This window comes from Camelus ferus, chromosome 21 (assembly GCF_009834535.1).
Source record: "Camelus ferus isolate YT-003-E chromosome 21, BCGSAC_Cfer_1.0, whole genome shotgun sequence".
Taxonomy (NCBI): domain Eukaryota; kingdom Metazoa; phylum Chordata; class Mammalia; order Artiodactyla; family Camelidae; genus Camelus; species Camelus ferus.
This window is the reverse complement of record NC_045716.1, coordinates 11,166,208-11,310,386: the sequence shown is the minus strand read 5'-3', so window position 1 is coordinate 11,310,386 and position 144,179 is coordinate 11,166,208. Positions and strand designations below refer to the sequence as shown.

Genomic DNA, 144,179 nt, shown 5'->3' with positions numbered 1-144,179 from the left:
CTGAATATTGGAAAGTAGAATGTAGCTAAATATAGACTGTACCACAGACAGGAAGGGTTAAAAGACAAAAGCTGAACTCCAAGTACTGCCCATAGTTGACAAAGACACAAAGTTCCGTTTTTAAACAACTTTGTTCAAAGCTTCTAAGAAGTTATTCTGCTCTTTGGGATGCACAGCTGAGCCCTGTCACAAGGAGACAAGCCTTCGGGGTCGGCAGCCATCTTGCGCAGTGACAGACAGAGTGTCTGGCTCTGAGCCAAGGAAAGCCAAAGTGATCAATATTACATTCTGAAAGCACCAATGGACCCTTTGTCCCAGGACTAACACTTCTGGGAGATGTGCCAGAAGATTCACGTGTGCACATGTGTGCACACACAGCAGTAACATGATGATTCAGGAAATCCAGTCATATGGGAAGATCAAAAGCACGGCAGGATATTCCTGTGACTCTGGCGTTGGTCAGCAATACTTCAACGTCCACGTCCAAATATGAAGGCAGCTTAAAGGGCCCACAGATGGAAGATAAACAGAAACCTGAAAAAACGCATTGGGGCAGCTTATTTTTCTCCGGTTGTCCTTCCACCTACCATGAGCAGCCCTGGTGCAATGTCAATCACTCCCCTGCACCACTTTGAAGTATGACTCTGTCCCTGAATCCTACAGAGTGAATGCCAGCCTGGCCTGATCTCACCTCTTTAAGCCTCTGCCCTCCAGGGTGCTCACAAGTGTTTGGAACATATATTGGGGATGGAGGGGAATATGATCCCAGCCCCGGGTCCAGACAGCTACAAGAACATGTCATGTGTCTGGCACCAAACAAGATCACATAGCCAATTTAAAAGTAACTCAATGACCTCAGTTTTGGGGGGAAAGAAAAGAGAGTCCATGTGGCTGATGAGAGAACAATAAACACACACACACACACACACACACACACAGATCATTTGTCTGAAAATCAAGGCCACATTTAAAGTCAGAAGAATAGACATTTCATGGGTATCATTAACAGAAGGGCTTGATGAGACACTCTTGCTACCGTTGTCCCTACAAATAAATTTTAAGAGGACATTGAGCCAGAGAGGAAATTGATACTCAATTTAGAACTTTTTCATACATTTAATATCTGCCTCTCTCATCATGTTTGCAATTTTTACAGTCTTTGTTATGAATAGCTTCTCATCACATTTCTATGAGGGAGATCATCATAATTACAACCTTATGTTACAGGAGAGCAGAAAGAAGTGACTTGGCAAAGGTCATGTGGCAATGCAATGTCCTGGACAGGCGGGATCTGACATATCTGGAAACCATTGTGAGCTGTGCATTCCAGTGTTCCTGGTAGAAAGCAAGGCTCGGGTTGCCCCAGCCAAAGCCTTGAGCTTATTCAGAAACATGAATGCTTGATATGCACGTGATGTCACTGAGAAGAAGAAATCAAACCTTACTGGTAATAAATTGAGCAAAATCTCATTGGAAGCAATTTCCAAAAGTGCTGTTACTATTGAGAGCATTGGGAGTAAGGCAGGGAAAGGATGAACTGCCCTTTAACACCGTGTCATTTGATTTGGCATTTAAATTGCTACAAAATCTGCCCTTAGCTAACAACATATCCTTTGCAAGAGCTTTCTATTAATTCATCTACTTCCTTGTGTTCTGCACAGTCTTGCATAGTCCACATAGCAATGGGATGAAACAACACTTCTATCCTCGGATGATGCTTTGCAGTAAAAACTAGGTGTTTAAATAATTTTAGAAATGAAATATCATGAAGTTTGTAATTTCTGAACAAATGAATGAGTCTTTTTTTCAGATCTTACCCACACTGATAGCTATTCTTTTCCAACCAGAGTTAAAGAATTTTAAAAAACCCATCTCCCACCACAGCATAGAAGAGAGTAAGACTGAAAACTCAAATGAGAGAAACACAGAGTGTTATAATCAGTATTTTTCAGGAAGTACCCGTTGCAAGGGAAATAAAAATCCTTCCACGGTTGTTTAAAAAACACTGCACTTACTGTGTGCACTTTGAAATATATTTGAAGTGAAGAAAGCGAGAATTTTCTGTAATTAATATTGAAATCCTGATGTACAGAAGTAAACACTTAAATCATAAGGTAAAAGGAAAAAACTTCACTGGATACGGAAAGCCTACTAAAGGAGAATATGACCCAAAGAGCCAAACTGCATGAGGACAGACGCATCTCCCACCACCATCCCTGAACAAGTGGATTTCCCCAATTATGTCACAAAAAGAAACTAAATATTAATATTCTATATAGTTTGTGTTTCTAATACTTTTTAAAAATTATTGAATATTTCAAACAGTACATAGGAAATGTATATTATCACCAGCTACATTTTACAAACCTTAGCATCTTGTCATACTCACTTCAGATCTGATTTCCTACAAGAAAAGAGACAAAACAGGTATATTTGAAGGCTTCACCCTGACCCCTGAATTTAATTTCCTCTTCTCTCTCTGCATCAGTAGTGAGAAATTGGTGTATATTTGTGGTGGTTGCTGTTTTCATATTGTATTACACGTGGGTGTAGCAAAAACTATTATGTAGTAACACTTGCACATGTAAAACTTACCCAAATGGTAAAATGTTACTCACAGTTTTTTCTACTTATTTTCACTTTTCCACATTCTCTGCAACATTTATTCAAGTTGGTGTAAACACACACACACACACACACACACATCTAGTTTAATCATTATAATCCTTAAAACTGGTCTACTTGTGTGTGAGTGGGGAAGAATAATATTTAAGAACAGTTTATTGATTTTTATTTTTATTCTACATTTTATTTTGCAGTTTTATTTTTTCATTCCTTGATTATAGTGAGATTCATTTCCTTTTCTGTAATATTCCTGTTCATATAAAACCTTTGCTTATTTTCTCACTGGGTTCTTTGATTTTTTTAAATTAATTTGTAAGAGTTCTTAATATATCATAGATACTAATTCTTTGATAATTATAAGCCTTGCAAGTAACTTCTCTCTATTATGCCTCTTTTAAAAGTTATTAACATATTGCTGTATTTAATATCACGTCCATCTCTATTCTTTGTCAACCTCATTCACCATGTACAGTTAATGACCCAAAAGAAAACTTACACCAACTTCACTTTGCTTTTCTATCAACCCTATTCTTGTTCAATTCCAGATACAACCTGCTTCTGACCCTTGGCTCCATTTCCTTCATTGGCCCCAAATCTGATCTTTTGTATAATTTTGAACTTGGATGTTTTGATGTTCTATGATGAAAATGTTGCTAAGCACTCAACCTTTATCATCTCAGCTCTTTCCCTCCATATGCAGATGTCCTGGATTTATATAATTCTTGTACCATGTTCTCATGATTGTCGACCATTTGTTCTAGCATTAATTTTCTTAAATGCTAAATCTGTATCAATCTGATTTATTTTCTTCAGGCATATATCACTATCTTAAGTCATCTTGTCCATGTATCCCTTTGTTTCTTTATTATCTGTTTCATACTTTCCACCCTCTTGTCACTAAGGAAGCTTCATGAGATCAAGGATTTCATCCTTTCACCATAGTATTCCCAATATTTTTGAAATGAATGAATGAATCCAGGTGTTTGTTTTTTGTACAACCTCTGAACTTTGGAAAGCTAATTTTAGCACAAGTCTTCCTAAATGAAGTTCTGTACCATTCTCACAGCATAATATACAACTAGTCAATCTTAGTTAACCATTCCTGTTATTATTTCATTCTCACAGCAACTTTAATAACTATGGAAGTTTTTGAAACATGGCTGCAAATTCTTCCATAACTTTTCCCATAAAGAGGTGAGAGCTATGTCCCCTCTCCTTGATTTGGGTAAACTTGTGAAGCATGTGACTTCTGAAACTAGATGATAAAAGGGCAGCACTCGCCACCTTGCTTGTGGAGTTTTGAATCATCACGTAGGAAGTCCAACGACCCTGAGGCCTCCATGCTGTGAGGAAATCCAAGCTGTAGGGACACATGTAGGACTTCCAGTTGGCAGCCTCAACTGAGTCCAGCCTTCAAGTTGTCCCAAATGAGTGGCCAGACGTGTCAGAAGCCTCTAGATGGCTTTTATCCCCTAGCCATTTGAGTCACTCCCAGTCATCTGAGTTTTTCCAGCTGAAGCCACATATATCAAGGAGCAGAGACAGGCCATACACACTGTGCTCTGCCTGGATGTCAAAGGACACCTGGATAAAAGGGATGACAAATTAATTCTTGAAATCAAGAGTCTGGTATTTAGAGTGAATAGATCAGATAAACATCATCTTAAGATTTCCAACCAAGCTGATGATCATCTAGATTTACCACAAATTAAAACTCTACACCAATAGATCAACTATCCAAAGAATAAATATTGCTTTCTATACTTTTTGGCAATTATCATATGAAGGTATAGAAGAAAAATAAATGATAGAAGACCTAGGTATGCTTCTAAGTTTTCTGATTTAAACAAACCATCCTGGAAGAGCACCAAATCAATTTGACCGACATGACAATGCCCTCCAGCCCCAAAGCACTCTGCAGCTTGCACAGTGTAGGCCCAAGACCTCATTACAGCAACAGAAACTCACTGTTTATCAACACCAAATTTCTAAGCAAAGACTCAATATATAAATGGCTACAGAGTCAGTACAAATGAACCAAAATCCACTTTTTTTTTTTTTTTTGCCACCTATCTGGCCTTTTAAGTGTTCCCTGGGACTCCTCCTCCTACTGGCTACTCCAGGCACCATCCTAAGCCTTCTGTTCATCCCAATTTCATTCACATGAGTGTCTTAATCTATCCTCTAGGTGCTGACAACCTTCACACGTCTACTTCCAACTCAGATTTCTTCTTAAGCTAGATACATAGCCTGCTTCTGGGCTATTCTTCTAGGGACAGAATCTCATTTCTATGATCATGGTTTCTAAGATGGCTTGCTGCAGGCTTACTGGTCAGGGACCAGAGCTTGAGGTCCAGCCCACTTCCGCCCGTGCATGTGTGGACTTGCCCAGACCAGAGCAAAGGTGAATGGAGACCAAGGTATGTTTCAGGCTTTGATTGTGGGCTGGACATGGTTGGGGTTCCAGAAAGAGATTGAGTCTCCAGTAAATTTTAAATAATCCATCAAGGGGAAAAAAAAAACTGTATAAATTTCTTCCTAAATATGTCTCCTTTCATGATCTATAGGTGACTCAGCCCTTCCAAAAATCGAATTTGATTTTAGACTCTAAGCTGTATGAAAATTTAGTCTAATTTACCCAACATTGTATATCCAGGCACTTAATAAAATTCCTGATCCAGGGTAGACAGTCTATACTGACTGAATAGATGAATGAATGACTAGATGAATGACTGAAGTAATCTCAAAACTGTTTTTCTCCCAATATTCCCTGTTTTCAGAATGGAGTCATTCTCTTCTTTCATTTTCCCAGTCCAAGAACTTCAGAGTCATCCTAAATCTTCCTCTTCTTCTTGCTCTAGCATACCAAATTGGTCATCAATTCTATCGATACTTTCTGAATATCTGCCCTTCCTCTCCATCTCCATCACCATTGCCCTAGTTTATCGCCACCTACTTTATCTTCCATGTGGCTGTCAGGGGAATAATTCTAAACACAAGTGCTACTGGGTCACACTCCTACCCAGCTCTGCCCTTGAGCTGCATGACCGTGGGCAAGTAACTTAACGATGCAGTGCCTTACAGAGGACTGTTGTGGGGCTTAAATGAATTAATATACGTAAGCCATCTAGAACAGAGCCTGGGAAATGGTCACAGTCAATAAATGTTACTTAGTATTTTTGTGATTAGAACTCAATATTCTTCAGTGAAATAGCATTGCTTCACAGAAAAACAAAAATACGTCACAACACAAAACAACCTTTTTGCCAGGCATGCAAGACCTTTCCTATTTGACTCTGTCCACTGATCTGTCCTCACGTGCACTTTCCTCACTCTAAATTCGAGATCTAATATCAAATCGCTTTGCATTCTCTGTACATACCATGCTTCTTTACAACTTTGCACACACTGGTTTCATCCCTTTGCAAACTTCTCTTACCATTTAAGTCTCAGCTTGAATGCTATGTCCTCTGATGAACCTTGCTGGACATCTCTAGACAAAGTCAAGTGCTTCCCTGAAAGTGCCACTTAACCTTGTGCATATGCCACTTATGGTTGTTATCTTACTGTATTATTAACTTTTAAGTAGTATTTCTGTATCTGCAGTAAATTGTATACTTCTTTGGGGCAGAAATTCTTTCCTTTATCTTTTTTTTCCTTTTTCCTAGTACTAGGATCTGACATCTAGTATATATTCAATAACCATTCATTGAACAGACATATAAATCACCCAGAAGGACCTATATTATAGATAGGGGAATAATATTTCAAATAAAGGAAAATCATGCCATTATTATTCATGACTCTCTGCTGAGAAAACCTCCAATTCGCAACAGTTAGTGGTTTATGGATGTAAGCTCATCCTTTGAAGAATCTCATCGTTTGTGATCTATTTTTTCCTTCATATAGCCCTTCTCTAACACTTTTCTTTATGTAGATCCAAGTTTCTGTCCTATATCATTTTCCTTCTTTCTGAAGAATTTCCTTGAGTATTTCTTGTAAAAAAGGTGTCCTGACAACAAATCCTCTCAATTTGTATTTGTCTGAGAAAATCTTTATTTCTCTTTCACTTTTGAAGGATAATTTCACTGCAGAAAGAGTTCTGGATTGGAATTTGACACAACATTGTAAAATGACTAGAACTCAATAAAAAATGTTAAAAAAATAAAAATAAATAAAATGGAAAAAAAAAGAATTCTGGGTTGGTGGGGTTTTCCTTCAACATGTAGTATTTTACCTACTCTCTTCTTGCTTATGGGGCTTTTGAAGGTAAGTCTGGTATAATTCCTGTCCTTGCTCTTCTGTAGGTAAGGTGTTTAAACTCTGGTTTCTTTCGAGATTTTCTTCTTGTCTTTGATTTTCTGCAGTCTAATATTATATACTTATGAGTAGGTTTTTATTTTATCCTGCTTGGTGTTTTATGAGCTTTCTAAGTCTGTGTTTGGCGTCTATCATGAATTTTAGAAAATTCCCAGTCATTATGGCTTCAGATATTTCTTCTGTTCCTTTCTTTTTATTTTCCGTGTGATATTCTCATTATATATATGTTACACATTTTGTAGTTGTCCCAAAGTTCTTGGAAATTCTGTTCAACGTCATTCTGTTTTTCTCGTTCTTTTTCCTTTTTGTATTTCAGTTTTAAAGTTTCTGTTGGTGTTTTGCTTCTTTTCTCGGCTGTGTCCAGTTGATTGAAGAGCCCATCAAAGGGCATCTTTCATTCCTGCTATAGTGTATTTGATTTCCAGTATTTCTTTTTGATTCTTTCCTAGAATTCCTATCTCCCTGCCTGCATCACCCGTCTGTTCTTGCATGCCATTCACCTTTTTCACTAGGGCTTTCAGAATTTTAATTTTAATCATAGTTCTTTTAAATTTTCAGCTTAATAATTCCATCATTCATGCCATACATGACTCTGGTTCTGATGCTTGCTCTGTCTCTTTAAACTGTACATTTTGTATTTTGGTATGCTTTATAATATTTTATTGAAAGTTATACAGGAACTAAGGGAAGTAGGCTTTTTGTGTGAGGTTTTATGTTTATCTTACTAGGAGTTAGGCTATGTTTACTCTTTGCTGTTGCTGTAGATGTCAGAGGCTAAAATTTCCTCTGGTGTCCTTATATTTGTCCTCCTCAGGTTTCCTTAGAGATACCGTCTTTTAAAAAGTCTGAGGCATACAGTTCTTTCAGTTGTATCCTCAGTTATAATACTGGGTGCCTACTGATGTGATGATAAGGTGTGGGAAGAGATGAAGTGTTCGACATGCTTGTGATTAAGCCTAAGTCTTTTCGGGAGCTTTGTCCTTGGGCTTTGACCTTCATAAATTCTTCTCAATCAACATCCCCTTCGGTGAGTAACGAAGACTAGAGGGAGCTGAAGTTGGTGTATTTCCCTTTTCCCATGTTAGTTAGGCTCTGATAAAACCCCAACTAATTAGGTTCTAGTAAAAGATTTTCTCTTGAAGTCAGGCCTTGTTGAGAAGAATGGAATACTCTGGGCAAATTTCAAAATGGTCAACATTCCCCTCCCCCTAATGGAAAAAAGCAAGGAGATTTTCACTAAATTTTCACTGTGTAGGATCTTCACACCTGCTGGGGCTCCACAAAATTATGGGGGGTCCCCTGAAATTAGGACCCTTGCCTTGGAGTTTTTAACTGGCGATCTCAACCACACTGCACTTTCAGCAATTTGTCAATTACTGTTTCAAGTTTCTTACCTGGTCCTTGTTCTCGCAGAGGCTTTATGCTCCTAGGCTTCTGATCTGTTTTCATTTGATTCTCCAATCTGGGGGACCCTAGTACTGGATGTGGTCTTCCTGCTTGGTATTAGCTTCGGCATTAGTCTTGGTTGTCACTCAGTGTGTATGGCAACGTGACTGGTTTGAGAACACCTGTCCCTTAATTGTGTGCCTGGAATATTACTCTGTGATATTAACTAATCTTTTCTTCTTTTTATTTTCCACCCTCCCTTCTCCACATTCAAAGTTTCTAGTCCTGTTTTCATGATCTCAGGAGAGATGATTCTGAGCAGGGAAGGAAGAAAAACAGACCCAAAATAATCCTGCCTGTTGTTTTCTGAAAGCCTACGCTTTAAGATAATTGATTGGTTGTGGAGTTTGCTGAGGAGGTAGAAAGAAGGAAATTCAACAGTGGAGACAAAATGGAAAATGATTTCTGTCGGACCAAAAATCAATTTCCCATCTCCCACCCCAAGCTAAGGGGTGGAAAGAGAAGATAGAGATTTGTGAGCCCTTGGGAAAAAAGAGACCTTTGTCCTGTTTCCCAGTAGAACTATAGGGAATAAGCTGATAAGTCCAAGAAGAAATGGCTGAGTGGTGCCCAGGCAGATAGAAGCATAGATAATCTTACCAAGAAAGTGTTCTTTATCCCAAATATGTACAGAAGCAGTAGGAATCCACTGGTACTGAAAAGGTCATGTGGGCAGCAGACATTTCAGTGGCTATTAATGTGGCAAGAAGACGAAAGATGCTCCCTACCCGATATCTTCACCCTATGTAAAAATCTAAGAGCTATGATTTAACCCAGGATGGAGAAGTCCAGGAAGGACTAATGCTTATGCTTTCTGCCTCACGAGTTGAAGGCTTAAAATACTAATTAAATTAAATTATGATGAGGAAAAGGAAGTTGCAACATTTCTTTCTGACCTGAGTTTGTAAACACATTCACATTTTTATTAGATCCCTGTTATCTTCCTTAAAACAAAGGGTACATATCTATACTTAAACAATTTCAGAACATTGTTTCTTCAATTCTTTTTTTAAAAAAATATTATTGAAGTGTAGTTGATTTATAATGTTAGTTTCAGGTGTACAGCAAAGTGATTCAGCTATACATGTATGTATATACATTTTTTTTCTTTTTAGATTCTTTTCCATTATATGTTATCACAAGAAACTGAATAGAGTTCCCTGTGCTATACAGTAGGTCCTTATTGTTTATCTATTTTATATATATATAGTAATGTGTGTCTGTTAATCCCCAACCCCTAGTTTATCCTTCCCCACCCTTTCCCCTTTAGTAACCGTGGTTTGTTTTCTATGTCCAAAAAAAAAAAAAAAATCTCTCCAATTGTCCTTTAATAGGATTCATTATCATCAGAAAATTAATAAATATGGAACACAGTAGACTTTAGCAAGCTAGACTTTATTGCTGCAAAAACCACTTTGGATTAAACCCAACCTAAATTAATTTGGTATAAAACTACAGGAACTTAAAAGGAACAAGATGAAACAACAAAATTGCAACAAATAAGAAATTCAGAAGGGTCAAACATGCCGATATTGAACAATATTATGAGATCCTAATTATTAGCAGTGTCATAACTTGGCCTGTTTTGCATCATTACTACTGCAGTGCCTCTTCCCGTCCAGTGCTTCTCCGCTTTCAGATGCTCTTGACCCAAACATTACAGCTGCTATGGGCATCACATAAAAAGTTGCTGCAATCATTGACGTTTCAGCCTAGGAATTATTCCAAGTGTTTTAAGTCACTCTGGACTCTTTGAACTCCCTCACAAATTGGTTCTCTTAAATCTCCAGTCTCCCTTGCCTTTGGATCTTGGATTGCTCATCTGTTGGTAACCTAACCTCAGACCATCCTGGTTGTTATGTGTTGAATTGTGTGTGTCTCTCCACGTTGCCTCCCCACAACCCCACCAAGATATGTTGGGAATCCCATCCCCTAGTACCTTAGACTATGACTTTATTTGGAGATAAAGTCTTAATAGAGGTAATCAAGCCAAAAATACTCATGTTCACTATAACTGGTGTCTCCATAAAAAAAAAGGAAATCTGGACACAGAGACAGAATTGTGCAGGGGGAAGATGATGTGAAGAGACGCAGGGAGAAGATGGCCATCTATAAGCCAAGGAGAAAGGCCTGGAACAGATCCTTCCTCACAGCCTTCAGAAGGAATCAACTCTGATGACATGTTGATTTCAGACTTTTAGCCTCCAGAACTGTGAGATGACAAATATCCGTTGCTTAAACCACCCAATTTGTGATACTTTGTTACAGCAACCCTAATACACGGATCCTTATCTGACATCACCTTGGGACGCTGTTTCAGCATCTGTTCCTCGATTCCAGGCAGAGAAACAAAATGCAGGATGTCTCGCCCCAAGAAACAAGCAGCAAAACAGTATTCCTTATGTTGCCACTTACCAGGAGACGTAAGCTGCAAAGCTACACTTTGGGTTTCAAAAGCACTTTTGCTTGGGCCAATGTGCGAGTGATAATTACGATTAATCTCTTTCAAAACACATGGTTCACTATTATATTTACTAGCCTACGTTGTTAAAGACGTTCACCACATTACCCGTACCCCTACATAGAATCCTGCATGAGGAACTTCTTCTGAAATTCAGTGTTTCACAATTTGGCAAAATCTATGAAAATTAGAGATGTAATGATAATCTACGACCAAGCAATTCCACATGGCCCTTAAGGTGGATGCAAGCTTGGAGTCCTTGAAGATCAGCAAAGGCCAGTCTTCTTCTTTAGGTGCTTCAAGATGCGAGTCTTTCTGAGACAGTCTGCTCTTCACCTTAGTGAACAATCAAGAGCAGAATACAGTGGAGTGAGAAATATCCCTAAAACATCAAACACTTTCTGTTTGTCCCTCTTGGATCCTTGGAATTTGGAGTGTTTAGAATGAGGGTTTCGGTTCTACATAGATCTCACTCATGCCACGTAGCTGTGCCCCTTCACTTTGTAGATCTCAGCTATGAGAGTACAAATAATAATGCTGATATGAATCTGGCTTACAGGGCCAAGGTACCAATCAGATGTGTCTTTCAAAGTAGCTCTGTAGAGTAGGCAAGACAGCACTCAAACTGTACACATAGCAGCAATCATGGGCTGCTTATAAATTATTAATGTGAAAGCTCAGAAGCCTTACTGTACACCCAGAAGAGATGAACTCTTTGCACCTGCTCCTGTAATCCTTACATAAGTGAAGGAAGAGCTGTGATTTAGGCTGTTTTGTGGTTTCTTTGGCTTCTGTCTGCCCCAAAGAAAACAAACACACACACAGCTGTTATAGCACTTGCTTTCTGCTCTAGAGGAGGATAAGGATGGAATAGAAATCGTGAGCGCCTGCAGACATTGCCTAATAGCTAAAAAGTGACAAACGCAGCAGGGCTCTCCTGGTTCCCAGTACGGAGGCAGTAACTCATTATAAAAGCATCTCTGCACCTGCAGCGATGGCCGTTTTATGCCCATTTGTGCACCAGAGGCTGTCCATGCATAGCTGTGTCAGTTTGAAGCTGAGGGAATAATATCAGTACTGTGGGCCTGGAGGTGGAAAGCACAATGATGATCTCAAAACCAAAGGAGGAAACTGACCAGTCCCACTGAGATAAAGCCAGTTTCCAGAGGTTTAGTCCCATCAAGGCCAAGAGTGCCTCCAGTTGAGAGGTCGTGAGTAGAGACTGTCAGTGTAGTTTTTAAAAATATGTATTTTATTTTTTATATTTTATAAACCAAAGACTTGTGCCCAGTTTAAATCTCTTCAAAGGTCCGTGCAGCTGCAATACAGTATGGTGCTTGGATGAGGTTGGTGATGTCAGTGAATTTAATCTTTATTTCTACTATTATTTCTTGATGTCATTGGTGGTCTTGGTCAAGGACCATAGATGTTACTGTTTAAAATCCCATTGATTATAGGGAGATGGTGTCCTTCAAAGTTTCCTTTGGAAAACTCTTGCCTCTTCTTCCTATCATAAATTAAATAATCTTGTGGTGATTTTTAATAAGAATCACTTGGCATAAAATGAAGATATCAATCACACGTGCTATGAAGCACTTCAGAAATGCTCATTTTTCATCCATTCAAGCAGCTTCGATTGATTGCTGAGGTGATTTTGAAACTGACACCTGAAGGATGAGGAAAAGATAACCTTAAGCAAAGTAGATGGGATGACCATTGTAGACAGTAAATGGCACAGGTCCTGGTATGTGGAGAGGAGAGTGGAAGGTAAAGTCAATCCAGTTAATGGAAGGAAGTTTTGTGCTAAACCCTGGGAGACTAGAGATGAATAAGGATTAACCCCTACCTAGTGGGAGCTTACATTCCATTGGGGGGAAATAGACATGCGAACTAATAAAAGTAACAGAATATGATCAGTTTTATGATAAGAGGGTGAATTCTGATTCAGCAGGGCCCAAAGATAAGACTGGTCAACTCTACCAGGCTTTCGAAAGGAAGTAATGCTTGAGCTGAGTCATGAAATACTCCCCAGACTTTCAAGAGAATGACAAGTGCTCCAGACAGAGGAAATTGAAAATGTGAAGGTAAAGGTTGAAATAGCTTGATACATGCAGATTGCTGAAGCTCACTCCATTTGGAATAAGGGTTCATTCATATTTTCATTTATTACACAAATTCCTTGGAATAGTGAACAAGATATCTTCAGTCTGTGCCTACATGACTACTATTATGGTGATGGAGGCAGATTTTTTTTTCTTTTTTGCTGGGTAGATAATTAGTTTATTTATTTATTTTAATTTTTTTTTAACAGAGGTACTGGGAATTGAGCCCAAGACCTCGCACGTGCTAAGCACACACTCTACCACTGAGATATACCCTCCCCCCGTGAGGCAGATTTTCTAAGTAATATATAAATAAACATAGGAGATAATTACAAATTTTAAGTGTTTTATAAATAAAAGTGAGGGCTAAGATAGAGAAAGGAGAAAAGGGCATGAGGAGGGACAGAAATACTCTTTAAAGTCTAGGAAGTGCTCTTGTGAGAGGTGACTTTTAAAGTGACACATGAAGGAAGAGCAAAAACTAATCTTAAGCAAAGTAGGTGTGATGACCATTATAGACAAGTAAATGGCAGAGGTCCTGGTATGTGAAAAGAAAGGTGGGAGGTAAGGTTAATCTCGTTAATGGAAGGAAGCAGATGCCATCACTATAAAAAAAAAAAAAAGAAAGTAAAGTAATCTGAAAGAGATTAAATAAATATGTTCAAAATATTTTTTAAATATTTAAAAGAGGTGATAGAAATCATTAGGCAAGTACAGCTGAGAGTGAAAAAGAATCAATTAATGTCGATGGTCATTGAAATAAAATAACTCAACAGATGGGTTGAACAATAGACAAGATCCTGTGGAAAAGAGAACTACTAAACTGGAAAAGAGGTCTGAGGAAGTCATTCAAAACAACACAGGGAGATAAAAAGACAAAATATATAACAGAGAAGTTAGGAAACGTGAGGAATGCAAGCACTGATTCCAACACGGGCATACCTTTTTTTTACTGAGCTTCACTTTATTACACTTTACGGATGTTGTGTTTTTTCACAAGTTGAAGGTTTTATGGCAATCCTGCCTCCAAAAAGTCTATCAGCATAGTTGTTCCAAGAGCATTTGTGTTCCTGTGTCACATTTTGATAATTCTCATAATATTTCAAACTTTGTAATTATTATTATTTTGCTATGGTGATCTGTGGTGAGTGATCTTTGATGTTACTTGTGCAGGAAGATTACCACTTTTTGGCTCAGGTGATAGCATTTTTTAGCAATAAAATATTTTGAATTAAGGCATGTACATGTTTTTAGACATACTGCTATTGCACACTTAATAAACTACAGTATAGTGTGAACAAAACTTAACACTTGGAAACCAAAACATCCATGCAACTTGCTTTACTGTGCTATTCACTTTATTGCAGTGGTCAGGAACTGGACCTGCAGTATCTCTGAGGTATGCTGCTATACGTTTTTAAAAATTCAAGAATGAGGACACAGACAGAATAGGGGAAAGACAATGATGCTAGAGAGAAGCACGCAGAATTTCCCAGAACTGAAAAAGGACATGAAAAGGGGCACACCACATCCTTAGATGGTGCATGAAACAAGCCCACATTTATTCAAATAGTAGAGAAGTTAAGAAAATTTAAGGCAAAGAGAAGATCAAAATTCCAAAAGAAAACTCAGTGGAAGTTATTCTTCATCAGACTTCCTTAGGGCCTCCCTTCCGACTCTAAGGATTCTTTCTCCTTGGTTTTGGGTATGCCTATTCAGCCTGCCACACGTTTGCCAGAAGTCTATGTAATTTTCTAAATACTTCATAACTCTAGTTTTAATTACACCTAGGGTTATATATTTTTACAAATTAAAAATTTTTATTTTCTATTAGTTGTTTACTTTCATACTTTTTAAAAAAGGTAACTTCTAACCTTATTGGCTTATGATCAGAAAAGACCTGTTTCATTTCTGCTTTTCTGTGGCTTTCTTTTTGTCATAAACTATAGTGATAAGTGGCACTTGACTGTGATAGCCACAATCAGTTCAGCTATCCTTTGTTCAATCGCAGAAGCCAATCTTTGACTAAGACTTACCATCTTCTATTAAGGCATATGTGATGCTACACACTGACTAACAAGTAAGTTCACTCCTGCCTGAGATACAGAGGCAACTAAACTCAAAAGATATAACATCAGGCAACATTATGCTGCCTTCAAATTGTCTGCAAATTTCAGTAGCTGTGTCTCGTGCATACTCAAAGTTTTATCACCAGCATCAAAGAGAATTGAGAATTATAACCTGACTCTATTCATGCAACAATGTTTTACCAGCCAATTTGATTAGTCAGACTTCTTTCAGCATGGTGTAGTTGAGCTGCTGCTCATGTGGGTAAAGGGCGAACAGTGTCAGCTGGGCATAGGGTGAGATGTACAGGGCACGAATGACTGAAGGGGTCACTAAGCCCTCTTGGGAGCATCAGCCTGCATCTTTCTTCGCTCAGCCTGCGTGTGAGTGCTTGTGTGCGTGTGGCCTTCCAAATTTATTCCAAAGTATCCGATGCTAGTAATACTATTTGATTTCTGTTGACTTTAAGGATGACAAAGCAACAGGGTACCCACACAAGTCATTTTCTAAACACCAGTTTATCTCCCTCTTAGTGAGCGTGTTGTGGGAGACCTGGTTGTTGTTGTTGTTGTTGTTAATCCTCAGGGTTAGTAAGCAGGCAGCACATAGTGAGTGAGTGAATGAGTGAATGAGTAAATGAATGAGTATCTAATGCAGAAAGGCCTGCGGGATTGTTTCGAAAGTACGCATTTTGCTAGTTAGGATTTGAGGTAAACAGGCATGAAAAGTGCCATGAAGACAGATATCTTGTGGAGAAGTGAAGTTCTGAGTGAAGAGGTGGATAGTTAGGGCCTTCAATGCAGAAAATCAAGCCTTACAAGAGTTACTGTGCTGAATTCTATTTGACCTTCCATCTCAAATGCCGTTAAAAGCAACACAAGCAAAGAAGAATGTTGGAATCTTCACTTCATGTGCTGTCTGACGCACTATTTATACTTTTTATTTGATCTTCAATAAAGCTCCCTTTGTTCTCATACATGAGTAATGGGTTCAAGGTTTTTATTAGTCCCCTTGCTGCAGCAGGGTGCAGTAGCTGAAATTCTTCTTCAACCTGAATGAGTACAGAATCATTTTTCAATTGAGGGAGGCTGGTGTCTCCAGAAAGAACATATTTTACCAGCACAACCCAAGGGCAGAGTCATGACAACAAGTCTTCCTTATGGTTTAAGAACAGGAATCCGGCTCCTAACAACTGAGGAACATGCTATAATGATATGCATCACAATGGGACATGGAAAAGGAATCTTTCATTGCAAACAGAAAAATGGCACGTTTCAAAAATAGGGCGGGTATGAAGGTAAAGAGAGAAAATAATCTACATACAGATATCCTCTGATTTATAAGATATCTAAGCATACACTTTATAATTCCTTCTTTTCTGTTGTTCTACCAAGAGAAATAGTAAGTCTGAATGCCATGATGCAACTTCCTTCCATGCTCCATGACTAGAATAAGAAAGCAAAGACAGGGTCCCAAACATTCAATGGAAACCCTATTTGGGGAGATGGACTCTTTGATGAGACAAGCAAAGAGACGAACATTCTCTTCCCCCTCATGATATTTCCAGGTTTTCAATTGCTGCTAGAGTTAGAGTGACTCAGGTTGGTCAAGTGAGGGTAAACTGGAGGCTATAGGTAGGGAAACAGAGGGATTCTTGGAGATCAATTTATACTAAATCTTACATTTATAGCTTCAGACCATTGAACTGGATTTCTTTTGTTTATTTGTTTTTGTGTGTGTATATGTGTGTATATATATACATACTTTATATATATATATATATGCACACACACACACACACACTTTATTGACATATACTCAGTTTACAACATTGTATCAAAGCTGGGGTAATAACTCTGCCAGATTTCAGACAATACTACAGAGCTACAGTAATCAAAACAACATGGTATTGGTACAAAAACAGACATATGGATCAATGAAACAGAATAGAGAGCCTAGAAATAAATCCACAGACTTTTGGTCAATTATTCTTTGACAAAGGAGGCAAGAATATACAATGGAGTAAAGACAGTTTCTTGAACTGGCATTTCTTTAAATCACTGATGCACACCAACACCACAAGCCATATAGCAGGATAGTTAAGAGCACATGCCTGATTGTCAGAGAGAACCAGATTCTAATCATGGCTGGGTGACTCCTCTGGGAAAATTACTTAACTTTGGTTTCCTTACCTGTAAAAGAGGATAGTAAAACCTACCTCCTCGGGTTATTGTGAAGATTAAATGAGATAATAGGTATACAACACTTAGCACAGTGTTTGGCACATAGTAAATACTCATCAAACAGTAGCAGTTATCACTATTATTACAGCTCCAGGGTTATGAAAGTAAGATCAGTATGAACACCTGTATAGCTAGGAGAAAACTGTCATGTCCTTAGGTATTTCAGACATCTGTTTTCAGTGCTATATATTTAGTATATCATTTAACTGAACACACAAGAGCATAGTCAAGATTCTGCTAAATATCAGAAGGCAATTTTTGAAAATATCTGATGCTTCTTAAACCAAGTGATATTCAAAGCATTTTTTTCACACACTTCTACTTATTCTCTCAGAAATTCTCTGTGGAAAACAAATGGTAAATAAGTAGTGAGAAATGGGCCTCCAGTTTCCTGTTTGAATTATAGTTTCTGCAAGAAATGTAATGTGAGATGTCTTCCGTTTGTGAAGTGGCACATGGAGGAAACCAGTTTTGTAAAAAATAAATGGAACAAACAATTTGTGTCTGGCATTTTCCCATCAATATTATCTTTGTGAGACACATCCATATTGTGGCATGTAGCAGCAGATATTATTTAATTATATAAATACAACACAATTTATTTATCCATAATATTGTCATTGAATATTTAGGTTATTTGCACTTTCAGTCTGTTATAAATAGTATTGTTATAATTTTTAAACATTTTTTTCAGCACATGCTTCATATATCAAACCATCCTTGCATTCAAGGAATAAATTCCACTTGGTCCTCACATACAATCCTTCAGATATGCTGCTGAATTTGGTTTGCTAGCATTTTGTTCGGGATTTTTGCATTGATAGTCTTAAGATATATTGGTCTGTAGTTTTCTCTTCTTATAGTGTCTTTGTCTGGCTTTTGGTATGTTGTGTTTTCATTTTCATTCATCTCTAAGAATTTTCTAATTTCCCTTGTGATTTGGTCTTTGATCCATTGTTTGTTGGTGTGTTTAAATTCCACAAATTTGTGGACTTTCAAGTTTTACTTCTGCTGTTTAGGTCATCCTGTAGCAGTTAGAGAAGATAATTTGAATCATATTTGTCTTTTAAAATCTAGTGAGACTTAATTGGTAGCTAACATACGATTTAACCTGAAAAATGCCCCAGGTGCACTTGAGAAGACTGCATATGCTTTTGTAATTAAGCAGAGTGTTCTGTATGTCTGTTAGATCTTATTGGTTTATTGTGGTAAGTCCTTTATTTCCTTTCTTATCTTCTGTCTGGTGGTATTTTTTGTTTTTGTTTTTGTTTTTAATGGAGGTACTGAGGCTTGAACCCAGAACCTCGTGTATGCTAAGCATGCAGCTCTACCACTGAGCTATACCACTCCCCCTCCAGGTTGTTCTGTTGATTATTGAGAGTAGAGTACTGAAGTCTTCTACTATTATTGTAGAGCTGTCTGTTTCTCCCTTCAATTCTGTCAGTTTTTGCTTCATGTTTTCCTGGTCTGTCATTAGGTGTGTAGATGTTTATAATTGTTACATAGTCTTGATGTATTGAAATTTGATTAATATATAGTGTTCTTCTTTATCTCTTTTAGCCTGTTTTGGCTTAAAGCCTATTTCTCCTGATACTAGTATAGCCACCCTTGCTATCCTTTGGTTACTATTTGCGTGGGATATCTTTTTCTATCCTTTCACTTTCAATCTATTTGTGTCCTTGGATCTAAAGTGAGTTTCTTATAGATATGGCACATAGTTGGTTCATGTGGTTTTATTCTTTTCACAATCTCTATCTGTTAATTAGAGTTTTAATATATTTACATTTAAAGTAATTACTGACAAGGAGGGATTTATTTCTGTCACTTTGCTATTTGTTTATAGACTTTTTTGTTCCTCATTTCCTGCATTACTGTCTTCTTTTGTGTTTGTTGATTTATTGTAATGAAACATTTATATTTATCTCTCATTTCCTTTTGTGTATATTCTATAGCTATTTTATTTGTGATGACCATGGGGATTAAATTTAACATCCTAAAGTTATAACACCTTAATTTGAATTTATACCAGCTTAATTTTGATAACATACAAAAACTCTGCTTCTTCACAGATCTGTCACTATCTGTTCTAGTTATTGATGTCACAAAATTACATCTTTCTTGTTGTGTGCCCCAAAACGTAAGCCAATAATTCTTTTGAATGGATTAATCTCTTAAATTATGTAGAAGACAACATGTAGATGTATAAACCAAAGTTACAGAAACACCAGCTTTTAGACAATAATTTTAAAAATACATTAGTCTCTTAAATTATGTGGAATTGAGAGTAAAGTTACAAACCATTGTTATGATACTGGCTTTTATAATTGCCCGTGTATTTAACTTTATTGAGATCTTTGTTTCTTTATTTGGTTTCAATTTATTGTCTAATTGCCTTTCATTTCACCTTTCCTTTAAGCATTTCTTACAGGGACACTCCAGTGGTAATGAAGTCTCTGACTTTTTATTCATCTGGGAATGTCTTAATTTCTCTCTCACTCTCAAAGACAGTTTTGCTGGATATAGGTTTCCTGGTTGACAGTTCTTCTTTCTTTTGGGCACTTTGAATATATTGGCCATTTCCTTCTGGCCACCAAAATTTTTTATGAGAAAATCTTAATTGAGTATCTTACTGAGTATCTCTGATTATCTTATTGAGTATCTCTTCTATGTGATAAGCCTGCTCTCTCTTGCTGCTTTCAGGATTCTCTGGTCATCTCTGGCTTTCAAGAGTTTGATTATAATGTGTCTTTGTATGGGTCTGAATTCATCTTACTTGGAGTTTGTTGAACTTCTTGGATGTTTATATTCATGTCTTTCATCAAATTTGGACAGTTTTCTGCCACTATTTCTTCAATATTCTACCTGCTCCATTTTCTTTCTCTTCTCCTTCTGGGACTCACAATATATACATGGTCTGCTTGATAGTGTCCCACAGGTCACCTAGGCTCTGTTCAGTTTTCATCCATCTTTTTCTTTTTGTTCCTCACATTTCATACTTTCCATTGTCCTGTCTTTAAGTTTGCTGATTCTTTTTCTGCCAGCTCAAATCTGCCTTTGAATCCTAGTGAATTTTTCATCTCAGTTATTTCACTTTTCAGCTCCAGAATTTCTTTTCGGTTTCTTTTTATGTTTTCTATCTGTTTGTTGACATTTCCATTTTGTTTATACATCATTTTCTTGAGACCTTTAAGACAGTTGTTTTAATGTCTGTATCTATTAAATATTCCATTAGGTCTTTTGGGGAACATTTTCTGCTTATTTATTTTACTTTCAATAAGTCATACGTTCTTGTTTTTTTTTAATGCCTTGTGATTTTTTTTGTTGAAAACTTAATGTTTGAATCTAATAATATGATAACTCTGAAAATCAGATTCTCCCCTTTCCCCATGGTTTGCTGGTTTTCATTGTTATTTTATTTATTATTTTTGGTTTTTTGATTGTTGTAGACAACCTCTGTTCCAAGGATCAGCCGGAGGTTTAAACTTAAAATCTTCTCAGGTGTTTTCTGAGGCTTCACCTGTCCCTGGGCATGCATGGTCACTTTCTAATTTCCCCTGTATATGCAGTTGCTTTTGAATGTCCTAGGCTTTAATTGTGTCTCCCAAAAGTGGGGAAAAAAGAGGAAAATGTAGGGGGAGGAGGGGCACAAGCCATTTAAATCCCTTGGAAATCACTTCAGTTTGAGGGGAGGAGCTTGCAACAATAGGGGAAATGTAACAATTGTCACCCTCCTCTTTGAACCTCTGTGATCAGAAGCAGTAATCAGCAACTAGGGCATAGATTCCTGATATTTGGAGAGTAAAGTCCTTTTTACCTACCCTGACTTCCATAAGCTGTGAATAGCTGCTCCAGCCATATGTGCACAGCTGCCAGCCATGGGGCTTAGGGTGGGGGGTGGGTAGTTGCTACTGTGCTAAGAGCTAAAATTGACCGAAATTAACCTCAATTTACTGTCCAAGAATTCCCTTGAAAGTTGCAAGCCTTCAATGTTCTCCAGAGTTTTAAATTAATTACATTAGACAGATTCTGCTAGCAAAATTGTCTCAGTGAGGAGATAGCTTCCTGGTTCTTCCTACTCCTCCATCATCCCAGAATTCTCTATACTTCCCATTATTTTTTTCTTCCATGCTTTCATCTGGATATTTTCTTCTGATCTATTTTTCAGCTCACTAACTCCTTCTTGAGCTGTGTCAAATATCCAGTTAAACTCATGTACTCCATCCTTAAGTTCAGTTGCTGTATTTTTTAGTTCTGTAAATTCCATTGGATTTTTATAGCTTCAATGGTGGACCCATTTATTATATATTACTTTGGTTATATTGATTTTTGTTATTTTTAAGTCCATGTCTGCTGCCTCCAACATCTGGGCTACCTATTTCTTGTTGTGTATCATTTCTCTTGGTCTTGTTTCATGTGTCTGTTTTTGTTTGAATCAAATGCTGGACAATTTGTACGAAAATTATGGTGACTCTTGATGTCATAATCCTCCAGAGCAGATTCAACCTTTGAAGGCAACAGAGAAGCAAATCAGTTTAATTCAATCGGAGGTTGAATTCAGTCTTGGTAAGTTTCCATCTACATCTAAGTTGCTTCCATTCTTAGAGTGTAGCTTTCTATATTTCCTAACAGAGAGTTTGAAGTGTTTCTTGTGGATTCTCCTCCTTGATATGTCACGACCTTCAATTTTGGTTTTCCTGGCCCTGTCAGGTTTTCAAAATCACTGGTCTTTTTATCCACAGTATGCTACACTTTTCAGCCTTTTGCTCTGTTCAATTTAATTAGCAAACACTTTGAGGGAAAACTGATGTTAATGTCGGTCTTACTTGTCTCAGTCTCCCTTCTCAATGAAATCTCAGCAATCTCAAATTCTAATTTGTCTTCTTCCAAGGCCATCACAAATGTATGAAGCTCTGCTGGATTATCTACTTCTTAGCAGGTACTTTTACTTTGTACAGTCTCTTGCTCTATTCCAAAATGTGGCAGATAGCCCAAGAATAAAGGAAGAATGGAGAAAGTTTGGTTTACTTTAAAAAGCATCCTTGTCTGGAACATGATTTTCAAGTTCTGGTTGCCTTGGACACTCGTTGATAATTTGGGGGTGAGAAGAATGTAATTATTTCAGATTTTCTAGTTGCTCTTGGAGGGAGTATTGTTGGTCTGCTATAAGCTTCAACATTGAAAGTGGAAATTTTGAACTTTTATTGAGTATTTATTATTTGCCAGGCACTCTGTTAGATCCTTATTGTGTTATCTTACCTTTTTTATTCCAGCAGGATTTTGAGATGCAGAGACTCACAGATTAAGGCTCAGAGGGAGTAAGTAACTTGCTCAAAGTTTTTAATAGGCAGAATCAAGAAATATACTTCCAAAAAAAAAAAAAAAAAAGAAAGAAAGAAATATACTTCCAAGGCTTTTAAAGCCTCTACTCTTTCCATCATACTGAGCTCAATATGGAACATAAGAATATCTGGTAATGGCTACAGATTAATGGTAAACTCTGACTTTATGTCATTTGATCCAAAATAACATAAATTTGGGATATCTAAAATCTTACACAACAATTTTAATAAGGAAACTGAGACACTCAACAGTAATAAAAATTAGATCACTAAATCTCACCCTTCAAATTTTGAAGGAAATAATTCATACTTCTGGCTTAAAGGAGCAGAAGATGCTCAACAGAAAAATTTCAGAAAGAGGAAAGGATACGAAGATGAGTAACAGGAAGTTTTTTTTTTTTAAGTCACATTATGTTGGGGAGAAGTGGCTCTGGTATTTTAAATGCAGAGCTGGACACCAGGTTTATGAAAAGCAAAGGTATATTTGTATAAGGGGTGGATAGTGACTTAACAAAGTGTCGAAGTAATAAGTTCATGATCTGCAAAGTGTTGAAATAATACATTATTTTAGACTTAAAAAAATCAGGTTTCTAAATTCCATTATGTAAATTCTTCCTTCTTATCTGTAGTGATGAAAAGCAAGGAAAGAATGGCAGAAAAACATGACAACTGGAAATAATGACAATCATGGGTATTATATACAGTCTTGCCTTTTATATAAGTGTCTCACATACACGTTATCCCACAGCACCCTTTTGAGGCAGGCAAGAAAAACATGTCACTGAAGTTTGTTACCACTATTTACTGTGGAGCAAAGCTTGAAGTAAGGCAGATCTGAGTGTGTTTAATGTGGAAAAAATAATTTTAAAGGAGGGTCAGATATGTATACCGAACCAAACAAGTGGAACTGGACAACAGAAGATGCAACCAGCAAACGGGAGGACTGAGAGAAGAAAAGAGAGATCTGTTTAGAAAATCAGCGATTTATGGGAGGATTCAGGAGAGGAAAGCAGGTGGAGAATGGGTTGTGCATGGCTCCAGATTTACGAGAGCAGCAAGCCCGAGAAGGTCATCCAAAGTGGCACCCCCACTGGGCATGCTGTAAATAAGGGCTAAGTCAGCTGAAGAGCATTATGAGTTTTTAATTGGCCAAATTTACCCAGGCCCAAAGCATTTTGTGCCTATCCTGTACGATTCCACCCCACTTTTGTTTGGCTTAGAAACAGAGCTCTAGGGCCCAAAGGTTGGGAAGCTTGCAGAGGCAGCAAGCCAGCCTGGGACCTCAGCTCAGATGCCTTCTATAAGGCCAAGAATGCCGTGAGCAGGCCGGTTCTCTAATGATCAGAGTTTGATCAATAATCCTCCAGGCTTGAGCTCTTCCGGTGCAAGGTTGAAGGGTCAGCAGTGGTCTCCCTGGCAGCTCTGTGTACTGCTGCTTGCCCAGAACCACTCCCAGTTTTAAGCTTCTTATTCACATGCATTTGCCCATCCTTAAAGGATTTTTCTAAAATAAGAAGATAGCAAGGAATTTAGCCTCCTATTTTTCCATGAAGCCCAAAGGAACCTGTAACCTGGGCCATCTGAAGAAGGTGATTAACAGGGCAGGGGAAGGGAAATAATATTTGTCAAATAATTTTGGGTTTTTTTTTTTTTTCTTTCTTAAGCCTCCCAGCATCCATTCATAGTACTTCTGAATCTGCCTGGTGAGTAAGGTTTGAGTTCCTCAGGTCAGAGAAGGTACATTTATATTTCCTCTGAGGGCATTTGGCAAGTCATCCTGACTGCTAATTGTTCGTATGTTTATACAATGTGAATACACTACAATATCATAGCTACACACTCACGTGTAACGTTACCTATTCATTTGCTCCAGTGTTACTTAACCTTCAGTTCCAATTGGACAAGCACTCACTGATTACTTAGTGACAAGATTGACACTAGTTGATAAAATAAGCAAGCCTTAGTGATTACCTGGATAAGCTGGAGGTAGTGTCAAAGAAGGAGGAATTTGGGTAACTCCTAAGTTTCTTAGTGGGGAGAGGAGAAGCATGGGGAAATTAAGCTGAGTTCAGCTTTGCACATGTGAGTTTAAGGTTTCTTAATCAATGTGCATGTCCAGCTAGAAAATAGCTATTTTTTTTCAGGACTTACTATATGGTAAGTACTGTGTTAAATGACTTGCATGCATTCTCATTTCATTCTCATGAATATATGTGATAGGATTCAAGGGTTGCCTTATTGAAAAGATGAGTAAACTAAGGCTTAGAGAGGTATGTAACTTGCCCAGTTTGACCAAGTTGACAGTGAGTGATCGGCAGAGTTTAAGATTTAGATATTACACTCATTGACAAACAAGTGGTAGTTAACCCATGAAAATATATGAGACCTACTAGTAACAACCATTTATTGGAAAAGACAGTGAGGATGAAGGATAGGACTCTGGAGAATATCAATATTTAAGGAATGAACTGAGGAAAGGGAATATTCTATGAAGATCAAGAAAAAGTGGTCAGGGACATAGAGAATCAGGAGAAGAATTTTCAAAAAGAGAGCACTCAAAACTGTCAATTACAGGAGAGGCATTTGGCAAATAAAGTCTGAGAGTACTCATTACATGTGCTAATGTGTTGGTCACTGATGTCTTTAGCTAAAGCTGGCTCAGTGGCACATGCGAAGTCAGTGTCCGGTGGTTTGAGGGGCAGATAGCTCCAGTAAAACTGCACTAGGTCCCAACTGAATACACTGGGCCTCCCAGCCTCTGACAAAATGAACCTGTTACCAGCTTGCTACTTGGAAATGTGTTTTTAGTCCTATGTCCTTTGATGATTGCAAAATTCCAAAACAACTTAATAGGGCTATTGGATGGAGGTAAGGATGTATAGAGAGCATTTACTCGGGCATAAGAGGAATGTTCCTGAAATGCCACTTATGATTACAAGAACCAGAATTGGAAGAGCAAAGGAGCATTTTTTTCAACGCTTGCATAAAGTCTCTTTCTAGGAAACATTAAAATATGGGAACTCTGCAGAATTTATCTTTCATTCCACTCTTTTTCTTTGTCTTTTGTTAATGAATACATACTAAAATGTCAACCATGAGCAGGAGAGCATTTCCACCCCTACAGCATGTTATTTGCATGAGGATGGCGGTGTCTTGTTTGTGTGGCATGGAACCTGTGACCTGTCACATGCGATTACCATGTCAGCTTATGAATATGTCAGAGAGTACAAGTCCTGGCTTCCACCTCAGAGGGGAGACTGCTTCGGGTGGGGCTATTCTGCGAGCCAGATGAGGCAGCGTTCTGCCAGCCTCCTGTGCCAGGGAAACCCTGGACAATAATCAGTACCAAACCTAACTATGACTAGGACCACCCAAGGGCACATGGCTGGGACCCAAACCTCCTTCTTACCTTGGTCTGATCTCTTGGCAAGTTTCCTTGCTAGTCCCAGCTTTGCTCCCACTTACTTGGGGAAGAATCCAGAAACAGGAGTTATTTTAAAGAGAGTAGGGCAGAAGGAAGGGTTGGAAAGCCACTCTCAGATACTGGAAGGATCATGAGGAAGAGGGTTCTGGTTAATTACATCATCCAGGGTGTCACATTTTTAATAAACATTGATTGATGGATGGAAGTCAAAGCAAAAGCCAAGAAAAGATCTACACATGTTCAGAGATTTCAAGTTAGAAATGCTCTCCTTCCAACTCTTCCCAGAAGGAAGTCACATGGGGAAAGCAAAGCAGTGATTAGGGAACTAAACAGGCCACAGCGTTCTCTGGGGCCTTCTAAGTTCCCAGGCCAGGCCTGCCGCCTGCCTGGGGGATGAGCATGTGCTCCCAGCCACAGCTTCTCCTCTCCTGACATCTTTCTGCCAGATGGTCGTTCTCGAATTCTAGAGGTGCTTGGCTCTCCTGGTTCATGCAACCTGAGCCCAGAGAACTTTGATCCACCAATTTTCCCCTCCCTCCACCCCTCTGGCAAGCAGGGCCTGGCGCCTGGACGCAAGGAGAGGCCAGGCGCGGCGACCCTTGGTGCTCTGAGAAGGAGTTCCCTGGCCCACCCCTGCGTGCCGGGGCAGAGCATCAGCGCTGGCTCCCAGGGTTCTCGAGACAGCCTTCTCCCACCTGGCCAGCTGGCAGCAGGAACTGACGCCTTTCACCATTTACCGGGTGAATGCGCTCTCTGCTTGCTCATGAATCTCCCCGTAGGGTTATCCCGATGGTGTTTAATTACAATCCAGAATCTCAACAAATTACAAACGATTTGTGTAAACATAATAAGGGTGTGGATCCAATCCACGAATAATTGCTAATAGAAAAAAATCAAAATTAATTGCTAATAGTAAAACAAAAACAAAAACCCATAAAGACCTAAACAAGCAAAAAAAAAAAAAGAAAAGAAATCAATTCTGCAGGGTGTATGCCTCTAGGATTTGCTTTCTTGGGGACCCTCCCAGAGCATCCTCTCAGCCCACACTGCTGTCCCGGGTCTCTGAGGTGAATTCTGCACAGGGACTGAGAACTTTGGGGCTTGGTCCCTGCAGCTGAGGCCTGCGGGGTACCCTGGTAGAAGCCACCCTCTGGAGTGGTGGAGAGTCCTGAGAGTTTTTCGCACAAGATTCCAAAAATAGCGCTCCAGGTCTGCAAAGGGCCCTGCCGCCTGTCTCCAGACCCTGTCCCAGCCTGGCATCTCCCTTCCCTTGGACACCCTTGGAGTCTGCACCCGACTTTCAGCTTCTTCTGGGCTCGGAGGACACTCTGTCCGCCCTCTTCCCCACACGCAGTCCTCAGATACCACCCCAATTACTGGAGCGGGACTCGGGGCCTCAGGATTCCAGCGCAGCCGCGGGAGCCGCGCTGCAGAAGCACAACCGACCCCGCACAGGCGACTGGTATTTGAGCTCTCGGTCCGGAAGACATTTTGGGAAAATATTGTGCATAGAAATTTATATTATATGTGTATTTGGTCGACAAATGTTAAGCAAATGTGTCTGGTGTTTTTGTTGAAACCGTTAGCATCCTGGTTGGTACTGATGGGATTCGTTGATACTATTTAATGTATGACAAGCGGATGATGTTAAGGGAGCGCCTGATTTCTCTGGAAAACACCGTGCAACACAAGTGGAGACGTCTGACTTTGTTTCCAACTGCCCATAGTTTCCCTGTCGCTACCTCTCGGTCACCAACCAGGCCGACGCCACACCCGGGGACAAGGCAACTTTCTCTGCAGGGCTATCTCCCCTCAAATGACAAGAGATCAATGGGTCTACCGGGGAAGCAGCAAGTCCAAGGGGTTCCTTATCCAGACTTTAGTCACAAAGGGCAATTCGGTCGGTAGCAGAGACGAAAAGAAACATTAAATTACAACTGTGTAAATGAGGATGGAGGAGGGAAAAGCTAGGGCCTGCTCCAGTTCTGGGAAGATTCGAAAGGGCTGGCCCGGCTACGGGGACAAAACGAGCAGTGCCTCGCGGGGTGTGGAGCGGAGGCAGAAAAGGCCCTTTCACCTAAGCTCCTGCAGCGGGACGCCGGGTGAAAACCTCTGCGCGATTAAGTCGCGTCCATTCCAGCCAGTGGCACTGACGCGTGTGGCGCTCTGCTTGGGCGCGCAGAGGCAGCGGTGTTGGAAATCTCCGCGCCAAGCACCCCCTTCCAACTCTCCCACTGGCTGCGGGCCCACCCGGGGGCGCGTCGGTCTCCCACCAGTATCCCGCTAGCTCCTCCGCGCAGTTCGCCGCGGCCCAGACACGGACAGATGTTTACTGCTTTGAGCCCCGACCGCTGGGGAGACGGAGCGACCGGCTCCGCGCACCGCCCGGCGCTGGCGGGGCTCTGGGCTCCCGGTCGGGGGTGCGAGTGGGCCGGGGGAAGGGCGAGGGGATGGAAAGAGGAGGGGGGAGTGGGTGGACTAATGATGAAAAAGTCTCCTCCATCCCGGCTCCTTAATTAAATGCATGGAAAGAACCGAGGCGAGCACATCTGGTTTCAATCTGCAGCCCTTTGATGGCATCAAATGTTCTTTTCCTAGATCAGGGCTGGAAGTTCTGGGCTAACTATGGCCGTTTGGAGCCCAGAAACCATTTACACACACTCGGACCCTTCTTGCCCTCCAGTTGAGCCTCTGGGTTATAGGAAAAAAAAAAGTTTAGTAATCAAGGGAATGAGGGAGTATGTGTTTGTGTGTTTAAATAACATAAAACGCCACAAATAAGCACTTAATATTTTACTTACTCGTTATATAGTAACTCATTTCTAATGAGACTATTAAAGCTGTTACCAAATTCCAACAGGTCATGAAAAAATCGCTCAGCACCCCTCTGTCCTCTGTCAAGTTCGCGCTCCGCAGACGGACGACAGAGCATTATCCATAGACTTAGATGGGGGCTCCTCCACCCCTCTCGGTCCTTCCTCCCCTCCCCCTCCCCCCTCGACACCCTGGCTGGACCCTGAACCGCGCAGGAGCCACGGCGACCGCTGGCTCTGCGAGTGCCCCTGTTTCCTCCGCATCTGGGCAGCGCGACCCTCTGGTCTAAGCGTCGTAGCCTGGGGAAGCGACCTTGGCTGCACCAAAGAGGTTACGAAATTGGCCAGGGTGGGGGAAGGGGAGCAATTGTGACAAACTCTTAAGAGTACTTTCTTCCAGCTAAATAAGTATGTACATTTTCTACTGCCTTGGCCCCGGGATTCCTAGCGGCGGGGAGATTCGAACCGATTCGGCGCCTTCTAGATCTCCCCCAAGCTGCCTTTAGTCCACGGAAGAAGCGTGGGAGAGCCTTCCATTATAATCAGTCCTGTTATTTTATTACATTATTTAGTACGCTGTCTGTACAGGGCCAAATGTAGCCTTAATACGCTTGCTCTCTCCTCGTTTTTTCCGACCCTCCTTCATCCCCACCCACCCCAAAACTGTTGGAACAGCAGGAAACTTTAAAAGAAAAAAAAAAAGGCAGAGGGAGAAGAAAATTTGATTGAGATAGTTGTGGATTTTTTTCCAGCAAGTTTCCCCGCAGCTGTTATCAAAACATGCAAATGAGATTTTCCAACAGGATCTTAAACAAATCTGGAGGAGTTAATGCCGAAGCAAAATAATCAACTCGTTTGAAGTGACTGTGGGTTTCAGTTTGTCTTTTCTCCCTGTGATACTATTGCAGGGGAATGATAATTAGACCTTTACTTAAAAAAAAAAAAAAATCCGAAGGGGCTCTCTCGCTTTCTCTTCCCTCCCTTTTCTTCCCCTCCTCCCTCTCTCCCTCTCGCGCTCCCTCCCTCTCTCTTTCTCTCTTGCTCAGAAGTTGGCAAAGGGGGTTTTCTTAATCAGACTGTTTTTTGGTCCGAGGGAAAGGAGGAAGAAGGAGATTGTGATGGAGAAAGGGGGTCTGTAAAACGTCAGGCACCGCACAAAGGCTTTGCCACGTAATTACAGGCTCCTATTAAGTCGAGATCTGCCCTCCCAGGGGTCTCCAATTTTCTTGTATTCCCTACAAAGCCTCCTCTGCATGCCAGTTTGTGCCTTTTGAAGTGCCAGAGAGCTTCTTGATCCAACTGAGAAGGAAAAAGGAGCTCAGCAAGAAGAGGGGGAGAAAGCGAAGGGAACGGGGGAAACCCACCACCACCCTCCTTCGGACTCCTGAAGCCCTTTTTTTTCCTCCTTACGAAAAGTAAAGTGAGAATCCTGCTCTCCAATACATCTGCAAGACATCACCCTCTCCTCCTGAAACTTTAGTCACTCCTGAGAATCCACAGGAGTGCGGAGAGGGGGAACACGTTTTCTTGAAGATGTTTTAAAGCTGGAACAAGCCTTCTTCTGTTGGTGCTTGAACTCTTGCCTGGGAATAACTTTTTTAACCTTAAAAAAAAAAACCCACTTTGATTCTTCTCTCCCACCCCGTCTTCTCTCTTCTTCTGTTTGCCTAACTCCCCCGCCCTGCTGGCCTCCCCTTTCCTCTCTCCCCCTTATTATTATTTTTAGTGTATGCGTGTGGACGCTTTGGAGAGCTGGAAGGAATTTTTTTTTTCTCCTGACTTGAACATAGGGTGACTTTTAATTTTATTTTTTGGTGTGGATTATCTCTTTGGACGGCGCCGGACTTGGCCTCAGGAAAGCAACCGAGGCTGTCGAAGGCTGCTGGTGCAGAACGCTCTGCTCTACAGAAGGGGGTCCCCCGCCCTCTTTCCACTTTTTTGTTGTTGTTCTTCCCCTCCTTCCTTCCCTCTCTCTCTCTCTCTCTCTCTCTCTCTCTCCTCTCTCCTCCTCTCTCCTCTCTCTCTCTCCACTCCCCCCTCTCTCTTCCCCACTCGGCTCCTCTCCCCCCTCGCGCCCACAGCGTTTGGTGTTGATTCGAGCGGGAAGAGGGGGGTGGGTGGGATCGGAGGGGGAGACCATGACCTCCAGCTACGGGCACGTTCTGGAGCGGCAACCGGCGCTGGGCGGCCGCTTGGACAGCCCGGGCAACCTCGACACCCTGCAGGCGAAAAAGAACTTCTCCGTCAGTCACCTGCTAGACCTGGAGGAAGCCGGGGACATGGTGGCGGCGCAGGCGGACGAGAGCGTGGGCGAGGCGGGCCGGAGCCTGCTGGAGTCGCCGGGACTCACCAGCGGCAGCGACACCCCGCAACAGGACAGTGAGTGAAGGGGCGCATGCCCGCGGGGGGGTGTGTCCCCGACCGAGGGCGGGGGTCCAGGCTCGGCGGCTGGAACCCGCCTGGGGCCAGGGGGAGAAAGTCAGGAACAGGGAGAGGTCGGTGGCAGCGGCCGGAGGAAGGGCCGATCGCAGACGAGAGAAAAGGATGAGAAAAGGAGGACTCTGCGGAGGACGTAGCCAGGCGGACGCTGGAGGGAGGCTCCGAGGCCCTGCGGTTGGGGTCAGGGACCCTGCCCGCCGCGGACTCTCGCCCCAAAGCCGACTGTGCTGCCTCTCTGTCCCGGCCGAGCGGGGCTGCCAGATCTTCCCGCTTGCAGGGCGACAGGGCTGGGCTGGAAAAGGGTCCCAGAGCGGGGCAGACTCCGGGAGCCCGCCTGTTTGGGAAGGCGGTGGGCTAAAGATGCTGAGTCGGGTCGGAAAGGTTTCTCCCGGGTGGCGTAAGCGAGTTCGAGGGCTTACGGGACAGAGGTGGCGGAGGGCACCGCGCACAGAGAGCGAGACCCGAGCTGCTCCGGCGGCGCACCGCGCGCAGGCTCTGGAGGCCAGGCGTGCCGGAGGGGCGGCGCTGGTGCGCCGGGCTGGAGCGCCCGAGCCGCTCTCTGTCCCAGGGTGTTGCAGCCACCTGCAAACGGGTCTGAGACGCCCGGTAGAATCAAAGGCCTGAGTGACACGAGAAGACTCTCGCGAAGCAAAGGGAGTGTCCTTTAGGGGTGAAACCCAAGCTACCGCCCCGCATGATCCCGCACAGCAGAGATGCGCTGGGGAAGCGCGGGCTCCGAAGCCGAGCCCGGTGTCACACTGGAGGAGCTCTCCCTATTGGCCCCAAGATTTCCAGAAAAGTCCATACACAGTCTCCCTTCTGCACCCTTCCTGATTGGTATCGTGCCCTTATGGAAATCTCGCCTCGCGTTACTAGCGGTGTCTTAAAAAAAAGTGACTCCAAGTGTATCCATACATCCTGGAGTCTGTAACAGACCTGTCACCTGGCTCATCCCTGGTGACATAGGATTGGATATTTCCTCCTTGAGGTTGCAAGAGTCAGAATGTGGCTGGAAGTTTTAAAATGAAGCGGATCTCTTTCTCTGCCATTATTTGCTGACTGCTATTTTGTCTTGGAACTTGGAAGGTGTGGAACCAGGGGTCCCGCTGGCATTCTATGATTTCAAAAACAAAAACAAAAACAAAAACATTTCCAAGATTAGACTCTCAGAAAACAGCGAAGCAAACTGGACTCAGAAGCAGCTGGAAACAAGGCCTGTGCAAATTGGAGGGAGCGCCGAGGGCTGCGCTGAAACAGGCCGCAGGGAGGGCCTCTCTCTCCTGCAGGCCGCCTGCCCATTGCCCTGCTTCCTTGGTCCAGGCCTGGGCTCCCCTCAGTTTTTTTTTAGCCAAAAGTCAACTGGGGCCAATCCACTCTACTTCTGTAGAGGCAGAGGGCGACGGGGAGTCTGGCCTGGCCAGTCACTAGGGAAAGACTGGCCAACTCTGAGGAATGAAGACCCGATGTCCCCAAGTCGGGGTAATGGCTAGGTACAGAGGCAGAGGCGTCCTTGTTGAAGTTATTGGTCCGAGGGCAGGGGTGGGTAGCAGCGGTTTGCTGCTCGCACAGCACAGCCGGCAGCGTGAATTAATCTTTCGCGTAGACATTTTTAGTTACAGGAAAATGCACTGCGAAATAATATGATTATTTTAAAACATTTTACTAGGGAATATTTACACATACAAGAGCACGGAGACTAATATTACGTATCTCCATGTACCCATCAGCCAGCTTCACTAATTCTGCAAATTCTGCCGTTCTTCTTTCTCCATGACTAATTATTAATCATAACATTTATCACTGTTCAGAGAACTAGAGGCTGCACCCACGACAGAAAAACAGGGTCGTGAAGAAACTGCTGCATAGAGGACCAGGGTGGGGCAGGAGAGACCAGCCAGGGTTGCTTTGCCTCAAGAGCAAGCGGAGGAAATGTGAACAGCAGGCCCAGGGTCGGTGGCCGCAGCAAGCCCGGGGTCCAGGCGGCCGGGAGTTGGGCCCCGCGTACTACAGGGCTGGAGGGATGCTGACATTCCTGGCATTTGACTTTGGGCGGACGCTACGAGAAGGAAGCTCGGGTTCTTGGTGGCCTCCTAGTGGGTAGAGAGCGAGGCTAGGCCGGGGAGGCTGGCTGGGAAGCACCCGCAAGCTGAAACGGAGGCCAGGAGATGTGGCCTAGGTATGGTTCCTGCAAGACCCAGGCCTGGTGCAGGAGAGGCTGCAATGATCACGTGGCATCCACGGGGCACGAGGGGACACATAAGAGTGGCGGTTGGAGTTGGGACCTGTGTCCCAAGGGAAACGGTTGAGATCTGCGGGAACCTGCCTGTTAGATACATGAACACATCTTGAAGTTTCAAGTGGTAACCTAAGGCCTAGTGTGGAGTGAACCCCAGAGGGAAACTGAGGTTCAGAGAGAGAGGATGCTTGAGTAAGAATGATAGGCAATTTCGTAAGAAGGTCGCAGAATGCCGAGCGAGGTAATGGGGACTCTGTCATGGACGTCTGGGGCTGGGAAAGTAGCTGAGAAAACACACACCCAAACACACCCACAGCCAGGCCACAGGCCTTGCTTTGTAAAGACAGCCGGGGCCTATTCTAACAAGTAGTAGTTGCTTTTCAAAGCAATGTTTCCTCAACCTCCTTCCCCATCTCTGGGATGAGACTAAGGGCAGGGTAAGATGGGTAACAGCAAGTGTCCAAGAGGACACCTGTCCTGAGTCTTGGGCCCCCACCAGAAGTTGCCAAGAGGGCTGTCATGAGCTACGTGGAATTCAGGACCGGTGGGGTGGCACTAGGCCTCCCTGTCTGCAGTGGACAGAATGGCTCAGACTGTGAATTAGGGAAGAAAGGAGTCTCCAGGCAGAGGACTAGAGCTGGGCTTCGAGCTGCATGGGACAGAGGAGGGCATCGGGAGTCAGACGCCCCTTGCAGCCTCCTGGGAGTCTACTACTCCAGAGTGAGAAACCATAACCTCCTTTGGAGAGACGGGGGACATTTAACAGACACCCTTTCCTCTTAGAGCTATACAGAAACACATCCTTCCTAAGATTTCTGTTCAGCTGAAATAAGAAAAACAGACTCTATTTACACTGGCAATATTAATCATTAATATTGCAAATTTTTTTACAAACTGGGTCCAGTGTAGCCGAGAGGTGCTAATCACTGTCCAAAGTGAAGGCTTCTGGATGGTCCCCCCACTCCCCTGTTTTCCCCCTGATTTTCATCCACTCCACTTTCCTCTCTGTTGAAGGATTTCTTTCTCCTTTTACTGATACTCCCAGCCTAGTATACTTCTCAAACTTCTGGGTTCAAATACCTTAAGTGTTTAAAGAAACGTTCCTTAAACACGGTTAGGAATCCAATGGCTAATGGGGGAGTGTGGAGTGTGAAGTGGGGTGGTGGCAGAACAGGGGTAGTCAGGGAGGAAGGAGAAACAACTCATAAAAAATAGGCAGACCCACTCCTGGGAGGATGGTGCATCCCGCTGTCATTTCTTAATCTGAACTTCTGCAAACTCTTAAAAAAAAAAAAAAAGCCTGCCTTCCATGTTCCCAACCTCTAAATTAGTGAAACCAGATTGTCCTAATAAGACCTTTTGTTGGAAACACATGTAGTCATAAAAAGGTAGACGGAAAGTCAATTAGACACGCGCGCACACACGCACACATTCACAAGGCGGTGCTAAGTGTGGACCGGGCGCAGCTGGGCCCCGGGTCGCGGCGGGATGCAAATACAGAACAGCGTCGCGGGAAATCGATTTGTCACAAAGGGAGAGGTGTGAACGCGGCGCGAAGGACTCACCCGCCCCAGCCGCCTGCCACACTCCCCAGGGCCCATCTCCGCCGACTTCTCTAGGCCAGAGACACGCTCAGGAGAGCGGGGAACGTTCTCCAGGGCGCTCCCGCGTGGAACTCGCACGGGAATATCAATTCTGCTGGCGTCTCAGCATTTGCAGTCCTTACGGCACCAGAAATTTTCTTATGCGGCACCACCCCGTGGGGCCTTGGAGCCGGTGCTGCCTCTCTGAATTTGGGCCTCAGTTACCACGATTCAAAGGGGAGCTAATGAAATATACCGTTTTAAGCGTAGCCTGGAGGGTTTTTTGCTTTTTCTTTCTTCTTTTTAGAGGAGGCAGTGAAATCTAGGATCATGGGAGGCCACTGAGTCCTCAAGGTCGAATGTCAAGTCCAGAGAAGAGGCTGTGAATCCTGTTTATCTTAACATACAGAAGCAAGGGGTTGAATGGCTTCCTTCTCTTAATATTTTGGAGAAATTTACAGTCTGGTTACTCCCTCGCGATTAGGAGCGAAAGGCGCTTGGAGTTTTAAGCGCCCGGGAGGTAAGCCTCTAAAGTCCGAGGCCCTGACTGCCAATACTCGCTGGGCCTCCAGATCCCCCAACTCTAGAAGACAGTGAGTTACTGGCTTTACCGTTCATTTCGCCGGGATGCCCTTCCCAAGACTCCGGAGCGCCTTTCCCGCACCTTAGGCGTCGCGCAACCCGGCATTTCTGCTCGGCGACCTTAACCTTCTTCCCGGCAAGCTCAAGTCAGAGCCTAGGGGCGTCAGGCGGGCAGCAGGAGGTCACACGGGTCCCGGCAGTTCCTTGGTCTTCCCAGGAACGTCGCTTTAGATTTTACAACATGAGTAAGTAAATCATCTCCAAACCAACAAGATGTCACCTCCCTCCCGCCCCCTGCGAAAAAAACCCCAGCAATTTCGGAGCCAAAGATATCTTCCTAGTCCACTGGCTCAGATCCGGTCAGATCCGAATTTTGAACTTCGTTTCTGGCCAGCAGCCACCTCCGGGTGCTTATTCACTTTTAAATGGCATCTATAGATTTTCAACGGTGAGGAGCCCTACACCAATTTGATTTTTATTTTAGAAGATGTGTTTCTTTTGCAGTTCCTCTCCTATATCCTGTTTACCGGCTCCCTCCTTCGTCAGGGCAACCCATCAAAGCAGACCTCTTCTTACTCCTGGAGAACCTCTCTCCTTCTCAGGGGCCCCGGGGCCTCAGGAACAGGGAAGTTGCAGAATTGTGCGCGCCTGTACGTTCCCGGAGACTCCTGAGCACCTTTCGCTCCTGGCGGTTCGAGCTTTAAATGGCTCAGAGAATATGTATTTATTTTTTACCCTTTAGGAGGTAAATGGAGTCAGCAGAAGCCATAGGAAGTACAACTTTTAGGTATCAGGGGAGTGTATATATAGAGGAGATAAGGCTTGCGTTTTGCTTGCTTTTTTTTCTCTTGCAGTGGGTAGAAGAGTTTTGGGGGGAAGAATCCTCCCGAAGAAAATACATAGGTATTCAGCATCCACCATCCAAGCCATTTCTAAGTTCAACCAACAGGATCCTCGGAGTGCTGCTCCGAGCTAGAGATCCGATATTTACAGGAAACATTTGGATAAGGAGCCAACTCTCTGTTGCCACTGGGTGTCCAAACATTTACATAACTACCTGGGATTGCATGCTAATGTAATCCAATTGGACGCTCTTTGTCAAATTCTGCATTTTAATTCGATACGGGGCCAGTACCACTCCCGTTGTTTTGGTTTCCTTCAACGCCCTTTTCAACAATCCAAAGAAGGTGCATCTGTCAACAGCATTATTATCTATCCACAAGAATTTGGATTCTTGAAAATCAAATAGCTTGGTGAGCAGGCTAACAACACTCAATTAAAAACCAACTATCTCCAACGGTAACAATAATATCAACAAACTGCCACAACCTCCTTTTCCCTAAGTGCTGTTTGTTATTAAATCAAACAATGCGGAGATATATAGCCAAGATATCTGAAGAGGGACAATCGTCGGTGTTTCAGGCTCGAGGGGTTTGTTTTCCATGTATGTAATCTTTTGAGTAAGGAGTCTCCACCGTGGTCCTGAATATTAGTAGATTCTTGGCATCATCATTTGTCTAATTTAGTGAGGCAGTCTCAAGGAAGTAGTTCTACAGAGAATTATGGGCTATCAGTTTTAGGTTTAAGACCAAAAAAAATCACTACGTTTCACTTGTCCTGGAACCACTTTCCTTGATTGAAAAATATCTGGGAAGCCGATTACAGGGGCAATAGCCACTTGAGGGGATGGGAGGGGCACGAAGGCACAAATGGTGGTAGGTTAAGGAAATTTTGTGAAAGAAAATTAAAAAAACATGTCAGAACAAATCAATCACATACACAGGTGACTTCTCAGAAGAGTCTGAGGACAATCAGAATCAAGGATTCTGCTGTACCAGCAGTTCTCAAATACAGGAATTTATATCGGTCCGAGTTATGACCAGAATGCGGTCCTGGAGCACTGGATGTCCCAGCCCCTTTGCTGTACCACGTAATGAGGGAGCTCTAATTCCCAAGGACTTTGACTTTGAGCCTTATTTTTGCCATTATTGATTTTTCCAGACTCAGCTCAAAATGAGGACTGCATTTGAAAAGGGTGTATTAATTAGAACCTCCAAGATCCGAGTTATGAGAAAGGACAAGGACAGGTCCTCTGGTTCCTATTTTGTCTGCTTTCACGGAGTTAATTTGCAAGCAACTGGAAATGTTCTTAATGGCTGAGCGAGGAGAGACTATACCGAAACCCTCATACAGGAATGGCGATCGCACTGGCCTGAACTGCAGGCTGTCTATGAATCTTACCTCTTTTTGCGGGGGCGGGGGGACCTGGAGGAAGGAGTAAATAGTTCGAGGGAGAATTGATTCAGTAATTCAGTGAAGAATTTTAATTTGTAAAACAGACCCCACAGTATCTTAGATTTTAGTGTTCTCCATCTCTGCCGCCGGGACAAAGATGCAAACAGCCTCACACCACCTCTGCCCTGGTCCTCCCAGGTCCCAGGGCGCTGGGACGCAGCTCCCGGGCGGAGTCTGGAACGTACCCACGAGTCTTGCCCGACGCGCGTCTCCTTGCCTTCTCCCGCCGAAAGGGGGCGCATTCCCCTCCAAGGCAGGGGGCTTAATTAAGCCTGCCTTCAAAAACCCTTGGACTCAGGCAGGAGAGGGAGACATGCAGGATGACCCTTCTACACAAGCAGCAAAAATTGGCAAATGTCAATAGCGTGAAGTCACTCCAGGGACCACATAATGCCACACAGCTTTGTGTGAAATGAGAGTGGTCAGGATTCCAGGGTTAGTAGGAAGGGACAGGAGGAGAGTGGGACTAGATGACCCTGAGTCACTGGGTGCTAGGGCTGGATGCCTGGGTTCCATGGGGAAGGAGACAGTTTGTCCCTGTGGAGTTCGGTGTGAGACATTTACGTGTATGATCTCCAGGTATTTAAAGAAGGAAGGGCAGATTTAGAGATGGAGAGCTGGCGGTAGTAGTGAGATGCTGCAAAAGTGCTCCAGAAACCCACATTGGTACCTGGAACCATTAGATAGGGCAAAACATCGGCCACCTTAGAGTTAGGCCCTGGGGTTAGGGTAAGCTGCTTTCTCTCAAAGGAAAAACAGTAGTTGCCCCCACAGTCTTGTGTGTGCCTGAAACCTGGGACTTACAGAGACTTACAGGACAGATGAGGCTACATTCTTAATCCTCCCTCTGCCCTGTGCCTTGAAAACCTTGGGATTTTCTATTTCTCTCCTGGTCCATTTCACACCCTGACCTTAGAGGGTCAACAGGACAAGGCAATACTGGGAGCAACAAACTGACAGAACACATATTTTGTCGTCTTAGCATTGATGGTGGTTAATACATACCTTCCAAGATCATCTGAGCTTGGGTGTTCACTTAAAACAGGAGCATGAAGCCAGAACTGTAAGGGAAATTGCTTTCCCACAAACGTTTGTCTGAGAGTAAGAATATTCACTCCATTCACTTAATTTTTCATCATCAGTCATGTCGTTATATTTTAAAGGACCTCACAGCGCTGGAAGGTAGTAGAGTATAAATAAGCATAAAAACAGATGGGTGCACATCCAGTACTCTGCATATACGTGGGGAGGCCAAACCTTTTCAAAGACGATTGAGATATACAACTTAAAGGCCAAGAGGCCCACCTCCATCAAAATTTGAGCCAGGATATGCTAAGTTCAATCAGCTTGACTATGGGCAAAGTGAAAGGCCGAGCCAGCAGTTTGGATATATACAGAGAACCAGGTTTTTCTCAAGTTTCTGTTGTATTTATCCACACACATTCATGCTAGTCTACAGAGGGCTTGGTAGAATTGGCTCGGGCCGGATGGGTGGTGGGGATTCAGGGTCTCGGCCTGACCTCGTCTGCCATACTTTTCCTTCTTTGCATTCATTCCCTGTGCCCCTGTGTCCAAGACCTGGGAGCTGCAGGGAAAACTGGTGCCTGGAGGCCACAGAAGCCTCCTAAATGCTGTTCTAGAATCCTCAGAAGAGGGAGTGCTGTTGAGCAAAATGATACGTAATGTACTAGGTATTTTCATGTATTCGTCCTCTGTGATAATTCATTTTATAATAGCCCAGTTAGAGACTTCTTAGGGATTGAGTTTTGGGGAACTGGTTACTATTCTGTTTCTCTTTCAAGTAATCATAAACAGATGACGTTGAAAGTTTCAATGGAAATAGGCATTGAATCTAAATCTTTATACCTGGGCACTGACATTCATCACCATTAATCCAGACTGGGAGGGGACATTAGATAATTATATACATTGTCACTTTTCTTTCCATTTTCTACCAGTGCTACTTCCCTCAGTACTTGTCTGGGTGACAGCAGGCACGTACCACTGGCATAGCTGCCAAACCATTGTCTGTGCTCAGTAAGTGCTTCTTGAGTGATAGAATGAGCTCCCCGATTTTTGTGGATCCCCTTTCCAACCTAGTGCAAGTACTAGGCCCCCTCATCCTCCCCTTCTCACTTTCAACCCTTTGCCTTGGAGAGATCCTCTAGGCTCACCATTTTAGAGCCATCTCTATACTGATTCTCAGGCTGTAGCTTCAAGGCTCCCGCTTGGAGCTGCAGGTTCATTTATGTAGCTACCTACTCGACATTTCTATTCGAACATCACAAAAGTGCCTCAACCTCAAAGCCAGTCAAAATATTGCTTTAATGAGTTCCTTTTCCTCCATATGTCTCCTTTAGCTTTCTCTATTTTCCCATATCACAACATGTGAGTGCAAAACTCAGAAATTTCAGACGCATCCTTGACTCTTTCCTTTATGCCTCTGTTCAATTCATCTCCAAATCCCAACAAGTTGACCTTCTAAAATCACTTGAATTCATCTCCTTTATAAATCTCTATGGTATCTCACCTGCACTGCGAAGCCAGCCTCCTAACTAATTGGGTCTAATTGCATCCATGCTTGTCCTCCTCTCTGCGGAGGTGATAGCAGAGTGGATATAATACATCTTCAAGGAATATTTGCCAAATGAATGAGTAAATGCTAGTGCATTCTTTTAGAAACACATTTAAAAAAAAATCATGGCTCTCCCTTTCTTTAGAACTCACGGTTGCTTTTCATTCTTTTCCATCCCAAGACCAATTTTTTGTCCTCTTTTTAAAAAAAAGTCATTCTTTATACTCTATATTTCCACCCCTACCCCAGGAGTTAGCTCGTTCACACACATGTGCAGACTTGAGCTGTTTCCCCACCTCTCCCCAGTGTGCTACTCAGGCAAGTACCCGTGCACCCACCAGTCTCTCCTCCACTTCTCTGCCTTCTGCCCTGCAGTGTCCTTGCTCCGTGGCACTTTCCGCAGACCCACTCATGCTACCTTCCAAGTTCTGCTCCTCTCTCACCTCCTCGTGATGCCTTCCTTGACTGCTTCTTTCAGACCAAGCAAATGCCTTTTCTCATGCTTACTGTAGAAATAATCAGTGCCTCTACAAGTATTGCTTAATGATTTTCTAAATATTTTATCATTGTTAATTTACTTTGAGAATTTTCTTAAGATTAGATACTTCGGTGGGGGGAGCGTAGCATATTCCACAGTAGCACTAAGCAAAGAAATTAAATAGATAATGGGGGGGTGGGTTATTGTGTGGTCCCACTGTTTATGCAATCTCTAGTGCAAGTAATTTTTTAAATATAAGAGTAATACCAAAGTGTAATAAGTGCTCATTTTAGAAAATGCATTATTTTACATTTAAAAAATTTAAGTGGGACAGTCAAGCCACCTATATTTCACCACCCTGAACAGTCTGGTCTTAAAGCATTTCTTTTTTTTTTTTTTTTTTTTACAGTTTCTATTAACATTCTTGATGACTGATTTTTCTTTAATTTTTCAAAGACTGTGTTTCCCCCATATTAAGAAAACATAAACACATTGAACCCACTTGCTCTCATCAGAAAATTAAACACACAAACAACAAACAAAAGTTCCCCAAGGATGATGAGAGCTGTGACATCACAGCTATTTCCCAGTGTTCTCAAGTTCCAATGGGTACATTTCCAGCAGTAAAGGCCTTCAGAGTAAACAGTTTCTTTTTCTTTTCTGCTTGTTCTTAGCTGGGAACCTTCCCTAGACATGAGCACATGTCTCCTTTTGAAAATTGGAAAAGCCTGCATAATACCTAAAGGACGTTCCGAGACCACAGTTGGAGAGAGCTACTGCTCAAAAAATTTGTTTTTACATAATTTAGTAAGGAAAAGCACCACAAAGCAAGTGGGGGAGAAACTTTCTTAAGGGAATGGACTGAAAATTTTCTACTAGTGTAGATCTCTGGATCTTGAATTTTCTTTTGTTAAATGTTTCAAGACTCACATGTGTTTTTGTAGAAAAAGGAGGAGAAAAACGACGTTTCTTTCTCTATACCTTGTAGAACGATGATCAGGTCGGACAGTGACATATTCCAGGACACTGTCATGTATTTTGACAGAGGAAGAAGCACTTAAGAAAAATCAAAGATAATGCATTTATCCAGATATGAAAGTCCACAGGCCCCTAGCCCTTATTTAAAGTGATAATTACAGAGAAAATATAAATTGTTATTATGAAGTCTATGTAAAAATCATTCCTCAGCAAGCTGACGTGAAAACATTTGCCTGAGGAATGCAAATATTTTCCTTAGGGAAAGTATTAGCAAGTGATATAAAATCATGCTGAACAAAATTTTAAAAAATATGAATTAGATACAGCCAAACAATCTTTCCCCTTCTCATGAGAAAGAGGGAACGGAGAGCATAATCATCATGTTTGAGGATGCAAAGCCACGCTTGCCCAGTAAAAGTTTCTGCAGTTCCCCCACGTTGCCTCGTCTCAGGGCGGAGAGACGGGGAACCACCCAGAGAGCTCTTTGCCTACAACCAGATGTGCTGTTCAGCAGCTCTAATCCTCAAGTTCGAGGGAAGACCACAGGATGAATCCTCAACACATTTAAGAAATAAAACCCAATTTGGTTCATTAATCACGAAACTGAAATCTGCAGTTTCGCTTTGCATATTTCAAAGGCTGAATGTCTTCTGACAAGAGAAACAGAAAATAATGTCTCTGCGTGTTTGACTGTTACGAGTCTGTTCTCAGCTGCCCTCAGGGAGGAAGAGATTTTTCCGCGTGTGATCATTTTTACTCAGAATATATGGAGTGTTCTTTAAATTTATATCTTTTTTGCTTCACCCCAACATTCTCCTTTCTCAGGGTGGGAAGAATACCTTTTGTCGGCACTGTTTTGGATGTTTTTGGTTTGGAGATTCAGGGCTGCCTTGAACAGTTAGGAAGTTCCAGCTGTGTTTGGGTAGGCTTTAAAAGTACAATCGTTTTAACTGAACTGAATTAATATACTCAGACTGCTGGTTTGCTTAATTCTTTTCCCTTATTACTTGTATAAATTGATGACTTATGTTGTCTTAAAGGATTAATAATATTAATAATGTGAACAATAAAGCGAGATAGAACAATGAAACTGCTGCACAAGCTCTAAGAACACTTGCCAATGCTATTACGTTTCACAAAGCCAATTCTAAGGAGTAGGTGGGGATAGCATAATTATTTTTATTTTACAGATAAGAAAACTGTGGCTTGGAGTATTTTAGTGTGCTGCTGATGAGGGACTCAAATCTTTCTCTCCTGATTCCATTTTAATTTTTTTCACTGTATCCTATCACCTTTGATGTCAACCAGATTCTTTCATATACATGATTTCCAGTGAATCAATACTGAGTTAGGAATAGGGACACCAGCACACCACTTCTTGACACATTGACATTCTGCACAAATCTCTTCTCATTCCTCTGGCTCTCGCTCTTTGTTATAAACCGGGCACGTTAACAGCACGTGACGGAAATCAAATGGAGACTCTTCTAAATTAAATTATCAAATAAAGATCAAAAACAAAAATGCATTTCAATAAATTTATACCCAGCTCTCAAAAGCATGAATATTTAATTTAGATTTAGGGACCTTAGGAGCTTCGAAGCGATTTACTTTGTTTTTGGACAATTCCATGTTCAATGACAGTTCTATAATTTACTTTAGACAAACCTCTGGGTCTTGATTTTCTCATGTAAAAATTCTGGTGCATTAGTATCTGTCACACAGGTTTGTTCTTTGGAATAAAGAGATGATGTAAAAAGACCCCAACACCTTACTTCCCTTCCCACTGGATGCTCGCCCTTTCCCTGTTCTCCACTGCGACAGCATCTCTGACAAGTTCAGGCTCAGTTACATACTCAGTGTGGTTTCCCAATCCATTGCTAAGGCCATTTAATGTCCCTGAAATTAGGAATATTCCCATACTCTAAAATCACAGTCGTAACAGCATGTCGCTTACGGAGTGACTAAGGAGACATCCGTTTTTGCTCTACAGTTAGGAACTGAGAACTTAGAATTTTTGGTGACACTCCTAAGACCACACCCTCAGTGCCCAGCAGAGCCAGGAGTCTGGCTCAGACATTCCTGACTACGGCCCTCTCCTTCAGGCCACCTTCCCCTTCTTTAGTAAGAAGTAGATTGCAAATCTTTTAAAACTTTGGAATGGCACCAACCTTTCATATTTCCATGTGCGTCATCCATCACTGCGGACTTTACAGAGACTGAAGAATACAAACACCCTCCTCTAATTTTAACACCAAATTTAACGAAGAATATACGACATACGCTTAAGATACCAGGTGTCAAGACTTCTGATCCCAGACCCGACATAGCCTGTAAGTTTCCAGGAGATCAGACACATTAAATTTTCTCTGTGGTACAATGTCTCTAACATAGCACTGTCTTACCACTCCTCTGAGATTTCTGTGGAGTTTATTTAATTTTTTTTTTACAGGAATAATACTCACCATGTTAACTATGATTATACATAAAGTTGCCACTCTTTTGCCAACTTAGATTTCCTAACCAGTTGAGTAAGATAAACATGCTGTTTTCAGTTTGATACGTGACCTGCTTTTGTATGTATGGCTTTGAAATCTGATAAGCCTGGAAGACATACAGACTGCATTTCTGTATCATGAAGCATCCACGACTCTTTAATTTTTTTTGCCAAGCAGTTAACGATTAGGTCTCTCTGGCATTCTTTGGTAACAGATCAGCATGGCTAACGCTTGTGGTGCACATGGAGAAAACGGGTCACTGTGGCTGAGGCACTCTGACAGCAGTTTATTGCAGGTCTAGTGCGCCTGCAGTCTGGAGAAGCAGTTTATGCATGTGGTAGATGAGAGACAGACCATCTCCTAAATATGCTCGGTGGGCATCGGTCAGAGGTTAGGAGCACAGCTCTGTGGGGAGTATCAGTTCTGATGTATGGAAAAGTGTGTGTTTGCTACAAATGCTGTGTGCACACTTTACAGTGTAATGTAGAGTCTCTAACTGGGGGTGTAGATAACTGGGTTACTGTGTTCCTTTAGAGAGCATGGAGTTCTTCCTCATCTAGGAAAATTTTCCCTTGGTCCTTATATTCTTCCTTTCTTTCTCCTGTATATGTTTCTCCCACATGCAGTTCATTCCCAATGATTTAGAGAAAAAAGGATAAAGAGAAATAACAGATAATCTGATTCTTTCTCTGAGCTGCTTACAGCCTCATCCAGAATATCTTAAAGCGGGATGCTTGGCTCACCCGCATCAGAAAGAACAGCGGTGTCTTCAAATGCAGCTTCCAGAGCCCCGCCCACACCAAGGGAATCCGAATCTCCTAAATATGTGCATTTTAGGTATCCCAGATGATGTCTATGTGCCGCAAGATTTGAAAACACTGATGTGGACCACTTTCTCTCACAGTAATCGGAACTGAATGACGTGTCTCTTTGTGGCATCCACTGTGTCTCGTGTGTTCCATTGTTATTTAAGTCTCCCTAAGGGTCAAGCTTATCTTTTCAACCAGGTGTCTGAAGTTTGAAGGCAAGGACAGAGAGGCAGAAATTGTGTAACTTCAGAGCGTTTATCACGGTGCTTTTCATATTGTAGGTGGCTTAATAAAAGAGCCGTTATTGAATAAATGAATGCACGGAAGAACAAGTGGGAGATTTAAAAAAGCACACAGAAAAGCACTCCCTGGGTGCCTGGCACTGTTTTTAGTGTTTCACACAAAACAAAAACAGTTTAAGGCAATTTGGGGGGGTTGTAAAAATCCTCGCTATGATGAATTTTCGGTGATTATTATCTCAGCTCCTCTAGAAGAAAAAGCATGAATTAAAGAAGGGGCCGTCTAGCACACAGATACTGAGATTTGCAATTTCACTTTAGTTTTAGGTAAGTTTGGGAAGTTACAGTTCAGTGTTTTGTATTGTCTTTCCTTCTGATGGTTGATACAGTTTTCTAATATTGATGCAGTTTTGTGTACTTACCTTCTATATGATCTGAGAAAAGCTAAGGTTTAATATACCAGTTTTTTTTCTCAGACGTTGACTTTGGGAAGGTTGTATTTTGAAATTTCAGCATAACTTTTTCAAGTTTTCCATGTTTAGAGACAAATTTATTCCATTAGTGGGCACATATATTCGCTTGGCACGTACTAAAGTTTCGTCTCAAATATCTCCTTTTAAGGTGCGCTCCAGGGCTTTTGCCCTAAATGGATTTTTTCTCTTAAATATCAGGCTTTGCTTTTTTCTAATGAAGTATCTCTAATTCATAGATTGCTGTCCACAGAGGGTGTGGGGCGATGTGGATAGCCTCTTGGATGACAGACCATTTAATTAAAAAAGAGCTACATTTAGAAAAGCAGGCTTAGCCTGACTTTAGAAAGCTCTGAGGAAGAGAACAATAAAGGAGGGCCTTTGCAGAGACGAGGAAGGGCAGAAACCCAGGGGAAAGGCTGTCCTGGAGCTCTATCTGAAGCAGAGACCACGGCTGAGTTACAGGCCCCTAAGTCCATCTGGGATCCTTTGGTGACATAAACTTTGTTCTGGTGGTTGATGCCATCACTGGAACCCCCTTAGTGGAATTACAACTTCATAATTCACAGTTAGCTGTTGTTTATTTTATACGGAATCACTTGTGGAGCACACTGGCGGCATCCTCAGGGGAACTGTGTGGTTATGCTCCTGCAAATCTCATTGTTGCATAATTAAGTACGTCAGAAGCAATTCACCAAGTGTCATAACATCCCATATTTCAGATCTTGCAGATGCTCGCCTTGGTTGTGATTGTCCTGAAGGTTATCCCTGCTGACTCACCTTCTCAATGAGTTTTCCTTTGGGGGAAACAGTTACCAAAGACATCTGGGCTTCTGGTTTAAATACAGTTTTCTAAGCAGCAAGCATAATGCTTCCATAGAAAAATAATCATCTACGTGATACTGACCTCTGTAGTGTAACTGTAAAATGCAGTTCTATTCTGATTAACCCATAAGGATGTAAAATGTATCAATGAGATAACAGAGAAGGTTCCTTGGCTAGCAGAGGGAATTTGGATTAGTTTCCATGTTACTTTGTGTTTGGGCTCAGAGATGACCCCACTCATCTAGCGCCTTTGAGTCTTTCAATGGAGGAAGGGGGTTGAGGGAAAGAAATGAAGATTTATTGAGCACGCACCATGACGAGGTACTGTACTGGGTGATTTACGTTTAATTTTCACAGTAATGCTGAGTGGTAGATATTGTCATGCCTAATTTACAAATAGGGCTTTGAGGCTCAGAGAGAGCAGAGCAGCTTGCCTGAAGCCTCAAAGTTAATCCTGACAAAACCAGAACTTGTTTTGACCCCCGGGGCACCCCATACTCCATTATCCTATCACTTATCCTCCAGTGGCTAGAAAATTGGAAAGAAGACGATTGAGTTGAATGGCTTTTCTGTGACGTTTAATCAGTGGAACACAGGACTCCTGTAACTGTGGTATTGGACTGTGTATTAGGCTTACAAATAAAAAAAAAAGGAAATAGACTTTCAGAAAATTACATCTTTGCAAAGAAAACCCCTCATGGCACTGGATAATTTAATGACAGTTAAGCAGCAAAGTTGAGGTTAATTACAGGGCTCAGTGAACTTGACTAAAGGGGTGAGTTGGAAGACGGCACTAGAGAAGAGATTAGGTGAGCCAGAGAGCTTTCCTGAAGATGAGGAGTTGATTTTGATCATGGCTCTGACCTTGAACGTGGCACCCAGCCCCTCTGAGCTGTGGGAAGAATAGCAATATATTTTTTACAAGTCCATTGAAGACTGTATCAGGTCTAACACTGGATTAAAATACTGAAACAAAGCAAGGAGGTTATAGCTCAAGTGGTAAAGCACATGCTTAGCAAGCACAAGGTCCTCGGTTCATTCCCCAGAACTTCCTCTAAAAATAAATAAATAAACCTAATTACCTCCCCCAGCCAAAAACAAAATATATTGAAACAAAACAGGCTCAAAATTTTGGGCTATATTCATTCCTGCTATGGAAATGATTTTGTTTTTTAGGTTTACTTATTTATTTATTCAATGGAGGTACTGGGGGTGGAACCCAGGACCTCATGCATGCTAGGCATGCACTCTACCACTGAGCTATGCCCTCTCCCACTGAAAATGATTTTATTATAGTGAAGAATAGGATTTTATTTGAAAGAGTCAGTCTGATTTGGTTGTTTGGAATCGGAAATTCATTTTTCCAGATGCAATGTTATAAGTGGTGGTTAGGTTCCTGGGAAGCCTCCAAAAGACTAGTAAATATATGACACAGATGAACAGTAGTGACCATGGAGGCAGCTGGAAAGCTGCCTCCTGGAAGGGTCTTAGTGACTCAACAGTAAGGAGGAAAGGGATGCCTTTCCCTCTTCGCTGGTATAGGACCAGTGCTGGGCAAAATTAGAACTGGATGAATTTAGTCTCTGGGCAGCCTTCTTGAACACCCACTGCCCCACCAAGGTCTGAACTCAGCACTTCTCTCCTGGCTGCACTCACATCATTTATGGCATGGTCACATTGCCCAATTTCTTTAAGAATACCACTGAGGTTTTGTGTGCCTCGATTATCCTGCTCACCCCTCTTCTCTACAGTTCTTACTGAGGAAGATAAACACATAGAAGAGAAGCTTAATGGGGAATAATATACTGAATTGTCATCATCTGGGCAAACACTCAGTAAACCCTGAGCATCCCAAGGCCCCTTCTTCTGAGATTTGCCAATAAGACAAGGTTAGAGGCCTAGGTTTAAGTCTGTCATGACTGCACAACAGACTTCCCTTCCACTGTTTTTCTCTTTCTCTCACTCATTTTCCCATGTTTGACAACTATGTATTGAATACCTGCTGTGTGCCCACCACTATTCTAGGTTTTGGGGATTCAGCAGTGAAAAAGACAAATTGTTTCTCCTCATAAACCTTACATTCTCCTGGGAAAGAAAGGCAATACATATGTAATTAAACAAACAACTAGATAAATGATTCAATTATAAATAAAGATAAGTCCTATAAAGGAAATGAAACAGGATTATTAAGCAAGGATATAAATTAAAAGAAGGAGTTAACCTTGAGGAGATCAGAGTAAAGAGCCTCTCAGGTGGTGGGAATGAACCACAAGTGCAAAGGCCCTGTGGCAGGAACAAGCTTGATAGATCCAAGGAACAGAAAGAAAGTCAGTGTGACTGTAAGATAGCAAGTGATGGGAGTTTGGCAGATGAGATCACAGACACAGGTAGGTGCCAGGTGATAGTGACCTTGTAGGTCATAGGGAAGAGCTGGGCTTATATTCTAAGTGTGATGGCTGTGGGAAGCCACTGGCGAGGTTTGAGCTGGGGGGAGGGTTGTAATCTGATTGATATATTTACAAGAACAACATGACTTCTATATGGAAAATAGGTATTAGAGGAGAAAGGAGAAGCATTGGGCCAGATGAGAAATGATGGTGTTTGGAACCAGCCATCTGCATGACAAGCTGAGCAGTGGTGGTGGGCACCCAGACTGTCCTTCTTCTAGGGGCCCGAGAGGCTGACAGGAGCCGGCTGGCTTAGTAGATAGAAGAGGCCTCACCTGGAGCACTGACCCCAGGTATTCCTTTTCTCAGCCTCATCTTTTCTGTATTTCCTTACCTAGGTTTTCACTCAAACTTGCGAACCTTTTCACAGAGGGCTCCCTAGAAGCAGTTGACAAAGAAGAGGGGGTGGTTGGGTGCAGTGGGGTGTGAAATAGGAGCAATTTTTTTTTTTTTTGAGTTTGTTATTTGAAAAGTTAGAGCCTGTAATTCAGGTACTGCCTGTAATTTTCCCAGAAAGGAAGGGTTCCGTTTTAAGTTCTACAAAAGCAACCTCTTTGTAATTTAGCAAAACACCAGAAGGCGGTACTGCTAACGACCACAATTCAGTTACGTGAGGACTTGTGTAACTGAAATGCCTTGGGCAGTTATCAGTATTTCCTAGGCTGGAGTCACTCCCCTTCGGTGTGTATGCTTTAACGCAGCCAAAGGTCAGAAGTCCGTGAGGTCTTGTCTCCAAACAGTGAAACAGTACGCATCATTCAGATGAGCTGAAGTCAGAGCATTTTACCTACCATGGCCATTGGTCTAATAAGTATTCACTGGGTTCAGCACTGTGCCAAGCACTTTGGAGGATACTAAAGAAACATATGACCCGGGCTTTTGCTGGAAGAGACAATCATCTAATCGGTGAGGTGAATCTAACCCTGGCCCTCCCCTAGCTCACCTTCAGTGTAATTGTAACATGATCAATCCTGAGATCACCAATCCTGCATACCTGTTCCTCCTCTTTTCCTCATCACTCAATGGTACCTCAGCTACCAGGTGGAAGCAGCTCAAAATCTCAACAGCAACCGTAGCCCCTTCCTGTCTTCCATCCTACATGCCTGTTTCTCGGGGCAGACATTTGTCTCACAGGGGCTTGATCAGATCTTTCCTTGTAGATCTTTACAGACAGAATTTTGTCTGACTCAGAAGTGATTCCAGACTGGAGGAAGAATTTCAAACCTGTAAGAAGCTGTTGGAGAACACTCAGAAGAAACTGGGAATAGGCACAGCTTGCTTTTCAGGATGATTTTGAACCCCCAATACTTAAGCACTGGGCAGCTTGGAGCACCGTGAGAGTTAAGAAATGCCTCATGATCTCATCTTCCTCAGCCTCCTAAACCTTCTAACTCTTCTCGTGATGTTTCAAGTTATTTGGCAAATGTGATAAAGTCACAGTCAGCATAAACTTACAAGTATGTAATCGATTAAGCAGGCCACGCAGAGAAATTCAGTATTTGAAAAGAAAAACTGGATTTCATATAAACCAAACTTTGAAACAAGATGACAGTCCCCTGACTTCGAGACTAGGATTCAGGTACAGTTTATTAATTTCTTAGCACAGGTAATTTAAACAATATTTTTCCTGAGGCTGAGATACTGGCTTTACAACAGGGCTTACTTGAGGTTTTATTAGGCTTCTCTCTTCTTCTGAGCTTCTACTAATATCTTTATTAATGATCTGAAAAAAGGAGCAGAAGAAACTGGGTCAGGATAAATCATTGTGGCTAGAACAAGCAGCCCTGCGCATCTCCCGATGCAGGGGGACACGGAGGGCAGCCTGCAGCCTGGGAAGGCCGTTCAGAGTCAGCGCAGGCTTGGGATAGTCCTGTCAAAGAGTGAGTCAGGTCTGGACAAGTAGCTGACTAGGGCATGGCTCAGCAGCCCTCAGAAGGCTGACTCCAAGCCACAGGATTTATGAAGGCAATCTGCAAGACACATTTAGCGGGAAGATGATTGGGGAATGACAGTGCTTTCATCCAGACTAGGAAGTTTAAAAAATACTTGTTTTAGTAGATGAAGAATAAAGAATTTGGGATCAGAATATCTAGATATCAGTAGATCAATTCTGCCTCTATTACCCACCTATAAAATGGAATGAGAATGCCTGATTTTTCTCATTTTATCATGGGGTCTTGAGGGGCACAGCATGGCAGAAAAGATGTATACGGTTTGAGGTCTGATCAACACTACTATAAAAGTCTATTATACAGGAGGGTAATAGGCAGAAGGTAGATTTTTCAAACTAGCAGGGATATATGACGAAAGGCTTCCTGGAAGAGGCAGCATTTGAACGGGACTTGGATATATAATTTTCTTTTCAAGTCAGAATATTGTGAGTTAAGAACAATAGAAATACTGAGCAAGCACATTTCAAATGGACTTGTACCTGTTCAATCCCACAAGAACCCTTCCGAGCAGAAGGGTGAGGCCTGTGAATTTCCTTGGCAGGAGCTAACACTGCTTCACTCCGTTAGAGTTAAAAATACAGACCCTCCGCCTCCAGGCTGTCAATCTGGGCACCTTTCACCAGCATTAAACTCACTTAAAAATGATTTGTAACAACATTACACTTAAAAAAAAAGCCTGGTAGATTTTTTAGTCAAGGGTACAAAAAACAAGTTGCTGTTTGTATTCCAGATAGTTTTTAAAAATATGGTCTGGTGAGTGGAGAATGCAGCAGCTTGGAAAAAACGCTGGCTTAGAGGACCGAAAACCTAAGAGGGCAAAAGCGGGCAGCTCTGCGTTTTATAATCCAGCTTTTCTTTAAATGGAGCCACGGGCGGCCCTGGAAAAGGGGGAACGGAAGGGGAAGAAGAGAAGTGGGGAAGAGAATTTCTCGTTCAAATAATCCCAGGGTTTTCAGCAAGGTCAAAAGTCTGAGAGTTCTGTGGTGCCTTGGGGAGTGGGACTAAGGAAAATGTGACTTGCCAAGGTCAGGAATTTCTGACACTCATTCAGATTCTAGCCTAAGGGGGGTAGCTGTTTGATGAGGACAGAGGAAAGAGGTGGCATGAGGGGTGACATTTAACATCGGCAGGAGACAGGCGGCTGCAGGAGCTTGTGCGCTCAATTCCAGGAGAGACATTTCCAGAACAAACAGAGTCACCTCTTAATTGCCTGCATATGCATTTGGATTTCCCACTTGGTGGATTCTTTCAGAATCTACCGTTGCCGCCTCTGACATGTACATGCCAGAGTCACTTCATTTCCTTATCCCACAGACTACACATTGAGAACCCCAAATCATCTGGAAACTAAACCTAGGCAGAACTCGTTAGAAGTGTCTACCTCCTGGGTAAATGAAAACAAAGACACTAGTATTTATTTTTTCAAGCATAAATACAGAAGGCTTTTGGACTACCTTTTGTTTTGGGGAGTGGAACTAACATGCATTGAGTACCTTTAAATGGTCATGCCTTGCTGTTAGAACAATCAAGAATTGATTGTAATACATCAAAAACAAAAGAATTGATTGGACAATTCTTCAGCCCCACCCCAAATGCAAATTATTTAAGCTTTCTAATTAACACTAGCCTCTTTTCAGAGTAACACAAAATTAAACAAAAAGCTTAGTGTTTATGATATTAAGAGCTTTTTTTTAAAAAAAGGTCACCTTGACCATTAAGGATTTTTTTTTTACAGATCAGAATATTGTGAGTGAAGAACAATAGAAACACTAAACAGGCAAATTTCAAACCCCATATGTGACAGCTGGTTTTTAAATAATGAGAGAAGGTTGGTGTGGTACATTTACAGTCTGTTCAAGTTATATTTGGTGAACAAGTCCATGGGAGATACTCATGGAGATTAAGCAAGGGCTTTTGGTCTACAAATTTCCCTCTCTACCCTCTTAAAGGAAATTTCTTTGGATGTTCAGGGACCCTCCACAACTTTTGTGAATTCTCTTCCTTTCTTTTCTGTGGCTAAGCCAACAGGAGAAGAGCTTTGTTCTGAGAGAGAGGCAGGACCCACCGACCAAGAACTGGACTTGGCATAGTAGCCCATTTCCTCACCTTCCCTTTCTCTGAAATGAGGATTACAACACCTCCACGTAGGGCTGTGCTGAGCGTCCAGTGAGGTACCGTGCTGAGCGTGGCCAGCCGTGTGCCGGGAGTGCAGCAAATACTTGCCGGATGGAAGTGATTTCGTAGTAAGCGCTTGAGCCTGATTTTACAATTGAGCAGACACCGCGGAGTCCTTTATCACTCAGCCATAAAAACTGTGTGAATATTTCCTTGAAATATTTGTAAACATCTGGAAACAATTTAGTCCGAGGACACTTTAGGTAACTAAAGGGACTCATTCTTAAAATGAATATATATTCTCGGGAGACTCTGGGGTCGAAGAGCAAGTGACCAAATACTTCTCCTCGCTCCGGAAAGCTTTGTGGTGAGAGAGAAGGAGAGAGAAAGAGGGAGAGACAGAAGGGGCGGGAGAGAAATAGATTTTGCTGGAAGCCAAGCATCAAGCCTGTTTTGTTCGAGAAGCAGTATGTTGCTTATTCTGTGACTTTAAAAAGGGAAAACATCTAGGCTATGTATCCATTTATTTGCTGAGTTACCTCTACATCCAGTGCCATAGCTCTAAAAATTTGATGATGATGATGATGATGATGATGATGATGATGATGATGATGATGATGATGTCTATTAACCTAGAGCTCTTGGGAGATTAAGCCTAGAACTGCTTGCTGAGTTTGGACCCAGTAAACACTGTAAAATAACTGAAGGAAACACTAACACACAGAGTGCGATGCGGGTGAAGAAAATGTAATGTCACATAGTGTTAAGAGGGATCTGTGGAATGGGGCTATAATTGCCAAAATTGAAGTATTTGATTTTTTTTCTGTCTTTCTTAGAAATTGCTCTTATTTAACCAGTCCATTTGAAAAAAGCAAGTGGATTTTTAAAATTTGCTCTTAAAGATAACATCAAGTCAGGTTTTAAGGGTTTCCAACTTTTAAACCTTCAAAATTAATTTCAGATTCACGATCAGGATCATCCAGACTTCAGAAATTTTGTTTATTTGTAAAATTTTATTTAAAAAAATTCTGAGTACCCTTACTTATTTAGCCAAGTAAGGACATTTTTGTAAACCTCCTACTCGTTTCTGACCCTATCTTTCATAAAGGAAAGCATATTATTGCATCAAAATAATAAAATGACTGTAATCTCAGAATAAAACTGATAAGTGCATATGACTTATGAAGAAACTCACTGCTTTGTACTTATTTCCCCCCTTCTCCATTTTGTATTGGAAACTTGAAAGCTTTGTCCTTGTTCTGAGCACTGTTGACTGGGAATCTTTGATTAAGGAGTTTTTTGCTTCCTGCATTTATTATATAATTGCTGACTTCACTATTGAAACTCATGTGATGATTTTGTGATGACTCAAGTTCAAGGAAAATTCATACTGTTGTTTAGTTATGCATTTTCAGTTCTTAGTTCTATGACAATAAAATTATCATCAATATGCATTAACAACCAATTGCATATTTAAAACCAGATGAAAGATAATCTGAGTTAGAAGCAGGCATTTGAGACTTTCTTTCAGGAATTGTTGATTTGAAGTTGTACTGAATCCATCAGGATACACTTTTTCCTTATCCACTGGTACCCAATCTCAGATTCCCCAACTTCTTAGGGGCAGTAATAGGAAAACTTTACTAATTTTGTTATTTTGAAACACCTAATGAAAATATATGTTAACTCTCTACAGACAAAACAATTTTTCACATTTCTTGATTTGACTGATACTAGTTTACTGTAACTCTGTGGAGCCTTGTATCGCTCTTAGAACACAGTAGGGACTCATTAAAATGCTGATTGAACACATAATGAATGATGATATTCCTGGCTATCACAGGCTAACCGGAACCATAGACTGACAATTTTGAGCTTATTTAATGCAAATAACAAGTTATAATTTATTTTCTGGTAAATTTTTTAAAACATGGAATCTATGGGGTAGGTGGTCCACAGAGCTGAAAAGATTGAGAGCATTTGTGTGTGTGTGTGTGTGTGTGTGTGTGTGTGAAGATGTGAGTAGAAACAAGGCTGTGCTTTGAGGGAGTTTTGTGCACTTAATCTTTGTTTGTGACCAGAATTCTATGCCAAGAAGCGTGTGATTTTTTTTAAACTTTCAGTATATGATTCTAGGGTCCTGAATTAGCTTGAAAAAAATCCTTTTCATTTCTTAGGTATTTTTCTTGCTTTCAGACACCAGGTGGCGATATGAGGTGAGATGCGGGGAGTTTGGGGCACTGAGGTTGGATTATGTCATAGGGAAAGAGGATAGGTGTCTGGAGAGCAAACTGAACAGGTTCAATACTGTTATGTGTGTGTGTGTGTAACGCAGGCAGATAAAAAAAGGAAAATGTTTTAATGATTTTGTTACATTTTGTTGAGAGAGACTAGGTTGGCATTTATCATCTGTATGAAACGGTTTTCTCATCAGATTCCAGACAGTATTTCACTTGGAAAATACAGGCACTACCTACCAGAAGGTCTGTAGCTCCTGTTACCCATTTTTGATTAGTACTTCTTTCTATATAAGGCCCTCCTCCTCCCTTCTCTCCTATTCATTCAACATTCACAGAGCACTACAATGTTGCACGCACTGTTTTATGCATTAGAAATATTGTATTATGTAAGGTCTGGTGCCCCCTAGGACCTTGTAGTTTAGAAGAGGCAGACATGCGAACCCTAAATCAACGACATGTTATGGATTCTAGGATAGAGCCAGAATCAAGGCAGGATAAAGAAGAGTTACAAAGGATGAAGCTGTCAGCCCAATGGCTAAGGAAGAACTTCGTGGAAGATATGAAAGTTGAGTTGCATAATGAAAGATGAATCGATGTTAATCACTTAGAACAGATTAGGGGAGAGAAATTATTATACGTAATAGTCCATCTTGCCACTGTGAACAGTTCAAGTGTGTGTGGTGGGTATGAGAAAAGCTGGGTGGGTCTTAGCATTTAGTCACGGTCGTACCCAAAAGCAAAATCGGTAGTTACCATGAGTAGCCTAGTTTTGACTTTGAAAGTATGAGAGACTACACATTTGGCAACACTCCCCACCTCCTCCTATATACAAGGATTTGTGTGGTAAGAGTAATTATAAGAGAAATTGGGCTTTAAACCTTCAGATATTTTTATGCGATCAGGATGGATTAAATATGGGTCACCTGGATTTTTTGTCAGAGAGCTCTGGAAGTGTGATTCTGGGAAAAGTATAAATAAAGCTTAGAAATTCTTCAGAGAGATGGAAATTTCAGAAAATGCAAGAGTCTGCCTTCCTTCCTCCTTCCCTCCCTCTCTTTTTTTGTTTCTTTCTCATGTTTTTGCTTTTATTTCAGGTACATTGGATTATGTAGTTTTCCCCAGTTCCCATCTTTTCTTCCTCTCTCTTTTCTTTTTCCCTCCTTTTCTTCTTTTTCTCTCCTCCCCCACCTTTTCTTTTCTCCTCCTCCCTCTCCCTCTTTTTTCCTCCCCTATTCTTATGTGAGTGACAAATACAGAATTGAAAATAAATAAAATAATGTGGCACAGTCACAAGGGTTTAACATAAAGCGGGCAGTTTTTAACCCTGCTGCTCTGGTGGCTGACAGAGTCTTAGAAGCAAGTTTCCGGAGACGATGTGACATTTCATTGGGGTCAGGGGAGCTATGCCTTATTGTAACACTCAAACCTGCCTTATTGCAACATTAATTCAAGACATGTTTAATGCACAACTGTGTGCATGATACTGTGTTAAGCACTCTGAGAATACAAAGTTCCTTGTCCTTTAAGAAACTTCAGTTGATGGCTAGGTCTAGGATCTAGACACTAGATTAGATAAACACACAAATAAATATAATTTCAAATGAAAAGTGATGTTATGAGAGGAACAACTTATTTGATACAGGAGCCGTTTTTAATCTTAGAAATCCAAAATTAGAGTAGGATTTATTCAGGTTTACATTTCCAGAAAAGAATATGCATTTATATTAACAATCGTCCAAGATCAGGAAGTCCTTCCTAATAACTGACATTAATCCTTATGGGTTAACGATATAATTATTTTTCCATAGTTCCAAACCTTTTGATTAAATTCTTAACTTGAAGGGTTTAACTCAAAAGAAGAGCCTTAAAAATCCCAAGAAAAGGGGTTAGTAAGCCTGTTGGAATATCCTTCTGTGAGTCACTACTGAATTAAACACTGGAATGTAGCTAACCGTCTAGAATGTAGTTAAAAGATAACCTTATATTATTATAGCTCTACATTATTATAAGCATTATAACTTTATATTATTCAGTTCTGCATTACATATATCTGATGAAAATTTAAAGCTGTTTTTATTTCAAGTCACTAGCATTATTCTCTTGTTATTCAAGAATTATATTTGCCTTTTTCTTCAAGATAAGGAATTACAAGCATTGAGGATTGAAATGGATCCAGTAGAGAAACTTCATGGAAATAAGTTAAAGAAATCTTTGACTACATAACTAATTCTCTTTCTGTCTCCCTCTCTCTCTCTCTCTCTTTCTCTCTCTCTCATACACACACACACACACACACACACACACACTCACACATTCACACACGCACACGCACCCCTACCTCTCTTACACTTTTCTGCATCTGGGGCTTTTGGAATTTTTGTATCATCAAAAAGGCTTACCTTCTGCAGAAAGCCCTTGACCTTGAGGTACCTTGGGAAATTTTAGGAGCTGGCCTAATCCTATATATATTCCAGGCAAATTTTGACAGCCTTATTGCTTTTCATCATTAAGTGATCCTGGAACTTTTCCTAAATAGTTGGGCATATTAACACCGGCATCTTGATTCAGTTCCAATCCAACCTTCAATTTAGTCCACTTAGGCTAGTCATAGCATTCTTCTCCGATCCTTATGTGACCTGAGCCATTCTGGGAGACCGCTGTGCGTGCTGTTAATATTTGTAGAGTTCTCAGGAGACAGAAGCTATAGAGAAGCCAAATACCATGGTCTTGTTATTATTACTAATCACAGGGCTCTACCTCAAAGGAATGAGGGTGAGAAAAGATGAATTAGCATTAATAAATGGCTTGCAAGATAGAATATGCTGTAGAAAGGTTCTAAATTACTATAAAGAGTGGAGACAGCATGCAAATGTGATTAAGGAGGTGAGGTCAGAGGGCAAAAGCTGGAATATGGGTGCACTTAAGGTCAACGTGACTGAATTCTGCTATGATGTAATTTCCTGCACATACCAATCTCAGAGTCAGGTTTTCAGGAAACAGGATATTTGATATGGCAGCACTGCCTTACTTATGAAGGCGACCAGGAAAGAACAACAGTTGACTTTCTTGCTGGGCTGTGATCCCCCTCGTCTGCCATCCACAACCTTCACTAAACAATCACCGTTGTAAATAATTTGAAAATTGGTATTGCCAGGTAAAACTTGCTCAGCCAGACTCTTAAAAGGAGAACTTTAAGGAATAAGACATTTGATAGTGTGGTTGGTATGATGGAGGATGGGTAATGGGGTTGATGGAGGAATTTATTACTTGCAATTTCTTGGAAATTGAATTAAAAAGATGAGAAGAGCAGCTCATGAATTGGGTTTAATTTTGAGATGAAACAAGGGATTGAGGAAAATTTATCCTCTCAGAAATTTGATCTGATTGGAGGAAAGTGAGATGTAATAGGAAAGCAAGGAGTCTACAGAGTGGAAATTGCTAATGAGTCTTTGCCTACAAAGTGAAATGGCTGGGGGCAATGATTCCATTTTATTTACAAACATTTGATTCCTAATTTCCACGTTTTCTGCCTGTGAGAAGCGGGACTAGTATTGTTCACCACACACAGATTCCATGAGGCAAATACAGTTTTAGTTTTCTATAGCACTTCACAATTTTCTTGGAGGAAGGTTGCTGCCACAAAGTGTTTTATTACCACATACTTTGGTTTCTAGGTGGAAATGTGTCCAGAATGCTGGCTGCGAATGTATACAAATTTCAGCACCATAAAGTTTTAGTTTCTCACTGATGTTTGTTGTAGAACCAGCCAACACACGAAACACACTAGAAAGCTTCGATCAAATTTTTAAATGAATTTAGGGAAAAATAGTTACTTACAGAATCTTCGAACTCAAGGTTGAAAAAGAACTTATAAGTGATGGAATCAAACCTATTCTGGAATCTGGAATTCCTTCTCTGCTATTCCTGGCAGACAGAATCCAGGGCTTGCTTAAAGATCTTCTCAGCTAGGGAGTGCACTATCTCACAGAACAGCTGTTTCCTTTGTAGGGTGGAAATTATCTTTCTAAAATTTATATGCAAATTTTGTACACATGTATGTCTGTGTGCATGTATAATAATATATTTTGAAGAGGCACAGTCCCCATGTAACTTCATTTCCTTATTTAAAAGCTAGTCACATGAGCTTAGAAGTGTAACCATACTTATGGGGAAAATAAGAGAATTGGAATAGTGCTTAAAATCGGGGAAATGTGTGCGTAGTGTTTACCACTCTTTTAAGAAAGCACATTTAGGTTTTTAGTACCAAGCACATCCTCTTACTGACTCAAGAACTTCTATTATTTCACAATAAAAGCAGACTGTAAATAAAACGTTACTGATTTTTCTTCTTCCCTGTTCCCGTAGTAACCAAATGCTCTCAGCCACTGAAGTCTAATGAGTAACGGCTGTGCTTGAAGTGTCTCTATGGATAAAAAATTTTAAGTACGATAACATCTAAGGACTCTTTGTTGTTGTTACAGTAACAATAGATGCAGGAACTAAGAGGTGGCTAAAGGCATCAGTTCTTCTAATTCGTCATTCAGCCTCTCCGCACGGTAAACCAGGGAACTGGCCGCGTCTCACACGCCAGTGCGCTGGGAGAGGTGCCGAGGCCTGGCAATGCAAGGGTCTAGTTCACCCGCTGGGGTGTCTTCGGAGGCCTGCTTTACAAGATACCTGATATCAGAATGGCTAAATGCAATAACTCTACCCCCATGGACTATGGGAGCTAGAAGGGCCTGGAGAGGGTGTCCTTCCAATCCTCTTCTCTGCAAAATTAGAAATATGAGGTGATTTGCCCAAGAGCAGCTAGCTAGTCACAGAACTATGCCAACAACCGGAGCTCCTGTTTAATCTGCATTATGTTCCACCGGTGGCTTTTCCATAGCTCCCTTCTGGCTGTACCACTCAAAATAAAATGCTGTGTAACTACTGCATACCTACACATTCCATCAATTGTCCCTCCCTGCTTTTAGTAAAACTGTTCTGGAATATAGTCGTTGTTCGTGTCATCTGTCTGTTGGCACACGCTTGGGGAAGGAGTATGTGTCCTTGGGTGGAAAGGTCCTTCTTCCACGCTGGGAATATGTACACGTGTGAGAGTCTTAAACAGAATTCGATAGAGGAGAGTATTTTCTTCTTCAGAGTCAGGACCAAAAGTGTTTCTACTGCCTGCTGTGCTGGAGTTCTTTTTACTTGGACGTACCAACTCCCAGCCAATTCTGTTTCCTGTTCAAGTCACTTCCTGTCACGATATTGTAAATCAACTATACTTCAATATGAAGATAAATAAAAATAAAAAACTCAAAAAGGAAAGTGGAGACTATCACCACCAACATTTTTGGATTTGTATGCTGGCTGGAGTCAAACATCAAAGATTTTTTTTTTTTTTTTTGGCCAAAACAAAGTTTATTTATTTATTTTTTAGTGTTGATTTTTTGTATATATATATATTTTATTGAAGTATAGTCAGTTTACAATGTTGTGTCAATTTCTAGTGTACAGCACAGTGCTTCAGTCATACATGAACATGCATATATTTGTTTTCATATTCTTTTTTACAAGTTACTACAAGATAGTGAATATAGTTCCCTGTGTTATACAGTATGAACTTGTTATTTATCTATTTTTAAAAAACAGATGTAGTAGTTAGTATCTATAAATCTCAATCTCCAAATTTATCCCTTCTCGCCCCCTCCCCTCCTAGGTAACCTTCATTTTGTTTTCTATGTCTGTGAGTCTGTTTCTGTTTTGTATATAAGTTCATCTATCTTTTCTTTTCTTTTTTTTTTTTTTTACCACACAGCTTTTCGTTTCAGTGGATACTGGGTTGTGCTAAAATAAGAGAGCAACTGAATTACTGCTGGTTCATTATTTTAAATATAAAATCTTTAACACATATAACCAGTGATTTGATTAACAGTTAATAGTGACTAATAATTGTGGATGTGCTTTTTTGCTCATTTCAGTGAGGAATCATTTTTAAAGTCTTTATTCTATGAACAAACTTATAGCCTCATACTGGTATTAGATATAAGAACAATAGTTACGGATAAATAATAAAAAATAAAATATAAAACTAGATGTACTTGAGGCCCTGAAACAATTAATTTTATTTCATTTTTTAAAAGTAACATTTCTGTATAGTTAAGATGAAAAAAAAGTACTTCTATTAGTTCCTATTAGAAATTCACATCTCCAGTCAACAAGAAATCTGTAAGAGGTATGAATCCACATCTTCTCCCCCAACTATTCTAAGTGCATCTTCTCTTTTCACTTCTCTCCCTGGACATACTCTTTTTTTGCTCTGTTCTCTGGGACCTTTGCTGAGACCTCAGTCAAAGTATTACAGCACAGGCTTAGAGCAATTTAGGATGACTTTTCTGGGACTTTCTAGATGTGCAGTGTGGAGAAATAAAATAGAGAGGTGCTTCCAACATAAAAGGCTTGGGGCTTTAGTTTCCTCTCCCTGTGGTGGTGTGTGTGTCCAAAACCCAGCACAAAAGAGAGACAGAGAGGATCAACACCTCACATCTGCACTGGTCACTCATGCAAGGTGCCAGGTAGGCAGGAACAAAGGAGAGAGTGACACATGAAAAGTCCCAGGGCCACATGACAGTAAGACGAGCCCGGCATGCTTGTCTAGAGCTATTTGGAAACGCAGTGGGTGTTACTCCCACACCGCAGGAAGGGTGATAAATGCATCATTAGTCACGACCAGCAGTGACATGGCTGTACTAGAGAAAAAGAGGCAACCTTGAATCTCAATATCATATTTTTTGTTTTATGGTGCCTGTTCCCTAGTGTGCAGTTCTCAGAGAGGAATGTGCCCCAGTGTTCTAACAGTTAACATAAGGTACAGCTGGCAGTCCAGAAGGGATGTGGTTAAGATTTGTCAAGCCATTTGAAGTCCTTTATAAGTAAAAATACTTCACCGAATGACTCTTATGATCCAATTTTCCAGTTGAAAAAGGGCAAAGAACACATTTTGCCATTTGTGTTAAAGATTAGTATCGCTTTATTTACATGTAAATTACCTTAAAAGCTAGGAAAACCTATAAATCTTAAATATTCCACACTGGGGACTCAAACTAAAGAGTCTTTGTCAAATAAAATGAATTCTCCAAGATCTGCTTTGAGCTACTTTCTTTGCATCTAAGCACAGCCTCTCTTAGAGGAAGGAAATAGTAAAGTTCTCACAGAGAGAGAAAACGTTTACCACTCAGTAAAAATCCAGGGGCCTTGCTATATGAAAGCTTTAATTTAGCTCGGCTCACTCCTCTGTGAGTTAATTTAGAGCACCAATAAAAGGAGATTATTTTTGGACTGAGAATCTGCCTGGCACATTCTTTGAACCTAACAGAGCTAAATAAAGCCATCCAGACTCCTTTGATTTTTTGGAGGAGGTCACCCACAAGTGATAGCCCTGTGATGGTTTTTATGAATGCAGCAGACCAAATGTGAAGGAACATGCTCTGATCTGGAGGGATCGGGAGCATCATATGTGAAGAGACCCACTTCTTAAACACACGTTAACTGGAGAAGGTATGGAACGTGAACACACACACACACACACACTCACTCACTCATCCGTCCAGGAGGCAGCCAGGAGAAAGGGAAAGTACACAGGCCTAGAAGTAAAATGAGGTGTGTCTCAGTTTTGGCTGTGGCTCCTAACTGGTTTCTATTGGGCAAATCTCTTCATCTCTTTAGATCTCGGTTACTTACTGTAAAAATGGGAACAACTGTCTCCCTTGAAGGGTTGTCAAATTGGATGCGAAAAGTATATAGATTCACAATCACCTTACAGATAGAACATTCTAGTTTCGATTTTTTTCCTTGCCTGTATCTTTTCTATTTTGTTCCTCATAATAAATGTAAGACAAGCTCATCATAGAAAATTAGGGAAGTGTATAGAAAAGGTAATAAGAGAAAATATTTATTATTTAATTACTCAGGGGTGAATACTCTTAATATTTTGGTTTATTTCCTTCTAGTCCTTTTTTTCCCTGAGCACTGTTTTATATAGTTAAGAATATACCGTATGTCTAACTTGCTTATCCTTTATAAACACAACTTTTAATACTGCATATCCCCCTCCTCCTCATCTTTATCAACATTATTGCTACCATCATCATCGTCCTTTATTGAACACTATATACCAAACAAAATATAAGTGGTTTATATATATAATGTGATTTTACTTCACTCTCATGAAATATTGATGTTTGTATACTAAGATAAATATAGCCAATAAAAGTAAAATGTTGAAGGGAATAATAATATGAATCTGTAATTAATAATATTAATCTATAATTTTAAGTTAAAGTAAACTTAAGGTGCAACAAAGTAACAGTAACACCGACAATGTCCTCACACTTCTTTGGAAAGTTAAATCTAAATAAGGATATACACATATGTTTCTTGAGAAAGGTGTCTTACCACTTACTTATATATGCACTTGAGAATAAATTTTGTTTTAATTTTAAAGTCTGGAAAACAGAGCATCTCTTTGTTTTTCTGTTTCCTAAAGGATGAAATCATTTAAAGATGGTTTAATGCCTCAGTGAAATGTAAAAAGTCTTCTTCCAAGAATACATAGGCACCACTCAGGGTTTGGGAGGGTGTTTTAGAATCACTGTAGATGCCTTTAGCTTATTAAAATTCACTATTTTCCTGACCATTTCGCCTCTAAATGAAGCAGCTGAGGGGAATAAGACCATATTATTTCTTTGGTTTTCAGAAACCAATCTTGTGATTTCCATTTTTATCAACAGAACACATTCAGAGCAGAATTGGAGCAAAGTTGCCGCTGACTTGATTTGGCCAAGGATTCTTAAGCAATGCCTTTCACAACTATCACATCTTGCTGCTGAAAGCTTGCTGGTCGACCAGCCTCTATTAGACGAGGTGAAGGGAAAGAGTGCGAGAGATGGGAGAGTCAGCCTTTAAAAGTGAAGAGGGTGGGCAAGGAAGGGTCGAGGGGGTCTCTGGAGAAAGGGCTCTTGGCTGCTAACTTTCTAATCCTCCCTTCAGAGTGGCCTGCTGGCCGCCAAGGCCAGCGTTATCCTGTGTGTGGTGCTGATGGGCTATAATCCTTTGTCAGAGTAATTGACGGTGAAATCTGCACTTTTGCAGCTAATGATAAATAGGGCTTTTAAAGGTTGTAATTTCTTGTTTAACTGATGCCAGTTGCAAATACTTTGTGCTGAGGAATAATTCCTCTCTGCCAAATAAAATACAGTGGAAGTCTGGGGCGTGTTTTTCAGCTTATTGTTAATCACAGCTTGCCTGACAGAGCACTTTCTATGCAGGAGATAAATGCTCAGGCCGTCTAGCTGCCAATTTCAGTACAGAAAGGACTTTTCTTGTGGAAAAAGCTTTTCTGTTTCTCCAGCAAACATTAATAAAGCCTTTTATTTTTATTTTTTTTTAACTTTTGAATTTTATTCTTGTATAAAACTCTTTCAGAGAGGTAAATGTTTGGTTCCTTGAAAAGAGAGGGATTCTTTGAGTTTCTGAATGTGTCACTTCTTTCTCTGTTCCATCCTGGAGCTGTGGTTTGCACAGAGCTCCTCCAGATAAATGGCAAGGGGGTGACGTTCTCAATTCACAGAAAACTGTGTTGTGAGCAATGGGACTGGGGAAGAGGATCCTGAGGGGTCTGCCCATTTCAAGACTAAAGGGAAAGTTAGCAAAAAGAGCTGGAGAATGACAAGGAAAAGAGAAATGTGTTCCTATCAGCCCAGAAGGAGACAGCCTTGCTTGGATTTAAATTGGGATTACTGCCTTTAAAAATGAAACAAAGCAACACAAAAAAACACGATGAGAAATACCAGTTTGCCTCAAAGTACAAATGCATGCATTTCTGGGGTTTTCATAAATATCTAATTATATTTCAAATGTACCAGTAGAGTTAGCAACTTTAAAATACCTGAGGTCAATATTTCATCATCTGATACTATGCTTTTGAAAATTTTCATTTTTTATAAATCAAGTTGTTTGAAGTAAGGCTCCTGGGAGCCTGAGAGGCTCAGTAGGTCTCAAGTGGAATGTCGGAGGGTGGGGGCACTTCCAGGTAGTGTAGACAGAGCCTTTGATGGGTTGTGTTACTGCAGGTTCCTAGCAGTAGGATGCATGGACTTTTTGGACATACATATTTGGCCCATTTGGAAGGTCCTTCAAAGCTCTGCCGTACATTAAAAAAGTGTACTTCTTCATGTCGTGAATTTGTTCTTTGCATCTTTAGTAACTCAGATACACATACACTTCATAGATTGAAAGAAAGATGAGCAGGAGAGTTAAAAACAGGTCCAAACAAGACAGAAAGTGGGAGATGATGGACAGAGATATTAGGGTGGAAGTCTAAGACTCAGAGATGCCTGAAGCATCCTTACCATAAAAAGTAGGAGGACGGGTCCCGTTATTAGTACCGACCTTTCATTCCATAAAGCACTGAGGTTTTGCCTCACGCCCAGCCAAATCCAAGCTCTATGCCATTACCAGGATGCTATCTGAAATTCAGGCAAAACTGCTGCTGTCACCCACTCCTCTGCTGAAAAACTCATTACTGACTCCCCTGCACTAAAGGATGCTGTCCAAATGCATGTCGTAGGAGGCCCTCCACCAGCTGGCCCTGCTTTCCCTTCAGCTTCATCTTTCTCCTCTTCTCAAAGCTCTCAGTGCTCAGCTTTGGCAACACAGGAAAGTCAAGATCATATCATTTATCTGCCCTGCATTCTTGAGATGTCTACTTTTCTGAACCTCTAAAATTAGGACAGTGACATGCTCCTCCATGGGGCTGTCATGAGGAAAAAATGAAGTGAAAATCCACTATTAGGAATGAGTAATATTGCTTTCTATCACTCTGCTCCATTCAAAAACAAGCCATTTCCTCCCCTGGTCAAAATATGTATTTCTTTTCCTTTAAAAACCGGTACAATTAGTTTCTCATTTTCTGTGGCTCTTTTTTCATCTATTAAGATATAGTCGATCTCTCCTTTGTGCCACAACTTTACAGTGCATGCCTCCATTATCTTACTTAGCTCATGTTTGCAAAGTTGCTTGTTTGTGTATCTGGTTTTTTGTTTTTTTTTTTTCACTAAACTGAGCTCCTTGCGGGAGTGGAGGCCAGTGACCTTTCTTTCATACCCACCACCCAGACGATGCTCAATAAACGCGCTACATTGAATAGAAAGAAAATGCGAGATAGGAAACCTGAATTGATTCATCCTTGCAACTTAATTTTAATTCCATTGTTTAAAGGCTCACATAAGTCTTGGGCATGAACTCAGTTTAATTTGTTAGCTATGATCATTTCATCTCTACTCAGGCCAAATGCTTTGCTTGCTTTGTTCAAGAAGTACACATTTGTCAGACTCCCCACTATGGAGTTGGCAAGTGCGTGAGGTGCATGTGAGGGAAAAACAGATGCATATTTCTGCTAACAAATGTTAATTTCCATCACAGAAAGAACTAAAAAGAGAACTACCCAACTTAATTTCTTAACGGGGCTAACCAGTTCCTTAGACGGAGGTGCTTGCCCCCATTCATGTTAGAAGATATCAGATTTTGATTTGTTTTCTCATCTTTTCCATTGTTCTACCCCATGAGCACCCTCTGAAGGATAAACACTTGAATTTTAAATTTTATTTTGATAGCACTTAAGGCAAAGACAGTCTAATATGGTTCTTCCATAAATGGCCATAGTAGAGTATTTCAAATAACATAGGGATTCCAGAAAGCTGAGGCTGCGGCAGTTCAGTGATTTATGATGCTGAGTGTAATGGATGGGTACTAGATCTATGCAATTATCTTGTTCCCACTGGCCTTGTGCATAATCGGATTTATGCTCCCACGATTCTGAGAAGAATTTGTAACTAGCTGACCAGGAGATGAATAGAAATATCTTACAGGCTGTAACTTCAGTTTTTAATATTTTGCCAAATCAAATGCTCTGAAGTGTTTCTCTGAACTAAACACCTCTGAAGAAAATCATATGATTGCAACCCAAACACATATATCAAGAAGTTGGTGTGTTTATCAATTTCAAACTCTGAGTTCCAATTTTACCCAGCACACTCTCACAAATGCCTATCCATGTCTTAAATATTCTTCCACTTTTTAATAGTTTTAAGAAGGAAGTTTCGTAACCGCTGCATTCCTCCAGGACCTCTGGTTCTATGAAAGACATGCAGACTAAAGAGTTTCAAAACTTGGTCGGTGTGGCCAAACTGCCAGGAGTCAAGTGTCAGCTGCGTGCCCTTGGTCAGGCCGCTTAGCCTCGCTCGTAGATGGAGAAGCCTCGGTTTCACCATCTACAACGTGAAGGTAATAACAAAACGATCTCTTAAGGTAGCAACCTCTTAAGTGTAATGTTCCTTGTAAAGTACCTAACAATGATTCTTGGAAAGTAGTAAGTATTCAGTGATTGTTATTAAGAGACATTAATTAAATATTTCGTTGGGAAATCATATTAACACAACATCACATTAGGTCCTGGAAAATAGGTAAGAAAGGTACAAAATATTGTCTCTGCCTTCACAGAGTTAATCATCATAATGTCTTACATATATGCATAGTATTTTTAGGGGAAAAAAAACCCCATCTTATTTGAACCTCACAACAATTTTTTAAGATTTTGTTTCATTTGTGCGGACATTTTTCCCCCATTTGCTGGTGAAAAAACTGGAGCATAGGAAGGATGTGAGCTTGCTGAGTGACAGTGAGGGGCAGACACAAGGCTGGCGCGCAGGGCTCTGTCTTCCAGTCGGTGTCATTTCCAGTATACACCAGTCTCTCCCTGTGAGTAGCTATTGAGACAACAATACATAGAAAACAAAGAAGGCAATATGACAGTGTATAACAATGTGACAAAATGTGTGAATCAAGCACTTAACACATCAACACAGTTAGAGTTAAGAAAAGAGAATAATCAATGTGATCTAGAGAAGTTGGGAAAAGTAAAGTAAAAATTTTAATTAAAGATAAAAATAATGAACTCACTCACTGACCATTTTTCATTCTGAATGTTACTAAATACTGGTTTCCCCTGTATATTAAATTAAATAAATGTTACTTTGATTAGTTTTGCTAAACTGCATTAAATTATTAATTTTTTCCTAGAATTGTACTAAGTACTCTTTTCTTACACCATAAAGACGTTTGGAATATAAATGAAATAGCATATGTGAAGTGTTTTATGATCTTTGGAAGAAAGGCACCATGGAAAAGCAACCTCTCAACCCTCGGACGTTATGAACACAATTACACTGTCTCCCTTTAACAGAATTCTGTTCTCTCCAACTGCACTGAGAATAAAACAGGGAACATAGATTTCTAGTTCTTTTCCTGAGATTTAAAAATCTCTAGGCTAACTTTTGGCTTGAGACCACAAAAAACACACTCCAAATATTCATCATATCCAAAGGTTAAATAGGGTACACAAGATGTAATTGATTTATTGGCCATTGGTCACTGCAGTCATTGTATAGGACCATATGCAAACTTGCCCTCTCAGCTGTACTGTATTCTTAAAGGAACTCTGAGAAGCAAGCTAGATTTTGGAAAGCCAGTGACATACATCTTCCTGTCTCTTGTCCTGAGCCCCCACAAGGGATGATCTTGGAGAAACTTGCCATCGTGATGGTTTTTGTTGAAACAAATAAAATGGTAGACAGATTTGCCCCCATAGCTCTGCACCCTGTGTATAATAGACTATACATCAAACTTTTCTTAATCCTGAATGTTACAGTTACTCTCCTGGCCTAGGGGATAAATTGTTTTTCTGGATGCTGGCCTTTTGGAAGAGGCATCAACTTGGAATCTAACTAACAGGCCCAAATTCTGTTGTTACTGGATCCTTTGTAACATTATTTTTCCAGCCCTGACAAGAAACTGCTTTTCTAGAGGGACTCATAAAACTTACCTAGTGGCTTTGGTCTGGACTTTGAAGCATATACTGCAAATGGTTCCAAAGGCTTGCGTATTACTTGGGTCCTAGTGGGATGGTATCAGTGTATAAACTCTCAGAGCTTAATGGAAGAGCATCCTTCGTGATTCATCTTTAGTGCACGCCCACTCTTTTCATGCCACTTTTCCTACATGTCTGCACGATGCGGCAGCTGAAGACCCCACTGATACAGCACTTGGTTGTACCAACCAGCACAACTGGGCAACTGACTTACTTGGAAACGTATGCACTCTGCCTTTGTTTATTTAAAATTTAAACATATGAAGTATCTATTTAAAATACTTTTTTTTGTTGTTGTTTACAGCTGAATCCAGCTGGCACTGACATCACATGAGCCATTGTCTGGGAGCTCCTACCTAGAAACTAATATGTCAAAGTGAGTTACCAGATGTAGCTGGCGTGAGACTAGGTAATGATGATAGGTTTCAGCAGTTTTAGTGGGCTACATGGAAAGCCCAAACAAGTAAAATCTTTCACAGTGCCGCAGGCTGGTCCTTTCCACTGTGGGCAATTAGATCTGCTTCTGGTTCTAATGTTTACAGCACGGTTGTAGTTCAACCCAAGAGTCTCTGAACTGAGTCACACAAACACTCAGACAGACACACACACCCCCACACATGCACACAAACATTTTATAAGTAGGTCCCCCATCTCTAAATGTTAGATTACTTTAAAATTCCAAAACTTTATAAAACAGTTTTTCATCTTTGCTCTCTTCTCAACTGTTTGAATACCTGCTATATCTGAACATTTTATTTAGAGTTTATCTAAAAGAAAATAAGCATCTATGCAATGTTGAAATAACCCTGATATCCACAAAGATCATCAGTAATGTTCTTTAAAACATCAAGAACACTGCAGATTTGACTACGAAAATGTGTATTCATGGAATTGCATGATATCTAGGTAATCACAGATTCCAAAATTGGAGATAATTAGTGACTAAATGTATTATTCTTTAAGGTATACCTCTTTGAGGCCACAAATTTAATCACTGGTCAAGTATTTGAAGAAGAATTTATAATTTAAAATCAGTAAAAGATATTAAAAACAGTCTAATAACATTCCCTGTTTGATAACAACAGAAATGGAAACCCAGGTTGGCAAAGTTAGATTCTTACGATCACGCAACTGGAAAAAAAAATCACATGACTTTTTAGGACCAGACAGGTCGAGAACCCAGGTTGTCTGACTTCTAATCCACTGGAGTACTTCCCTCCTCCAGCCCCCGCCAAGTAGATGAAGCCATCTTTATGATAAAATTCTATGGAAAAACTTATAAATATTGGATTTCTGGGGAAGGGTATAAAATCACTATTGTGTAAATCTGGTCTGGGGTATGACTAATTAGAGATAAACTTTGATATAAAAAAATAGTCTGTCTAAGATCAGGAAGTTAACTGCACTAATGTCACATGGTGACCACCGAGGCTTAGTGGCAAACAAAGCTAGTGCCCCTCCAGCTTTTGGAAAGAGCTGGGATTGGTACTAAGACTGAAAGTCTCCAGGAGAGAAAGTCATGATAATCCTCTAGCCAAGTAGCTTAGCTCCCAAACTAATAGATTTGTAGAAAGAAAGAAGTTTAATGATACTTTCAAGGGGAGGTGTGAGCACAACCTCTAGAAAACCTTAGTGTGAAAATAACCAAATAGAACAAAGTGAAGGAGCCCAGTAGGACCAGAAAATACACTGAATAGCAGGAAGGGAACAGATTTCCTTATAAGTAACTCCCTCTTTGGCTAGATTAAAAAAAACATAAAACTGCAGCTCAGGATGGTCTTTCTTGCCCAGATCGGTTACCGTACACACACTCTCCTCAACTGATTTACAGCAAACATGTTTATAAAATCTGGTTTTCAAAAATCTCTTCTCCTACCTACACACCTAATCCATATATATATATATATATATATATATATTTTGTGAGTCCCCTGAGTTCACAAAGACACTTTATTTTAAAGGTGCCAGCTTCCCAGTAAGCTAACCACATCATCAAATGATGTGCCATTTTAATCAGAATTGCAGAGGAATAGAGAAAAAATAAGAAGAAAGCCAGCAAACGAAAGTTCTGTCGGGTTGAATAATGGTTTTGTAGTGGAATTAAACACAAGTTTGTCCTGATTTGTCCCTCCTCTTGGTTAAACTTATTGCTATCAAAGCCCTTTCTTGAAAGTAATTTAAGAGTTGGGGAAAAAAAATCTAAAAATAGGGAAAATCTGTAAAAAGATCCAAGGATGTGGAGGGAAGAATGGCCATGCTGGCACTGAAAGCACATTGGAAACAGATGTCAAGGAAGAGAATGATTTAGGTGGTGACTAAAAAGCCATTGTTCTTGCCCTTGGTCATCCTCCTTTGCTAGCTTTCTTCTTTTTAATCAATAATACTTGTTATTAGGTCTTTCCTCCGTCCTGGCTCCTTCCTGTCATGAGTTGAGCAGTATATATTCTTTTGCCAACTTTCAGTTGATGGGGAGTTGGAAGTGGTGGCCATGACATGAGTCACAGTGACACATAGATTACTCATAGGTTTCCACTCCAGGCAGACAGAATCACCTATTAACAAGGAGTTCTTTAGGGCTGTTCAACAGCAGGGGACATGATTCAGTGGAATAAGATTATTCCACGTGGATTCTGAGTGCTTTGCCCAAAAGCTTTTCTTTTTTTTTTTTTTCTCATATGACCTTAGTGCATCAGCTTCCTTACTAGTCAAAAGTCACATATCCCTGGAGAGGAAATCACCATATTATTAAGGTTTAGGTGTCGTTGACAGACAGTAACATTCTTGTATGTTGAAGAATGAATTAGTCATGCTTTTGCCCAAGTTCCTTTACCGGTGACAGGGAACAGAAAACACAGTGACTAGAAATGACGAAGTAGAAGAGAATACAACCTAAAGCTAAATATATATATTTTGGAACAGAAATAACTGTGTCAGGTCATGTCTAAAATGGTCAATAATTCCATATGTGTCAACCATTATCAAAGTCTAACATTTGCCAGTGCTAAGCTGTATAGGGCTCTGTTCTACACACTTTATTCACCTGCCTCAAGGCTTCCTTTTAACTGGGGAGATAATTACAGATGCAAAGTCTTGAAAGACGCATGTAACACATGCTTCTGGAAGCCATGTGCCTTGTAACCCTATTAAGGTTATTATTAAACAGGAAAACTTGTGTACCAAGACTTTATAGAAACTCACCCCTGAAAGGGCTGTCAGGTTTGGTGACTGAGTGTGAATCAACCCTGGGTATAGAATAGGCGTTTTCACCAAGCACAGTTAACATGTTCATTCAGTCACTCAAAGAAAAGAACCTAAAGTATGCTGGGAACTCATGCTCGATGCTGGGATGCTACAGTTAACAAGTCATAAAAGGTTCCTGCCCTCATGAAGCCCATATTCTACTGTGTGAGCCAACTGATAGCAATAATGACAGATAGTCCTAAGTTATAACGCACATGGGTCATTCAGATGCCGGAAGGGAACAAGTACGCTACTTCTCGTGGTAATCAAGACAGTCTCTATGAAGAGCTGACGGTTAACGGAGACTTGGAGGAGGAGGAGGAGCCGTCAATATTAGGAGTCAGTGGATGGGGGAAAGGCCTAGGATACGTTGTTAGGCAAAGGGAGACAAGGGCAAAGACGAATATGAATAAAAAATGGGGAAGGCGTGATTTGTCACTATCATCAGCTGCACAACTGGAATGGGCTGGATGGAGTGACTAGTCATAACGCAGCTGAGAAAAGGATGCTGAAGTTCACATATGGTAGAGAGAGGCTCATGCTGACTGTGTCTTCTCACTAACCACCTGCTTTGGTGTTTCTGTCCTCCTCCCTCACCCATTACTGGCTCTGATAGCCACTCCATCTACTGGAATAACTTATTTCTATTGTTACTTTACTTTTCAAGTGTTTGTGCTGTCATTATGCAAATCAGTTATAAAGTCACTTGAAGGTGGACTACACATAATATTTGTGTATTTTTCAGGGTACCTACTCGCCTGGCATGCATTAGATGCTCAATGAATACATGTTCAAACAAATGACTACGGTGATAGTGAGAGGATGTGAAGGTCAAGGTTAAGTGTGACCATTGTTAGTGGCACCAATTTTTGAATTAGCCTAAAATGGTTGATATAGACAGTGTTTTAAGCAAGTCCACTGTCACCCAACCCATGTAACTGTCCCTCAAGTCCACTGTCATCCAGCAAACCCTAATCGGAGGTCAAAGTTAGTAGGGGTAATGAAAGAAATAGCAATTGTTCTCATTTCTGTTTAGCAGATTTAAAGGTTAGAATAACTGTTTCTTAGAACCCTACCAGATTCCCTCTTTCTCTAGACAGTGCTCATAGGTGAACTAATTTCTTTTAAAATAAAGGTTCGCATTAATTTCGAATTGGAGACTTATCTCTGCAGAGTGCTCTGGGCATGAAGGAACAGGTCAATCGCCTAAACTTCCTCCAGGCATGAGTGACTACAGGATAGTCTTCATCCAATTTATCCTCTAGCCAGAGGTTTTCCAAATCAAAGACAAGAACAAAACAAAGCAAAATCAAAAACATACCAGCAACACAAACAAGACGACATGACTCAGTCATTGCCTTAAACAAACAATTATTCAAAGTTTTCTCTTGGGCTAGATACTGAAAATATAAAAACAATCCTAAAAACCCATGGTGCTGGATTTGAAAGAGATCTTTAGTTACCTAATGTAACCTATAATTCTTCCAGTAAAGAACTTCAGGCCTAACATCACAGATTTTGTCAGTAATCCTACTGAGTTAGTCTGAGCCTCCTGATTGCCAATCTAAAGCCCTTTCCACAATTGTTCCATAACAGAATTTAAAGCAAAATGGAAGGAAATGTGTATACCTAGTTGTTACAATTTAAAAAAAACATATATTGTTTATATCTTAAAGTGACCCATTTTACTGACAAGAAAGTTGAAACCCAGAGATGTTATAGTGTGATCTATTTCTCCAAAAATGTCAAGCTTTAAACCACTGTTTATACTTTGGCTTTTCTAATTCTTGAAAATTATTTAAAATTTTCTTGGTTGTTTAAAAATACCGGGCTTCTTATGTTGACCATTTTGGCATATTTCAGTCTTTATATGAGTTTGATGTCAGAGACCAGAGTAACACCTGAGAGGGGCTTCAATTACCTCTTGAGCCCTCCTCATTTTCTCTGTACAATTACCCTGGTCTCCATCTTTATTGTGATGAAAAGCTGATTCTGTGTTCTCTGTGGTTTTCTCTACTATAGGCATCTGTCTCGTTAACTTGAGACGAGAAAGCATAAGGAAGCACAAGTCATGCTTCTATTCTCAAGCCTTCAAATGCCTCATAACTGTCTTTTCATCCAAGTAAAAGAGTCTCGTTCCACCACTACTGTCCTTCCAAGAGCTGAGCTGACTCATTAATTATGTACATCTCCTCCATTGCTATCTGCTTCCAGCTATTTTTTTTTTAAACCTGGGTTTTTTTTTTTTTTTACCACATTTTTCTTGAGAACATTAAAATTTATTACCCCAAAAATGAATCATTAAAAAAAAAATGACTTATGGCTGTTGTCTCCCTTGAAGACACCAGTTCCTACTGCTGATGTCGAGACTGATGTTGTGTCTTTTACAAAATGACAACAAGTCTCACTACAAAGGAAAAATGCTCCCCAAAGAAGGCAGGAGCTTAGGGCCCCTCTAGAGCTCTGTTTGTAATCCTACTCAAATACCAGGCGCTTCCAAGGGGACCACACACCTGGAATATTGCGAGTTTAGAAAGCTTTTAAAATCTCAGTCAGAACTCACTCTTTTCCCAGAACTTTGCCTTCCTTGGTTTCTTTTTATCCCTTTGGAATTCACCAAAGCGCTCAGACTTTTAGAAAAAAAAAAAGTTACTGAATAAATATTGAGTAATATGACCCAACTTTTGTGTTTTTAGACATGTGGCAACCAAATTATTCAACCCAAGGCAAACAGGCTGCAAAATCATTGAATTTTCATAGCCTGGGTTTAGCCCTTGGCTGTCTTCCTCCTTTTTCCTGTCTTTTTTTTTTTAAAACTCATTCTAGTGAGATTACTTTTTAAAGGTACAGGTTGCTTACCTATCTTTGAGTCTTAGAATCTGCCTGCTTTCTGAATGTTCCTTTTCAAAATTTAAATTGAGAAAGGAAAATTGCCTTGTTAGAAAGCCAGGAATTGACTAGCAGCAGAAAAGTGTCCCAAATAGGGCTTTTTTGGACAAACTTCGATGCATGATTTCCATGTGCAATTTTGAGTCTACTGTCATGTCTCAGTTTTTTTTTTTAATTTAAAAGCTTTTATTCATTTTTCAAGCTCCCTAGATCTTAATTATGCTCTCCATCAAACCTTAACTAAGCCGTATCAACATATCTGAATGTCTTTCTCACTTTCTCCCGGTTATGCTGTGATAAGGATCTTACTGAATAGTTAGACTCCAACAAGCAGCGAACAGAAGTAAAAAGGAAGAACAGCCATGGTTTTGACTAGTCCGTCTCCAAGGAGAACTCGCAGCAGCGGTCGGTGGCAGCTGTAAAGCCTACACTTACAAAACGACTACTATGTGCCAGACTACCTGCCTGCTCTGTGTTCACTCAATCTTCAAATGACCCCAGGAAGTAGGTGGTCTTACTTCCATTTTATTTTACTTTATTTTTTTGAACACTGAGGCTCAGGGAAGTGAAGTGTGTTACCCAAGGCACACGGCTAGTAAGTAGCAGGACCTACAGGAGAACGCAGGTCATTCTGACCGTCAAGCCAGTTAACTTTCCACTCTACTCCCCTGCTCTCCCTCCTCATTATAGTTTAGTTGGCTCCGATGAAAACATTCTCATTTTCCTCTTTATTCAATATCCAGAAATGAATTGAAAAATGAGTAATTAAGTGATTCATCCATAGAGAAATCGGGAGTAGGTTACATATCTGAAGCCAGAATTTTATGTCTTTAGCAAAGAGGTGTTTTGTTCAGTAATGAACTCCTATAATAATAAGAATTCCAATATATGAATATTTCATGTCTGATCATTAATTTGTATTTACTGAGCACTGATAAGAGCTTCAATGAAACACACATGTGAACTTTGTACTCTGAAGTTACCATCTAAAATAGACACAGAGTCACATGGAAAAATGCCAACATGGGGGAAATTATCAAGGTAGTCCCAGAAGAAAACTAGGGCATGGGAAGGCTTGCTTTATGTCAGACATCCTCAAGGTTCTGATCAGAAATCCCTTCAGAAAGATGTCTTAAGAGAGTTAAAGCAGATAAGGTGACACAGATTGTGTTGAAGTTTTTGACTCTATGGAAATATACTGGTCCTAGAGAGGTGAAAGGAAATGTGTGAGATGAAGTCAAAAGCAGTGCAAATTGTATTATGATACCTCATGTTCTTAAGTGTTTTCTGTTTTAAATGAGAATTGGCTATACTGAGAGAGCTAAACTTTGAGCTGTATCTGCATAAAACCACTGTAGCTTTACATAGAGCCACTGACCCATCTTTTGGGTGAAAACTATTCAAAATAATGTTATTTCACACTTTGTGGAGCATTTTATTCTCCAAAGAACATACATCCCCCATATTACATGTAAGGTGTTTTCATGCTATTTTCTAAGGTTTAGGACTAATGCTTGACTGAAAATAAACCATGTCTATGCCAAGTTGATGGTAAAGGAAAAAAATATACTCATGAAAGACCATCACGCTACATTCAGATTCTGGCAGCTGCACAGCTGGGCATCCGTACTGGCTGAGACCTGGCCACTCTTGACAGTTGCTGGGATTCAGTGGTGCAGGATACGAGGCATGCTGTTGAGAAGATGTGCATGTGCTGCTGAACTTGGCTTTGGTCACTGGGATGTGCTAAGTGCAATCTACACTCATCCCAATGAAGGAACTCACGTGCCCAATTATCGGAGCACTTATTAAAAGGACGCTGCCCTAATTACAATCGGAGCTTAGTGTAACCAAAGAAACGCAAATGAATGCCACAGCTGAATCTCACTGCTTTTCATAAGCCTTGCAATAAAAGCTAAACAGTTTTTAGTGGCTTTTACAATTATACTTCCCTTCAATTTTCCAAAGGTTACAGGGCCCGAACCACACAAATCCCATTAAAGTAAGTAGTTGTTGTGCAATGAGTTCCTTTGAAAACAGTCTTCAATGCCCATAAAATGATCAGCGGGCTGCTCTTTAGATCCGCTTGCCTGCCATGTTTTCAACCAAGGGGCAGATGACAAGCTTTGATGTGGCGGTTGGTTTCTGCTACCGAAGCTGGCATTTTATCTTCTTGCATCAGATTTCTTCCCAAATTGATGTGACTCAGGCATACGAAACAGATTTTTCTTCAGATTTTATTCCTAAAATATGTTTTTGCTGTACCTTTAAATTACATTTGGCTGACTGATTTGGAATCTCCAAGGCTTCTCCCACAAGATACAGAGCAGGAGAGGGTCAGGGTCTTGGGGAGTTAACCGGAGCCTGTGTGATGAGTGCAAGGCGATCATGGCGCGCTGCCTGGGCCTCCCGCTGGAGGATGGCTCTCCATCCTGTCTTCTCTACCTGTCTTCAGTGCAACTTGAGCAGCCGCAAGTGAAGTCCAGAGTGAATTTCAAGCTAGAGCCAAGGACAGAGCTATTGTTCTGTTCAACTTCTATTTGAAAGCACGAGGGGTCTCCTTCTCCTCAGGAATTAGGGCTTCCTTTCCTGAAGAACTGCTTCATAAGTATTCTACCATCCTGACCCACTGGAAACACCATTCTCCTAGCGTCTCTTCCTCCTGTGTGTTCCTGTTTGTTTCAATCATTTATCTTAGATGTGCTTTTCTGGTAAGGAATAAAAATGAAGGATGAATTCATTCCTTCATTTACAAAGGAATGAGAACCACATAGCCTTTTCTCACCTCTAAATCTGGTGAGAAACCTACTTGAAAAAACAACAGGGTAAAAGGATTTTTTTCCTCCACAGGTAAAATAATGCAGGGACAAAAGATAATGTTAACCTAACTGTTTGCTATACACTGTTAAAAAAGAATAATTGGAATTCGGGAATTATTCAGCCCTTGAAAACTTCATGTAAATCACCAAGGTTCTAATTTTCTGGGACTGCTTCTATACCACAACACTATAGAACTCTTTCAAAGTTTACTGTCATTTAATTCATCAAAAGACCCGATGTCTTTTTTTATAGAAATACTGAGTGCACAGAGGTGGCAGGATATTTACACAGAAAGAATTGAACCATAATTTTAAAAAAGTATTTGATTCTATACTAAAATATGTATGGGACTTTAGGTATGGAGAGATCCGTATGGAGTGGTGTTGTCAGCAAAGTTTTCTAGAGAAAGTAGGATTGAGACATGTCATAGGAAACAGGTTTTGAACTGTGTCCTGAAATGAAGAGAAGTCCTAATATGAATGTGGGGAGAAGATGGAAGCCGGGGGTTCACTACTGTGCTAAGGCAACCTTGTACATATTTAATTGATGACACAGAGACTTACAGAGGCCGCTGAAAAGGCAAATTCAAGAACGTCCAGATCAAAGTAGCTTTCCTGGATGAGCATGGCTGCATTTTTTAACGGCTCTTCTGGCAGGAGTAATGACCCATGATACTCCTCTGATACCAGTGATACACGTGGACCGTCATCCCAAGACCCTCTTTGTATGGCTGGTGTGGGTAAACCTGTCTTCGCCATGAAAACCTCTCCCAAGGTGGTGGGTTTTTATGTATATCCCTGCTGCATCCTCGTCCCTCTCATGCACAGCATGTGTACTGTCATTTGCACTTAAAAGTGGAGTGGAATTAGAAGTCCTGGCTTCTAGCTCTGGCTCAGGCACAGCTTGTATTGTGATTTGAGGCAAATCCCTTCATTCTTCGAGGCCTCATTTACCGCATGTAAAATAAGAGGATTAACTTAGACAGTTTCTCTGGCTTCATGCGCTGCCAGTATTTTATGACTCATGAATCCAAGTGAAAATTCACCTGTTAATAGAGTCATTTCTCTTGTTTTTATTAGAAAGCATGGCAATCACTGTATACTTGCAATTTACTCAGTTGTCCACAACGTAAATAGTCGTCCGTAAAAATCTGTAAACGCTCTGGATTTGAAACATCTTTCTGATAAAAATGCATCCATGTACCTGGTGGTTATTCTGCAGTTTGGTGAATCCTACCCATTTCAGAATTCCAAAGAATTAGCTCTTTTCTGATGCCCATCAGACATCAGTATCCTTGGACAGCATCTTTCAAAATCCACCTTTGCAAGTAGCTATTTTTACAAGAAAGACGAGCTTTCACCAATGATATAACATCGCTGCGTTCTCTCCCCCATATTCAACCAGAGTCCAGAATCTGATAAAAGTCCTTATCCCAGGTATTTCAGATGCCCCATGTTTGTAAACCTCTACGACGTTCAGGTTTCCTCTCGTGCTGCTGGTGAGACTGTGCTGGGTCCTAGTCTTCTGTGTTCCGGGGGGAAAACAGGAAGCTCACAGGTGGTGATTAGTGAGCAAAGACAGAGGAGCCGAGGGCTGCCGCTCAGGCTGTCTCTGTTGCCCCTTCGCCGTCATTTCCTATTACACTCGCGCTCCACAGGACACTTGCCAGACCCAGACTCCTTGGACCCCTGTTATTTGAGTGTCTTTTCTCACCTTCAGCAGGATCTGGACTGGTGTTTTCATTTGTTAAAAACAACAAGAACATTTGCTGGGAAACTTTCACTGGAATCATTTCAGGTCATCATAGCTATTTATTCTCTGTCATAAACTATAATTCTCCATTTCCCTTACTCCCACGTCAGGGGAGCTGGTGGTTTATGGTGGACAGTCAGTGGAATTTGAGTGAACAGTGGAAGATTTCAGAGAACTAGCGAGAGAGATTCTGCAGCAGGTTGTAGTACAAAGAACAAGACATAAAATATTCTTGTTCTCCATCACAGTCTGGCAGGACAAGAAGAAACAGGCTTCCCAAACAGCATAAAGGATTTAGAATTTGTGGTTATACCTGAGAAAGCACTTTCTTTGAGGAAAGAAAGCAAATCATGGGATTGGCTTAGTAAGAGATTTCCTTTATATGATTAAAACAGCCTAGGGCCTGTCTCATCGGTCTCACTCTTGGGTAGGGATGGAAGCTAAAGACTTTGCAGACCTGTGTTAAATGGGAGCATGCAATGCAGGTGTGGTGCTGTCAGAAGGGCCTGAGTGACCTAGAGAGGCCTGAAGTGCAAGCCATACAGAACTGCAGAAAGGGAATGGGAGCAATGGGAACTGCCTGCAAACATTCAAATAGGAAGGAGAATGCAGATGCAAGGCAACAGCTGAAGGATGTGTGATCCTAGGTGTCTGAATTCCACTGTTGACATGATTGTGAACTAATTTTCCTAATTGCTTTTAAATCAGGGATGGTAAAATCAGGGATGTTGGTTGAAACATTCCAGGCTTTGATAGATCCCAGAAATCACGATAATGCAATTTGGCTGCATTCTCAAGATGCCGCTGACCTGACATTCTTATTGAGAGTGTCACAGCAGTGCCTTCAAAGCAGGGCTCCTCAGTGAGGTGCCGCAGATGGAAAAAACCAGAGAGATGGGCCATCATAACGCTGAGAGAATGGGGGCCAGCAGCTTCTCAGTTAGAGGAATGCGGTCGAGTTTTTATGGGTTTTATTCTACAGAAACAGTTTTCTAAAGACAAGAAAGGTTTCACATTTTCCCCGGGAACAAATTCAACAAGCACTTACTGGGTGCTTTAAATGTCAGGAGGGAGGCAGCCGTCTGTATTCCGAGCTCCCAGGGCACTCAGGAAGACAGGGTTTCTCATCAGAACGACTTGGAGCCTCTTGTTAGGTGCTGAGAGATGTGGGCCGGGAACCCCTGGATTTAAGCTACACTTTGAATCTTCACCCAAATCTAGAACATGCCCTCAATTTGCAATAATAATACTGCAGCTCAGGTGGGCGCCACTCTCCCCGGGACCTCAGGATTCCTGCTAGCAGTCTTCTTGACTGTTTTGTGTCAGTCAGAGAGGAGCAGGGGGCTTTCCGTGTTGGAAAAAACGTTTGAGAACTACTTCCCACTGAACGTGGGGCAAGTGCCACGCTCTTCTTTCTCTCCAGCCTCAGTCTCACTCCTCGTGTTTCCCTTTGCGTTGAGCCTCGTCAGGGGAGAGTGATTGGCAGTGCTCGTCCAGTTCATCAAGCCGAGCGTGTGACTTGGGCTCAGCAGCTCAAGCCGCACATCTCTGAGCGCTGCACGGGCTCTGCGGTGGCTGGGCTACAGGGGGACAGCTTGGTGGTGGTGATGGCACAGCTGGTCTTCCGCTCAGCTTCACACGCCCTCATCCCCGCCTGGGCTGAGTGGGGGCGGCAGGGCAGGAGCACGCCACTCCCTGACTGCTGCAGGCAGGCTAGGGGATCAGCTCGCCAGGGTGCCTTTGGGGGAACTCAGAGAAAACCAGGGAGGAATCTTGACAGGTAGAAACTTGGGGTCATGATTCCTCCAAGGTTCCTAAGACCTCAGGGCCCTACAACTCCAGTTTTGCATGAAACCATTTCAGAGATCTTTCAGGCCTGTTTCCTGCTTCCTGAATTCTCACAGGGTGAGTCCCAGGCCAGTGTCAGCTGGGCTGATGGTGTTGAAGGACTAGCCCCGATCTTGGCCGAGGCCCCTGAAGCCTGCGGCAACAGCATGAGGCCTTGAGCAAACAGAGTTAGCAATTACTTGCTGTTTCCAGGAAATGCATGGCAAAGCAGACATCCCTCTAGTCGGCGTGAACGTGGTCTTTCCTCTGTAGCTGTATTTGTGTTACATGGCTATGCTGAGGTGAAGTAACCAGGGAATAGTCGGTCCTCTTGGTTATGACAGCGTAGGAATAAATGAGGTCCAAAGCAGTCTGCCTTTCTCCCCCCATCTCTGGAGAAGTCCGGAGAATATGGGGAGGAGTAACATTTTCCTTTAGCCTTCTTTGACAAAACAAACTTCAAGGAGCATGCAAGAAATGTCTTTCTAATTGTTCAGGTCCGGTCCCAGATTTAGAAGCAACAAGGAAGCATCAGAACCATCGGGGGTTCTAGGCACACAGACGCGATAGCACCAGTGCCCACATCTGCGCAGTGAAAGTGGCATTTAGCCACAGACTTTGACGAGCATATGAGCAAATGAAACCATCTCATGGTAGAATCTGGGACCTCCAACGTGACTTTAGCTCCTTATCATCAATTTCTTTTATTCCAGATGACCAACTGAACTCAGAGGAAAAGAAGAAGAGAAAGCAGCGAAGGAACAGGACAACCTTCAACAGCAGCCAGCTGCAGGCTTTGGAGCGTGTCTTTGAGAGGACACACTACCCAGATGCTTTTGTGCGAGAAGACCTGGCCCGCCGGGTGAACCTCACTGAGGCCAGAGTGCAGGTAACCAGGGTATTCCCCTCCTCAGAGACACATCTCTGAAGACTGTTAAAAAACACAAGTTGTAGGTTTCAGACTGGAGCAGGTACTAATAAGGATTATAAATGGGCAGCTTGAGAACAGAATCCGTTTCTAACTGTGTTTCTCTTGGCAGCACGGTATTTTTAAAAATCAAAGTGAACGCCTTTAAGTAGGGCAGAATGTGCCTTGCTGCAGGTCTCACCCTCCCCAGGGCTTCCCACCCTTCCAGATTCGTGTTCCAAACATTGTCCCTCTGAGCAGGTGACTCTGCACCCCTCTCCCACGAGCTTTCAACTTTAGCTGCAGGGTGGCCAAAGGGATGGACTCTCCGGCCCCCTCCTCAGGTTTCCTCCCCGACTCTGGGACTGTACAAATCTTCAAGAAACATAGTATACACACACACAGGCATGGACACGGATGGGAGTGGGAAATTAATGCATCAAAGACCTTCCACTTAGGAGCTGCGTAAAGAGCACGTTCGAGTAGATGATTTTGCGAAGCGAAGAAGGGTAGGGACACGTAAGACAGGGTAAAGAGAGGACAGCAGTTCTCTCTAACATGAATGCCATGACTCAGCAAATCCAAGTCAGACAGCTAGAAACAGTGCCGTCTGGGATGAGGAATAACAGTGACGATAACAATGCAGTAACACTAGCTGGGTCCTTGTTCACCAATGAGTGTTCTTAGTTACATAAACTAATCTGTCTAATCCGCACACCAATTCAACGAGGTGGACAGTATTACTCATCTTCAGGGGAAGAAACTGAGACACAGAGGTCAAAGTGCTTCATGCAACGTCACATAGCTAGGAAGTGGCTGAACTAAGATTTGGAGATGGCTATGCCGATCCAGAGTTCGTGCTTTCTAGCACGATAGTAGACTTTAAATAAATGAGTCTTCTGGCGAAATGCTTTTTTCAAGTAGTGCTTTGCTGTCTCTGCTGAGAGTCAAGATTCATTTATCTTCCATATTGCCGGCGGTAGGCTGCTGTTTCGCTAAGCGAGGTGGGTCAAATCTGTCTTGTCTTCCTCACGAAATTATTGTTTGTATACCTGTGTTCAGTCTGGGCTTGAAGGATTTCTTTCTGAAGATAGTAACTCTCTTGATGGGGGCTTGAGCTAGACTCAGAGGGCTGGGAAGGTAGGAACTGTATCCAACACCCTGTACTGTGAGAGACATTTGTTAATTTGAGGGACAGGGTCCTCGAGGTCTCTTTAGCCTGAAAAGAAGGTGTGTGAGGGTTTTCACCCTGGGAAACAGGGTCCTCATTCAGAAGAGGTCAGGAAGGAGGAAAAAAATGTCAGTGACAAAAGGGGATAGTTGCCTGGGCACCGTGGTGCCTCCAAGGATAGGTTAGGAGAAGGCGTACGCGACGATGTGTACGTTACGTGGTACATCACTGCTCTCCAGTCCCTCAGGGCTCAGGTGACATTGGTCCACAGGCACAAAGCTCAGTCGTGCCCTCTCCGCTCTGCCGTCCAAAGCAGAACACTGAGGTCTGCCTTCCCACATCCTCTTCCCCCGTGCTGCTTACCACAGCTCTCCAAACACACTCTGTTTCTACTCTTAAATCCCTTCCTCTCTCCTTCAAAACCCCCATATTTTTTATGTCTCAGGCTTGGCCTGCAGTGGTATAATAAATAATTTTAGGCCAATAACCCACAGTCCCTGAAAGTACCACTTTTGCCATGGCGATCTGAATTTGAAATAAAGAAACCCGGACAGGGCCATGCTGGAATTTTTTTTTTAAGATGTGGAAGAGCAATTTTGGGTTGGGGAGCTATTTCAGCCCCATCACAACAATAAGCAGATGACTTTCCTATCTGTTGAAACTATTAACGTCCACCTTTTCCATCCTGCTATGTTCTAAAGTCTTTTAGAGTTAAGAGCATTTCCTATGTGAGCAGGAAAGAATTCTCCCTCCATGACCTTTCTTCTCCCTTCGTGAAGTCTCACCCTTTCCCAGTCTGAACCACTCCCTCTGACTCTGGACTTCTTTATTTAAAAGAAAATTTTTAATGGAGGTACTAGGGGTTGAACCCAGGATCTCGTGCATGCTAAGCGTGCACTCTACTACTGAGCTATCCCCTCACCCTGACTCTGGCCTTCTTTATATTTATGGCATTTATCACAACATGACATGTATTATATTGAGCTGTATGTGGGCCAACTTCCCCAACTAGACTGTGAAGTTCTCCTGGATGGAAGCCATATCTTATCATCATTGTGAAATTCTTTTTTTTTCTCTCCTCTCCTGTTTTCCGCTCAAACATTTATCGAGCATCTGTTATTCTCCTGGAGCTGTTTTTGCTTTGCTGGGGATGAGTAAGACACTGGCCCTCTTCTGAAGGGCAAAGAAGACAGATGGGCACATCCTACTGTTAATATAGAGTAAAATGATTCCTACACTAAGGGAATGTTCGAGAATTAGTGACAGCCCAGAAGAAGGCATGATAAATTCTGTCCAGGGAAAAAGGGGAGAATACGTACGCATTAAGCAGCCATTCAGTGAAACTCTCACAACAACCCTATAAGCAGGTATTATTATCTTCATTTGACTGGGAGACAAAGGATCAGAGAAATTAAATAACTACCCAAGGGCAAATGCTTAAAACCGTGGAGCCAGTATTTTTATCCAACTCTGTTAAAGTCATGTTCTTTCCACTCCAACATTTCACAAAGAAGGTGATGTTAAAGTTAAACCTTGAGAAAACATGTCTTTGACACCTGGACAGAGTGGGAGACTATCACAGGCAGGGAGACCACTCGGCGTGAATATACATAGGGGGAACATAACTGAATACATTTTGGGAGTCTTGGGCCTAGGGTAGGATTTGGAATAATAAAGGGCCAGTGCATGAAGTCCAAGAGACACAGGATGTGGCTGGATTGGTGGACAATGAGCTAATTCTTGAACAGTCTGTGTTCTATGGTAAGACGTTTTGATTTAATTCTGTGAGTGATGGAGAGTCAGTGATGATGTAAAGCGAAGCACTAATACAATTATATTTGCATTTAAAATGATAACCTTAATAGCAATGTGGAAGACACGTTAGAGACAAAAGAGCTGAGAGTCTGTGAAGCCAGGCAAGGTTCTGCCTCTACTGATTTCCACCCTGGCCTGCCTTCCACATACTTTCCATGGTTATCTTATGTGAATGTTGCCCTCTAGAGCTGTGAAGTTGTCCCATTCCACACCATAGGGTTTCTTTCCCCCACACCTTGCCATGCTTTCCCATAGTTGCACCTAATTCCTGTTTTGCCATTTTTCAAATGTATATGTCTGTCCTCTTTTAATAGATGGTGAGCTGCTTACAAACCGAGAATGTCTCATTTCTCCCTTCCTAGTATTTAAGCCAGGGTCCGGAACACAGCAGGCACTCCATAAAGATTTCTTGAATGAGTAAATGAATGAATAAAATTCCACAGCAGTCTGGATGAGTTGTATGATCATGAGTCAGATGTCCTTGAGCTCAGAAACAGCCATTTATTATTTGTGTGAACGTCAACAGATTACTTAATCTCACTGAAACTGTTTCCTCAACTTTGAAATAGAAACATTAAAATCTAACTGTAGAATTGTCTTGAGAACTAGCAACAAAGTATGGAATGTGCTCATATAAGTTCCTAGCCCTAACAGCACTTAATAAATGGTAGGTTTATCATGAGCTGTAGCCAGTGATGTCAGCACCACCTATCTCCTTGGAACCCTAAAATTAAACATACTCCAGTCAACTTCCAGTCTTCAGTATCTGCATTTCCGTTTCACAAATTTCTTTCTAGAACTTCAGGAGACATGCCAGTAGTGCTGGAACACTAATAACCAATGACTGACAGAAGCCAGCATACAAATCCATAGCGCTCTCCCCCTCGGGTGGGAGGTGTGTGTCCTGCATTCGTCCTTTGAGTCCCTGCAGGACTGGGCTACCAGGGAGCTGGCTGAGCAGCACACAAGTTAGAGGCTGCTCTTCCGTTGCTACTTCCTCACTCTCCTACTGGTGTTCCTTGCACTTCCCAAATAAACTATTTGCTTCTTAAATCCTTATCACAGGGTCTACTTTGGGGAAGATGGAGAATTTTCCTTAAATATCTAATAAGTATTTTGAAAACAGATGAAGTTTTGGCATTTTGAAGAATTTCGAAAAAAAATTAATGTCATTGTATCTGTGGCAGAAACCTAGTGAGATTTTTCTTCTTCTTCTTCTTCTTTAAATTACAATTCCAGCAGGGATTATAATCCATATTTTGCTACCACGTGAGTTAGCCATGGAGCTCATCTCCGGTGGCTTGATGTGGGGAAGTACCTCATGATCTTGTCATAACAGTCTTTGTCCTTAACAGGTCTCTCACACGGCCCACTAGGAAAAGATTACGGCATATATCTACGGTTCTAGAAAGAATTCCATACTTAGCCTATATTTCCCTCGGGAAGGCATGATATAGGAAAATCAACCAGGACTTGATTCATGAAACCTCTTCTTTGTTTCTCCTCTCGCTCCTGATGCCCTTCTCTCCTCCCGACGATCTTCCAGGTGTGGTTTCAGAACCGAAGAGCCAAATTCCGCAGGAATGAGAGAGCCATGCTGGCCAATAAAAACGCTTCCCTCCTCAAATCGTACTCAGGAGACGTGACTGCTGTGGAGCAGCCCATCGTACCTCGTCCTGCTCCAAGACCCACCGACTATCTCTCCTGGGGCACGGCCTCTCCGTACAGGTGAATGACTGGCCCACTCTCCCTTGCTCCACTTCCGCACGTTTCTCCGCGGTCGGTCATGTTCAAAGCTGCTTGTGCAGCTGGCTGACATTTCTCACTGGGTTACCCTCTTCAGAGACATTCAACTTGCTGACATCCCCAGATTTTCACAGGAGATTGCTAGTTGCCCCAGGAGCAGGGTGTGGGGCAGAAGAGAGAGGGACAGGCCATCAGCCATCTCCTCTTGGACTCAGGAACTCTTGCAAAGGTTTCAAAGATGGGGAAGAATCTAAAAGGAAAGATCATTAAGCTCTGCCCAGAGTCCCTCTTGCAATCATTCTGGAGCAAAATTTTACCCCATTTCTAAATTTAAGATAGATTTGTTTTTATTATACTTAAGTAGGAATCTAACACACAAGGTTCTAAGTGTATGACCAAAGGCAAACTTCACAGTAAAACTGATTTTGAATGAAAAGGAAAGAAGGAAGGAAGGAAAAAAAGGAGAGAGACAGAGAGAGATTGAGAAGAAAAAAAAAAAAATCCAAGGTCACTCAGATCCTGTTCCTGGCCACAATTCTTTGTTAGTAGGTGGGGATGTCTTATGATCCAAGATGCTTCCTATTCTGTTGCTAATTCTTACCTACTTATCTGAAGTTTTTTGGGAGTTAGTTTGTGTGTGTTTTTTAAAAAGTATATATAAAAACAAAGTATAATTTACACTAAATTTTTATATTTAAAAGGTGAAAAATACTAAAAAAGCAAATAGAAGACTATTTCAAAAAAAAAAAAAAAGCACTTGGAAAGGCTTTTAACCTCCATTTATTATGCTGTTGAGAACACATAGATTAATGCCAGAGGGAAGCTGAGACACACGTGCCTAGGGCAATGTCATCAGCCTTAAGTGTCATTCTTTAAACCTCAGCCTGAGTACTCTTAGAAACCAGATCCAGGTTCAACTCTCTGGCTCACTGCAGTGGAAGGCGAAGTATTCACAAATTCATTTATTATGCTTCTGTTTACCTTTTTATTGTTAAGGTTAATTAAGGGTTTAAAGAGAGGTTTTAAACTGATTATAGGAGATTATCTCTCAGCTGGGGATGAACTCCTGCTATGAAACACAACATTTGTGAAATGCAAATACTTTCCAAAAGTTGATTGCTCTAATCAAAGCCAAGAAACCTCACCTAAATATTCTTTCTGTTTCAAATAAGTTCCTTGAAAGAAACACCATAAATGCATTTGGAAACTTTTTTTTTTTAATCCCCTATTGTAAAATTTGCCTGAATTACTTTGGTCTTTGTACATGGAAACCCTATGCAAAGGAAATTGGAAATTTCTATTGCTCTCAGATAGAATATGCCTTGCTGATTTCAAAAAGATTAGTCAATCTGTATGTCCTATTTGAAATTTAGACTCCTCTTCTATAGAATTTACTAAAAACACATTTTGAAGACCACTGTGAAATCACGTAATCTTTAAATTTTTAAATACATGGAAGATTGCTTTGTTTCTCTGATACATATGGATAGTTCACAGACTCATTGAATGGCTTGGGAAATGGATGTGCTTCGGAGCTTGATGTTTCAAGGCCTCTGATTTGAATTTGGTCACAATCAGCAAGTTTTGCTTACTTTTCTTCCTGGGCCCTAGTGAGGAGCTTTCCGTACCAGCGCTAATAACCCAGATAGCTGTCATGTGGTTCTTAACGATGAGAGGCGGAGGGCAACACACTGCATGAGCAGGGACGAAATCCTTCCTGAATCAGTACTGGCTAGATTCCCTGGACCTCAGCGCAAGTTCAAGCCCCAGTGCCTGCATCATTTATCCTTTGTATATGGGCATCTACCTGAAACGATTAACATACAATTTATGTGTGCTTTTTGGGGAAGTGTTCTATTTTAATTTGAAAGATTATGTAGAAATACTAGATACATTTTTCAAAAACATTCATAATTCCACCATCTTGAGATAATTAGTTTGTTTATTTTTGCAATTAGAGTTCAGTATTTTTTATAGTACAGATTTAGTGTATATACTATTTTGTATTCTGCTCTTTTCACTTAAAATCATATAACCTAGTACTTCTTACTCATTTTATGGTATATTTTTATATCATTTCTCTCTTAGACACAGAGTTTGTAAAAAATAATTAATTAAAAGTTCATAGAATCTGATTGTTCATATTCTGTATGAAGAATAAATTAATCTCCAGCTTTAAGTAGAAAAATGGTGGTTTAAGCAGTAATTTAATCAATAATAATGTTTTTGACCCAATGTTGACTGAAGTGTTTATATTTTGATTAATTTCTCAAAGTGGCAAAAAGCTATTCTGTTACTTGGAGAGTTTTCTGCTATGTTTAGAACCAAAATATGTTATCATTTCATATTTTGAAGCTCGGTAGGAAATACAAGTCTTGTTAAGGAACTATAAAAGAAAAACAAGTGGTGAAAAGCCGAGGAAACGGTAGACCTTTTGTGTTATGGAAAAGTAACTCGCTATTTCTGTTGGTACCATTATGTCAAGTTAGTTATCTCACATGTGACATTCATTAAAAGGCATTTCTCTTGGTTAATCCTTGGTTAATGCTCCTGTGTGGCAGCTCTGTCCTTGATCTGGTTCCAAAGAGACTGAACACTTGCCCAAGTTTAAGCCTTCAGTAAGCAGAATTAGAGCCAGAGCTCACGATCCCTGTCTCTGTCCAACATGTTAGGCCACATAACTATGTTTTCATTCAAATTAAACTTTACATGATATTGAAAATAGCGAAAAGTTTGTAAGACTGGGAAACTCCGTAAACATGCCTGTTTGATTCAGGGTCTGTCTCAGATCCGTGAAGCACGCCTGTGCCTGAGGTCCATGTTCTGGGGTGTGTGGGCTGCCCCCCGGGATGAGTGATGTGGCTTGGTCATGCAATCCATGTTCATTGAGCAGACAGTTTTGCCAGAGAGGACAGTTTACTGACTTCCACAGCTCTCCCCTAAAAGAAGAGAGGAGGAAACCAAGACTCAAAGCAAGAGTGTGCATATGGTCAGAATTACGGGATGGGAAACAGCCAACACATTTTTTTTCTGGGTGTCTTTTATATCCAGAGTGATGGCTGTATAATTTATCATCTAAACTGGGACACTTTTGAGAGTAAAAGGGGAGTGCTATTAATAATGACACTAGGACAACAGGCATAAACCAAGACTGTCCCTGGCAAACTGAGACATATGGTTCACTCTATTTATAGCATGTCCTGACCTCCATCATTCCCTTGAGCATGTTAGAGGTGATGATGTCAGGCAGGCGACTGAGTCACCAGAAGGAGCAAAGCATCCTCTAACATGGACACTACTGTCCTGGCAGGTGTCTTTTTTATCTACCCGTAGCCAGCTGAAGGAAGCTTGTCTTTGGCACCCATGCTCACTGCTTAGCTCAGAATTGTTCCTGTAGGTAAATGAAAGCGCACAAAAGCACCAGAGTTACTAAGATTCATTACCTTGTAGTGCTTTTCCTCTTGGGTAGCAGTGATTAACCAAGTTCTGGACTTTTGACTGTTGTTTTAGATGAAGTAGTCAAGAAATCTTTCCACAGAGACATCCTTTCCTATGAAAGATAAAGAATGACGAGGCTCTGCAGTACTGGTCTGGAGTGCCATTTCCAGAGGGAGGGCTGGGCTTCAAAGAAAACTAATGACAAAAGAAAGAGAGGCCAGCGATCCTTATTCACAATCTCCCTCCCCCAACCTTCTCCTCCTTCTCCTCCCCTCATTTGATCGTGGTCACGGTGCTGCCTGACATCTGCTGAACGCATTTGGCTCATTTCTCCCTTTCACACTTTCAAAAATAGATCCTCGTCCCTCCCAAGATGTTGTTTACACGAGGGGCTTCATAACGGATTCTAACGGAAGACACTGAAAAGGTAACTTGTCAGAGGGGGAAGAGGGTGGCTGCTGGGGGTAGGGTTTAAGTGGGAATTAAGTGTGTTCAAGAAAGTAGAAATGAAAGTAGTGAGGTCCTCAAGTGGGGAATACTATTGGAAACCAGAGCTACAAGAAAATATGTCCTTAAAGTTAAGGGTAGTCTGATAGCCTAAAGCAGGGCTCTTCAAAGATTACCGGGCATATGAATCACCAGGATTCTGTTACAACACAGACTCAGATTCAGTAAGTCTGGGGCAGGACCTGGGATCTGCGCCTCTAACATGCTCCCATGTGATGCCCATGCTGTTGACACTTGGCACATACTTTGAATCGTGAGGCTTTAGATGACTGTAGGATATGCGACAAAGGTCAGAAGAACGATGTTCTTGTCCTGGCTCTTGTTGCTCCCCAGGCCAGTTGGGTCATCAGTCTCTTATGTAGGTTTGTATCTAAGATTGAACTAGTGATAGTTTCCCTATTTGATATCTCACCAGGGGTATTTGGAACCAATGGTTAAGCAATGTGCAATTCAAAAAAGAAATACAAAAATCATTAAGACAACAGAAAGATGCAAGGCTTCATACATAAAACATCTCTAGGAAGAAAAGTTCAGGATGGCAGAGGGATCACTGAACGTGCAGTGCAAACTGAAGGCTCTCTGATGAAATATGGTCCAAATGTGTCCACTTTCAGAGCTACATATACCTTTAAAAAATCAACTTCTGAATCTTAAAAATAGAAGTTGAAAATAATTATTTAAATCACAAAAGATCACTTCTAAAAGGATTTATCAGGTCTTTGTTTAAAAGTAAATTTCGCTAGGAAAACTCATATTGAATTTTCTTACATGAAGCAAGCACACCTAAAGTGTTCTTGCACTGACAAAAGAACAAACCAAAGATGATCGCCAACCTCTACACATCACGGACAGGGTCATGAAAACCTCAAGCTCTGCAGTCTTGGAAAAATACCGAGCTGGGAAGCCCTGGGGTCTCAGGAAGACACAGACTTCTTGGGCTGACAGATCTGTCTTTGGGGTGAAATTTTCAACAGCTTGTCATCATTTGTCCAAAAGGGCCAAATAGAAAACAAAGTTAAAGTTGAAAACTGAGTCAGGTATTATTTTCCCCCTAGCTCTCCTCAATTATCTTGTGATTTGTGGGATTTGCACTCTGGGTGATTAGAAAGCCGAGGGGGAGATGTTCATGCGTTTCTTGGCTTTAGAACCACCCCATGTATAGTATTTTCCATACTTCCTTGGTGTTTGGCAGTCATTTTAACACATTCTTCCTCACGACATCCTTTCAAGGTAGGTTGAAATTATCAAAAATGATTTGTCCCCAGTGAAAACAGAACTCTAACCCTGCCAGTGGTTAGCATTCTGCTGTGTATGTCTGAACTCCATCTGTTAGGGATCTCCAAATAAGGAGATGGAAAAATTTCAAGCTTACTTAAATGTGTCAGCTCTGTGCAAGTCCCAGAGCAGATCTGCTGAATCAACAAATGGGATACAAGCATTTCTTTTTTATCTCTAATTCCTTAATGCCCTTTATTTAGCAATGCAGTTTCTTGGTCATGGACACAAAGAACTTTACATTCTTAAAAGTGAAATAGAAATGTTGCTGTGGCCAAACCCTGTAAGCCCAGTCGCTGTGCTCATCTCACGTCTGCCTCCTGTTAGAGGGATGGGTGGTTCTAACTCAGAAGGCAAGACCAATGGGCGGGGTCTCTGGGTGTTGGTAAGCAGGCTCTTGGTGTTTTCATGTGCTACTCTGTACAACTTACTTAGTTTCAACTTCACCCTTTTATCCCAGGAAGCTTAATCCTGTTTGGGAAGAGTGGTCATTTTACATGGTTTGAATGGCCCTATAAAAGTGGTTGAAAACAGCTTACTAACCTCATTGGTTTCTGTCTTGTGTGAAAAAAATCTCAGGATTCTCTTTCTTTTCCTAACAGAGAGCCATAACAGCTTTGATGACATGGAAAACAGGTGGTCATGAACAATCTTTCAAACTGGCAGCCACTCAAGTCTCTCTTGCATCTGTTGTCACTTTTGGAAGTGGGTCCTCTCCACTTTACTTCTCATGCCTTTTTAAAGCATGACTAAGCTGCTCTTAGATTAATTCTGTCTTTTCTGATGCATAACATGTCTCTCTTGTCACTAGTATGTCAGAGGACTGGTCCCTACTTGCCTAAGAGGCACTTTTAGTTGAGAAACTAAACTCATGTCAAACTACAGGAGGGAAAGCAGACTTGTTTTGTTTAGTATGTGCACAAAGTAGCACTGTAATCTCTACCTACAGAGTTATGTACTCTACATGTGTGTTTTGAGGCTGTAAATTAAGGCCGTCTCTGTGCTTTTATCCTATTTCTTGTGGCTCTGCAATGCTGAAATAAGTCAGACCAATTTTTGAAAGTTTATAACTTTTCCAAACATTTACTGAGTGAAAACATGATCACTTATCAAGTGTCTAGGGAACTGCAAAACTCACTCTTTAACATCAACTGCTTTTTTTATTCTCACACCCCTCTAACTTGAGAGCTACCTGTAAGGCATTGTCATGGTCTCACTAACACAGTGGTGTCTTTCTAACAGCACCACAGTACAATTAGACAAGGATGCTGTTCTCAACTCTGCAAACACAGGCTGCCGTTTAAGGAAAAATGTCTCTGTGAAAATCCAATCTTCTGTATAAAATAGAGCTCTAATTTTATTAATTTGGTTTTGCTATGGGAAATGGATCAATATTCATCTCATTTGGGATGTTAACATTTGGCCTTCTTAGAGAATCTCAGTATTTCCAAGAAATGTGTTGCCATCCTGAGTCTTCAGACTAGAAAACCAGATGATACTAGTAAACTATGAAGTAACTACAGCAAAAAATGGTTATATAATAACCATGGAATCACAACTATAGTAGACATTTCTAGAAAACAGTTAACAGTACCTTCAGTAAACTAAAATAATTCCCCAAGGTTCTAATTCCCTTTGTCTGCTAAGGAAAATGGACCACACTTTGATCATCCAAAAAAAAAAAAAGAGAGAGAAAGAGAGAATCTCTATTAAACAGGACTTGGCTTGTCCAGAATCTCAAAGGATGGAAAACATAACGCTCAAAAAATTGGGCCAAATACTTAAAAGTACAATACTCCATGACAATCTATAGTTTGCCATCAGAGAATTTTTTTTCTTTTCACTCTCTCATGAAGTTTTAGCCTCCTATTTTCAGAAGCTATTCAACTTTATTCTCAGTACTTAACTAATGATACAGATAATTCAAATTTCCAGCTTCTGTTCTATGCATTTAAAATGGTACCATTTTAGGGCTTAATTCCTTAGGGCTTAATTTTCTCACAGAAACCTTGCTGAGAAAGGCTGGTTTGGTTGATTTCATGATCTATAACTTAGGTACATTTCCCAAATCCAGTTGTCTCTTTTCTTAGCTACTTAGAACTTTGCTTTCTTTGAAATCTTAGATTTCAGTATATCCTAGCAATTTATTGAGTATGAGATTTATGGATTTCCATGTATTTCTAGTAGCATCTTGAACAGAAGCATGTAATTCATATACAACATAAATGATAATACATCCATGGTTTTTGAAAATAAGTGAGACTTCTTGATATATTGTTAAAAAAAAAAACTTGTCCTGTTTTAACAGGCTATTCTGATTATTTATCTCACTCCTAATTGAAACTCACCTGAACTGGGGATTCTTTTTCTGCTTTTGTCTTTTGATAGACAGTGGTAGAAGTAATAGTGTATTCGGTAAATCTAAACTGCATCAATATTTGTTCTTTTTTTAATTGTTAAAAGCTGTGATGGATTCAGAATATGCAATCATCAACCGCTGCTTTTGTCATGTCTCTTCTGATTCTACTCATTCTATTAAGATAGAAGAATTAATGGGAAGAACTGGTTCCTTAAAATAAAAGCATATTGGTAAAATATTTTTGTAAATCATTACTCACAGCAGGATGACAGAGATCTTTGATATTGAAAAGCCATCGGTTTAATCATACTAAATCTAGATATTTCTCAGTTTGTTATCTATTCATTAAATACTTTATTGGACGCTGAATATGGGCTAGATATGGTGTTAGCACTTCCTGGGGACACAGCGGTGAACAAGGCAGATATGGTATCTATGGAGTTTATAGCCGAGGAATTAAAATAAGAGCTAAAAGGAAAAGTACAGGGTGCTATAGGTGAACCTAACTTTGTGCAGACGATTAAGATCATGTATCCAGAAATGAGTAAGGGCGTAAGCGTGAAGCACACAAAAATGAAACAGAAAAGAGTATAGGATCCTTTTAGAACACTCTGAGTCTTTTTCCTTCCATAACACACACACTCACAAATATACTGGTGTTGTACGGATTTTAAATTAAGGATTTGTATTTCTGGAAAGACCTAGTGATGTGGGACTAATTACATTTCTTTAACCCAATTTTCCTGGGTTAATTGCTAGTAATTGAGCTGAAATAGGCTATTGTGAGTCTTGACTGTAAATCTTGACTAGGTGGTGTCCCAAATAAGTATTAATGATTTAGTCTCTCTATTTGTAGAGTAGCTTTAGTTTTTTTCTTTTTCTGGTCTGTCACTTGATCCCCAGAACCACAAACTCCTGTGTGGCTGACAAAATTGCACAGGAATGCAGGCACCAGAAGAGTTCATGTCTTTCCATTTATAAGTCTATCTCATTCCAGCCCTCAGTTGAAAGGTATTTTGCTAATCTTAGAAATGACTAGAAACATTTTCATTTAGATTAAAATGAGTTCCCTTTTAGCTGTTTAGTATAAAGTAATGGATAATTTGCATCCAAGTATAAGAAACCATTACTTTTCCTTTAAAAGAAATGCATGGATGCAATTAACAGAAAACCACCAATTACAATTTCTCCCCAGTGGTAGTCCCAGGTCTTAATTACAATTTCTGACAATGAAAAACAAGTCTGGGTTTTTCTCAACAATAAGAATGGTCGGAAACACGGAAACTGGAGCCTTCTCTAGTTTATCTAGGAGATTTAAACATTTCCAAAATAACTGACCCAAAAGACAGTGTGAGCTACTCAAGTTCATTTGAAGAAAAGCTATAAAATCAAGGCCAATCAGGATGGAAACTCTTGGTTTGGCAATGCTTGCTACTATCAACCAGTGGATCAAGAAAGGTAGAAAAGTCATCTTACGCTGTTTAACTGGTTCTCCAAGTACACTATTTAATATGGTATTTATTGACTATCTAAAATGTGTTAGAATTAAAGTCAGCTACCTAGAGAGAGGAAGGCAAAATGCCCTTTAGTTTCTTTTCAGATACCCTCTTCTCCTCTTTGCTCCCACAAGCTGGTGACGTAGGCAGGATGAGATTAAATACTGTTTTAATTGATCAGCTGATGAAACACCTGCTATCCACCATAAGCAACTTTCTTCTCTCACCCCCGAAATAAATCATTACTCACTATATCCGACACAGAAAGTACTTCTTCCCTGGCCTTGTTCCACTCTCCACTGCTTTTCCCTGCCCTTCAAAACACTGCCACCCTTTTCCAAGTGCCGTAGACTAATGGAAATCTGGGGCTGTAAGGGACCTCAGAGGTCATTTAGTCCAACCCACCTGCCCCGACCTGCCCCCACCTGCCCCCATCCTGAGAGTTGCAGCCATCTGGGGCACAGACTTGCAGCTTTGTGAAACTAATGCCTTTTATTCTCCCTGCTCTCTCCTTTGTCCCTACAGCGCCATGGCTACTTATTCTGCCACATGTGCCAACAATAGCCCTGCACAGGGCATCAACATGGCCAACAGCATTGCCAACCTGAGACTGAAGGCCAAGGAATATAGTTTACAGAGGAACCAGGTGCCAACAGTCAACTGAGGAAAAAAATAATTAAACAGGCCTAAGAAGAAAGCAAAAACCATAAGACACCTATCCTGCTCTGTCATTTCTTCATCTGCTGGAAAAATAAAAATAAAAACAAACAAACAAAAAACAGAACTAAACTATTGGGACCATGGCAGAGAAAAGCAGGAGAGGAGCAAAATGAAAATTAGTTAACAAATGTTCCTCCTCCCTCTGGGATACCACCACCACTTGTTTCTGTGTGTGTTAATTTTGTTTTTCTTCCTATTCATATGCTTTGCTTAATATACTCTGAGCTTCTTCAGTTAAGTTCGGCCCACCCACCCCCATGATTACATGGGTTTTAAAAGAATCCACAGCAGCCAAAGAAACCAGAATAATTGCCTATATTCTCCTCATTGACCTGTCTGAACTTCAGTGCCTTACCTTAGCCTTCTTCCCAGCTCTCTGTATAGAAGCTCTAGGAACTTCTGAAAAGCCAAAGTCTTTCTGAAAAATCTGTGCCAGACATAATTCCCTTTCTCATTGCCTCCATCTCTGTTGGTCATGGTAAGGTTTTCCCATCAGCTACTGGGAAACAATTGTGTACAACATCTGGTGGCTGGCCTGTCTGATCCAGTGTCATTGTCTGTGTCTGGCTAATTCTAAGCTCTAAGCTCTAGATCTAAGCTCTAGATTTAAGCTGTAAGCTATAGAGGATAATATCACCATCACCACCAACCCTTCCCCCCTATCCAAACAATTAGCCATCTTAAGTTAAAGATATTTGTTGTTTCTGGATTTACTGTCACGGGCTATTTGATAGAAGAAATATTTTTCACTTGAGAGAGGAAGAGACATTTTTCTAGGAAAACAAAGACTGAATCGTGAAAGGCATGGCCTACATCTCTTTGGTGCCTTAAGGATAGTCAGATGCACACTTATATATATACTGTATATATTTATATATTATATATAGATATAAAATATTTTTGCAAGCTTGAGTTTGCAGTTTTTCAAACACTACAAAGAGCAAATTTCACACCATCACCTGTGTCCTTGTCTCTACAGTGATGAGACTTTTTATTAGGGATCCTGTTTCCTTTCTTTCTCTACACAGAGCAATTGATAGGGCAACTGTTTGAGAACAGGTCCAATTTTCACATTAGGGCTTTAAATAAATTAGAAACTATTTGAGGCTATGAAAATGTCCTTAAGCCTGAAGCCCACGCTCTGGTGGAATGCGGATGCATCCTGATCTGTCACGGGAACTACACTTAGAAGAGGGAAAGCCATTTAGTCACCCACCCTTTTCCCACTCAACAGGAATCTGCAAGACACATGTTTAAGTGGAATTCTTAAAAGTCTGCCTAAATTCTAAACCTTTAAAAGCCAACTGTGGGCTGTTTTTGTTTCCTAATATTTTGAAATAAAGTTTAGTATCTAGGGCTGGGAGCCAGGACTGACCTTTTCTTTGTTTCTTTCTCTTTGTTTCTGGCCATGCTTTTGTAACTTGTCAGGTAGACTTGACCAAAACACATTACCATGCTGTGCCTTGGTTTACCTTTTTGTAAAATGGGTTTAAACAATATACCTACCTCACAGGGGTGTTGTGAGGCTCTAATCATTTGCTACTTTGTCCTTTCCTGTATTCTCTGTATGTCCAGCACTTTGTAGCCATGGGAGGAAAGGGACTATAAAAGTATACAATGTTAATAGAAGGATACGGTACCCAGAAGCCTTGTTGTCTAGCAAGGAAATGCTACCTTGCTGTAAAAACTTACATTTGGAAATGAGAAATAGGTTTATATTTTCAGACCTCTCAAAAAGCACATCATTTGATCAAAAATTAATTTAAGACATTTATTTGACTTTTATTTTCATCCTGACCAACTTGGGTTCTAATAATTTCTGTTATCAGTGATTGAAAAGCTTTAGATTGATTTTGGCCAAATATGGCAACTCTAAGTGACAGACAAGGATTTGGGATTTAAGATGCACTCTCAGTACACGTCTGTTATTTCCCCTGGCATATCAGATTGAGCTAATGGCGGTGTTTTTTCAGTCAAACAGCCACCAATCTGAAAATGTATTTCAAATGTTGATTTCGTACTTCTCTTAATAAGAAGGAAGACCATTGTATGCATTTTGCTTTCATCAACTGATTCCCTCATCTTTTAGTCAACTATTAGAACACTTCTTACTGAATGGCTTCTGTAGCCTGGCTGAACAACACACATCACTTGCTCCCTAAAGTTTTCTTCAACTAATTCTTTTGTCCCACTAGCTGATGCATATTATCAACTTTCAAAGGAAAGTGTATTATAACAGATTAAAACATTCTTTGTGAAAAGAGTGCAATCCAAGAAATTGCTGAGATTTTGGAATTCAGAGAGAACGGCTAAAAGAGGAATCTGAGTTATAGTTCAGGGGAGAGAAATCATACATGAAAGGATTTTGTCAAAAGCGAGGAATATTAGAAGAGGGAGTAAGAGTCATGTAAAACCAAACCATTTGAGAACTTCATCCTGATACTCATTTTCAGTGGTGAACAGAAAAGTCTGACTCCATAACCCCAATGCTCGGTGAAACTAGGCAGTTTTACTCAGTGCCTGGGCAAGTGCTGTCTGGGGATATCACAGAGCAACCAATGCTGTCAGCCACAGGAGCTTTTACTGCCAACCAATACCACACGCATCTATTATCTAAGCACCCGATGGAGAAGTGCGCACAGGGTACAAGCACTCAATTTTGTTCACTCGTTATTGATTCTTTAAAAAATAGGGGTTTGAGATGTGATTTGGAGGAACAGCCTTCTGGCTCCTAAGCCAGGTATCAATAGAGGGCCTCAGAGCCACAAAGGTCAGAGGCATGTCCTTGTTCATCACCATCATTATACCCAGATAACAGATGAATACTTACGAACTGTCTATCTGTGTCCCCAATCCCTCCCCAAACAAAATGCTGACTTGTAAGATACTTGGCAGGTTAAATCAAACCAGAAGAGGTGATCGGATAAAAAAGGGAATGACATGACATTTAGGATATAAAGATCTCATAAGAAATGTAATATGTAAATTATATCTTGCTTTATGATGTAAAATATACATTGTTTGCGCTAGAATAGAAATGATTCCTTTTCAATAAAAAGAAAGAAGGATACTACTGCGTTGTCTTTTGTTATATACACTGGAGGCTGCTGACTTTTCTCTCTTTGAACTTCAAAAGCAGGTCTGCTAAAATCTAAGGCTGCACTCAGAAAAAAGTGAAGATAGGAGGGATTTATGAACAAGAGAACCTTTATCAGAGTGTAATAATCGTTTCTAGAAAGGAAAATCTATTGTTCCTCACAAACCAAAACTATGGTAGGAGAAAGAGAGGATTTTTTCTTTTTTAGTATAATAGGTAAGTATAGACAGGAACTTTTAGGAGAGTTTTGCTATTTTTTTACCCACATCTTTAGTATCCACAATAACAGCGATAGGACAAAACAGACTTCATATAAAGTATAACTTTTTCTTGTAGAAAAAAGAATTAACAAAGTAAAATTTAAGCACCTATTTTTATAGCATTGGGTATGTGGGGAGGGGAGGTAGAAAAACCTAATTGGGAGCCAAGGGTTCTTTTTCATACAAATTAAAATCTGATTTAAAAGTCAACTGTAGCATGAACAGATTTATGCAACAGTTCAAGTCAGTAAATTAATGTGTCAAGCAAACAGGAGTTCAAAGAGATAGCAAGAAAACACTGTGAGCTGGAGTGGGAGAAGTTTTCACTGAGGACCTGGAACTTGAGTTTCATCAGCAAGGATTTGGGCAGGAGAAGAGGAGGTGATGGCTTTCAAGTTGAGGGGTATGGTATGAAGAAGAAGGGATGAAGTCAGGGATACAGGAATGAGGAATTTGTATTTCAGGAGCACAGCAAGCTGGGCATAGAGGGAATGAGAGCTTATTTTGAAGTAGAGTGTAAGAAAACACTGAAGAAGTTGTGTCTTCATCTTGCAAGGTGTTATGTGTCAGACAAAGGAGTCTGGACTTTTCCTCAGGCCATAGAGGTCCACTGAAAGTTATCAGCAGGAGAAAAAAAAAAGGTGCCATGCAAAAAATACTACTTTAGCAGGATTACTGTTGTAAAAGAATGAAGATAAACTAGAACAGATAGAAGGAGAACAAAAAACAAAGGACGAATAGGAAACATCTTGCAAGGAGGAGAGAGTCAATAGGACTTCATGGCAGGAGAAAGAGAATGGAGTCAAAGATAACACTGATTTGAAACCTGGGGACTAGGAGAATGAATCACCAAAAAACTGATGAAACTTAACAAAAATGGGAGAGACCCAAGTACAGGAGAAGATGATTTCAGTTTTAGATGTGTTACACTGTTTGAAAACCAAAATTTAAGTGTCCAGTAAGTAAAGACATGAAAGTAGGGCGGGGAGCCAAAGTCAAGGATGGAGACAGAAGCTTGGGATTCATCCTTAAAGAGGTGACACCTTGAGGCACAGAAGTATGTAAGTTCTTCGAGAAGAGAGAGTGTCATTATGACTCAAATAATTACTTCAGTAAATGGCTTTTGGAAGTAGTTGAGTCCAGAAAGAAAGATAGGACTTTGAAGAACATCTATAATTAAGGAGAGAGCTACTGAAAGCAATTTACAAGCAGCTGTTGGAGAAATAGGAGAGAGGTCAGCTTGTTTGTTATCCCTGAGTTAAGAAAAGAGAATTTTTCAAAAAGAAGGGTATATTTAATATACTCAAATGCTGTAAAGAAGACTAGTTAATTGGGGATGGAGAGAAGGACACTGGGTTTGCGATTTTCTAGCGTACAGGGCACTAGAGCGTTGGTAGAAGAAGGTACCTTTGGGAAGTGATGGCAAGAATAAGTGCTTTAAAAAATGGAAGCGTTGGCTAAGGACCACTTGCTTGAGACTTTGATGTTAAAAGCGTATTAATAAGGATTCTTTTAGTTGCAGGTGGCAAAGGCAAAAACCTCTCAAACTAATTCAAAACATAAGAGGCTTTACTTAAAGAACCACAGGGTTGCCCACTGGAGCCAGAGCAGCTGTGGGAATCCCAGACCCTGGAATGAGGCTCATAGCCTTAGACCAGGCAAGGTCCATACATCCTGCCCTGGGTCTCACCATCACTCTTCTGACTGTGCCCCTCCCCTGGGAAAAGAGTCTACAGAACCAGCTGGATGTACCCGCTTGGAATCTGCACCCTTCATTGTAGATCATCCTTCAGGCACTCGAGACTTGGGATTTCCTGTTCAAATGATCTGGAACCCATTTTCAGGGTCTACATAGGCCTCTTTTCCTGAAGCCACTGTTTGTGGGGGTTGGAGTATGTAGATGGTCCTTGGATATGAGTGTTGCAGTTGCCACCTGTGTATGCACATCAACTTTTGGTGTGGAATGGGGCTGAGGTGAGAAGAGAAGTGGGTGGGCCATTGGCTTGGGGCTCAGGTCTGACCCTCCCCACACTGTCACATTCTGGAAAGGAACTAAAAAACAGTCTGAGAATTCTAAATGTGAACCTGGTGTTTTAGGTCATTATAGAGGGATCACTAATGTAGGAAGGCGGAATATAATTTGTTTATGAGTTTGTTAGCTTGATTTATAACATAAATGTGCGGATGCAAATATGTGGACCTTCATTTTTACTGTTGCCTGGGTATCACTCTAGCATCCCACTGGGTGAGTGACACATGCCTCCTTTAAGGCCTGGCTTGGTGGAGGGCGGGGCTTCAAGATGGCAGAATAGAAGGACATGGATCTCATCCTCTCCCACAAATAAAATCAAAATACATCTACACGTGGAACAATTCTCACAGAATACCTACTGAACTCTGGCAGAAGATCTTACACAAGTGGAGCCACAAGAAAAATCTCCACATAAACATGTAGGAGGGAAAAAAAGGAGACAGGACCTGCTCCCAGGGAAGGAGCAGTGAAATACGAAAAGTGCCCTTAGCCCAGAAAGCCCCTTCACCAGCAGGAGGGTCAGCTGAGACAGAAGGGGAGGCTCAGAGGAGAGCGCAGCCGCCACCCTGCAGCAGACAGCACAGAGAGAAGCTCGCACAGAGGGTCTGTGTGGCCCCCAGCCTGAGACACTAGCCTGCAGGTGCATGCTGGGACTCAGTGCCGAAGCTGGGGCTTTCAAGCACAGACCTGGGGAGAGAACTGGGGTTGGCTGTGTGGAGACAGCCAGAGTGTTGTACATGCTGGGGCTGGCAGTGTGTGCAAAGGAGCCTGGGTCTGCCATAGAAGGCGCCATTGTTGGTGCACATGAAGGGAGGGACAGGACACTGTCATAGCAACCTCCTTCTCCGTGAGTTCACAACGTGTGACCCTGCCAAAAAAGTCCCTTTGTTAATGTGCTGTCATGAAGGGAGGAATGGGACTCTACCATAGGAGTCTTCTTTACAGCTTGCTCTGGGAAGGCGCAATCACTGGCAGGTTGCCCCCAAGCAGAGGCAGGGCTGAAATTTGAGCCCATTTGCCCATAACCCCAGGAGCTGGCATTAAGAGCAGTGTGCACACGTGGAGGTGGGGCTGGGGTCTGGGCTGACCTCACAGCCCTCAGTGGATACAGGTGTGTGAGTCTGCATAACTACTGTGGGCCCCAGTGCCTGACTTCAGTGGAGCTTCCCTGGTGGCTTTGTGAGCACAGCACCCAAGGGACACCAGGGCAGGCTGCCTGCATTTCCATGGCTGAGGTGGGGCTGAGGACAGTGCCAACAACAGTGTACTTTGTGAGCTCACACCATGGGTTATGGTACGATATCACAGAGGGCACTTCCCAGTGGACATCTCCTGCGGAGGAATTCTCAGCTCCTCTCCCAGCAGAAGTGCTCCCGTCCTGCCTACCTCACACAGCAGCTCAGAAACAGATCTAGAAGTTTCTACTCCAACAGCTGAAGAACAGACCTGGCCCCCAACAGGGCTGTGACAACCACAGAGCAAAGAGGAGGCCTGCTTAATATCCAGTGCAAGCTGTGGTCACCACAATACCAACTGCACCCCCTATCAAGGGGATAATAGCCAGCACACACGGAGGAAAGATGTGACAGCCATACATACTAAAAACAGCGCTTGCAACAAAAATATTAGATGCACACAGTCTACACAAGGATGTTCCCAATAAAAAAAGGACCACAGTAGACAACTGTTACTCCTAAATACATAGAGTCAGAGAAATATAAGTAGAATGAAGAAGCAGAAGAACAACTCTCAATTAAAAGAACAAGAGACATCCCCTGAAAGGACAAACCATGAAATGGATCTCTCCGGTCTACCAGAACTTGAGTTCCAAAAGGAGATGATAAAGTACCAAAGAAATTAAGGAATTGATAGAAATACAGATTACTGTAAAAAGAAATTAGAAACTATAAAGAGGAGCCAATTAAAATCAGAAAACTAAATTTCTGAGATGAAAGCTGAGCTAAAGGCAATAAATAGCAGACTAAATAATACAGAAGAACGAATAAGTGATCTAGAGGACAGAATAATGGAAATCATCCAACCAGAACAGCAGACAGAAACACAAATGAAAACAAAACAAAACAAAAAAAAGAAAGTAATATAAGAGAACTACGGGATAATATAAAGCATGCCAATCCATACATAAGAGGGGACATAAGAGGGGTCCCAGAAGGAGAAGAAAGAGAAACGGGGATCCAAAATGTATTTGAAGAAATTAGGGCTGAAAACTTCCCAAACCTAAAGACGGAAACACATATCCAAGTACAGGAAGCACAGAGGATTCCAAACAAGATGAACCCAAACAGACCTTATAATTAAAATGGCCAACGTTAAAGATAAAGAGAGGATTCTAAAGGCAGTGAGATAAAAACAAAGAGTTGGTTACAAGGGAACCCCCATAAGGCTAACAGCTGATTTCTCTACAGAAACATTACAGGCCAGAAAGGAAGGGCAAGATATATTCAAAGTCCTGAAAGACCTGGCTTGGCTGCCTTTTGAGTTAATTTCTGGAGATTCCATTAACTAGAAATCAATGCCAGAAATCTTGTTGAGTCATAAATCTTGAATCTGATCCCATCCCAGACCTCTTGTTTACTCTCTTAAAAACAGGACTTGGAGCTCTGTGCATCCGCAGGACTTCAGTTTAAAGGCTTCTTTCAAACCTTCTTCCTTGGGACAGGATGACAGGAGAGTTTTAAACAGAGATATTCTGCCCCCTATCAGCCAGCCTCCCAATTTATTGTTTTACAGGGGATGATGTGGCTCGATAACTTCTATCAGACCTGTGGGGAGAGAGGACAGCAGAGAGGTTTGAGAAGGGAGATTTCTAGTTATTTATTTAGCTCTTCTTAAGCCCCAGTACTTTCCACTGTGTTTCAAATTTCCTGACTTTGCTTGAAAAGGGGGAAATTCTGTTACATCTCACACCGTTGGCTACTGTCTGACCCTCAGGAGTCTTGGAGATCTGGCACTGGGTTGAGATCCTCCCCTGCCCCACCCCAGTTCCACAAAATACCTCAGGTCATGTAGTTCTAGATTTGAAGTCCTATAATAAATAACACTCCTCTTTTCATTGATTAATTTCTGTATTGTCAGGTACATTTTGGTTGCAAGTGGCAGAAACCCAACCAAAATTAGGTTGAGATGGTTTAATTAGGGTGTTTATTAGATGGATGGGAGGTAGGTGGTTTAATTAGGATGTTTATTAGATGGATGGGAGGTAGGTCACCGGAAGAAAGGAGGAGCTATAAGAGACAGGGTAGCTCTGAGAACCTCAGCTGCTGGACCTGAGACTTGACATCACCAGAATGCTCTGTCTCTCGTCTCTGCAGGAAAATTTTCTCCACGGAGTAGGGAAAGTGGCTGCTGGCAGAGGCAGACGTACATCCTTTCAGCTTTATAAGAAGTATCTGAGAAACCAGCTCCTTTTATAAACATCCTGGGAGAGTACTATGATGTCCCGACTTGGTTTGTACACACTCATAAGCCAATCACAGTATCTTGGAATGAAAGGTGTAGGGATGTACTGAGCATCCAGACCAAGGTTGCCTGCCTTTATCAGGCACCATTTGAGCATCAGTGCAACTCTTCTGGTCCACACCTCTAGCTCTAGTCACTACTGAAGCACTCAGTCCCCAGAGTATTTCCAGAGTCTTGTAGCCAGAGCATCAACTGAACCAATGTATAAATGCTCTCTGCTTTCATTTACAGGCATACAATTATTGGGCATCAGTCCCCACAGCAGTGGCAGCTACCTTGATAATGCAACCATGTGTTGTTTTCCTCTTTTTACCTTTTTATTCACTTGGCCCCTCATTCTTGCTCCTGGAATCATTTTTCCAAATAAACTAACTGCGTGTCAGCCATTACCTCTATCTGTGCTTTTTTTTCCTTTCAAGGGGATGATAGGGAGGGCCCTGACTAACCTAAAGCTCTATTTGCTTTTGCCAGGGACATCATCCCCAAAACTATGTGGATTGAGTACTGAAGACCTGTTCTTACTGGAAGACAGAGAAGGAAATGAAACATAGGCAGATTAAAAAAACACATTATCCAGAGCAAGGAAGAAGAGAGAAAACACTTTTGGCTGTAAATTGTTTTCCATCTCAATTGGTATTAACTATTAGTTCTCATTAATGTTGGCAAATGTTCGCTGCAAGCTCTTCAATGAAAACCGTACCAATTCCTTTCTTCTTTCCTGTGGAAGAGACCACTAGCATCTCAACAAAGTCCATTTACTCTCCTTTCTGGGCACTTGAGTAGACTTCATTTCCCAGCATCTCTTACAGCGAGGTGTGGTCTTGTGACTAATTTCTAGTCAATGGAATGTGAGCAGAATTTGACAATCTCCATCCTGACTCATATCTCCCATTTGTGCTTTCCCTTGCTCTTTCTTCCCTCGGGCTGAATGATATGACAGCCTCTGATCAACTTTAGGAGCCACATTTTAAGGATAGTAAAGCAACAGTCAACCTGGGGCCCAGAAAAGTGACTTCAGGAAGCAAAGCTGCAACTCTCACTCACCTGGAACCATTCTGGTATGTTATATGGTGGGAAACAAAGTTCTATTCTGTTAATCCATTACATGACAAGGTTTATTTGTTAATTGCAAGGCAACCCAACCTAATATACCTCCTTCTCCATTTTTGCTCCCTTTCCTTCTCTCCTTCCTTCAATACCACATGCATTTCAAGATCCTTGTAACTCATGGACTTACTGCTTTGCAACACCAAACATTCTTACTCTCCCATATTGGACATTTGAATATTATAAAGTCTTGTGCCCTCTTGTGCCCTTTGGATAATACCTAATTAACTAAATGTTGTTGTAAATGAATACACTAAGTAACACTTTCGGTAGATTAGTTCCTGACACTCTGCAGTTCCTGGAAAATATCTCAAAATGTTATTCTAGTTATAAAAAGGCAGCATTCCGAAAGTAAGATAGCTAGGTCATCTACAAATTGAAGACATCTGAAAACTATTCCTTAGAGTCACATATTTATTTACTTAGTGTCACTCAGTTAAGCAGAGGTAAAATAAGGCGAGCAACCCGGGACAGCCAGAGAAACTCACACATGTGCACAGGAAGACGGGAACAGAAATGTTCCTTATAGCATGGTTTGCAATAATAAAATGTTGGAAACAAATAAAATGTCCATCAAAGGGAGAGTAAACAAACTGTGCTATATTCATACAATGGAATACTATTCAGAGATTAAAAAATGAATAAATAAAACATGGGTACATATATCTAGTTAGACACCTCTCAGAAACATAATTTTGAGGGGGAAAAATAAACAAGTTGCAGAAGGATAAACAAGTTGATGCTATTTATATGAACTTTAAAAATGCACACTAAAATCATATATTGTTTATAAACACATATGCATGTGGTAAAAAGATAAAATGAAAAACAATTTCAGAATACTAATTTCTAAAAAAAGCAATTTCTGAGTAAGGTGGTATGGGACAGAATTGGGAAGGGTGTGATAGGTGCTTCAAATACATCTTAAATATTTCATTTCTCAAAAAATATGAGATGCAAATATGACAAATATTGAAGTTTGACAAAAGCTGGATGGCAAGCACAGCATGTGCAAGATACTGATCTCTGTACTTTTCTGTGCTTCTTATATTTCACAGTTTGTTAAATGTGGGGAAAAAAGAATGCACATGTATATCTTACAACCTCAGCAGGGAGATATGCAAGATTGTGGTGAGTGTGTTTGTGTAATCCTAGCCTTTGCTCTAGCCAAGGTGAAAGGAAAGATGTTATAATACATTTTTAAGAAGACAAAAAAAAAAAAAAAATCCTGTGTGTAACTTAACTCATCCAGTCAAGCTTCTAGGCATGGAAGAGGCAGTATCTCTGAAAGATTTCTACCAAAAACATCTCCCTTGGTTTACTACTGTACCTAAATTCCTGCCTTCACAGTTTGGGTTTCCAGGAGTCTTCCATTATCTGGGCTGTGTGCAGTAACCCATACCTTGAAGCTATTATCAGCCATTATCACTCCTGCATGGTCTTGAAGGCAGAGGACATAGCTCTGATGCATGTGATGGGGGCAGAGGAGAAGCATGTGTGTGGGGTAGGGGAGTCCTGCTGCAGAATAGCAAACATTGACGGGAACTCTACAGAGAGGAATTTTAGTGGATAACATGATGTAATGGGAAAAGCATGGACCTTGTTTCCAGTCCCTGCTTTGGAAAGTTGCTTATCCCCAATGAGCCTTTTTTTCTTCTTTTGTAAAGTGATGCCTACGCCATAGGTTGGTGGAGGGATTAAAGGAGACAACAAACCGAAAGGATTAACATAACTACCTGAATCATGTTGTAGATTTCCTGTTCCTTCCATACTTCCAAGGGGTAACTCACATACAGTGGAGGGAGTCTTGGGCGGTAGGTTAGGAGGCCCAGGCTCTCTGTGTGGCATCATAGCAGAAGGAACTCAAAGATAAGGGAAGTGTGGCAGCGAGAGGAGGAGGGAAATGCGGAAGGAAAAGAGGCAGTGTACAGAACGTGTGTGACAGCCCGGGTCTTCCCGGAAGTGTACACAAGATGTTTCTCCTGCTGCCTAGCTACTCTTAAAATTGAAGCCCCCCCCCCTCCTTGGATACAAAAGTGAAACTCAAAGTTAGAAGCCCCTTTCCCCCACCCCTTTGGAAATTCTACAGAACGGTGAGTGAGGAGCGTTCCAATGAATTTCTTTTTCCTCTTCGTTAACACAAAATAGACCAGCCCCAAAGCGGTAGCACACAGAGATAATTTTTGAGTAAAGACAAAGTCCCCAAAGTGTTTTGCTTCTGCTTCTGCTTCTTGTGTGTGCAGTGCCCCTTCTTGTTCCGGATGGCGTGCTTTGCGCCAGTTAGCTATGGAGAACTTTCCTCAGCCTGGACATCACGCCCTATTTCTCCTGACCCCCAACCTTTCCCTTGTTGTCTCCTGGTGCGTTCTCAGTGAGTTTTCTTAAAGTTAACTGTTTCCATGCCAGTGAGGAAAGCAGCAGCCCCCACGGAGGCCTGTGAATGATTATGAAATTGTCCTTTTCCAAGCCTCAAAACATTGAAGTCTGGGCTAGCTCTCACATGCCCCTGCTGTCTCTGTCACTAGGTACCTAACTCAGCCTCTGCCTCCCAGGGAAAGAATGCACCTCCTTCCCCATTTCACCCCAACACCAAATAAATTGCCAACGATCAAGTGGGATTAAAACTATACTGCAGGGGGAGGGTATAGCTCAAGTGGTGGAGCATGTGCTTAGCATGCACAAGGTCCTGGGTTCAATCCCCAGTACCTCCATTAAAATAAGTAAATAAATAAGTGAACCTAATTACTGTCCCCCCTCAAAAAAAAAAAACTACACTGCAGTACTTAACTGGCAGGGAGGATACCATGAACACAAAGGTGGTTCTCCCAGGGCGAGGCTTATCCATTGCACTCTGGATGTGCTGACCCTATGATTTCCCCAAATGTGGGAAACTCAGCTGCATAACTTGTGGTAGTTGAGGAATGTGTTCATGCTCTCCCCTGAAAAAAAAATATACTGCAAATATGCTGTGGAGCAACTGGAAATCTTACACATTGCTGGTGGAAGCGAAAAATGATATGATCTCTTCTTTAGAGAACAGTTTGTTTCTTATCAAGCTGGAAATATAGTTGACATAAGACCAAGAAATTCCACTCCTACATATTTATCCAAGAGAAAAAAAAAATTGTATTTATAAAGACCTATACACAAATGTTTATAACCATTTTATTCATAATAACCCCAAGTGGAAATAATTTAAGTGCTCACAGTAGGTGAATAAATAAACATACGTGTGGTCTACTCATACAATTAACACTACTCCATAATGAGAAGAAACAAACTATTGATTCATGGATGAATCTCAAAAACATTATGTTGAGTGCAAGAAGTTAGAGACAAAGAGTATATATGTTTGATTCCATTACATGGAATTCTAGAAAAGACAACATCTAATCTATAGGAACAGAAGTTCAGCGGGTTGCCTAGGGCTGGGGTTGGGAGGGCTGATTGCCAAGGTTACAAGAGATCTTCCTGAGGGATGGAACAGTTCTCTACCTTGACCGGGGTAATGGCTACATGACTGCACAAATTTGTTAAAACTCATCAAACCATACTTATAAAATATGTATATTTTCTTGTATGTAAATTATCCCTCAATAAAGATTAAAACATTGTATGACTATACAACAAGAAGAAGTTGGAGATACCAATAAAGCATGTAGTTAGTAGAAACAGAAGCTCCTTGAATGACCTGTGGTGAAAGGCTTAGGTTGTAGGAAGTAGGATCTAGGAACAGCTGTTAATCAGTGGCTTGAGCTGCAAAACAATGAATAAATTTTGGTATGTATTGGTTAATTCAATGAATTGGGCACCTGTACCAAAAAAAAAAAAAACAAAACTCCACTATGACCTCAGAGAAAATTATATATTCAGAGTTGCCCTGAAGGCCTAAAGGACTAGGCTCTGCAAACAGGTAATAATAACCATTATTAAAATCTTAATTATTACTTTTTATTGTATTTGTACTTCTCTTGGTGAGTAATATACCTGTATGATCACAATGAAGTTTCCTGAAATTTAAACACAATCTATTATTGGAAGATACTAATGTTGATAACTAAATACAGGCTGAACATGATTTTCCAATATGAGATAATGTGCTTAACATTTCACATGAATGTAAATCATTTTGTCAAGTAAGGCCTCATTTTATATCACAGAAGGGCAATTATAAGGAAATCCTGGGGTGTTGCTTTAAAAAATCAAAACTCAAAAAGACAGACCCCAAACTATGGTATATGAAAGCTGGATGGCAATTTAGGTAAAGCCACAGACTGACCCCTCATGCTAACATTTTCTCTGCCAAGACACAGTCAGGTTGGTTCCAGGAGCCAGCCTAAGAGAAGAATTATATATTGCACTCTCCCCAGATGGAGACCCACCAATCTGAGTGATGGAAAAGTGCGTTCTACACTTCATCATGATTTTGAACCAGGTATCTATATGAGGATACTTTTTAAATACATTTTTTACACTATTCTGATGCATTTTCAATGCTTGAGTGGCATGGCACCAATATGAGCAAGATGCCAGCTTTTGGTTAGCTAGCTGTTCCCTGGGCACACTGTGGAGAATGCCAGCTCTCAAGTCTGTTTGAGTTTCCAAACCTTTTGTGGCAAAATTAAACTCAAAAAAGAAAAAAAAAAAAACCCTCACATATTCTGCTTGCTAGGCAGTCCTATCACACAGATTTCAGAATAAAGTCATTAGTATTGAGGAATTCTCCTAATTATGCTTGGAAACCTGACACGCAGTTTTGATAGTCACTTCATGTTGTGCTGCCCAGCTTGAACTCTAAAAATTGTTCAGCTGCTAAACCAAGTACATCCCAGGTTTGCCAAGGAAAATAATCTGTTTTCCTATTTCCTGTGCTCCAACAGGGTACAAAACATAGAATAAGCCAAAATTCCTCCACAGTGGGCTTGCAGTCTTAAGGAGACCATTATTTTCAATGCAGAAAGTCAAATATTTTTTCCAGAACCAATTTTCTTGCTGACCACACTGAACATTGAGAAATCAGTGAGCGCCTTTTTGAGAAAAATTGAATTGAAGAAGGAATTTGGCTTTAGACAACAGGAAGTGGGTTTCTATTGCTGTACGAGGTCAAGAGAGAAGGACTTCTCAACCACGTTGTCAAAGGTGGGCGAAAATCTCTAGAGGCAGTGACTACTCCTTTTGATGCTTATCTAAACCAAAGCAAGGTTTATCCATCACTCCTCATTTAATGACGAAGCCAGGATAATACTGATGGGTTATTCTCTCTTTTCAAGGGAGGGATCAAGTTGGGAAAGACCAATTCAACACTTTTAAGAAGTCTTTAGCAAAGACATATTTCATCCATTAGGGTAATGTTTTCCTCAGGCTTGTCCAGGAATAAATCCCAATCTTCTCCCCTTAACATCCCAAAGACACAGCTGATTTGTTTTTAGTTGGGGCAATGAAATGTTTAAATGGGAAACACATGTCCATTTGGTCTGGAGAGGACATGCTAGGAAGCTTCTTGTTTACGAGGCCCCCACTCAGCAATAATCTGACAGCCACAGAAAGACTAAACAAGTAACTAGCAATTAACTCCTAAATAATAGTTCTTCCTGGGAAGACAGTGGATTTTAAATCCATGTAGAACACTCAGTACGTAATGTAAGGTTTAAAAGGCTCTTTATTTCAAAAAGGAGGAAGTGCTGTTAAAAACCTTACTTAGTTGTTGCACTTCTTCTTGGAACACAGAAAATTTGGCCTAACTCTTCCACCCAAGTGCTCATGATCCCGGATCGCTGCCTGTCCGAGGTAATGTTTCCACGTGGCTATTTCCTCCCTGCGTTTCTTTCACCTTTACATTCTTTTCTAAATTCTGAATCCCAAGCAAACTCTGGAAATAAGAAGAAAAAATATTGTCTCCTGAGAGAATTAAACTTGATGAGCAACACAGAGAAGTTGCTGAGTTAAAGGAACCTCAGGAGACATATGGAGTGGAAGTTTAAGGTCAGCAGCTTTGGTACCAGGACAGGGGCACACAGGCGGGATCACAGTCTAACAGTTTTCCCTGAAGCTGTTACCACGGCATAAGTGTGTGCTCATAGCCCTGTGTGCTGTTAAAAGTGAGTCTTTCTTGTAAATAAAATATGGCAAGTTTAATCATGTGGAATATTCTATACAACTTCTATGAGTAGTGTTTCTAGAAATAACAGGTTTTAGAAACAAAGTATGTCCTTAAATTGACATGTGATTTTGTATACTGAGGTTAACCTTGTTAGAAGATCTAAATTACATTATTTTTATTATTACACTATTATTATTATTACATTATTTCCTACATTCTTTAAATCCCATCCAATAATGTTTTCTAGTGTTTGAATATTTGCTATAACCTATAGTTCTTTTTAGTACTATTAAACTTAATATCTACTATTTGTTAATAATGAACATTAATAAAATAATAATTAATAATAAATATATTTACAAACAAACATGTTTTAGGTATCCATAGTAAGAAGTAAAGAGTGTAAAGAATGTTGAAAGTCTTTTAAGAATAACTTATGACTTTGGAAATTCCCAAGAATTCCCAGGAATTCTAATTTCTTGTACCCCAATCCTAAGATTAATACTTGTTGGGAATTTAAAGCAGTAGTCCTTGGTGAACTTAGGAGGGAACATCATTCGTAAATGGAAGACTGGGTTCCCAGTGTTCAGTGCCTTAGCAAAGCTCAGTGAACATGTTTTGAACTTGGAAATTGGCAAGAGCTAGATATGAACCTTCCTTCAGAGACGTGCCCTCCAGACAGCCTTGGGTGAGCCACTGGCAATATGGAAAAGCTAGCATTTTACCGGATTATTGATGAGCTCCAGTGAGATTAGGAATTTCACTTTGTACCCTTTTATACACTTTAGATAAGTAAGAGGAATAAATTCAGGCAATTACCTCAAATAATATTGCCAATTATTTTGTGTGCTCATGTATAATATTGGGAAGAGCCAAAACTGAGGTGGAATGCTGACTGGGAAATTAGTAGACTTTTGTGGCTAGTTCCAAGTATTCTATCCCTAGTAAAGAGTCTTCTCCATCTGCAGAATAGGATCAGGAATGGGTATGGTAAATGGCTGATGGACTTTGAGATTCTGGAGATTTCTACTGACTAACTTCAGCAAGGCTCCAGATCCAGGGGCCTTTCTTTTTCAAAATTGGAAAATCTTTTACTAGCCTAATGGGAAGATACAAAGATGGGATCAGCCAGAACAAAAAATCAAAGATCAAATGTGGCCCAAGAATGCTATCCAAATATTTAAAGTCATTAAGACACCTTAACCATCCGGTTTTTCCACTGTTTCCAACCTCGACCATTTAAGTACTATATTATACTTTCTATAACATCTGCATACCATCTGTACTCTTATTTCTTTAATATTTTTTCTTTAATTTGGTCCACTTTTAACTTAGCCTTGTCCCAAACAATAATAAACATGAAATTATTGATTGATGTGCAAATTATATTTCCCTAAAACACATTTGCATAACTATTACATATACTATAACACATTGGTACGTAACTATTACAGTAAAAAATGTCCATCTGTATACTATTTAAGATCATCTTGTCTACCACTGGACCACACTTTGGGAAAGACTTCTAAAGACCATTTTCATTGAGTTTACTAACAAAGCCTAAGGAAAGGCATCTTGTCTTAAATGAGTAAACAGCAGGCCTGTGAAATCACACAGGACCCCATGCTCAGAAGGGTCCCAAGCTTCATTTAATGATCAATTGTCACCTTCCTAAAATTCTTAACAATTTTTAAACAAGAAGCCCCACATTTTCATTTTGCACCAGGTGCTGCAGATTATCTAGTTAGTTCCAAAAGGATACAGGACTACAAAAGGATTGGCATCAGGACATAGCTCAGCTGTGACATAGCTCCCCGAAATTCGTTTTCTGTCAACAACTTTTTGCAATGAATCATTAAGTAGTTATTAGAAAAATCACCACTCTAAAATTCTGCAAGACATCCAAGGAAGATAAAAAAGAAATGTAAGATATGTATTACTTTATATTAGAGGTTATAGTCTGGTTGGGGAGTTAAGGTGATCTTCATTATTCAATTAGATATTCCATAATAAAGGGCTAAATTATATACTGTGGATAATAATTATAATAGTAGCTTATCAAAGAAAGGAATCTCAAGGCAGGAGCAGTTGGAGAAGATGTTAAAGGGAAAGATTTGAGCCATTTAACATGTCACATATCTATTTTTAGAAATGTCTATGCTAAACTGTCACGTAGAACCCTCCACAGTCTAGTCCTAACCTTTCTCTCCAGCTTCTTCTCTAACCAATTTCCCCCCAATACAGATCTGTCCCAGAAACTCATAAAACCCAGGTCAAGAGCATCAGTGGAGGCTCAAATACCATGTGTTTAAAAGTTTTAAAGCAAGGTAATAAGCTGTTCAATAATACTATCCTACCTTGATTATCCTATCTTTATAATGATCTGGAAGGCCAGGTTCTAATTTAGATTTCCTGGACTCCTGGGAGTTCCACTCGTGAGCATGGTGGAGTGGGAACAGCCGGCTCCCAGCCTCAGGCTCACAGCCCACCCCCCTTCTGTTACTGTATCCAGCCCCAGCCAACAGTGTGAGGAGTCTGATGCATGCTGTGTGGACCAGCTCACATATCCAAGCACATCCACACATACATAAATTCCTGTCTTTTGTTCTCACCTCAGTGTAAGTAAGCTCATATCAGCAGTGTGATCTGCCTTTGGGAAGGTGAATTTGAGGAAAAGGTCTGTGCAGGTCCTCAAGCAGGTTTGGGGCCATCTGGGATCCCTGGAAACCAGATTGGGGTCTGCAAAGGGCAAGGGTGGAAAGGAGGGTAATGGGAGCTCGGTACGGGCTCTGGGTGGGTGTATCTTCTCTCTCATGAACTTCTCGTTTCATGGAAGGTGTGTATCTGGAGAAGGGCTGAAGCCTGGTCCTGTAATACACAGGACCTCAGGAAGGCATAGCCAATACACCCTGTGTTCTTACCCTCTTCCTAATTTCCCCTTTTCCCTAAAAATTGTTTTTAAGTATCATATATATATATACACACACACACACACACGCACGCACACACACACACACACACACATACATCACTCCACCTGTCTTTTTCACATGGAACACCCATACCTACTCTGTTGTGTATCATAAGACCTTGTTCAAATGCTACGTTATCTATGAAGCTTGGTAAACTCTCTTAGGCCCAGATAGTTCATTTCTGCTTCGTGTTCCCTTAAAGTTTTATTTATGCCTCTTTGATGATCTCTACTATCTTGCATTGTAATCACTATTTTCCTCCAGTAGACTGTGAGTACTCTGTGCATGCCTGGCCTCTTGTACCTCTCTCTCACAAACGTGTTTCCCAGGAGAATTAATGAATGAAATATACTCTTGTGGCCCCAAATGTGCCATGCTATGTAAAAGTTTGTTTATCTTGGAGCATCACCAGTCTCTTAAGAGTAGACTTAAGCATCTACATGGCACCATTCTGGTGAAAACTGGAAACACTCAGTCATCCAGATGTTGGGTGTCATGTGGATAAATCCCCAGATGATTGACTGAAATTTTCAGTTTTCATCGGAATGATTGGCATTGTGTATATAGGGTCTAGTGTTATCAGCCGTTACACCCCCACCACGGTGGGTTCAAAAAGTTACTATTACAGACACAAATGCTCAGCAAGCTATTAATGGGATGCAGCATTCTTCGTTGTATGCTACTCACGTGAAAGCTGACAAGTTCAGTGCCAAAGGTGATTTCAGTTCATCAGTCTAACTGTCATTAGCAACTAGCAGTTATTGGGTATTCACATGTGCAAAGCACATTTTCAAATGCTTTCATGACAAACATTAGCTGATGAGAGATGGATTCTTTGTTAAGCCATGGAATCGACTTTCTTGTCGCCTACCAAACAATTTTCTAAGAATTATGCTTAAATGATTCAAAGTATGTACTACATTTTCACTATTAAAAGCTCACACAGTTCATGGAAGTCCTCTGTCTCCCCAGTTCCCTGCCCCTTGTCCTTGTCCTTTATCCCAAACTCCATTAACTGGACATGCATTTGCTTGGTACATCCTGCCACTTAGCTTGGGAAGCTGAGTTGCAGCGGAAACACAATGTACTGAGTTGCCTCTGTATTTGAGGAAACTCACTGAACCTCTCAGGAGTTCTGTTTCTTGATTTCTTGTTAACAATATCTGCCTTACAGAGTTGCTGTGACAATGAATAAGGTAATGTATGAGAAAGCACTCTGAAAATTCCTAAATAATACAAAACTAGTCAGGGTTATGACTATTTGCCTTAAGTGTACCTTTCCAATTGATTTGAGGTTTTATCTCTCCTCAAAACAAGCTTAGATGGTATCTGAGCAATGGTCCTTTAGGGTGTCCAGATATGACGGCAAAAAAAAAAAAGTCAATTAAAGTGTAATAATTAGTAATGATGGTGTTTGTGATGGGTAACAAGAATAATAATCCTTCAAGTACAGATGGGAAATTAAAAACCTGGAATTTCCCACAGGTTTTCAAGGAGATGCCAGGACTTCTAATGCAAATTCCAAAGCTCAGTGTGCTCATTCTACTGCACTGACCTCCCCCAGCAATATTTCTTCCTTAGGGAGTTATAAAGTGAGACCTAATTTTTCATGTGCTTTTATGTGGCTCTCATGATGGAAGAGCTGGAGAGAATCAAAGAACCAACTCTGGCCACTGTGTCTGAGTGGTGCGATCTGGGCACAGGCCGTGGGGTCTCTTGATATGGGGGCCTGTGGGCCAGGCACTGCTGTTCCATGTGGCACTGTGATAAAAAGTGGCAGCCAATAAGAATAGAATTGTCCCTCTTCCTTGAAGCAGTGACACAAGCAAATGTGCCCTGGCAGCTTTTTCCGAACAAACACATTTGGCCAGCCGTCGCCCGCAGCTTCAAGAGAAATTTGAGAACACAGACATTTAAAAAGCCCCACGTCTGGGGGAGAATATAAGCACTTATTACAGAACTGGCAGGTAAGATTCAGGAAAGATACTCTTTAGATTAGAACTAGTCAAAGGAAAGGCCAGACAGCTAAAGAAGCAGTTGTTTTAATTGCACAACAATACCACATGGTGGCTCCAGAAAGAACTGCACTGAGAAGGCAAAATAGAATCTAAAACCCATTTTCCCCCCATGCAGCCTCTTTCTCCAAGGCATGGTGAGAATTTCAGAAAAACAGGTGCAGTTAAAAATAGGAAATTTGCTGAATATCAGAAATTGCTTCTTGAATATTTCAAAGAAGTATGTTAAACTAGTCTGTTCTATGGAATCCTCTCTGACAGCGCCCAGGTGCAGAGGAGCCTCACCGCACTGGTGTGTGAAAATTGCTGACTTTACTTGTCTTTCTCGCCCAGGAGGTGGTAAATCCCTCGAGGACAGGGCTGTGTCTCTCATCTCTGGAAGGCAGGCTAGCGTAGTGCAGAGAGCTTCTGTGAGACACTAGCCTGTTCCACATTAACTGTGTGACCTTCGGAAAATGACATACTTATTAGACTCAGTTTCCTAACTGGAAAAGTGAAGATCGAAATAACTGCTTCACAGAGTCATTACCAGGAAGGTTAGTTCATGGTGAGCCGTGCCCAGCATACAGCAGACACTTAATCGATATTTCGTGAATGGATATAAGATGCATCTGTAAAACATCTGCTATTGTATTTTTCATTTTGAAACCTGTGTCTTCAGTATTTTTTCAAAAACGCAATTTAAAAAGAAGTATTAAATTAAGACTTTCTCTTTGTATATGCTTCTTGTTTTTTTTCTTTTGACCTTCTTTCATATCACCTCTTCGGGAAGACACTCCTTATTTGGGCTTATATAATTTTTTCTGCTTGTCTCTTCAATCTCTCCTCTTACTACATATAACAATATCTTAATAGATTCATGACGTGAAAATATCCCCTTGACCTGCAACTCCATCAACTCAGTCTTTTATCTTTCTCCATTTTACTATCAAAATTCTCAAGTGCACTTTCTCCTTCTAATTCTTTACTGTGAAGACATACTACAAACACACATACAAGTTTCAAAACTAGTTTATTATCCACTATGCTACAGAAACCAAATTTATTCTTGAACATCTCCAATGACTTTGTAATCATTAAATTTCATGGACTTCAAAACCTTATTATAAATTTTTAAATAAATTCCCTTTTTAAAAATAAAAGTTCTATGTTCTAGAACCAAAGCCACAGTTTATTAGTTTTATGCTATCAAGTGAGTCTCCTTAAAGGTCTTTGGACCTCAACTTCCAAATATGTATTCCTCACCAAATTGTGAGAATAAAATAAGACAGGGTATATAAAAGTTCCTTAAAAACTGTGAAGTGTTGTGCTCATATTAGGAATTATTGCTCTTGTTACTACTATTAGGGACATAATTTAATTAGAAACAGATCCTGCTCCGTTTCTAAGAAGACCTTATTGCTTACCTATAAGGAAGACCTATGGAAGATAATTTAGAAGGACACGAATGAGTGCTGAAAGAGCCAGTGTAAAAGTTTCTTTAAAACCTTAGCATGGAGTGACTAGATTGGGGTGGATAAGGAACAGACATTCAATCACTGTTGGAATTGATGAAGAAATGATATTGATACAGAGAGCAGATCTTTGAGTAGCGTCTTAAAGATGGATAAGGTCAGTGGTAGGAAGATGATTCCAGGCAAATGGGCCTGTAAGGATGTATGTGATGCAGTGGAAGGTGACGATTCTGGAAAAGTAGGCAAGAACTGTGTCGTCCAGAGAATATATACCATTATTACACTGTGCTCATTTCTTACAAAGAACGTTCTAGAATGGCAATAAGGACAATTGTGTGTTGGTATTTCCTTATCCTTTCCCAAATTACATTTTAATAATAATTCACCTTTCTTTTAAATTCCTCTAGGGCAGATGTTCTTAGCTGGGGGTGATCTTGCCCCAGGAAACGTGGCAAAGTCTGCAGACATTGCTCATCATCACAATTAAAGGAAAGCCACTGGTATCTCGAAGGTTGAGGTCAGAGATGCTGCTACACATCTTACAGTGCACAGGACAATACCACACAACAAGAATTATCAGCTCCAAATATTCTAATACTATTATTCTCCAGAATAAAGCAGTCTCATTCAGAAGAATTTAGCCACTTTGTTTCCCAGGCCTCTGTCCAGTCAGTCCTCATGCCTGTAAGGTCTTACCTTTGACTCCAGGTTGCTTATTAGAGTATTTTCTTAAACAAAGTAAATTCTTTCTGCAAGAGAAAATCTGGCACCAGCTATTAGGATGGTAGACTTTCACATGCTAGGTAGAGACTCAGGTGGAGGAGAAGGGTATTACACTCATGCTTACTTGGAACACAGACAGCTCTGGAACCCTGAAGATGGGCAGATTGAGGAGCATCAGGTGACAGCACCATGCACAGCAGGGGTAGCAGCTAAGGAGAACTGTCCCATCCATGGCTTTGTGAGAGGACACCCACTAACCAGGGAGGGGCTGTAGGGTGGAAAGGAGTTCGGGAGGAAAAACACAGCAGACGTGTGATGGCGGCTGTAGTGGGGAGATTGATTTGTGAGACTATCCATCACTGCTTGGAGATTTTTAGACATAACTGGGAGGGACTGTGGAAGACGGGGGTCTCTCATGAGCAAGTAGGAGCAAAATACAGGAAAGTTACATCATTATATAATTGTGATACAACTGTAACACTATATAATTCCAAGTGAGCCTGAAGACATTTGTGTGATATATAAGCAGCCAGATGTCCAATTCCAGGGAAGAAATATTCTAGTAGACTTGCTTTGGGGGTCAAGAAACATTCCTTACAGCTGTAGGATAAGTGTAACTTTTTATGGTACATTAGCATTTTAATTTAAGCAGAAAAAAGCACTTTTTGATTTACTGTATAGAAAATTAATTGAAGAAAGAACTAATAATTCTTAGTAGTTTATTATAGTTTAACACAGGAGACTCGACCCCAGGGGAAGGTCCTCTGGAATCCAGTTCTTACCCTCCTACTTCTGTTTGTAGCTGTCATGGCCATTTGTCATCCAGTCAGAATGCAATCCCTAATGCCAGAGAGACGCTGGCCACCGAGGAGAGACGAGAGCCTGGTGCTCTAGGAAAGCTGCCTGATATGATGCTGAGGCTTGGAGAACCTGCCCATCCTCTGCACAACTCCGAAAGCTATAAATATATGTGGGTAGGACAGCACCATAATCTGGGAAATGAGTACAGATCCCTGTCACGCTCAGAGACAAGGGATAACTAAATACACATACATAATACATGTACATAAATAAATGTCTACCTGCTAGATTAGAGGCATGGATCACAGCCTGTGGAAATCTATTGGAATTTAAGAGAGGAAACAGTATTCAGTTACTTTAGAAAGAACAGTTATATCATGTAAACATATCACAATTTAACTCATTGTTATAAATAAGGCTTTAGTAAACACAGTTATTACAAATATTTGCCCATATATTTTATTATTTTAAAAACAGATTTCTAGAATTGGAATTACTGAGTCCAAATTATGAGTTGTTAGGATTATCAGTACATATTGCAACATAGTTTTCCAAAGCTATTGTGTTTGTTATCATCCCTCCGACAGTTCATGGTATAATACAATGGTCTTGCTAACAATTCATCTTTTACTTTCAATAGTTTGACTTAAATAATTGGATAATATAATAGTTTAAGACTATTGCCTTTATTTTTAGATAGTATGTTTTATTACATAAAAATAACTTTTTATTCCAATGAATTTTTTTCACCTAACCAGTATCTACCATTAATCATGCTTACATTGCTGCCATTATTCGTGTATTTGCATTTGCTAATAAATAATTATTTATACTTAAAAAAAGAATAGTTGTATATTAAAAATATATTAGTTGTGTATTTATATATTAACAGTACATATAACAATAGTGTACTGATTAAAATAGACCACTGAAGCATCAGTATTTAACAACACTTTTTAGACTGATTTTTTATGACTTTGAGCAAGTCACTTAAACTTCTCGCCCAACTGGAGGATAGGGTTCAGAATGTCTTCCTTTTAAATTTGTTGAGAATGACTTGATCTATATACTTACACCAGCGTATACAGCTTTTTCCTATCGAGCTTCTTGCCTTCAAGCAACCTTCTTAATTCAGTTAAAAAACATTTATTCAGGCTTCCTATATGCAAGCACGCTTTTAGATGCTTGGGTACATTGATGGAGCTTATGTTCCAGAGACAGAGAGTAAACAACATACATAATAAAATAAATTTTATAGTGTTGAAAGGTAATAATTGCTACAAAAAATAGAAAGCAGAAAACAGAGTAAGGAAAGTCAGAGATGCCAAGAGAGGAAGCAGGTTGTAATGCTGATGTACTGCCTGCCTCTGGACCAGAATAAGCACGACAGAGGCTGGTAGAAGATAATGTCACAGAACTAATGGGGAGCCAGATCATACAAGGCCCATAGGTTGTTGTGGAAACTTTGATTTTACTGTAAGTGACACGGAGAACTTTAGCAGAGTTTTTAACAGAGGAAGGCCCAGATTTAACAGTTTTTCAAAAAGGATCCTCCAGCAGCTGTGATGAAAGTAAAGAAGGATTTCTCAGCCTCAGCACTACTGACATTTCAAGTCAGATGATTCTTTGTGGTGGGTGCTGGCCTGTGTATTTACAGTATTTAGAGCATCTTTGACCTCTGCCCCACTGCATGCCAGTGGCACCACCTCTCCCAGTTGTGACAATCAGAAATGGTCTCCACATATTACCAAATGGAGGACACAAAATTGCCTTCAGTTGAAAGCCACTTGGACAGACTATTGAGGGATAAGAATAGATGTAGGAAGATCTTTCAGGAGGCTGTTACAATAACCCAGCACAGAGATAAATGTAGCTCAGAGCAGGTGGCAGCAGAAGACATGGTAAGCAGTGTTTGGATTCTGGATAGATTTTGAAGGCAAAGACAAACAGAATTACTGATGGATTGTATGTAGGATGTGGGAAAAAGAGAAGAGTCAACAAAAGAGAAGAGATATTGTTGAGAATGGCTCAAAAATTTTGGCCTGTGCAAATGGAAGGATGGAATTGCCATTAACAGAGATATGAAAGGCTATGGAATAAACAAGTTTAGAGAGAACAGCCAAGAAAATCAGGAGTTTAGTTTGGGAAAGGTTGAATTTGGGACAGCTTAGTAGACACTCAAAGATGCCAGGTAGATGAGGAGACATACAAATCTGCAGTCAAGGGGAGAGTTCTCAGCTGAAGACATGAATGTGGGAGTCATTGACATACACACTGTATTTAAAGCCATGCAACTGAGTGAGATGACCAAGGATGGAGCCTCATTAAAGACACAAAAAAGAACGAAGGACTGAACTCTTTAACACTGCAATATTGAGAGTAAGGAGACCAGGAGAAATCAGCAAAGAAGGCTGAGAAGGAGTAATAATAGGAAAAAATACAAGCAAGCTGATGTTGTGAAAGCCAAAAGAAGAATATATGTCAAGGAGAAGTGATCTATAGTGTCAAATATTGCTAATGGTTCAAGGAAGATAAAGCCTGAGAACTGACCATTTGGGCTTAACAATGGGGAAGCCACTAGTGACCACATCAAAAGAAGTTTTGATCAGGGTGCAGGTAATAGCTTGACTAAAATGAGAGGAATCAGAAACGCCAACTATAGACAGATCTTTGCTGCAGAGGGAAACAAAGGAATGGGGCTGGTGTTGATTGGTGAAGAAATATTTTTGGTTTTGGTCTTAAGATGAAAGAAATAACAAGATCCTTGTATGCTGGCTGGAATTTTCCGGTACAAAGGGGAAATTGATGTTGTAGGGGTGAGAGAGGAGAACTGGAGTAACGTCCTTGAACAGAAGAGAAGGCATGCTATCTGTGCAAGCAGATAATTTTGCCTTAGGTAGCAGTATAGAGAGGGTTCAAGTTTAATAACAGGTAGGAAGGCAGGGTATATGCCTCCATATGCTGATAGGTAAGTTAACATGATGATGGAAGTCTATAAGTTCTCTTCCTTTTGCTTCAGTTTTCTCAGTAAACAGGAAGTAAGGTTATCAGCTCAAAGTGGGGATGAAAGAGGAGGTACTGGGTATTTGAGCAGAAAAGAAAAGGTGTTAAAAATAGTCACCTAGGACAGTAGGAGAGTAAACGAACTAAGTGTGGATACCTTGACTCCCTGATAGCATTAACTCCATCATGTGGTTTGTGGTTGTAAAAGTTAAGGTTTTTCCCAGCCGTGCTCAGCTGCATGAGTGCAGGTATAGACTAGAGAGAAGCATGAAATAGATGGACTAGTTGGGTGTATGGGCTGGAGCTTTGACAGAGTGAGAGAGGGCAAGGTTATTGAGAGCATAGACAGTGGTGTCATTCTAATCATTAGCTATACATTTAACTGTGTAAGGGAGGGAAAAGACATCAAATGAGTGAGATCGGTGAGAAAGTGGCAGGGTTATTAACTGTGGTAAAGTTAAAAGATTGGTTATTGGGGTTGGATTGACAAAGGGAGTGAGTGGGGAAAAAAATGAGAATGAAAAAAAAAAATTGGAGATGTTGCAGTTATTAGTAGTGACAGAGTCCAGGGAATGATTGTGGGAGGCTGTGGCTGAGGTCACAGAGGACAAAATTATTGGAGAAGGGAAGCCAAGGACCTAAGAGGTCACTGTCATTTACCAGATGTGTGAACTTAGAAGAGAAGGACTAGAATAACATGCTTAATAGGCCCTCAACAAATTGATTTTAACCTTGCTGAGCCTTTATTCCAAACTGAAGATTTTAACCTCTTTCTGCCTATGTTAGAGGACAATTGTGAGGATCACATGGGACCATAAATCGGGAGTGTCTTGTAAATACTGCACCAATGTACAAGCACAAAGACTTTATTACATTTGCTTTGGTTCATGGCTACATGGTATGGTGTAGAAATTTGGTGAAGGGCTGAAGATTTTAGATTTTTAAAGGATTAATAATAGGGAGCTATTTTAGGATCCTAAGCAAGAAAGTGACATAATCAAACACAATCAGTACAATTCCCTCATTTACACTGGATAGAGATAAATTTGTAATTATTTACTAATTACCTCTGTTCTTATTCTTTTCCTGCAAGACTTTTATACTATGCTCAAACATACAGATTAGATCATCTCAGTTCCTTAATTATCACCTTAATATTTCAATTGTTTACATGATAACATCTATATTCCTTTGCTTCATATTCAACAGCCTCCAAGATCTGATGTAATTTTACATTTCTGCCTCCTTAAGCTGCTCATCTGCTGTGCAGCCTAGTCTCCAAGATTTCAGAGCACATGACTCTTCATGCTCCATGGGATTATACGTTATACAGCAGCCCTGCTACTCCTCACATCTGATTCTGTATGATTCCATATGCCACCTATTCAATAAAGCCTTTTGCCAACATTCATCTTTCTTTTTTTGTATCTTCATTATTGAGTATATAAATATTCATGCTATTCTTAAATAATTATTAATTGCTTATCTATCTATTCCACATGTCTTAGTAGAAATGAGCAATGAATTCCGTACTCAAAAGCACCTATTATGGGTTTTTTTATGCTAGTAAATATTTGTTGGCTGAATAAATGAATGGAAGAATGATTGAAGGTTTCCTATGTACAAAGCACCATGCTGAATGCTGTGTTGAATATTGTAAAAAAGAAAAGAAAAGAAAAGAAAAGGAAAGAAGAAAAGAAAAGAAAAGAAAAGAAAAAAAGAAAAGAAAAGAAAAGAAAAGAAAAATATATGCTTAATAAAACTCAATTCATCTAAGTGTTCCAATTTCAAAGAGCTCCCCTGCTAAACTGGAAACTGCTGGCAGAGTAAGAGCAAATGGAGTCTTGACATGTCAACTAAGAAAGACAAGGCAGCTATGGAGTAATGGAAAGAGAACTAAACTGGGATCAGAAGCTCTGATTTCCAAAACCAGCTCATATGCTAGCTTTATGACTTCAGCTACCTTCATCTCTAAACATCAATGTCCTCATCTGAAAATGAGGTATTTAGATTATGTGGTCTTCAAGGTCCTTTCCAATGTTAACACTTCATGATTCTAAAATGCTGTGAAATCATTAGAGTTGTGGTCAAACTCAAAATCAACTTTTGCCAAGGAGAGCCACTTACGAATATCTGGATGGCTAGTAACCATCACTGAACAATATAACTGTTCACAATAGAAAATAACAAATTATAATACTTTTTTCCCCATTGTCTAAGGCAAGATCCCTGGTTCTGAAAGTTATACAATATTCTCAGCTCAAAGTCCCAAAGACTATGCCCCACCTCTGTTCTAGAGGGTGCGCGTGAGTAAATGCACATCTTCTTCAATCTAGATGGAAAATATGACATACTTCAGGTTAAGTTCCAACCAATGTGCATAGAATCACTTCTGGAACCTTGAGAAACATAGGAAAAAAACCACTGCACAATTTCAACCAAATTGGAGTTGATGTTTGTTGCAGAGCCTGGAGACTTGCCTCCTGGCAGAAGTAGATTTTTCCCAGTTGGTTTCAAAAGTCTAATGATATAAAACAACAGCTGGCCTTGTAATTTCTAATAGACTACATCTGCCTCTGATATTTGAGAGTGACCATGACAGCACTCTCAGTAGGGATCTCACCAAGCCTCAGAAGATAGCCTTGTTCTTTTAAAAAATCATATATTGTCTCGTGCACACATGCCCATGACTGAAGAATCTGGGCTCAACACTGGGACACACCGAGAAAACAAGAGTAAGGTTTTATTTCCTTAGGGCAACAACTAAATATCTTACAGTCCACTTCTCAGTCCATGACTGATTGGTTTTATTTCATTGCCACAAAAGGAGTGGCACAATATAATGGAAAAACTGTGGGCTTTGGAGGCAGGTAGCTCTGGGCTTAATTAGTAGCTCCTCAAATCCCCAAGTTCTGTGCTGTGATAATGGTAGTGAGGATTGCTATTTTAAACAACTTAAATGTGTTGTTTTAAAGTTGAGGATAGAATTTTTAGTATTACATACAGGAAAGTGAAGCAGCCTTGCTGGCAAGTGACTGTCAACTGCAGACAAGGGATCGGTTATCTACTGCCTCTTAGGAAGGAGCACTAGCAAGGCTGGCTTCATGAGTGTTCTTCCTGTGCAGTTGCAAAGGGCCCTGTGCTCAGAAGTGCCCCATGCTTGGTTTAATGTTCTGTGCTGTCGACACCTTGAGATTCTTAATAATTTTTTAACAAGGCCCCTGCATTCTCATTTTGCACTGGTCCCTGCAAATTACATACTAAGTACTGAGACTTAGGAAGGAAATTCAGTGCGATATGCCTGCTTGCTCAAATGTACGAAAAAGAATGCATACATGTGGAGGTGTTACTCTATCTTAAAATAAGAAGAGATATTAGCATTTATGCATTTGGTTTCAAAGGATAAAGTTAATTCTGAGTTGGCTTTGTACAGTCTAAGTGGAGTAGATTCCACATTACATATGTAAATATAGCAAAGATTGGGAGATAAATCAAAGGGTGGCAGGAACATTCATATACAAAAGCTCTCAAACTGAAACCATTTTTTAGCTAGACTGCCTGGATAGAAATCCCCGCTCTGCTTACCAGCTGTATAACTTTGAGGAACTTGCTAAATCTAACTACACTTCCAATTATCATCTATAAAATGGGATCGTTGCAATCTCATTGGGTTGTTGTGAGGATTCAATAACTTATTACATGTAAAGTGCTAAGAACACTGACACAGAGTGAGTGCTCAAAAGTATTATCTATTATTATCACCCACAAAGTTTCACTTTCTTTTTGAAATAATATGTACCTGCTACTTCAAGGGATTTGAAAGCCCTCAACGAAAAACAATAAAGATAACTCTGAATTTTATTGACACTGTGAGTTTTATAAGTCATACCCACCTTAGAATAATGTTCATTCCTTTTTTAACATACAAAGGGAAGTGTCAATAGATAGCTTAGTAAGTGGGGATAAACATTTAAGTGTAAGTCGTTCATTTGTATATGTATGTATGTATTTAACAGTTGATCATTGAGTGCTTGTTATATGTCAGGTTCTGGGTTAGATGCTACTGATCAGTTGGTGAAGATGTCTCTTCTCTCAAATAACTCATCATCTAATAGAGGATACTGACCTTCAATCAAGAAATTACTATTGAATGAAAAGATTGTTGAGAGGAATAAGTACCAGGTATAATGGAATCAAAGAGAAGTGCCCCCAATTCATTCCTGAGGCAGTAAGAGGTCAGGAAGGGTTTCAAATAGGAAAGAACATCTAAGATGAGACCTAAAAGGTCACGGGAAGTTAATTATGTGGAAAAGGAGGAGAAACATAAGCAGAGTCCTGGAACTGTTCATAAAAATTGCACAAGGTCCAATACAACTAGAATGTAGAGTGTGAGGTAGAAGAGTAGTGAGATAAGAGGCTGAATTAGAGATGGGCTAAACTATTTACTTTGTAAGCCATGCTAGGTTTAGACCTTATCCTGAGGGCACATTGAGTCATTAAGATTTTAAGCAGTTGAGGGACATGATTAAGTTACAGGTTAGAAAATTTACTCTTACTACAGTGTGAGTAATGGATTGGAAGGGGAAAATTATTTTTGGCAGGTAGATAAAAGGCTGTGATATAATCCAGGTGAGAGATGATAAAGACTTGAACTAAGGTAATGGGTAATCGTAGTTGTAATAAATGGACAGAGTCAACAATAACAAAGACATAGAATCATCAGGACATTGAGGAAGAGGTGGGGAAGAGGCAGGAGTGATCAAGTTTTGGGCTTGGGTAATTGTATGGTTGGTGGTAAATCACTGATAGCAGTGCTTAAGAGGATGAGCGGGATTGGGAAGGGTGAAGGCTTAGATAATAATGAATTTAATTTGGGACATGAGGAGTTTGAGGTGTCCTTGGAATACAGAACAGAAATGCTCAATAGGCATTTAGGCACACAGTTTGAGATTTTGGTAAGAGAGTTAGGCTTAGGCAACTATTTGAAAATCTTTAGCATAGAGATGAAAAGTGAAACTATGAAAGGAAGAAAATATGTTTAGAGTGAAAAGAGATCAGGATTTATGAAAGAATTCTAAGTCAAACAAAGGTAGATAGAAGAAAAAGAACTCATAAGAGGCAGGAAAGAAGATAGAAGAAAAACCAGGAGAGTGTTGTATCAAAGAAATTAAGGAAAGGAAGTGTTTTAAGAAGTGGAAAGGATCCAAAAATGTACAAACATATCAGGTAAGGTAAAGACTGAGATATCTCCATTGAAGTCTGCAACAAGAGCACTGCTGACCTGGGAAAGAAAGCTGCAGTGGAGTTGAAAGCCACCTTACATATCACTGAAGAATGAATGGAGAGAGGAAGAAGACACTAAGGATTCCTGTAGATAATGGTGGCTTCCTAAAGCAGAATCTGTTCATGTATTCTACTGAGAACAATGAAAATTTTAAAAAGATAGAAAATAAGATCACCCATAGCCCATGCCAACCAACTAATAAGGAAACAGAGAAAAATGCAAAGTCCAATTAACATGGAAGTGGAGAAATGAATACTCAAGATTAGTAAAGTTAGTTCTGAAACTCACAACAGAGCTGAGTCAGTTAGGGACTGAACAAAAGAGAATACAATGCAGTGGGGTCCTTTCAGTGGTGGAACACAGGCTAACATCAACTAAAGTCCACCTGAAGAGAGGGGCCTACTTTGACTGGAAAATGCTGAAGGTAGATCAGAAGATCCAGTGAGTCAAAGCACTGGATTCTTGGGAGTCAAAAGGAACAAACTTGGAAAGTGTGCAGAAACAGGATTTGGAAAGGAGGAGACATTTTGGGAGTTGGGAATTCCTTTGGAAATTGGTGGTAGAAGTAAAGCATAAAGAATTCAAAGCTAAGGGTTTTACTGAATCATCATACTATTGGTTTTCCATTTGTTTATTCTGTTCTTTGTTCTATTTTTTCTCTTTATCTTCTTCTGGGTTTTTTTTTTTTTAAGATTCCATTTCATTTTCTTTGTTTATTATTAGCTATAACTCTTTGTTTTCTTATTTTAGTAGCTGCTTTAGGGTTTATAGTACACATCTTTAACTTATCACAGTCAACCTTCAAGTGATACTATATTACTCCATATATATTATAATAACCTTACAACAGTATACTTCTCTTTCTCCTTTACTGACTTTATGCTATTGTTGCATTTTACTTTTCCAGATTTATAAACTTCACACTATATTGTTATTATTTTTATTTATAATTTTGTTTAAAACTATAATTATCTTCTAAAGAAATTTAAATAATAAGAAAAAGCTCTTATGGATTTATACACACATAAAGGTGCTTTTCATTCCTTTGTGTAGATACATACTTCCATCTGGTGTCACTTCCCTTCTGCCTGATGGAACTCCTTTAACATTTCTTGTAGTGTGGGCCAGCTGGTGATGCATTCTTTCAGCTTTTATATGCTTGAGAATCTCTTTCTCTTTTGAAGAAATGTCCTCTATTTTTGAAGGGTAACTTAACTAGGTATAGAATTCTGTGTTGACATTTTTTTTTTTTTTTTTTTTTTTTGCTTTCGGTACTTCAAGGATGCTGCTCCATGGCCTTCCCACTTGCATTGTTTCTGACAATAAATCTGTAGTCATCCTTACCTCTGTTTTCTATATTTGTAACGTGTCTTTGTTTTTCAGAGGCTTTTCTCTTAATCACTGGTTATAAGCATTTGTATTATGATGTGCATTGGTGTAATTTTAATCAAGACTCTTGGGCTGGAGGTGTTTTTTTGTTTGTTTGTTTTTGAGATCCTGAGATCTGTAGATTTATAGTATTTACCAAATTTGGAAACATTTTGGCCATTATGTCATTACTAAAACCTAACGTGGTTTACAAAGTCAATAGTTTAGTCCCTCTCTAATTCAACCTCTTATCTCACTACTTTTCTACCTCACACTCTACATTCTAGTCATACTGAACTTTGTCCAGTTCCAGGACTTTGTTTATGCTTCTCCTCCTTTTCCACATAATTAACTTCCTGTGACCTTTTATGTCTCATCTTAGTTTTTCTTTCCTATTTGAAACTCTTCCTGATCCCCTACTGCCTCAGGAATAAATTGGGGTACCTTCTCTTTGATTCCATTATATCTTTAAATACTCCTTCTGTGACCCCTTCTCCTTTTAGGGCTCCAATTATACATACAAAAGGCCACTTAAAAGTTGCTCCATACTGCACTAATGATTCTTTTATTTTTAATTTTTTTTTTCTGTTTATGTTTCATTTTGGAGAGTTTCTTTTCTGTCCTCAAGCTTAGTAATTTTTATTCTGTGATGTCTAATCTGCCATTATTCTCATCCAGTGTGGTTTTCATCTTGGATAGTATAGTTTTCATTTCCAGAAGTTGACTTTTGTTTATATTATATCTTCCATATCTCTACTTAACTTTTTGGATATACAAAATGCAGCTATAACTGTTTTAATGACTTTTTTTGAAATTTCAATATCTGTGTTGGTTCTATGTCATTTTTAGTTTAAGTTTCTCTTCATTACAGGTCATAGTTTCTTGGGGTTTTTTTACATGCCTGGGAGTTTTATTATAATTATTAGATTCTAGATGTTGTTAATTTTAACTTGTTGGGGGCTGGAAAATTTTGCATTCCTATAAATAGTCTTGAAGTTTATTCTAGCATGCAGTTAAGTTACATGAAAACATTTTGATCTTTTGGGGTATTGCTTTTTATATTTGTTAGCTTGGACTAGATAAGTGCCCAATCTAAGGCTAGTTATTCCTTAGTCCTGAGACTGGTTCCCTCAAAATCCCTTATTCAATGCCCTTTAATTATGAGATTTCCTAGCCTAGTGGGAATAGAACTAAAGTGAAGTGAAGGTAAGCAATCTACCTGATAAAGGGTTCAAGTTAATGACCACAAAGATACTCACTGAACCAGGAAAAGAATGACTGAACGGGATGGGAAGGTATAGCTCAGGTGGTAGAGCACATGCTTAGTATGCACAAGATCCTGGGTTCAATCCCCAGTAACTATTCTAAAAATAAATAAACCTAATTACCTCCCCCCACCAAAATAAAATAATTAAATAATACAATGATAAATAAAATATTTCTTTTAAAAAGAATGAACACAGTGAGAGTTTGAACAAAGAGTTAGAAAATATAAAGGCAAACCAAATAGAAATGAAGAATACAATAATTGAAATAAAAAGCACAATAGAAGGAATCAACAACAGATCAGATGATACAGAGAAACAGATCAGCTAACTGGAATGCAGAGTAGTGAAAATCACCCAAGCTGAACAGAAAAAAGAAAAAGAATTTTAAAAAACTAGGTTAGTTTAAGAGACCTATGGGACAGCATCAAGTGTACTAACATTTGCACCATAGGAGTCCCAGAAAAAGATGAGAGAGAGAGAAAGAAATAGAGAACTTATTTAAAGAAAAATAGCTAAAAACTTTTTTACTTAGGGAAGGTAACACACATCTAGTCCAGGAATCATAGAATCTGTTATAAGATTAACCCAAAGAGATCCACACAAAGACTCATCTTAATTAAAAAGCAAAGTTTAAAGATAAAGAATCTTAAAAGCAGCAAGAGAAAAGCAACTAGTTACATAGAAGGAACTCCCATAAGACTATTAGCTAACTTTTCAGCAGAAACTTTGCAGGCCAGAACAGAGGGCAACAATATGCATGTGAAACATTCTCCAGAATAAATAACATGCCAGGCCACAAAACAATTCATAATAAATATAAGAAGATTGAAATAATATCAAGCATCCTTTCTGACCACAACAGTATGAGACCAAAAAGGCACTGCAAGAAAAAAATGCAAAAAACACAAACATGTGGAGTTAGCATCATGCTACTAAATAACCAGTGGGACTGAAGAAATCAAAGAGCAAATAAAAAACTACATGGAGACAGATGAAGGCAGAAACACAATGATTCAAAAATCTAAGGACACACCAAAAGGTTTTCTAAGAGGAAAGTTTACAGGGATACAAGCCCCTACCTCAGGAAAAAAGAAAGATCTCAAACAATTAAAAAAGGATCAATCAAAACCCAAGAAGATTTATTTTCTTTCTTAGCAGAAGAAAATAAATCATAAAGATAAGAGGATAAATAAATGAAATATACACTAAAAGTAGAAAAGATCAGTGAAACTAAGAGCCAGTTATTTGAAAAGATAAAGAAAACAGATAAACTTTTAGCCAAACTCATCAAGGAAAATAGAGAGAGGATCCAAATAAATCAAATCAGAAATGAAAGAGGAGAAGTTACAACTGACACCACAGAAATACAAAGCATCATAAGATATTACTATGAACAATTATGTGCCAATAAAATGGACAACTTAGAAGAAATGGATAAATTCCTAGAAATATACAACCTCCCAAGACTGAATCAGGAATAAATACAAAATACATACACCATTTACCAATAATGAAATTGAATCAGTAATTTAAAAACTCCCAACATAAAAAGTTCAGAGCAAGACAGCTTTACAGCTGAATTCTACCAAACATTTAAAGAAGAGATAACACCTATTTTCTCAACTATTCCAAAAAACTTCAGAGGGAGAATAGCTTCTGAACTCATTCTGCAAGGCCATCATCATCTTGATACCAAAATTAGATAGACACTACAAACAACAAAAATAGGTTCCAAGCCAATATCATTGATAAACATGGATGCAAACATCATCCTCAGTAGAATATTAGCAATAGAATTCACCAGTATACTAAAAGAATCATACACCACAATCAAGTGTGATTTATCCCAGGGATGTGAGGGTGATTCAATATTTCCAAATCAGTCAATATGATACACCACCTTAACAAACTAAAGAATAAAAATTATGTGATTATCTCAGTAGATGCAGAAAAATCTTTTAACAAAATTCAACATCCATTTATTATCAAAACTCTCAACAAAGTGACTATAGAGAGAACATACCTCATCATAATAAAGGTCATATATGACAAGCCTGCAGCTAACCTCATACTCAATGGTGAAAAGCTGAAAGCATTTTCTCTAGGATCAGGAACAAGACAAAGATGCCCACTTTTGCCACTTTACTCAACGTAGTATTGGAAGACGTAAGCTACAGAAATCAGAGAAGAGAAGAAATAAAAGACATCCAACTTGGAAAGGAAAAAGTAAAACTGTCACTGTTTTAGACAACAAACAGTGTAGTGTATGATATTTTATACAGAAAATTCTAAAGGCATCATTACTATTGGAAACTATTAGAACTAATCAATAAATTAAAATTAGAATGACTAAAATTACTAAATAATTACCAAAATAATAACTAAAATTAAATTAGAACTAATAAACAAATTCAACAAAGTTGCAAGATATAAAGTTAATATACAGAAATATATTGTGTTTCCATACACTAATAACAAATTATCACAAAGAGAAATTAAGAAAACAATCCAATTTACAATTGTATCAAAACGAATTAACACCTAGGAATAAATCTAATCAAAAAGGTAAAAGACTTGTACTCTGAAAACTTCTCCTGAAGTTTGATGAAAGAAATTAAATTTTGATGAAATAAATTAAAGATGACACATATGGAAAGATATACCATGTTCATGGATAGGAGGAATTAATATTGTTAAAACAACCATGCTACCCAAGGCAATCTACAAATTCAAAGCAATCCCTATCAAAATACCAATGGCATTTTTCACATATGGATTAAATAATTCTAACATTTGTATGGAAACACAAAGTACCCAAATGGCAAACACAATCTTGAGAAAGAAGAGCAAAGCTGGAGGTATTACATGCCCTGATTTCAAACTATACTACAAAGCTACCGTAATAAAAATAATATGGTACTTGCACAAAAATAGACACATAGATCAATGGAACAGAATAGAGAGACAGGTAATAAACCCATGTTTATGGTCAATTAACCTATGACAAAGGTGGCAAAAATATACTGTAGAAAAAAGACACCCTCTTCCATAAATTGTGTTGAGAAAACTGACAGCTACATGTAAAAAAAAATGAAACTGGACTACTTTCTCATAGTGTATAAAAAGTAAACTCAAAATGGATTAAAAACTTAAATTTAAAACCTGAAACCATGAAACTCCTAGAAGAAAACAGGCAGTACAGTGTTTGACATTGGTCTTAGTAATATATTTTTATATGTCTCTTCAGGCAAGGGAAATGAAAGCAAAAATAAACAAATGGAACTATATCAAATTAAAATCGGTTGCACAGAGGAGAAAATTATCAACAAAATGAAAAGGTAGCCTACTAAATGAGAGAAGATATTTGCAAATAATACGTCCAATAAAGGGTTAATATCCAAAGTATATAAAGAACTCATATAACTTATTATCAGAAAATCCAAACAACCCAATTAAAAAATGGGCAGAAGACCTGAATAAACATTTTTCCAAGGAAGACATGTGGATAACCAACAGACACATGAAAAGGTGCTGAAGATCACTAATCACCAGGGAAATGTAAATCAAAACCACAATGATATATCACTTCACAACTACTGGAATGGGTATTATCAAAAAAAGACAAAAAATAACAGTGTTGGTGAGGATGTGGAGAAAAGAGAACCTATGTGCACTGCTGGTGGGTCTATAAAGTGGTGCAGCTGCTATGGAAAACAGCATCTAGGTATATCAAAAGACTAAAGGTAGAGCTGCCATATGATCTGGTAATTTCACTTCTAGGTATTTACCTGAAGGAAAAAACCCCACTAATTTGAAAAGACATATGCACACCAATGTTCATTGTAGCATTATTTATAATAGCCAATTTATGGACACAACCTAAGTGTCCATTGATAGATAAATGCATAAAGAACATATAGTATATATTTATAATGGAATATTGTTCAGCTATTAAAAAACCTCACAAATCTTGCCATTTGTCACAACATGGATATATATATAGAAAGAGAGGTTATTATGCTAAATGAAATAAGGCAGGCAGAAAAAGAAAATACTATATGATTTCACTTATAGGTGGAATCTAAAAAACAAAACAAATGAGCAAAATGAAACAAAAACAGACTCAGATAAAGAGACCCAACTGGAGATTGCCAGAGGAGGCAAGTGGGGGTGAGGACAAAATACATGAAGAAGATTAAGAGGTACAAACCTCCAGTTATAAAATAAATAAGCCACAGGGATGTAACTTACAGCAAAAAGAATAGAGTCAATAATATTATACTAACTTTGTTTGGGACAGATGGTTACTAGGTTTATTGTGGTGATTATTTCAAAATGTACACAAATATCAAATGACTATATAGTACACCTGAAACTAACAAAACATAGTACATAACTACATTTCAATTTTAAAGGCCAAAAAAAAAAAAAGACAGAGTGACTGAATGATTAAAAAACTAGACCCAACTATATACTACCTACAAGAGATTCCCTTAAACTTTAAGGACACATGTAAACTGAAAGTAAAAGGATGGAAAATATATTCGATGTAAATGGAAACAAACAAACAAACAAAAAGCATAGGCAGCTATACTTATGTAAGACAAAACAGACTTTAAGCCAAAAATGGTAACAAAAGACAGCAAAAGTTAAAAAATTAGTAGAAAAAAGGAAGTAACAAATATCCAAATGGAAATAGATATAATAGAGATTAAAAAGGCAACATAAAAGATAAATCTAAAAAGAGATAATTTTTCAAAGATAAACAGAATTTATAAACTGTTAGTTAGACCAAGAGGGAAGTCTCAAATCAATAAAATTTGAAATGAAAGAGTAGACGTTACAAGTGATTAGCACAGAAATTCAAAGGATCAAACAATTATACACTAATAAATCAGGTAACTTAGAAGAATTGGATAAACTTCTAAAAACATATAGCCTCCCAAGCCCAAATCATGAAGAAATAGAAAATCTGAACAGATCAATTATTATTAAGGAGATCAAATCAGTAATCAAAAATCTCCCAGAAAAGAAAATTCCAGATGGCTTCAGTGGTGAATTCTACCAAATACTTAAAGAAGAATTAATATCAATTCTTCTCAAATGCTTATCATAAATATAATAGAAGAAACACTTACAAACTCATTTTATGAGGCCAGCATTACCCTGATACCAAAGCCAGACATGACACTACAAGATAAGAAAATTATAAGCCAATATCCCTGATGAACATAGGTTTAAAAATTCCCAGCAAAATATTAAGAAACTGAACTCAATAGTACATTAAAAGGACCATACATCTTGATCAAACGGGATTTATTCCAAGAATGTAAGTATGGTTCAACATTCACAAATCAATAAAGGTTATACACTACTTAATAGAATGAAAGATGAAGCAGTATGGTATTGGCATAAAAACAGACATATAGATCAATGAGATAGAAATAAACCTGTGCAAATATGGTCAATTAATTTTTGACAAAGGAACCAAGAATATACAAGGGGAAAGGTCAATCTCTTCAATAAATGATGTTAGGAAAACAGTATAGCCACATGCAAAAATAAAACTGGATCCCTATCTTACAGCATACTCAAAAATTAATTCAAACTGGATTAAAGACTTGCACATAAGACCTGAAACCATAAAACTCCTAGAAGAAAACATAGTAGGGAGTAATTTCTTTAACGTTGGCAATATCTTTTTGAATTTGACATCAAAATCAAAGGCAATAAAAGTAAAACCAATAGTGGGACTCCAGAAAACTTAAGAACTTCTGCATACCAAAAGAAACAATCAGCAAATTAAAAATGCAACCTATAGAATGGAAAAAAAATTATTGGCAAACCTCCTATCTAATATGGGGTTAATATCCAAAACATACATTATACTCATACAATTTAATAACAAAAACCCAAATAACTCAATTAAAATAGGAAAAGGACCTAAGTAAATATTTTTCCAAAGATGATATTCAAATGGCCAAGTACATAACAAGGTGCTTAACATCACTATCATTAGGGAAATGCAAACCAAAACCAGAATGAGATACCACCTTACGCTTTAGGGTATCTATTATTTAAAAAAATAAGTAAGAGATAACAAATGCTGGAAAGGATATGGAGAAAAGGAACCCTCGTACACTGTTGGTGGGAATGTAAACTGGTACAGCCACCACAGAAGCAGTATGGAGATTCCTCAAGAAATGAAAACTAGAACTACCATATGAATCAGCAATCCCACTTCAGGGTATAAATCTAACAGAAAATGAAATCATCATCTGAAAGAGATACCTGTGCTCCCCTGTTTATTGCAACATTATTCATAATAGCCAAGGTATGGAAACAACCTAAGTGTCAACTGATGGATGCATGAATAAACAAAATGCGTGTGTATATATATGCCTACAATGAAATATTATTGAGCCTTAAAAAGAAGGAAAACCTGCTATTTGTGGCAGCATGGATGAACCTGAAAGGCATTACAGGAAGTGAGATAAACCAGACAGATAAAGAAAAATACTGTATGGTATTGCTTACATGTGGACTCAAAAAACAAAAAAAGACAAAAGTCAAATGCATAGAAAAGAGAGTAGAATGGTTGTTGCTAGTGGCTAAGAGGTGGAGGAAATAGGGAGAGGCTGGTAAAAAGTGTACAAATTTTCAGTTATAAGAATGAATAAGGTCTGAGAATCTAATGTATAACATGGTGACTATGGTTGGTAATACTGTCGGTTTAACTGAAATTTGCCGAGAGTAAAACTTCTGTTTTCCCTAAAAAAAAGGAAATATGTGAGGTGGTGGATGTGTTAAGTGACTTGATGGTGAGAATATCAAATCATCACATTGTACACTTTTAAATATCTTACAGTTTTGTCAATTATATGTCTGTCAATGAAGCAGAAAAAAAGACATATTCACATGGAGCCAAACTACCTCCCTACATTTAACTTTCTAATTGTAAGGATAAAAACATAAATTTACAATGGAAAGATCTGACTGTCACCATCTTAATCAAATGCTCAAACTTAGCATCACCAATAGTAAGACAATTTGATTTTATGTGTCACCTGATGTAATATAATATGAAGTACACAGCGTTCCTTATAAAGCATTCTCACTGAACATGTTTAACCTGAAGCTAATTATTCCTTTAACCAAACTTCCAGTTTATAGAAGTATAGGAGATAAAAGAAGCAAGATAATTGACATCCAGATGGAAGTAATCAGTCAGGCAAATTCAGATTGTAGAAGTTTTACAAGACAACTGGCCCAATCTCTTCAAAATTCAATGTTATTGAAAAGAATAAAGGTATTGGGACTGTTCTCAATTAAGAGAGACTAAAAAGATATACAACTAAATATGATGGGTAAACTTCAATTGGATTTTTTTTCATAAAAAAAGCTAATTGAGATATTTTTGTGGACAATTGGGGAATATTTAAGTATGGACTGGTTTATGTTATATTAGGGGTTTATGGTTAATTTTATCTAGGGCATTCATAGTATTATGTTTACAAAGGAAAATTTATTTTTAAGAGATGCAGGGATATATTAATTTTGAGGATGTCACAATGTCTGCATCTTACTTTGAAATGATAAAATGTTCACAGTTGTTCCATCTAGATGTTTGATACATGAAATTTATTTCATTATTCTTTCAACCTGTTCTATAAATTAAATTTTTTTCATAACACAAAGTTTGGTGAAGGAGAGAACGTATTCTACTAAACAGTTTATTGTCTAGAAAATTTTCCTAAGGAATTACTGATGAATAGTGACCAAAATTTCATTAGAATGTTTGATGAAATAACATGTGTATAACAATTATAAATCTAGATAAATAAGTTCTGTATTCTCAAAGAATAAATTAATCTCAAGAGGATTGTTTGGTTTTTTTTTTTTTTTGGCAGGTTGATTCTAAAATTTATGTAAAGCAGCAAAGGGCAAAAAATAGCCAATTCATTTCTAGAAAAGGAGAAAATTCTTGTGGTTATAAATGTAAAGGTTAGAAAGCTATTTTAAAGATAAACAGATATGGTATAGGGATGAACTAATTGAGCAAATTAGACAACTCACAAACTAGGGAATGCAAATATGGAATTTTAATACGTGATAGAGGTGGCATGACAAACTACATGAGAAAGGAGAAACAATTTAGTAAATGGGCCTGGAACGGTTATAATTTATTTTAAGAGAAAAGTGAAATTGTAGCCCTCCCTCAAACCATACACAAGAGTCAATTTCAAATAGAGTAAGAACTCAAATGTTGAAAAATGTTGTGAAGGAGAAGAAAGAGAAAGGTCACCAGCTGGAAGAGAATATTAGGTTGAAGGATTTGTTTTGGTCTTAAAGATAGGAGAAACTTGAACTTTAGAAAAGCATCCAGTAAAGAAGGAGATATAGGAAGGAGGAGTAACCCTAAGAAAGCAGAGGGCAACTGGATAACAAGCAGGATGGCTGCCATACAGTAGGTGTTCAATAATTACCGAATGAATGGATTAACCAATAAAAGAGAAGGAATTCGCTTAGACGGAATGTGCAGAAATTGGTTCAGATAGGAGGTAGTCTTTTTCTCACTGACAGGTGTCAGCGTGGAGTTAACAGATACAGCTACTGGTAAGTTTGCCTGGGTTATGACTTTTTACTTCAGGCTCCATGAACAGAACTTAAACTAACAGGAAAGAATCCAATGTGGCTAAAAATCCAATATAAAATTCTCACACTCAAAGGGCATGGGAAAATGCGTAGATACGAAAAACATGCACTGTAACCAGACACCAAGTGAGAATTTTCTAAGTAGTGTCATTTGTTCCTTGCTCTTCTCGTTGTCTTTCTAACCCTGGCACCAGTACATTCTTGAAGGATAGGGGATCTCCTTACAGCCCAGTGATTTCAGAAGATCAAAAATGGCATGTGTGGCAAGGGCCAGCAGCAGCAGGAGGCTAGATCTAAAATTAAACTGTCTGGGTTCATACCTTGGTACAGCCACATACTAGGTGTGAAAATCTTGTGCGAGTTACTTAGCTTCTGAAGATTCAGTTTCCATTCCTATCAAGTGAGCATTCTATTAGTTTAAGTTCTTTGTTACAAGTTATAGAACCTGACCCTGGCTACCTCGAACTCATTAGGAGAATATGGGAATCAAAGGGAAAGCTGCAGAATTAGGCTTAGGAAAAGCAGACACTGGGGCACCTCCAAATATCCATGTAACAGGAAAGGATGGATAGTTCTTGCATCCTGACCCCTTGATGCATAATATTCAGTTGTCAGCCTTTGTCAGTGTGTTCAAGATTCAAATTTTGGAACGTTTAGATTCAAATAGCCTAATTTAGATTCTTTACTTATCTTCCAACTAGAGGAGTATAGAGCATCTTTATTCATGGTTGCATCAAACTGTGGAAGAGTGTTGTTGGGAAAAAGATGGGGGGTAGTTGGTATAAGAGGAAAACAACAAATTTACATGTACTCCGTGCTTTGGCTATCCAGATGTTTTTACTTCTATACATAAACTTTCAGTAATGCTTTGGCCTAATGTAATGTAAATATTCCACAACAAAAATACATTCATCTTCTCTCCAAAGATGAATAACCCCAAACTGCAGCTACCTCCAAGTCTAGTATCTCTGAGTAATATGAGTTTATTCTTTAACTCTGTTATCAGCCTATCTCAGGAGTCTGCAGTCTATGCATCAAGCAAAATCACAAAACAGAAAATAACTGTGGCTTTTGGTTATAGAACAGTGCATTTAATTAGTGGTAATCTTATGTCTCAGAGATCCCTGAAGGACAGATATGGAAAACGAGACCCAGAGTGACCATGTAATTTATTTAAAGTCACCAGTGACTGAGTAATCAAGCCAAGGTCTGAATCCAGGTTTGTCTAATTCCAAGCTCTCCCTTTTCTTTCCATTACAAAAGGGTTAGAATAACATGTCCTCCTCAGAGAATTTTAACAGGAAATAAAGCTTTAGGGCATGAAAATTGAAGTCTGAAGAGAGTTTTACGCTATAGAAAGCAGAGAGTGGAAGGTTTAGGGTTGTAGATATGAGAGTAGGGGATGAGAAGTATATTTATTTAATGGAGAAAGTAGGAGGATAGAACTTTCCTATTTTTAAAACCATTTCACAGTAATGTAACACTTTATAAGTGGCTTAAATGACTATTTCTTCAACCATCCTTGTGCCAATAGGTAATTGTTTAGATTATTTTATTACTTAAGGCTTTGATTGACACAAGTTAAGTAGGTCACTTAGAAATCTAATTACCAAACTCTTGATTTTTTAAATCTCTGTACCCATAAAGTAAAAATACTATTCAATTAGAGCTAGGATGGTGTTGAAATTGACTATTTAGAAAAAAAAATTAGATTCTCACTTTACATCATACAGCAACAACAAAAGGCCAGGCACACTGGAAAGTTTTTTTTTTTAAAGGAACCATAAGAAAACAAAAACTTAGAAGAAAATATAGGAAGTATCTGGGAATAGAAAAAGGGTTTTAAAGCAAGAAGGCAATGAAATGTCCCTGCTGTTTAGGCGTTGCTCAAGCATTAGTGATTTTTAGTTAGTGATGGCGGAGGCATTTAGGAGGTGGTGGGGCAATCAGTGTCCAAAACATTAAATTCCCTGTAAGATCTCCTAAAAGCACACTCCCACCCCCACTTCCTTATACTCTGCAAAGATCAGTGCCAGACATTTTATTCTGCTAAGATTTATTCCCAATTTAAATCTTGGAAACTGCACACAGGCATAATTATTTTGGTCAATCAGGAGAGAGCTTATTGTGTTTCAAAACAAGTCATGCAAGGAAAGATTTAAGGAATTTCATTTTAGCCTGAAGATGTGAAATTTAAACTTCCACTAAAGGACGCTTAGAGGAAATGTTTAGAGAAAGTCATGGTGTTGGCCAGACTCTTTCTGAGTGACTTATTCTGATGTCAGGTATGTGGTAAGGGTTAGCAAGAATCTTACATTTGGCACAATCTAGGTTCTTATAGTCTCAAATAACAAGCTGGTCATACTTGGATTTTATTTTCCTCCATTGTTTAGATTGCATTCCACTATTGGCTTGGTAGCTATTATCCAACTTACACTTTTAAAATGAACATTTATCTGTTGGTAAGCAAAGAAGACCACAGAGAATATTTTTTCTTTGCTTTTAAATCTTTGGTCAGAATATTTAGAACTAGACGAATTCCAAGAGAAACAAAGATCTAAGCCAATGACTGTAGTTGCTGCTACAGAATTCAAATCCTTGTGTGTCATCTCTGATTGTAATTTTTAAATTAGTGATTATATGGTATCAAATAATGTGAGAGCTTCTGCCAAGCAAAGCAAAACTAAGGGATAATGTCACAGTGGGGAGTGACAATCAATTGAATAAGCTCTGAGCAATAAGGGATACATTTTAAGGGGGAAAAATATCACAGTTGGTGAATTGATAAGCTGTCAAGTGTATGTGTCAATCAGTATGGCTTAGTCTTGACAATGAAGTTCAATGGGCTGTGTCAGTTGACACAGCTTGAAGTTGGATTAAAGAATCTAACAAAGTGCATCAATTGCATTGCTCAGGGAAGTTTTAGGAATATTTCAAAGCTACAGATACAGATAGATGTGAACCTCACTGAATAAATGAACAAAGCAGAACTGAAAAAGAGGTAGATGAGGATATCAGAAGAAGT

The 144,179-nt window shown here is 40.0% G+C and overlaps 1 protein-coding gene and 1 non-coding gene across 3 annotated transcripts; both read left to right on the top strand.

The window, feature by feature from the left end:
• Nucleotides 1–29,900: 29,900 nt before the first annotated feature.
• Nucleotides 29,901–100,605, top strand: PRRX1 (paired related homeobox 1). 2 transcript variants are annotated; one of them, XM_032463755.1, is made up of 4 exons: nt 29,901–31,219; nt 82,815–82,990; nt 87,541–87,722; nt 97,341–100,605. In XM_032463755.1, exons 1-4 carry the CDS (start codon nt 30,979–30,981, stop codon nt 97,477–97,479), a joined length of 738 nt encoding a protein of 245 aa, XP_032319646.1. In that variant the 5' UTR covers nt 29,901–30,978; the 3' UTR covers nt 97,480–100,605. The 2 variants fall into 2 exon arrangements, with proteins under 2 accessions (XP_032319646.1, XP_032319647.1); XM_032463756.1 differs by lacking the exon at nt 97,341–100,605 and adding an exon at nt 91,534–91,599 and having other exon boundaries at nt 29,903–31,219.
• Nucleotides 100,606–110,290: 9,685 nt separating this feature from the next.
• On the top strand, nt 110,291–110,453 carry LOC116658867. The gene has a single exon (XR_004314157.1). It is a non-coding gene; the product is annotated as a U1 spliceosomal RNA (small nuclear RNA).
• The last annotated feature ends 33,726 nt before the right edge of the window (nt 110,454–144,179 follow it).

Excerpts from the sequence above, each read along its gene's own strand:
- PRRX1 (XM_032463755.1), top strand. The coding sequence starts at position 30,979 with ATGACCTCCAGCTACGGGCACGTTCTGGAGCGGCAACCGGCGCTGGGC. Across the intron at positions 31,220-82,814 it reads CGACACCCCGCAACAGGACA|ATGACCAACTGAACTCAGAG; the intron begins GTGAGTGAAGGG and ends CTTTTATTCCAG. Across the intron at positions 87,723-97,340 it reads GGCACGGCCTCTCCGTACAG|CGCCATGGCTACTTATTCTG; the intron begins GTGAATGACTGG and ends TTGTCCCTACAG.